The sequence below is a fragment of the Rhipicephalus sanguineus genome, chromosome 5 (genome assembly GCF_013339695.2).
Source record: "Rhipicephalus sanguineus isolate Rsan-2018 chromosome 5, BIME_Rsan_1.4, whole genome shotgun sequence".
NCBI classification, from domain to species: Eukaryota; Metazoa; Arthropoda; class Arachnida; order Ixodida; family Ixodidae; genus Rhipicephalus; species Rhipicephalus sanguineus.
Genome location: NC_051180.1, coordinates 93,753,887 through 93,898,065, shown reverse-complemented (window position 1 = coordinate 93,898,065; position 144,179 = coordinate 93,753,887). Strand labels below are relative to the sequence as shown.

Here is a 144,179-nt window from a genome sequence, read left to right as displayed (position 1 = left end):
GAACCGCTCGCCAAGAAGCGCGAAAAGACGAAAAAACAAGCATCAAAAGACGCCGGCGCGCCGCATTCTCCTCACCCACTGGAGCCAGCCACAGACGATGCGATCAAACGCCCGGCAAAGCCTGGATCTTTCTAGAAGGAAAGGGTGACTCATCCGAGAGCGATGCCGCCGCGATTCGAACCTACGAGAAAGCTCTCGCCCCTTCTGTAGCCTCGGCTGTACTGCACGCGGAAGAACTCTCCCGACGCTTCTAGAAACCGGGGAAGAAGGGATAAAAGCGTGCAAACGACGAGAGTCGAGCAGTGAGTCAGAGCAGTCGAGACAGGAGTGAGTCAGTCGGCCCGGTGATGGTGAAGTTATGCGAAGTGTGGCTCCGTTAGCCAAAGAAGACGTGTTTATGATGGTGTGCGGCCAGTCGATCGTCAATTTGGAAGAATTGGATGACGACGCCGTGTGAGCTGTGACAAGTCACGACGACGGTTGAGCTACGACGATCAACGCTGGAGCTGGCGTGAGTGTTTCCTTGAAGAGAAGCATTCGATTACCGTCCAAGTATTGCGGACTGGATACGCCATTGTACATTCAGGACTTTAACGGTCATTGAATAGTTGTAATGCATGCGATTGCATTCGTAGCGTGTGATCTGTTCGTTTAGCTCCCGTTGTGTAAACACCATCTGAGTTATATTGTGAAGTTGTAACTGGTACCAGCCGAGTGTGTATGTGTTTGTATTATTTGAATTGCCTTAACTGAGAATATATTTCGTTTTCGTTTGTGTTATCGACTCTCGGCTCTGACTCGGTCTTAGGACCACAACCGGCGTTCGCTGGCGCACCAAAGGACCAACTCTAAATTGTCCGCGCTTTCGTGGTGCGTTTTCGGAGGGCCTTGACGCCAGCCCTTAGAATCCGCCCGGCGATTGCCGTCCCCATTAACGGGATTAGTGACAGACTGCTTACTGCACTTTGCGTTCCCTGTAGAATCACTACCCTTATACTTCCTATGTTTTCTAACAGTTTGCTATCTTTATCACTACTGCTCGTTTCGGGTGCAACAGTGACTTCTTAGCACACGTTGAAATTCAACGTGTGCCAAGAAGTCACTGTTCCAGTTCCACTTATAATAAGCGGATCTGGGCTTCTTTCTTCGCCGACTCGCTTGTCGGATCATCACGTTCACCAATAGCGCGTTTGTCAATGACTTTGTGTAGTGAGTGTTGAAGTCAGACATACGTTGGAGGAATCAACAAGTAACGGTAATGCACTGGCATACGTACATTCAACCGCATGGAGACACCCAGGAGACAATGTTAAAAGCAAATATGTGTTTTTGTTCATAGTTGCGCATATTTCCGCCGCACAAAATATTCAAAGACTCTTTATGGACTCCCCTTCGCATTTAGGGACATTTATTATTATAATTAAAAATATTTTCAAGAATGGGAAGAATATATAAATTTCCGCTTCTTCTGGGCTTCTTCGCAAAAGTCGCGCCGCTTTTTTGGGCTTCTTTTGTGGTGATTATTTGCTTGTTAGATCGATAGCATCTAGCAACTCTGGTTGAAATCAAGACAAAGCTTCGTCAGCAAAAGAATCGGAGTCGTCGTAACAAATTTTCGTCGAACAAAATTCGAGGTCGGCTGCCGTTGCGTTGCGATTGAGATCACGGCTTCACTATAGCTAAGGAAGCAGTTGCGTCGGGAGCTGAAATCGCCGTAGCGGCATAAAAACGACATAACGAAACCTCATTGGAGTCGTCGTCGTGTATTGCGGCTCCGTCACCAGTTTTTGCTTTTTTTTGTCTTATACGATACGTGCAGCGATCGCAAGCAAATGTCTTGCGCGCGATGGGAATACCATCGTGCCGTGGTGTGGGAACCGTATACCGCGCGCGCTTTATTAGATTTCACCTTCGCAGCCGCAGGAGCTTCTCCCCCGATCCCGAGATAAAAAAAAAAGATGGCGCCGAGGGGCACAAGTTCGGAGAATCGCCCGCTACTAGCTTCACCGCCTAGCCAAAATGAGACATATATTCGGAGACACTCTTCGTATCCGCGCGTCTATTATTTTTACCTCCACGGTTGGCGGAGCTGCTTGGGCGTACGCCGATGGAAATTCGGAGCAGCGCCGAGCTGGGGAACTTAACGTACGCTCGTGTTTCTTCATACCATTTTTTTTATCGGGAGCGCCTTCATTTTCCCCGCGCGGTTTCGCGTAGACAGCGATTTCTCCTTATTGCTAACGCCGCTTCCTTGCCGTTCGTCTAAGTGAGCCTGGCGCACCTACGCGATGTCACAGCTGTATGCGCACCGCGGTGGAAGCAACAGTCTAAAGCTTGTTATTCAGGCGCATAGGTTACTGTCTGAGAGAAAAAAAGGAGTAATTAACAGAACAACACACTATGCGACATCTGCAGCGAAACCACACATTAATCAAATTTTCTTCAAGTTTAGAAGCTTAAGATTTTGTTGGAAACCTAGTATTTAATGTTTCCGCACCTTAATAATTATGGTTTAGAAACATGTATTAAGAAATTTGTACGCGTCAAAAATCCAAGTGATCAAGATTGATTCGTCGAGCATTTCTTCTTTGTTTGCCCACCGGCAAGCACCTTCATGTTAAAAGACTGGGCGTGGAAACACGGAGACAAGAGAGGAGTCAACACAGACGCCTTGTTTGGGTTGTCATGACTTCTCTCTTGTGTTCGTGTTTGCACGCCCAGTCATTCAACATGGATACCTACCAACTAGTTTCAGCTCTCTGTTGTTCTAAACGAGCACCCGAGGCATAAATTTGCGAACATACCTTACAGAGTGCGCGTATGCGACGTGTTTCGGCCCTCTTTCTATATATGGTCGCGTAGACCTTTTGTGCGCCTCAGGCATTGCTTTCCAGAGCTCCCACGAAAGTGAATTAATTTTCGCGTCGACACACCGCCCTTTTGTCAAGAAAGTTTTCTATGCGATGCGCCCACGCTACTCATCACTTACCGTAGCACGATTGCTTGTTCGGACTAATAAACACGTTCACATTTGATGACTTCGTAGGAGGCTCTGTTAAGCGCATAACCTCGCAGTAACACAAGGCTGTGCGAGCGCGACAGCGCGAAGAAGGTCAAACAAATGTTCACTTGAAGGAAACGTACAGAATAACAGAGTTTTAACAGCGCTGGCGATATATCTTAGTGATCAGTAGCCTATCATTGCCACTCTTCTGGGTGCAATGCGCGCTTGTGCAGGTTAATGTGTAACGTGTACACCATGTGCTTTATCGTTTCTTCTCAGGCAATCGATGCGCGAAGTGTCGAGAAGTGCAAGCGAAATTCTCGCATGCAGTTAGACTCGATACAGTATACATACCGTGCAGAAACAAAGGCGGGGTAACGTCGTAGACTGAGCTGACTGTTATTTAGTAAAGGTTCGAATCAAAGTGGGGGAAGTTATCGACAAAATTTCTTCTCCTTCACCCTATGTTGATGGTACAGCTGGATGTGACGAGGAAGCCTGAAGGTAAAAACACTGAAGACATTTCTACCTTTCTTTCTTTCTAATAAAGACGATGTCTTCTTTGGCTTCTCCCGCCAGCTTTCAGTTATGGGGCTGCATAATGTTCATGACGTTCACGATAATGTCGATGATATGACTGTCTTGAGTGGAGACCTCCCTTAGATATAAGGGAGGTCTCCACTCAAGACTGCCAGAAATAAGTATTGGTGGCTAGTCTAAATGATGGCTAGTAGTTGCTACGGTTGGCTAAGCGTTCGTTGGTATCTGCTAATGCAGGCAGCGTCTTGCTAATGTTATCCGCCGTTATAACAGCGAAATTCTCTTTATTCAATCTCTGTTCACTGATTCAGTTTAACAACTTTTTTTTTCTTCACTCTCTCTCCAAGGCACCTACATTTTAGTACATGGCTTCAACAGTAACACGATATGACTAGTATTGCCTGCTGCAATAGTAAAGCCTCCACTATTGGTAAACATCTGCCACATAATATTGCACATAAATAATAAATAATAACGCGAGCGCTTTCAGAAATACTTATCAAGAGCTTGCCCTTCCTCACCCTTATGTTTTTTGTTTTCTTTTTCTAAGCCACAGGTAAATCCCCCTTTTCCCGTGACATAAGTCGCGAGAAAAAATAAGAGAGAGCCGATTATCTCGTACACAACGGCACCAAAGTCACGACAAAACACTCTCGCACGCCAGGGCGTCTAGGCTGCCAGCTTAAACACCGGTGTCCGGACGGGCACGTAATCTCTTTTCCGCGCCAACGCCATTCATCACCGCGCCTTACAGAGCCTGCCTCGGATGGGAAAGCTGTTGTCGCGCTCTACCGGGTAAGTAAGAGCGTGCCTGTTCACGGCGGTACCACATATAGGCCTCTGTTCGCGCACACTGGCGGGATGCTCGGCACGAGCCGGAGTCCTCGTGCACAGCAACGTGAACAAAGCGCCGCATCATATATAGGCATCTCTCAGCCTGGCTTTGTCTAACGCCACTTTGCCTGTTTCGCATAGCGGCACGACGAGCACGCCTAACTCCGTGGACCCGGATAGTGGACGTGATGGCTGCAACGCGAGCCAGTACTTAGAGGCCCTCCCCGTGAACGCCATGAACTACGCGCCAAAAAAAAAAAAAAAAAAGAGGGCTCCGTTATTGTTCGCAAGCAACGCTTTCAAGATTGGAGTAACCCTGTCTCTTCAGCAACAAGTGTTACAATATTTGTGTTCATTAATTTGTTAACTTCAATTTGTGTTCATCAAATAGCAGCTAACTTATGATGAATCATGAAAGTTTGCGGGTTACTTAGAGCTTGTGCATGAATCGCATTTATTAGGAACACAAAGCAACTCACTGGACAACAACAACGAAAACGAGAATCTAGTAAAAGAAGTTGAACAGAGTACATCGCAACGTAGAGCGTACTCGTAAGAACACGGAAGAGGAAATGCAAACAAAAGAAAGATGAAACAACCTACGCACAATCTCTGTATGTTGGGAGGATGAACAAGAGTGCACAGTGTACGCGGTACTAATTTACTGACACGGATAAAGGCGTTAATCTACTTACACAGCGTTTCTTAATCAAACTGGTGCTTTGTTTTGTTTGATGAATATTATGGACTATATCATGACTTCGACACTACTGCCGTTTCATCACCAATATAATTAAACCTTCCGGCATGGACAAACGTCACGTCACTGGCAAGAGTGATGGCAAGAGAGTTATTACGCACGTACCCTTTGGACATGCAAGAGTTCCCTTACTATGTGTCCGTGCGGGTGATGCCACGGACACGGTTAATAAGCTCGGGTATCTTTTATCGATGCCGCCGATAAATAAATATTCACTAAAGCCTGTCACACACTCAATGCATTTAACGTTTTCTTGCTGCACTAGGTATATCACCCGCGTTTTTCGTGCACAGTCATTCATCACGTTTCCGAAAGAACATTCCCAGAGGAAAGGTATCAGAAACATTGAAATCGATAGACTTCTACGCAGGCTCCCCCCCCCCTGATTCTGCTCTCGGAGAAAGCTTCACTTCTAGTGGTGTGGGAACAGCGATTCTAGAGACCAAATCAAATACGAATCGGACCTTGGACGCTGCCGCTTCTAAACGTTATCTATGAAATAGATGGCATACGGAAGAAAGCAGACATGGCGCCTCTAGTAGCCGCACAGATGGTACTTCATCATTTTCATATAACGCATAATGACAAAACGAAGATATATACAGATGGATCATGCACTGAAAAAGCGTCAGCCTGTGCGGTTCTTATACCCGAAATACAGGAAAAGAGAATGTACAAATTATCCCACAAATCTTCATCGACGACAGCAGAATTGGTGGCTATCTTTGAAGCAGTTAAGCTTATCTGCGAGAATTCTGAGCCACGAAAGTGGGTGATATGCACGGATAGCAAACCTGCCCTTCAGCTAATCAGAAATGCGAGATCACTTTACAAAAATGGTGAAATAGCACAATGTATTGCAGAAACGGTGGAATATGCCTCAGCGCAGGGTCACAACATCGTATTCCAATGGATACCCAGTCACATTGGAATAAAGGGAAATGAAGAGGCTGACAGCCTCGCGAAGAAAGCATTGAACGAAGGACGGGATTGCGCAATCCTTGCGTCTGGGGGCGGATATTCGACATTTTATAACGCAAGGAGCTAACCATTGTTCGATGGAGAAGTGGTTTGATAGCCCTAAATCAAAGGAATCAGTACTTTATGAAGTTGATCCACACAGAAAATTTTTCATAGCGACAGATCTCCCACGACACTTAGAGACTTTAATCCACAGAATTCGATTGGAAGTAGCCTACACAAACAGCTTCCTGCACAAGATACATCGATCCAACTCCCCGGAATGCCATTGTGGTCAAGCAGAAGAAAATGTTCGCCATATTCTTTTGGAGTGCGTTAAATACGCGGATGAAAGAGAAAAATTAAAGAAAAAATTAGCAAGTTTGGACAGACGGCCCCTCACATTAAAGAAAATACTTGGACCATGGCCTGAGATGCATCTTCAGAAAAAGGCGAACATCTTCCTGACAGATTTTTTAGTGGAGACCGGACTGGATAAGCGCTTGTGATAGACAGCCAGGGATTGATTTATATGAAAGGTGTTAGTGCATATACTGAGAGTAGAAAAGGAAGGTGTGCGGGTGAACAGTTTATGACAGTGTGAACTGCTGCAAGCAAACTGTGTATTGGTATGATATTTGAAGTGATTTCAGTGTGCGGATTGTTCATGTTTAGGTACCGTTCAGTATTATTCTTTTTTTTTTTCACTGCATAACTTCGTGATATGGAGTAGCCGAGGCAATATGGACCTCAACCTCTCCACAGCAAAACAGTTAGAACAGAACAGAACAGAACAGAATCGGACAGCGGCGGAAGCGAACCGAATCGAATGTCGAATACAGTTTGAATCGTTTGCATTCGAAACACTGTTGCTCGTTATGATTAAAATTGTGTGGGTTTAACGTCCCAAAACCACGATATGGTTACGAGGGACGCTGTAGTGGACGGCTCCGGAAATTTCGACCACCTGGGGTTCGCCTCAAGTTTTTTCGCCTCGATCGAAAATGCGGCTACCGCGGCCCGGATCGTTATGTATTGCAAGAAGTCTGACCCCAGACTGTATCCGCCTCGTGCGTTGCTGCTTTCAGTGGTACTGGTGGCGCCACCAACGGCGGACGGTGGCGATAGGTGGATATGCGCGGCTCATAGAAGCCGTGGGTAAAGCGCCTGTTACTCTCCGTTTTTCTATTCATGTTTCATTCTGGTTTGATATTTGTACTGCCGACGCTACTCCACTAGACAACCATGCCGTCTGTTACGTCCATTGTTCTATATTATTTGTTTTAAAATGACAGGCCCGCTTTTTATGCGTGCGCGCGATGCACTGCGTACGTTTCTTACGTGCATGTGTCCAAGTTGTTTGCGTGATCTGTTAACACAGATGAAATAAAAATTGTTGCAGTACAAAACAGCATTCTTGTTTTATTGAACACCCCAAACAGTACAACAATGACTATTGCGGCTGTATGGCTGCTTAAGAAACGCACATAAGACACGCGTTTTTATCTTCGCCCAACACTCGTAGCACTCAACTAGGCCAAGAAAACCAAAATCTAACTTGCTCAACGTCTTAACAGCCGTCACACAGCTGCATAATAATGCCTGAAAGTACTTTAGCAAATGACCAACAAACATTCACACAGCGTTTTTTTTTTTTTGTTCACAGACCGCGTTAACATATGAGAAAGTTCTAACTGCATTGCAATCACATATTTCGGAATATCTCATCACTTTCACCATTGAAGCCACAATCCTCTAACACATGCGCTTTAAATTGAGCATGGCATTACTCAGACGTATATAGGAAATGCGCACGCGTGGCATTACTCAGATTTATACAGTAAATGCGCACGGGTGTAATGTATCTCGTATGCTAAATTCTCCTTTGGTACGTGCAACAAAACATAAAATGCGATTCTGGAAGTAATGTTCGAGGAGTAGCGAGCATAGAGAAGGGCAACTACTTACAGCTTCACTCACCTTTGCAAAAACGATATTCCAATTGCAATTCAATATTAATCGACGCAACAACGATAACAACACACTTGTTGCACACAGGCGTACCAGCTTGACGCGCGAGGCCAAGCGCGGTATTTTAAGTGTAGCACAATCGTGCGCGTACAGTACGCTAGGACATTCTGGCACAATGTCGTCAAGCTTGCAGTCACCTCAGCGGTTCCCACGATGTAGCACCAGTTGACGTCCTCGCGTCATCAAACTGCTACGACGCCGAGAACTACACACACAGCTGACTTGGAAAAACGCGGTCTTGCAGGAGGCCATCTTGTCCAGCAACCAACGGACAAAAGTACACGTCTGAGGCGTCTGAAAGATTGCTATCGATGAGATGGCGGCTGAACGAAATCAGGGCTCATCGTCCGACGTGTGGCCATCGTCTTAACACAATATTAACGTTCCAACGTTCAAGGAAGACGCGACGAAAGCGACGACGGGTGCGATACTGCACAGTGCAGCACAGCGCAGAGCGCGCGCTCTCACGGCCACCGAAAGAAATAAAAGAAAGTGGAGAGAGGAGTTAGCTTGGAGCATGGCCAGTCGGTGGAAGCAAGAGGACGTGTTGCGTCGTCGGTGTGGCGTATTGTCGAGAGATGGCGCTAGTTTGTTTTTGCGCAACGGAATTGCAAACTTCATTGAAAATGCATGGGATCCTATGGGGCTTTGTGAGAGGGAACAACCGCCTGAGCCGAGCGGTGGCGCCACCATACCGATGCACGAGGCGGATAACTTAAAGGGGTACTGACGCGAATATTTTCAGTTGTCGTTTTAACGCGATATCGTTAGAGAGCTCATTTCGCAGAAATGCCGCCGTCGGTGTCGCGTCGCTACGTCGCTTGTGAGCGAAAAATCGTCCGTGACTGGAAAATCGAGAAAGATGCACATAAAATAAGCAATATAAATCTTCGGTTTCATTGAGGATCGAACCCGGGCCGTTTGCGTGGCAAGCAGGTGTCCTACCACAAGGCCACATAGTTACTTGCAACTGCTTCGGAAAAAAACAGTACATACATGCCATGTAGTGGAAGGAGGCTCCTTAACGCATTTTGTTCGGAAGGTGTCACGACGAAAATGAGCCCATTCGGCCATTTGTAGGCGCATTGACGAGGCCATCAAACTACGTTTATTGCGCGACGCTATGCATCGAAAAAAATTACACCATCTCCCGCTAAAGGGGACCATGAGTAGATGCGAAGCCGGAGCACTTGCACGATGGCGTTCCGTTGGCGTTCGTTGGGCATGCTACCGAGCTCGCGTCGTGGAACGCGAAGAGCGACGCTACGCGCGTCGTATCTTCCATCTAGCCTGGCCGTTAATTCTCACAGGGCGAGCGGGGAACACGGTCGACAGGCGGGCGAGAGGGGGCAGCGTAGGAGAGGAGAGAGAAGGGGAGGGGACGCGCATGCGCTCGAGCTCATCGCGGCGTTGCGCAGGAGAGAATTTCGGCATGTCTAGCCAGCGCCCTCTAGAATATTTAGGTGGCATTGGTCTAGCCCGCGTTTCAGAGGAAGAGTGGGGAGGGGGAGGGGAGAGAGGAAGTGGAGAGGGGTATGGGAGAGGGGAGGGGAGAGGGAAAGTGGAGATGGGAAGGGGAGAGGGTAGATGACAGGGGGAATGGTGAATGGGAGTGGAGAGGAGGCGTGTGGAGAGGGTATGCGCATGCGCAGTAAGGGTGGTCACGCCGCACACCACCACCGGATTGAGCTCCGCCTTGAGATACTTCGCATCTAAAAGCCCGGATAGCGCAGCCACCGCCGCTAAAAACACACGAACTTTCAAAAATCTCCAAAAATGGACAACTATGTCCATCTAGCGGTAAACATATCAAGCCAACGTCTCCTTTTACGGCCTCCGAGATGGTGGGTGCGCGGCGTCCCCGCCATCTCGGAGGCCATGCTCCTTTCTTGAGGAGGCGTTGATCAAGGAAACAGCAAACATGAGATAATGTGCTGCCATATCTGTGAGGCATTGTGAGAAATATGTCTCGACTCTAGCACAGGGAAGCGCTTCAGATCGAAAACCTGTACCAGTGCCTGTACCATTACTATAGATACATAGCACGCGCGCGTGTGTGTCTATGCGCGTGTGTGCGTAACAACACACATTAATAAGTATGCACTTAGTGGTTTAAGTGCGCACTGGGGGCCAGAATTCGCTATCGCGTTCAACTTTAAAGGCGAAAACTTAAGGGTCCCCGAAATTTTTTTTTTTCCGTCAAATGAAAGGCCAAGCCCCAAAGAGCATAGAAAAGGCAGTGCTAAGCGCGAGTGCGTCCTGAAAAAGTAATTACAGTACGTTTTTAAACGCTCGTTTCGGTTCCTACTGTACCCTGACGTCAGAACACGGTATGAGCCTCTCGTCACGTGCTCGCACAATATATAGTGACGTTTCCACGGCCGCTCCGTACCGTGGCTCCGTTGGTGACGCACAAGCGGCCATTTTGGAAGTTCTGATGACGCACAAGCGGCCATCTTAGAAGTTTTGGCGCCTAACGCCATCACAACTAGCCAGACTGCTGCGTGAAGTCACTAGAATTTGTACTGTAGCATGACGTCAAGGTAGTGTCGATGTCAGTAGGTGCGCCTTGGAAAAATTCACTTTAATATGAACTTAAATCATCGTATTAGCATTTGCTGAGCTTCATACTTGCTCAGGGTTGTCTCTGCATACAGGAGCTTTGTATGGCAGGGTAAACGCGCCTTCGAAAAAAGGTGTCAGTGCCCCTTTATGTTAGCTAAGTGGGATGTTAGCTTTCTTCTTAGAGTGTTGCAGGGAGTGTAACATGGTGACGAACTTCTTCCTTCCAGTGTGGATGTTCTTTACTATGTTGTAAAATTAACAAAACAATAATTGCCACTGCCGTTCGCAGTAGTCAGGTTGATGTACAGGGTCGACCACATCAAATTTGAACACATAACTAGTATTCAAGCCACTAAAACTAGAACATTTGTTGTACTACGCAAGGAAAATGTCCGGTATATGACGTCTAATCATGGTGTCAGTAAACACAATACAAAATGTTCCAAATTATTCGTTAAACATCAGCTTCTATGAGGTGTTGAATAATAATCAGGAGTTTACCTTACATGCGGACGACACTGTACGTTGGATTCAGAGCCGTAATCGTAAAACAGTTTGCTGATGTGTAGTCTCTGCATAAACCTCTGCACCTACATTCGCTGAGAAGCTGGCAGCCAAGTGAAAAACTGGTAGAGCTCGGCGTGTATTTGAAGAGGAAGCTTCACTTTCACAAGCGGTTGTTATCTTTATCGATATTTTAGATTCGGACATTCGTAATTCAAGACCTTAAGAAAAAGAAATTATCTTTAGGTAGAAAAATCCACCTTCCTCTCTCCTCTTTTCGAGAGCAGGTCGATGTCGAGGAAACAACTCAAAGTTTTTTTTTACCACACGCATAGGGCACACCTCCTTTAAATGTCCGAAAGCCGCAAAAGGCCTCTTCCCCGTCGGCGAGTGCACGCTGAAAACTCATTATGGCGGTTCCGGTGGCGCGTCGCCTAGATTAATTAGGAACCTCTCTGGCTTTTCCGGGAACGCTAGGGCGGCATGCTCGCGTCCATTAAGTGCGTCTCTCACGAATGCTTTCCTGCGTTGAGTGCAGAGCGTAAAAGGGAGTTGCATTTAAAGAGAAGGGGGAGTTTCTGCGCCTTGTTCTAGTGCGCGAGTGCACTCGAACAGCTTCGGAACATTAGGATAAATAGAGGTCGTAGTCACAGTGTGCTTTACAGTGACGATGGCTCTTCACTCGGCGAAAACATCCTTTTGCTGCGCTAACCTGTTATACCGACAGTTAGGGAGATGTTCCTTAGGTAAGGACTTTTATTACGACCACTTTGTCTTGTATTGACTACCTCTATATATCTTCCGTCCTTTTCGTGAGGCGACTTTTCAGAACACTCGTGATCGTTCACAAACACACTGTAATCGATGCGCACTCGATTAATATCGTCACCGGCGTTTCACTTGCATACTATCTTGTACAGCTACAAAGTTTAATACTACAATAATTTTAGCGATATATAATGTGTGTTGTCGGAAGTCTTCCGCAGTATAAACTTTTTTTAATTGACATGGATAACTTGGGAGCCATCAACGCCAATTAATGGGTTCGGTGATATAATCTGACTCGAGAAACTTAAGGAACGTACCACGAGTGTCAAAGCTTTCTAACAGAAGGTCTTTTGGTGCAATATTGCTCACCGATTCTGCGATTTTCAAACTTATAAATCTGTTATGAATGACCTCATACAGGATAGTTTTGTGCATTTTATAAATCACTAAACAATGGTTCGCAAATAAGTGAATCCATTGTCCTAGTAACCAAAGAAGAGCAGCGAATTTAAGTTTTCAACAGTGTAAGAGACGCGCCTTAAAAGGAGCGATTGATTAACAATTGGAACAAACAGGACGAAATTAAGAAGACAGGGAGAAAAATAAAAACAACAAATAAACAAAAAATAAACTTAATACCTCAGATGAATGCATGTTTCGGTCACCTCCAAATATGCACATACAACGCAGGAACGTTAAAGAGAGAGAGAGAGATGCTCTTTATTAGAAATACAGAGATTTTTGCCGGCGTCAGTATACCGCTGGCATGCTACTCTGTGTAGGGATGGGGAATGGGATTGACAGATTAAAGAAGAGAGGGGAGGAAATAATAATAGAAAGAAAGAATATAAAAAAATGAAATGAGCAAGTGAACCTGATAGAAATATTTACAAGGAGGGTGTCAGGTAAGATAAGGCTTTGCTATGTGAAATAGCCAACCATTAAAGCTTTTTGACTAGGCCGATTTTTGATAGGTAATTAAACAGTGCCTGTAAAACCCGTCGCTGCTTTGAAGGGCTAGTCACTGGGCCTAATAAGTTGTGTAATGTTAACTGATCGTGACAGATCATGGCCATTTGTCGCTCAAGCAACTGTCTCTCATCGCGGGACGCGGAACATTCCAGCAATATGTGCTCCACAGTCTCTATGCTGCCACAGTTATCACAGCAGGGACTTTCAGAAGGATATTTTTTTACTAAAGTCGACGCCTCGAAGTTCGCAAGAAAATATGCCTGTCAAGAAAAAGACCGCCTCTGGAATCTGCCGCTCCACCAAGATAACTGTCTGCGATGCATTGACCCCAGAAGTGAGAGTGAAAATTTCCCCAACACTTCCTCGCCAACTTGAGACGCTGTACCATCGTCTTCGACTGAATGTGGCGTACACGAACTGTTATTTGTACCGCATAGAGGAACGTTAAAAAAATGTTGATGCTGCAAGAATCGGAGTGAGGATTAATTAATGACGTGTCCGACGCCCTTCAATAAGATTACCTGAAAATGTTCCTTCGCATTATTCTTCCTGAGTCGAACAGCGTAGTCCTGGTGTAACACTAAGAAATCAAGGCAGTTTCTCTTCCAATAGCAGCCTCGTTGCTTGTATCTCTGTATTACATTGTACGAACATTTTTGTTTCCATCTTCGTTGTGTTTAGGGCTCGTACGCTGCACTGTCTCTGAGGCAGCGGCGCTGATGCATTGCCTCGCAGTCCCAGGTCGACATTCCACCTATTCATTGCGACGCTTCGCCGCCGAGAAACGAAATAGAACAAGGCTGTGCGAGTGACTGGGAATGCCGAATGAAAGGTATGAAAGGAAATATCAAGAAATAGAAAACAGGACACGAAGAGGCGCCAGTAATGAGCAAATGGCGCGCCGAGAACTTGCTTAGCGCGAAGACAAATTGGACGGCAAGGCGCCGGAGAATCTCGATCTGTGCTTCGCCACTTCCGGTACGCGTGTCGCTTTCTATTAGGGATAAAACTGAACGAAACGTCCCCGTGGAATTCAAGGTGCTTCGGATAAGCCTTCACGAAGCAGTAGCAGGCGAGTCGACTGTTGGCAGTACAAGCGAATGTGCCGTCTTTCTCACGCACGCGTATCGCTTCAGATGTCGCCTATTTTCAACGTTTCCTTTTATTCACTCACCCGATTGAACTGAGCGAAAGCTTTCGTGTCTTTTAGCGCTACAGTAAAACCTCGGGGATACGATCACGGCTCGTACGAATTTCAGGGTGATACGAATTTTTCTGTGGTCCCTGCCAAGGCCCATTAGCCTGCAATGCATATTGGAGTACGGTTGTTGCGAACCGATTTGCACCCCGTGACGTTTGATACGACCGTACGCTCGCGCACAGGTACGAAGAGGTGCTGCCCGCGCTGTCGCGGAAGACCCGGCAGTCACGCGCGGGCGTGGGCATACGCGCTGCGCGACCATCAACGGTGCGTCGCTGCCTCCGAGATAGTGCGCGCGAACCTTGGAGGCCTTTAGGCGCCTTCGCGTTTAGATTACAGATGACGTTGACGCACATTTCTTTTCCGACTCGTTGACGTGTGTACCTGTGCTCGAGGCAGCAGCGTCTTTGTAGCGTGTTGCAAGTCATGTCCCCGCAATCAGGCGTTGTATGAAGCAAGACTGAAACTTGGGGTGCGGGTCCGTCATGAAGTCCCATTAAAGGCGGATGAAGACCCCAAGAGACAAAGCGGACGGTCTTGGCGAAGGAGCTTGTCCTCTATCTATCGTGTGCAAAGCGCTTCTTAAGTCACTTTCGCCGCAGTACTCTTTTGTCATGCATAAAAGTGTAGTAAGATTAGGAAGGGGCTACTAGCGGTCACTGGGCACAACACATCTAGTTCATTAATTACACACGCGCGCATGCACCGTATATTTACGAGTCCAAGTATGATCGTTGACGTCTAAGAACTTTACTGGCAACCATTCAGAGCTGTTCATGACGTCGCTGCGGCCCTGAGAAACACTAAATCAAAACTAATTTTCCATGTTTTCTGGTGATACGAATTTCGGATGATACGAATATTTTTGGTAACCTCGCGAGATTCGTGTCACGGAGGTTTTACTGTATTTACTTCAGCTTGAACCTTATCACATCTATGCTGTACGAAAACAATGTTTGGAGAAATCCAGAGAGCCAAGTACGCCGAAATAGTGTACTACATTTGAATTACTTACGCGTAACCGTTTTCACCTTCATTTGCAGTATGAATTGAGGAAGTATTTCTTTTACTTGTGTCAATTCGATGAGCTACCTAACGTATGAATACATGCACAGCCAATTTCACAGAAAAAAGTGATTCTGCAATGCATAACGGCCAGAACTTCGTTTAACTTCATTCTTCCTTTTTTCCCCCACAACAACGACCCTGCCATGGCGCCCACCATTAATTGCGACCTGGGCAGCTAAGAAAGAGTTTTTGAACTTGCCAAATGTACGACTGTATATATGTATATATATATATATTATTTTGTTTCTTTGTTGTTATCATAACAACCAAGTGGAAAGGGGTAGCCGTCACCAAGCAAAGGTGAAAACAGCTCCTTCGTTTATTTTTACTTCAATAAAAAAAAAGAATATGCGTCCAGGTACAAGACCATCATAGCATGATTTGGAGTTAAGAAAGAAAAGTTAGCTTCCTGACAAATCAAAGTACGGTAGTGCTTACCTAAGCACTACCGTACTTTGATTGCAGGGCCGTACCCAGGAATTTTTTTCGGGGGGGGTGTTTGTGTGTAGAACGGTGAACTTTGGCAACTGGTGGTCGCTGTGAAGGCGTGCAAGTATTTTAGTCACCCGAAAAGTTAAAGCATGAAAAAATTTCGGGGGGTGTCAGAACCCCCTCATACCTCCCTCAGTTACAGCCCTGCACTCTTGAATATCTGAGTTTTGGGTGCACAGTGAGACAATAAACTCGACGTGACCCAAGTAACCCGGAGTCTTCGGAGTCTTCTGCTCCGCAGTCTCTTGTGAATTCCGTGTTATTCTCGTGACGTTAACTTCTTTAAACTTATCGAACCTAATCTGTGGGTGTCTACAGGCTTGCATTCCAGATTCATCCCCAATTGAAAGACCACACGCCCCCCCCCCCCCCCCTCCCCTCCACCCGCCTACTGAAATCCGAGACATAAAATCCTCGAATGGAAACGAGCAGAGGTGCAGATCATTGAGCTGAACAAATCGGCTCTTAACGACAAGGGGAAAAAATAGCACTCGTTCGTTATGGTGCTGTTATCCAGCAGAAATACGACACAAGGGAGACCACACACTAAAGAACCTTGCCATGTTTAGTCTATGCTATTGTTTCGTTTTAGTCTTTAAACATAGCACTACGTTAGAACAACTGAACTCTATGCCCCTGTCGTAATCACACCGATTAGAGTGTTCTAACGCTTCGAAAGTTGTTAAATGTTGCAGGGGGAAGGGAACTTATGAGCCTGGATCATGTCATGCTAATTATGGGCACAAATACAGGGTGTTTCAAGAAATGTGTCCAACCTTCTCAAAAAATCAGGAAAATGCGATATTTGATTGCTGCCTTCAGAATTGGTTTTTCTGTAGTGGCAGAGATTTTCAGGTGGTTATAGAAATTTCTTGGGACTGTAATTAAAAAAGTTAAATTAATTAACTTTTTAATTAGTTGATTTAGGTGGTTGTGTCAAATGGGAGAATTGAAGTTCTTCATGGCAAAAACCCAACCCAACTTTGAGATTTCGAAAAAGTGGCATCTAGTAATAATTACGAAGTAATGAATTTCAACCAAATTCAATGGCGAAACCTAAACAGAAACATGGAAGAACGCAACTGCCATATTCTTCTGAGACGTCCAAAATGAGTGAATGATTTTTTCTGTAGCGCTAGGCATCTTAAGATGGTTAGAGACATGACTTGAGACAGTAATTAAGATAGTTAAATTAATTAACTTTTTAATTAGTGGAGTTAGGTGACTGTGTCAAATTGGGGAATTGAAGTACTTCGTGCCAGAAACCCATCCCAACATTGAGATTTCGAAAAAGCGACCTCTAGTCATAATTAGGAAGTAATGAAATTCAACCGAATTCGATGGCTTTCGATGTTGAAAGCTGTTGCATTTCGTTGAATTTCATTACGCCACAGCAATTAGTAGAGGACGCTTTTTCGAAATCTCAAAGCTCGGATGGGCTTCAATTCTTCAATTCTCAGAACTTCAATTCTCCCATTTGACATAATCACCTAACTCAACTAATTAAAAAGTTGATTAATGTAACTATCTTAATTACTGTCCTAAATGATGTCCTTAACTACCTTAAGATTCCTGCCGCTACAGGAAAAGCAATTCTGAAAGCCCCGAGCAAATATCGCATTTTCCTGATTTTTTGAGAAGGTTGGACACATTTCTTGAAACACCCTGTATATTGTGTTACCGTATGAAAAATAATCTGATAACTGAAACACAGGCTTTTTATGCATATATGAAACCTGACTTGCCGGTCTGAATACTGGCCCGTCAGCGGGCATTGTCATAAAAACACCGGAATACTGCCAGGGGTCTCGTGGTGCAACTCTAGGCGTGTTGCATAGGCTGGTGCAACTATGCGCGGTTGAAGACTAAAAGATTGATATAGTAGTCGGCTGCACAAACTCGAAATATAAAAGAAAGCACAAGTCGTTTTTCACCATATTTCGCAGGAAACGGGGTGAAGGGTAATGGAGCACCGTTCTGAGCGGTTGATTGCGGTAAGGCGATGCGCCCAAAGCAGACATGCCATACTTTAGTTGCACGCTTGTCTACAGACCCGACGTAACCAACATGGCATGCATTGCCAAGCTCGCAGTATTCACTTGGGATAGCCATTATTTGGTTTTGTGCCCCGGCTCCGAATATAGGTCTGGAACAAACTACTTTCGCATCTGATGGGAGGGCCACATACGAGGTAGGCAGCAGAAGAACCGTGACACAGCATAAACATACGGGGGCGACTACGAATGTTTATTGCAACTGACAGATTACACACATCGTAATTGCAGCCCGGTATAACGTTATAGATTCTTCTATAGTTTCCTTTTATTAGAGTCAGTGTGTCGTACGGCTTAAGTTCGCACGATCGAACGCTACCCTTGCTGACTTCAACATGATTCTTTTGCATTTAGGATATCGAGAGAGAGAGAGAGAGGTGCAATGCGGGAAAGCAGGGAGGTTAAGTGGAAAACAAATAGCCGGTTTGCTACCCTGCCCTTGAGAAGGGGTAACGGGATAGACAGACAAGCAAGAAAGATAAGAATGAGAAAGGGTAGCTAGCGAGCATATGCAAATTGCTTTTGGCAAACTGCACGATCAAAGAATAATAATATTATTTAGGGTTTTGCGTGCCAAAACCAGGATATGATTATGAGGCACGTCGTAATGGAGGGCTCCAGGAATTTCAACCATCTAGTGCTTTTTAACGTGCACTGACATCGCACAGTACACGGGCCTCCAGCATTTCACCTCCATGGTAACGCGACAGCCGCGGCCGGCATCGAACCCGCGACTTTTGGGTCAGCAGCCGAGAACCGTAGCCACTATACCACCGCGGCGGACTTACATACGCGACCGAAAGAACGAAGGAAAGTTATGCGCGCCCTCCGCCGTATTCCCCTTCCTTATGTTATGGGTCTGTTTTCGGTCTTGCGAGCATTTCCCCATGCAGGTAAAGCGAAACTCCGTGAATTTTCCCAAAGAGTGGCTTGTTCTCAGTTTAACACGGAAAACCCAGAGCCGCCTTAGCACAAGCTGAGGAGGCAACACCACAGTCCGCGTGAGCCAACATTTCTCGTCGCGGCGGGGAGGATGCGATGGTGTGCGTCCTGCATATCGCGGAGGCAGCTCCACCGCTCTCCCCGAACACGCGTGTTCACAGAGCGGACCATTTCTCAAGCTGCTTGCGGAAAGCTCCGAGCCCCGAGTTCGCGTGACAGTGCGTGGCTCTCGATAATGATGTCATTCCCCCCGGCGACGACCGCTGTGCGGCTGAGGCCTGCACAGGCCGCAGGGACGCGCCCATCACCGCCACCACAACAGCGCGATAGCGTGCATGGCCAGCGATCGCTCGCCTGGCGAGTTGCAGCGTCCGTTACCGCTGGATATTTCTCCCCGACAACGTTTGCTCCGATGCTTCCATGTTGTACTTCTTTAAATTTTATGCTCGCCAAACTTTTCGTAGACTTCGCAAGTTCTAGCGAAGACTACGGCTGTATTTGTTCGTTTTGTTGATTTTTTTTAGCCTAGAGGTATATTTATTTCTTATGTTTGTTGCTCACGTGTGCTGCCTGAGCCTTGCATGTTGCTGCAAGCGTGCGTCAGGCGCTGCAGATATTTGTAACTTATTTCATGGCTGCGCTAAAAACACGGACAACAGACGTATACACGACGGGCGCTCTTCTGTTGTCCGTGTTTTTAGCGCAGCCGTGAAACAAGTTACAAGTTTGCACCAAATGGCCCAAATTCAAGCATTACTGCGCTACAGATATGCTTTTTAACAAACTGAAGTCGTTCTCGTTTTTGTTTGCTACGAACTGGTTGCGCAAAGGCAAGATATCGAAGGAACAGATAAGACGTTTTGAAAGACAAATGTCCTTTGATGATGGTACTACACGCACTCATCGGACAAAATTACTTTCGAGGCTGCGTAACATACAGGCTGATTTGCTGTTGCTAAAGTAGTTTACCTTCTCGCTCACAGTGTGCAACTATCCAACAAATGAACAGAAAAGTGGAGTCTTTTATAATTTTTATTGACATAATGGAGACGTTCGCCTGACTTACCACTTCGTACGGTGGGTTTAAATATGATAGCCACATTCACCACATAGAGACATAAATAGCTAAGACAGTTACGTCTAACCACACGTTTAGAAGCAAGAGATATATTTACAAAATCACAATGTAGAAACATGGTGACCTCTGGTCTTCAGGAACACCAGGCATGCATTCACGGGGCTTAATCTAAGCCTTCAATTTAGAAGTGCAAACGTGTTTCTTTCTCATTTATTTTCATTCTGATAAAATTTCGTATCCTGAAGTTATGTGTTCTTTTTTTTCATATAATTTATTTCATTCTATAGAATTTCGCAAGGCCCTGGTCTTTATACTTCAGTTCAGCCGGTTGGGTAAATGTGTCTTGGGGAAGTACAAAAAAACAAAAAACAAAGAAGAAGCTAAAAAGACATTTTCTTTCAACGTCAACGAAAAACGCTGAATATAGATTCGACAAAGCAACACATATAACGGCCACTTCCTCGACGTAATCATAAGTGAAGGCCGCTTATCAGTATAGTACATAGGTCGGCAAAAAACTTGGAGCTCACTCAGGTTCACTCAAGAAATATATTTTGCCCTAGGGGCTCACTCGGACTGGAGGAGCACAACCCCGCCCCCCCAAAATGTTTCAATTTAACATTTGCATATATACACGCACACGTACAAACGCACGCACGAACATACATAAAGTATGGCACCCCCCCCCCCCAAAAAAAAAAACAAAAAAACAAGACATATGGAGCTCACTCAGACTCACTCATGAAATATATTTTGCCTTTAGTACTCACTCGGACTCAGACTCACCCAAATTTCCCTCAAGCGGACTCACTAGGACTCACACTCGTTGAAATGTTTCTCAACCGAGCCCACTCGGACTCAAACTCACGAACATATTACTCAGCCGGACTTACTCAGTCTGAGTGAGTCTAAATGAGTCGACTCACGAGTGAGTTTGCCGACCTATGGTATAGTATAAGTAGTAGTAAAAACTTTATCGGAACTGGGGTTCCACGCCTGTGCTTCAGCGTGGCTCCGCACGGGCAGTGGCTTCCTGTATGTCATTGTCAGGCGTTTTCCCATCACAACTGGTCCCATGCTGACAACGAGGAAGCTGGCAGGAACGGTATTAAGGGGGATCGGGAGGGTCGTGGGGAGGGGGGTGAGGGTGGAGAGGGGTCTGCTAGGGATAGAATGTGATTTTGAGTGGCAACAAAATAACTGTTCTTCTGTGTGGTCTTGTCCTTCCTTCCAAGCCTTCGCTCTCCCAATCCAGATTTGAGTGGCAAGCTGCACAATTTTGGAAAATCGGTTCCGCCTGTCCGCACGGGGGCAGAGGAAAGAGTCGGTTTGTATGGGACGCAAAGTACGTGTAGTAAGTACGTTTTTGATCAATCAATCAATCAATCAATCAATCAATCATCAATCAGATGGCTTACCTTTTCTTCTGGTTCCATCGAAGCATAAATTGTAGTTTGGTTTCTAGGTATTACATATCATGGTAAGAAATGAACGGTTCCAGCATTTTGAGTGCTAACCCGTATGGCGTGTCTATAATAAAAAGAAATTTTCGGTCAATAGAAACAAATGTTGATATTTTATTCTCATACATCACTTTCATACATGTAATCACTTTTCCAGGTTTTGGGAGTTTTCAATTGTGATCGCTTCAAGACGGTATCTGCTGCTGGAGACAGAAAACTAGTGTCTTGTGAAAACTAGAGCAATGAAGTGTGGAAGTATTGTTTTCATAATGCTGATGTTACATGCGCAGACACCTTTTCAACAACATTTTTCGACAAAAATCAGGCGCAAATAGACAATGTACACAAGAGGTTTGCACACAGAGAGCGAGAGAGCGAAGCCGGGAAAATATAGTTGACCGAGCGATACGTACACCACTTTCTATTTTCACTGCGAGGAATAGGTTATAACTGTAGCCGTTTCATTAGTAAATATACTCCAGCTTGCCGATTTAATTTGAAGCCCGCCGCGTACTTCGGTAGGTTATGTATAAGGTCCGCATTATGCAAGCATTCGTTTCTTTTAAAAGCTTTACTGGCCTAGTCGAGCGAGTCCCTGTATATCTGCGAGTGGCCTTGAAGCGAAGAACGGATACCCCGTGGCAAGCCGCGCGAAATTTAGTTGTGTCGTTGCAGTTGTGGTCACGAGCCTGAAGCGAACGCGTTCGTCGGCTCGTCTCTCTACCTCCCCGAATGCCCTTCCTCAGGGTGCGACATGAAAGCGCAAGAAGCGCGCGCATCTGCTAGCAGAGGAGCGCGAGAGCGCGAGCGTCTATTGGTGGTTTAGGGGCCCGGCGTTTCTCGCATCGACTGCGGCGATGGCTTCGGGACGAAACGATGGTAGTGAGTGCACGCAGTAGGGAGCGTTCGACTAGCCATATCGTTCGGTTGGCAAACTGTGCTTCGCCTACGACGGTAAGCAAGCATAACCAAGTAAACAAGCTTTCGCTTGCATAACCGGGCCTAGCCGAGCTAAGCCGCAGCCATTCTTTTTTCTTTCTGTTCATTCTTATGGTCAGTGTTGATTACTTACGTCACTTTAACGAGACAAATTTTACTTCGGCTTTAAACCGGTTAACATCCCTCCCTTTCCTCTGTCTCCTGTTTTTTTTTTCGTTTTACTTCCGCTTGAAAAGATGCCGTATTCCTATGACATGGAGCAAGATCTGTTAAACATTTCATGAACTCTAACAGGCAATAATTACCACTTCTCATAACACCGCTATTACACTCAGCGACAAGGTAAGGTGTATTTACAGCTGTGTGTGTATGTACAGACGCCACTGTAATGCCTGAATATCGCACTGGGACATCACATACTACTGTATTAGGTTAAACATTATTAGATATGTGCGTGCATTGATGGCTACCATTTCACACATGATCACAACGAGGAAACTTGTACACACCTCTTAGACCCGCGATCAAGCACCGTGAACTATAACGCCATATTGATAACGTCGACTTGTAGGAAAAAGACGCCACTCCAATTTAGCTCCTCCAAGTTTTGTTTCCACGGACAATATGTAGGCTTGAATTCGTTACAACGCTATACAGCTAATAGCTCTCCTGAAATATATGCTTGTTTTTCTAATTGTTCAAATACGTTGATCTCAGCGTAAATGTATTTAGCAACGTTGCGTTAGAAACACCGTTTATGGCACAGGTTGACTAACGCGTGCAATAATATATGCATAATACACTGAGGGATTTCCAACAAAGGTTCAAAATATTTAAACTTGGCACTCACTTACCAACGTCAACGTTTTTTTAAGGACATGGCTTTGTGACCTAATAATTGAACTGTTTACTGCCTCCTGAGATATTTATTTGAGATTGTTGAATTTGAATAATCAGCAGCTTTCATAAGCAAAAACGACAAATAGAATTATGAACCAAATCGCTTGCTCCCACACATCTAGAAAGTTTATTTCTTCAATATATTTATTAAATGCGAATGCATTTCTTAGTCGGGCTATGTAAGGCATCCGGCGTTGTCCGCGCGCCTCCCCGCTCTCACTCCCTCTCCCATAGCAACGGCTGCGGGCGCGCGCGCTTATACTCGCCCCTAGCAATCGGAGCAGGTGGTTCGGGCGGAGTAGCAGAGAGTGAGTGGAGAGGAGGAGCGCGCTCTGGCTTGTGTGGAGAGAGTGTAGGAGAGGGTAGGTGCAGTGCTTCGCCGCTCCTTCTCTCGCCGTTCGCTCTCTCTCCTCCCTGCGCCACCGCCTCAATGCAGTGCGTTTGAAACGCGTTTGTAGCGTTTGTGCTGCCTTGGCACAGCCTGAAAACAGCGCGTTCTAAACACGTTTGTGCTGCATTGAAGGCGGTGGCAACATCCCTGAGGTGACTACGAACGCACGTAGGAAGCGTTCGTTGAAAGAGGCGCCCAAAAGGGAGACACTTGAGCGCGTCGATGTGTCCAGCTTTACGCCATTAAAATTACTACGCCGTGTACTCCCGGCGCAAGAAATGCATTTGCATTTCCTCACGATTCCCTTCGGGGGGGTGGGGGCATTTCTTTTTGTATAGCTTAGCTTAAACATAAGTCCAGGCGGCCACATGACCATATATAAAATCCACGCATATCTCTTTATGGTTCTCCTTTCATGAAACTTGTTTCGACAAGTTTGTGAGCGCTCATTTATTGGTCAATACCGGAGAGGTGCGATGCAGTTCCTTTATGAAAGCTATATATGACATGTAAGTATATATGTGTCCATAAGTAACTGCAAGAAGCAGCAAGCACAGCTATTCTGAATGAAAAATTTAGTGACGTTTCGCGCGGGATTTAATGCCTCTCATTGTACAGACATACTAAACCCCCGTAAATCTTGCTAAACAAAAACTTCTTATCTATATACACTGATTTTTACAGCACTCTATTAAGGTGCACACGAACTTATAGTGCACAGGAAATTCTTATTTTACCCTTTTCACGTATTTTCCCACACAAGTCACCCAAACACGTGTTTCTTATTATTGTTCGCAGCCATTCAATCTTTAAATGAAGTTTGTTCCTTCTGAGTTTCAGCAGTAAGGCTTCAACGCACGCAACTTATCTATGGTGAAATCTCACAGTCGTACGGCAATCATTCGAAGTAAAGGGCAACGAAGCCTAAGATATTCTGACTTTACACTTATTCTTGTAAAGGGATACCTTAGAAACAATTTTATGTACAAGATTAAGCAGGGTATGCCGCGAACTTCACAAAGCCTTTTTTTTCTCGTAAGAATTGTTTGATCCAACCATTGTGGGGTATCTGCTTTTACAAAGAGTTTTTGAGTGAGAATATTCTGTGAATAAGTTCCCTGCGTCTGTTTACAAATACAGTTCACGAAAAAAAAGCCACATAGCATACCTTTAATAAAAGGACTAGTTTGTTATTTAAACAACAAGGGTATTAAAAGAATTGAGACATCACACCACTAGACCCTCACGAACGAGCATCGTATGCAGAATATATGTAATTAAGAGTAAGCTATGTCATCTGGGATTTCCACAGCATTAGTATCGCACGATATACATAGGTTTAAACAATTGTGTCGTCCATTCATAAATTTTTTCATTCATTTTCTTCATCACGCCTCGGTCAAGCACACATACGCACACGAACATGAGCGGCATAAGAGCCGCATATCATACGCTCCCTTTGTCAACAATCTGAGTTAAGGACGTGAATTAAAGGCACTGAATTATTTACATCATTGCTGAGTCGCCCCCCCCCCCCCCAAAAAAAAAAAAAAACGACGACACATATAATGTTGGTTGGTGAAGAAAAAAGATGTGGGGCGCTGATCTTTGATTATCGTGGAGGACAACCAAATTGAGTCAAAGGGCGTAACGAACGACGCGCGAACGACACCACAGAATTGCCGGTAACGATCACGCAGCTCATCGAACAATGCACATAACGAAGAACGCGATCGCTGAGGACCCGAGTAGCATGGAGAGGGACGCTTGCCGGGATGAGCTGCTTGAGTCAGCAACTGCAAATCAAGGAACAAAAAAAAAAGCCATTTACTTTATTTTTATTTTAAAATTGCCTACAGTCCTCGTACAGGCATTGCGGAAAGGAGGACAGTTACACAAGTTAGGACAAAGTAGGTTAACATAAAAAACAACGGCAAATACAGAAACGTAAGAACAAGGTATGGTAACATTGGTAGACATACAAATGAGATGTTAACAGCAAGACGAAACCTCTAGGTGATCAAGGATTAGTCTAATGAGGAGCTGTATGGGGCTTTAACCAACGTTTTCACAAAAGAATTTGTGTTTGTGCGGAAACCGACAAAGGTCCCTGACCCTGAAATTAGGGTCCTGCCTTCATTAATAACACGATAAAAACAAGGCCGAAGCTAACTTCAGGGTTTCTACGTGCCATGACCAAGGCATACGATCACGAGGCGCGCCGTGTGAAAGAGGGCTCCGGATTAATTCTGACCACTCGGTGTTTTCTGACGGGTACCTAAATATAAGTGCACGGGCGTTCTTCTTTTTTTTTTTTGCCTTTCACTTTCGAATTGCGACAGCCTTATCTAGCAATCGAAACCACACCCTGGTGCTTAGCGTTGCAACGCGGCAGGCGCTAAATCAGCACGGCGGGTCACGAGTTCCCCTGAGTAAACGTTGGTTCCAGCCTCTTTTATTCGACAGATGTTAAGCTGTGAACAGCAGTTTATGACAGTTTAACAATATAACCCATAGAACACACATGGTAGTGTTCACAGTTTCTGAGATTAGTTGCATTCACACAAGTTGTTGTATCAGTAGCAGTAGTGGTATTAGTATTATGCCTGCACACAGAATGGAGGAAGAGCTAACTGAAACTGTGATCAAGGTGGGCACAGCTCCTGCCTGCTGAGGTTATAACGCAATAAAATTAGGAGAAAAAGAAGAATCAATGACAGGACAAAGAACATTTATGAACATAAATTAAACATAAGTTACCTTTCACATCTCTTGATGCTCTCTCCAGACCGGCCGTATCTTGACTTTAACTATCGAGGCGGAATGTGACTCTCTCTTTGAGAACAGCGCGCAGGTTTCGGAATAACTGCGCCGCGGCGCTGCGCATTTACGTACCGGCGCCGTAGTGTCCAGGGACGTGGAGTCCCGACGACCGATGGCTGCTGCCGAGCACAAACTCCTTCTCCGAGTACGCGTCGCCCGGCGTAGAGGACGACGTGGAGGGCGGACCCCTGCCGCCGTTCTGAAGCGTCGCCGTGCACTTGATGCGCATCTCGTCGTGCACGAAGTGGCTCGGCCTCACTGTGAACCGGAGCCCCAGCGACGTCACCTGGCGGCCGGAGTCGAACCGCTGCATCGGGTAGTGCACCAGGTACCGGTTCGACACCTGCGCGCACAGATCGGAGATTGGGGCGTCTTTCTTACCGAGGATACGCGTGAGGTGTTGCACGACAATCCATCGCTCCTTATAATTACCGGGCCAATCTCGAACTCTTTCAATTCCTGAAGACAACAGACTTGCACAAGCGATCATAAACCTATAGCGGTGCCGTGACTGTGTGGACTGTGCCTGTGTATGTGCTCCCCTTTCTCTCTTCCTGTATACCTCTTTCAAGCTCACCAGTCCCTTTCCCAACAGTAGGGTTGCTTACCAGTCATCCTAGATTGGTTAACGTCCCTGCCTTTCCTTTCTCTCCCGTTCCTTCCTTCCTTCAGGGACGCTTTGCTGCCATAGCAATTGCGAGCTAGGAATAAATATTTCGTATATGACCTGTTCACCGTATGTGGCGGATAAGTTGAGCAGCTGTGCCGGCAGAGCTCCTTGAATGTAACTTGTGGTCATACACTCTAACAAAAGAAAGGGTCTTTTGAATTCTTTCGGGGAGTCCTGACTTGCCACGTATATGACTCTCTTTAAAGAGGCACGTTAACCCTCCTTGAAGGTCATTATACTCTCTTCGGGGAGTCTTGTGACCTACAAGAGAGTTAACGTGCCTCTTTAAAGATAGTCATGTACGCGGGAAGTCAAGAGTCCCCGAAAGGAGTGACACATACTCCATTTTTTCTTGGAGTGTAAAAGAATGACAGAGCTGCTCAGAAGGTGAATAAGGGGCAGAGAGTAGCTTCGTCGCAAGTAGGAGTTGTCACTTTGCGGCGAAAAAAACCGCGCAGCAAGGGAGAGGTGCGGAAAATATGAATGGTTACCCAGCGTTATCACTTTCAATGCAGTAATCTTCAAACGAACATTCAGGAAACGTATCGCGCAGCATCGGGCGGACTTTGTTTCTAGCTGCTGTCGCAGTAGGCGAGTCCGAAAATTATAAAAAGTTTTTGGAACCAGCGCTCTCGTCGTCGAATATTCATTGTCTGCGCCCGCTGTAGGGCTTCAAGTGAGAGCTTTACCTTACAAATGCTTCTTTCTGGTGTAAGACGGAAGTAGAACAGACCAGACCTTTATATTCAACGGAAACTGTGCCAACTCGAGCTCAAAGAAGATCGGGGACCGTTATGGCTAAATGCACGCCAGAAAGGTAAGCCACGTTGACAGTGCTTAGAATAGCGAAATACACGTGCTCGAACACTCGACGCGTGTAGTGAAGATCATGATTCGGATTTGCTGCCTATTCATGTAGGACACACCCCCGCTTACGCATTCTAACAAGTTTCTTTTGGTCGAAATTCTTGTGCATTGTGCAGTTCTTATTCACAAAAGAAATACATACCCTCCCCATTTTGCTAAAGAAATGCTCCACCGCCCTGCTTACAGCTGACGTGGTCACAATTCTAAGAGATAAATATGCGACCGAAACTACATGCCTCTTTGTCATTGAGATGCCACTGCAGGTCCACAGGACGACCGTAGCGCGAGTAACTGCAAGTGACGTTCACGAGGTCGCCCACGTGGTAGCTCGCCTGCCCACCTGTTATGGAAGGCTTGTCGTCGTCTGTGCCTGCAGGAAAATATAGTGGTGAACCTTGTGTTCTTTAAGGTTCCCTATGGGCCCCTTCAGTGCCATATTACTTACACGTGTGTGGCACTTGTCAAACGTTTTGTTATCATGTGCTTTTTCTGTCCTTGCATTCTTTTTAGCGCTTTTCTCATGTGTGCCATGAGAGAGGAGGAGACGACACGACCAAAGGTGAGAACATTTCGCATAAACTATGTCGATTAAAATGGTGTAACATGGCTAATGTAGCGAGCGAGCTGCTCCGTCGATTAGAAGACCTAAAGTTGAGGAACTTTAACGTAGCTTGAAAGTAGCTTCTTTCGAATGATGTACGGTCTTGTAGAAGTGAAGTTTGGAGCACTGAAGTCGTGAGTCAGGCATCAACAGGCTGTGCGCACTTTCGCGGTCTTAGGTCGTATACAGTCTGAATCAAATCGAATACGGGTTATTACTTCAACGAGCGGAATGTCTACATATCAATACATAAGACCCTTTAAATACCGGTAGGCGGAACTAAGCAAAATGTTCAAATTTTGAGTGAGCCCGATGTTTGCTTACTTTGACGATCTACGACATGTAAGTTTTTGAATGCGACTCAAATGTCTGTCACAGGTTACGGGCAACGCACCCGTGTTCTTGGCGTCTTCAGCTGCGACAATCTCCTCGCTAGACAGTGAATAAGCCTCGGAAACTGTCGCAGTGCACTTGAGTTTCATAATGCCGTAGCTGAAGTGGCGTGGCTCGGCCGTGAAGGTGATTCCCAGGGAAGAGTGGAACAGCTGATCCCGGTCACGGAAGATGGGGTACATCTTTTCGTACTGCGGGGGAACCTGCGTCATTGAAAGCATCCGTGAAGGCCTATGTATGAATACAAAGGATAGCAATTCTTGCAAAGCTTTTTGACGATATCGATGGGCATTGTTTAAGTTTTATTGAACCGTGTAAGTGATTGGGCTCCGTAGCTCAGTTTGTCTCAAGGATTGGTGTAGGGAATGTATTTCCTGAAGAGTTTTCGCCCCATATTTGAAACTTAGAGAATGATAACGTGCCTCATAAGTAGAAGTACTTGCTTGGGACCTTCCATTTAAATGCACGCGAACTGAGAGAGAAATGAACTTTATTTTTGACCAGGCTCTTGGTACTTGAGCCCTAAGGCGGGTGGCCTCCTCAGTCCAGGTAGCCATGGCTCGCTGCCGCCGCCCGAGCCCTGTTCACCAATCGTAGCTGGTTGTCAGGGTCTTGCGTCACCAGCAGAGCCTCCCACTGAGAGCTAATTTTTTTGCTGTAACCACTGCAATGATTGAGATGAAGTTTGTCGCACTTAAAGAAAAAGGAAATGCAACAACGTAACGATTGTAAGGAAACATTTTTTATTTATGCAGCCTATTTCACGAGGACTGATGAACATTGCACAACCGCAAGAAGCTCAATCGTTCACAGCGTTGTATCTTAGCAATGAATAATGATTGCGTAGCACACTACACAAAACATAGTGGTTATTTCGCGCTAGCAATATATTCGTGTATAGCATTTTAGTGCTACCAATCTGCGAACTTTGCGCTTCAGTTCTAGTGGCCTTTGTAAAAAAATCTGATACCGTAAATAAAAATTCTACTTCTCTTGTCTCTAGAAGCTAACGTACATCCTCTTTGACGTGTACTTAATTTAATTAAAGTTGGTTCAGGGGTTCTTTTATAAAAGCGCTTCTGCGTTTCAAATGTAGTTAAATAGAAAAAAAAAGAATTGGAGTTATCATCAAAGGATATATTACCTTTATATTCGAAAGCGTCAGAGTCGGATCCTGCCTGCATATATCACTGGTGAGAATATATAGCGCATTTATAGTCTCAGTCATCTTACTGAAAAATACCATACGCATTCGCAAAACTTCGCGATTGTATGGTATTTATTCGTTCAGAAAATACGCATAATAGGGACTTCATGCCAAAAATATTAAGCATATAAAAATGACATTATGCAAGAACCTTCACAGCAGGTTTGGACAGTGCGCATACATGATGAAGTGAGAAGGCAGATACAAAACACTAACACTAGAGGTCAATACATTTGTACAAAGATGCACTTAGAGATCCAATATGCTAGGGAACAGCTTGTATAGCGAAATGTTAAGAAGAAAGTTGCAACTTATTGTGCATAAAAATATGACGCCGGCGTAAGCGGCAGCATCACACAGCTCTGACTTCGCATCCTTCTGAGAACAATGTACCAATAATACATATGTATCAGTATTAGATTACGAGCCTGCGTTATGTTCTACATTGCGGGCAGTAGAGGAATACAAGAGGTAGTTCCAGAAAGAGTGGTGGTGGTGATGTTTCCACAGGCGGGGTTATTGCTCCGCCTAGGCGACTACTTCAATGCAGCGCGCGTCACCAAGTATCACTTAGACGAGTCTCTCGCTGAAAACACAAAAGGGTGTCAGACACCTCGGCAGGGACTGATCATACTGCGAGTGGCAGCAAGCTGACTGACCTCTTCGCCGTTAATGTACCACGTGAGCACCGCCGGCGGCTTCGTTGCTCCCGCGTGGCAGGTCACGTTGACCAACTCACCAACCCTGTAATGGGGCTTGGTGCCGCGGATCTCGGGGCCCTTTTTGGGTAGAACTGCAACGAGTGAGGACAGAAAAAAAATGCACAGGTTAGTAGCAAGGAAAACGGATGTGGAGAGCGACGTCCTTCGAATAACTATCCTTACACTCAATGTTGCAGGAAGCATTATTACTCATGCATAATAAAAAGGCATGAGATAGAGTGAGACAGACATCTGAATTGCAAAGCCAGCAAAGGAAGTAGGTATACGGCTGTGGTTTAAGCTGTGGTTTAAGGGCAGTATAGAGTTTGTAGTCTTACGTGCTATATTTCCGCACATTTATGCAACTTTACCAAAAATTAACAAGACTAATCCTTAATTAAATAAGTTTATGTTGATAATGATGACGTTGTAGTGTTTATTCGCTCAAGGTCCAAATGTGGCGGAACAGAACTGTGTATATTACATTTTACATTTGTTTGGTGATTAGAAAAGCAGCAACACATATGCTAGAAAAACGTACGTAATGACGAACTAGAAACAAAACAAACTTAGTGCTTCATAATCCTGTGGAGTCGTTTAACGGTGGAGGAACTCAGCCGTCTATTTCTCATTCCAAGGCAGCACTATTTTACATCCACGGCCTACTATTTTCCTTCCCAAGCTACACAGTCTTGCAACACGGCGGCAGGCATAATCTACATTTCTGTAACCACATATAATGCTTCCAAGCTGTTTGCAAGCTATAGCTGACAGATGGATAGGACTCTCCACTTTTCTATCACCGCAGAGCTTCTGCCATCCAAGAGGTACTTCTCTCGTCTAGCACTGGATGTACCCTTTTCTAACGCGTTCATTTTTATATTATCGGAAAAACCGTGGGAACAGTGCAGCTGTGAGAAAATCGTGTTCTCGACTAGCCCGTGAAAGGGCACGGCGTTTTTCGGCATATCGCGAGAGAAAGGCCGGCAGCGTATTCGCAGCACTGAAAAGAACCCAGCGATTCAGTTTGCGGGGTGATTCGTTTGAAGTTTTCTTCCGACCTATCTGCAGCGACTGATGTAAGCAGCAAACTTTAGAGGGTAGCGGTTCTTTCCAAAATAAGCGTTACCCGGAAGAGGCGGAATCGCGTATTCGTTTTCAAGTAATCTACGAAAGATGAGAAATGGAACTCTTCGAGCTCCCACTCTTTTCTCTTTTGTTAGACACCATAATATGAAGCAAACGGACAATGAATTCAAGGGCAGCATTGGCGGATTTACTTGTACAAGTCATTTAAAGTGCAGTAATTGTAAAATAAAGGGAAATGAAAGTGAAAAAAAAAAACACCTCATGTGTTGCTTGTTCGTGCAATGTGCGTATGCATTTGTGAGGAATCGGGCGGTTGAAACTCTCTAACTCTGTATTGGAATAGACGGCTCTAATGTAGTGTAAACTAATATACCTTCTCATGCGTCTAAAACTATTAACCAATCACCGCCGACAGCTTCCCATTAGTTTCGTCTATTACACCATGGAGCCATGGAGGTTCGAGGCCGCCAACTTTGTAATGGCAACGCTCTCCATCACGCCAGTCCGTTAATACGCCCGGTAGCCTGAAAGCTGCGCTGCTTCCCCTCGCTGCATTTCCCAATAGTTTGACGCTCCGCACTGGTCTTCCGCGGTACCTGCGCCCCGAGTTTGACGGCTGGGTGTTACATCTTTCTACCTAAAAGAAAACCTAAGCTGGTGATAGCAGTTAAGCCCATGACACGAACCTGAGTTCTATTTACGGCTAAAGTCGCTTAAAGCTCACGCAACAAGCAACGACAAAACAACAAACTTCCACTGTCAAAGAACAGCTGCCTCGCGTGTTGTGTCGTTACGACATGTGGCAGCAGCTCTTGAACACCATCCGAGGACGTCAAGCGGAAAGCTGTAAGCTTGCTGGCGCTGTCAATGCATAGGCCCTTCGGGCGATACTGATACTTTCTTTTACGCCTCGTCGGTGAGTGACAAGATTACACTCCGTCGCTTGGCGGTTTTTGCCAGCCTTCGCTGCTTTTATACACCGTGATCACGCTCTAAAGCTCTCGCTCCGATAAATCCATATAAGAAGACAAATATCCTTGCGGTCCTCAACCTTCGCGTGGAAGTGAAAGCGCCGAGGAGGGATTTTCGTCACCTCCAAACACCACGACACTCCGTCATCCGCATTAAATCCTTCAGGGGAAAACTTAGGAACACCTACACAGGAGCATTGCGCGGGTGGCGACGGACTACCTGCAGGTCCTCCTTATTTTGTTTTTGGCGTGGACAGGAAGAGCATTTGATCAATAATTTCTCGGAGGTTCGAAGCTAGACGGGTCGACGGCCGTGCAGGGAGCGTGTCATCATCGTGAGAAGCCGGTCTTTAGATGCGAGCACATCTTTTGACAGCCGTCCACTCTGTTTAAACATAGCATGAGCTCGTAGGGCTGTTACCGACTTTAGGGCGTTGGCGCAACGAGAACTTGAAAAGCCTTTCGTCGATTTTCATGTTTATTTTGGTGTTACTCGCTTCTAGACGTAAAAGTGCGACGTGGAAGCGTACTTTTTGCCTTGACACGTACTTCACGTAGCACGCCATGCGTAATTGTGCTCCGGAAGATGACCGAGGGACTTTAGTTATTGTAGGGTAAAAACGAAGAAGAAAATAAATGCAAGTACCCCGACCCGTACCTCAAGTACAACGGTTACAAGGGAGAGAGAAAATGTGAGAGCGAATAGAGCGAACAAACAAAAGCAAGAAAAGAAAGTTTGACAACGTGGTGAACTGCTCTAAGATTGCGCCAAATGCTTCCTCCCGCCCTCCCCCCTCTTTTTTACTTCCCATTTTCTAACTCTTTATCTATAAGCTGCCTACTTGCATAAATGCATATAGGAAGGGTGGAGACACGTGTGCATGATCGAGGTATACGTAAAAAAGAGCCTTTGATAAAGATGAGAACGTTCTCTTTTCGATGGAGTTCTTGCGTGAAAAAGAGCGGGAAATGCGCAGTACATCTTGCTCGCACTTGAACGCATTTCTAACGCGATGCGCAATTGACGGGCGTCAGCCATAAAGTAGAAAGCAAATGTGACCACTGCTTTCTTCGGTGTTACACGCAGGTAAACTACTATATATCAAGATCAGGCGCACAGAAATAGCAACTGAAGCGCCATTGCTTGAAGGGAAAATTCCGTTAAACTTTTTCCTGCTTTTCATTAACGCCTCGGAGCACTTGTTTTATTACTTATTCCTTAAGTTTTTGTGAATATGTAACTTCGTCACACTACGCGTATGCCCTGTAGTCTCAGTGATTTATATGTCAAGATTTCTACGAAAGTTCATGCGGTCGGGTAACATGTTGATGAAGTCACTGCAGCCATGCATTGACCAAGTCAACGTGAAGAAAAAAAAAAAAAAAAAACACTCAGAGACGTTTAGGGACGTTGTCAAGGGTATGGGTCTTGAAACGTTGCTGTTCCTCCTCCTCTTCCTCCTCCTCCTCCTCCTCTTTCTTCTTCTTCTTCTTTTTAGGAGCTTGCTCACCAAGCTTCTTATGCTCGCGCCTTGTCCTCACACGCGTGACCGGCGGCACACACCACGGTCGGCGCAGCTGCGCTCTCTCCGGTGATTTCAAGAATGCTCACTAGATGGCGCCGCCGCTCAAGGCGGCACACACCACGCTCGAGGGGACTGCTCGAGGGCCGCACCTCTCGTTTGGCTCGCTTCCTTTCTCTTCCCCGGGAGCTCACTAAGTGAACACTCTTCGTTGCCGCTCCGCAGCATGAACGGCAGCAGCGCGATGGGCTCGCAACGCAGCAGCAGCTCGGGAAGATCTCGCCTTGCCGAAAACCAGCCAACACATGATGTCACGTTACGCTCTCCGATGCGTATCGTATGGCTGCAAACGTCCCACCACCATCAGGGGCACCTGTATCGATGTTGCCTTCTCGAAATTTCCATTGCGTCCCATCATCGATGATCCCTTGGCAACATACTTTACTGATCATAAAGCAATCATCTTTAAAGGGAAAACGAGTCCCCAAGCTCATCGAGGGACGCCCTTCTTGTACTTTGTAAAAGAACATCTATTGTGTATATATAATGTTTATAGTTCATCGAAATGTATATATACTTCATCAAAATGTATATAGTGCATCCAGCCTTACATTAATAAACATTGTGGATGTAATGTATGTATAACAACGTTGTCACGTCTATATATGATGGTAGAGGAATGTGCACGGAGCATTCGCAGGTTACCCGATCATCTCCGAGCAAGCTCCTCTAACATCATTCATTCGTGGAAATGGCCGTGAATTTATTTTTGATACCTTGGCTTAGTCAGTGACTACTCCGTCATCAGTCTTAATGATGAAGTCCCTCACGACAGAATGGAAGTCCCCGCATCGCGAGTCAGCCTGACTCATCGTATTCGACGCTACTCTATAGGTTTCGTATTTAGTGGCTCTGCATTCAGCCACCAAGCATTTGTGAGCAGCACAACACAATCGAGAGAGAGAGAGAGAGATTGAGAATAAATGCCTCTATCTGAGATATAACACTCACCGTACACTTTGAGCTCTTTTTCGGAGCGCACCGTTTGGAAGGAAGGCGCATCGGCCGACACCTCGCAAGCGTAGAGGCCCTCTGATTTCAAGTCTGTCTCCTTGAGGTACAGACTCCCCACAGAACTCCGGCTCGTCTGCGTGAGAAAATTAGGACACACCAAGAAGCACAGATGTTTCTCGATGTTACATCTGCATATAATTAACAAAGCTCGCCTTAAGCGCTTGAGCGATCAAGTAATTGTTTTGTTTCTTCCCATGTTCCTGTCCCACGTTCCTTTATATAAGAGATGAAAAGCTTTTCTACATGGGGTGTCGTTGTAACATTCTGACAAGTGGTCGTGCCTTCTAGAAGGCGAGACAACTTGCGTTTTGGCAAGACCACTTGTAGAAACGTTGGCTCCAGCAACAACGCCTCTTCAAGCCTCCACGTTCCTTTGAACTTATGCCTCGCTTTTGTTTTTGTTTTTTATTTATAGAAGTGCAATAAGTGTCTTGGTGCTTACGTTGAAAACCTATTGATCTTGATTTCGCATTTAAGCCCCATTATTTGGAGAAGTGAGTGAGGCATTCTCGCTGTGCTTTCATCTCCCACTCTCATTTATAAAAATCTCTGTTCTTACCCAACAAGTTGCAGTCCTGCAAAACAAAAAGACACAAAAAAAAGAAGAAAGAAATATTTAGTTCGAGAGATCTTTCCTAGATCTTGGAACGACAGTTTTGAATTCTTTGGCGTTCTGAGCACTGCAGTGAGTATTCCAGTAGTTTTTCTAATGGCCTTTCAAAAGCGTCGTTTCCAGTTGTAAAATCGATTACCATGGTGAAATTAGGACAACCGGCGATACATTTGTCTCGCTCGCACTGGCGATGACAGGCAAATTTGAGCGAGCGTGGTTTTAGAGCACGAAATGGAGAGCAGTGACGAAATGGCCAAATAACCATCGGGTCTGCTCACACAGTGCGGACAGGCCATTAAAGCTCAACAGCTGCGTTGGACGGGCGTTGAGCCACTGTCCTTGAAATAGTGCAACGCGGTCTCATTGGAATAAGCAAGCGTTAAAAATGCGTGGTCGTTAACCCTTCCCACCCACGCTGGCGACCGACGACGCGTCGCTCGCCTTTCAGCGGGCAGATTACTTCAAAAGAAATATGATCATCTATTTGGGATTAAGCATTCGCCTCGTGACGAAAAGCGATATGAAAGATGAGTGAAAGGACGCATCAAGGGCTGCTGTCATGCCCCAATTTGCGGTAATTACGAGCTCGAAGAGTGCTTTAATTATGGCACTAGCGCCGTCTGTCATTAACTCTTTAAGAAGTTGGTATAAATCTTAAATTAATAAATAAGGGCGCAACCAGCCTGTCGCATCCATTATGCTAGAGTCTACAGTTATTTTCTCACTGCAAGGCATCGGTATGACTGTAGAGATGTTTCACGGAAACTAGTGACACGGCTGAAGGGTGCACCGAGCATCAGAAACGCATTAGTAGGTCACCGTATCTTTTCGAGTGCAAAGCCAATCTCCAAATGCTGAAGCCGCCCACTGCTTGCTTGTTTTGATTTCTTCTGTTTCTCTTTAGTGTACGTTCCTAGTTCATTAACGTCTTCATTACGCCTGCGCCGTTGCATTTTTGCTTGTCGCATGCGCTTCAGCGCTTTAACCAGTGACAGACACCGTTGTGCATTTCTTTTATCTCAGCTTATCAGTTTATTTTGCCTCCACACGCTTCGGTCACGACAACCTTTTCTCCCATTCACGCAGTTTTCAACTAAAATTAAAAGCCCTATACATGCGTAGCAGAGACAGCCACACAAGTGTCTTTCCGCGTCTTTCAGGCTGTCCCAGCGAAAAAAATAAGTGCACTTCATTGCCGAGCTTTCTCAGTACCCGTAGAATACTGGAAAATGGCAACGCCCTTGCCTTACCTCCCAACGCTAGCAGAGCTCTCGCAACTTTGCATTTCTGTGTTTTTCTGGGCAATCATCTAAGAGCAAGTTTCCTGGCGGCACAAAAATGTAAGAGTAAAGGAAATAAGGAAGGCGATAGATATACAATGCGTGGATCTATTCAAGACATCGTCGAAGAGCACGAAAATAAAGAAGAGCCAGTTAGGGTACATCACTGTTGTTGGTGTACAGCCTCTAAGACGGCAAGAATACGCAGGCCGAGAACAAAGAAAGGCAGCGCGCACTCTCGGAAATGGCTCGACAATTCACCGTGGCGAGGTGTGTAAGTGCAGTGCTTTCAGAGAGGCCCTTCGTTGAGGCCAACTATACTAGACATCGCTGAATACGAAAGGCACGCACTCGCCGAGGAAGAAAGCCGAAGGATGTTCACGCCTTTTCTTATTCCGCGTTTCACGCGACTCGAAAGCACGACGCGAATAGAGGTGGGGGATGGTGGTGGAAGCTTGCCTCCTGATCTTCTATATCGTTTCTGCAAGGGGCGTCGGCACTGAAAAGAAAGTGACTCTCTTTTCGCCACACTCCCAACCCCGCGAATGCTCGCAAAAGATTCTGACCCCGCTCAGGGCCGGGCCGGGCGCTGGCGCGCGTGGGGTTCAGAACAAAAGCGCGCGACGAGCCATCCGCTATACGCGCGAGGGTTGCGAGCCGTGACGCGAAGGCCTCGAGACCAATGGTTTGGTCCCAGTGGAACTTCGGTGTCATCGTCTTAAGTGAGGAGCGCGAGGGACGAGAAAAACGAAATAAAGTTCGCCACTTGCCAACGGCTTGCCCATCGTAGATGGCGTGTCCGGTAGTCGTGGGCTTTCTTTCTTTCTTTCTTTCTTTCTTTCTTTCTTTCTTTCTTTCTTTCTTTCTTTCTTTCTTTCTTTCTTTCTTTCTTTCTTTCTTTCTTTCTTTCTTTCTTTCTTTCTTTCTTTCTTTCTTTCTTTCTTTCTTTCTTTCTTTCCTTCATTCCTTCCTTCTTTCTTTCTTTTAAAAAGCATTGGTACTATACGCACCTCATGAGAGCAAAGCAGTAAGAACACCCGGTAATCAGAAGTGGGAGGTACATAGCGCATCGATGGTATTAGAATAATTTTTCGATAGATCCGGGAGCGATAGCACTGTTACCGCATGTTATCTTGTAAAGTCTGCGTGGTTGCTCTGGCTAACAAAAGATTTAACTCTGCACATCTAATTAGGATTAAGGAGAACCATTGCAAAAGCAAGCAGTTGTCGACTACTCTACGCTTAATCTATGTCTATTAGTCTAACATCTCTAATCGCAAGGCAAATTAGACTCCATGCGATTTCAACGCAAGCTTGTATCATTTTTGTTCGTTATTTCTAAGGAATGACGCATATACCCCTCGTATTGCACTGCAATTACGTGCACCTTCCAAAACACAAATGAAACAAACGCCGCAGTGTAACTTTGTGGGCACGTTCCTTTATAATCTGAAATATTCATTCTCTCACTAAGAAATTATGTGCTTCTAATCAATAATATAAAATGTTCTAGCGCTTTAGATGCTTGATGTGAACTAGCACGTTGCGTATCTATCTGCATACACTCAAGAAAGCTTGTGAACGACATTTCTGTTATGAGTGGAACTCGGTTAAATATATAGTAGAATAAGTGTCGGGCAATGCAATCGACTGAGAAACTCAAAGTAGTTTGACGAGTGTCTTGTGAGAGCAACGGGTTTCACCTCTGCTCCTCTTAGCGTTGCATAGAGGGACCGCCGTTCTTTCTTATCGGTGACTGATGCTGGTGACTTATTCACCATGTGTGAATCAATTGCGAATAACAGTCACCAGCTTCTAAGTGCGAACAGGCTCGCTGTGTGCATTATATTGATAAGGGTTCTGTTGGAAGAACGAACAAGCCAACTTGCAGATGCAAAAGTACCTGGGAATATTTCGTGGCTAGTCGCAACCTCCACCATCAACGCGCCAGGGTTCGCGATCTGCGCATTCAACTTTCGAGTGATTGTCGTGATTTTGATAGTATTTTTATACGCCCTGCTTTAACGTGAACGCGATTGAACCAACATGATTTAAAGCAACCCGTTATTCCACAGCTCAAGCGTTGTTCGCACATCATGCCGTATATGCATGTATTCGCTACTATGTCTTGTTCTTGATACAGTTTTCTTTCGTGTGTATATTCGTCAAATATTTTGTCTTTTTTGCGCATTTCTGCCTATACATTTCCTTTATTTATAAGTCTTTTTACAGCGTAGTTTTTATGCTTTTCATTATGCCGTCACGCGTTCGCAAAAAAAAAAAAACTATCATCATCTTGAATGGCCTCTACTTTCCTAACGCGTGCAACGCAATAACTCGGCCGGCGCTTGCTCTCTTTGTCCTCTTCATCTTCTGCCTCGCTCCCCGAACATGTGCGCCCGGCGCGCGCTCTCCCGCTGCGCCTGCTTGTCCGGCGTGGGATGTAATAACTCGGACGGGTGACAGAGCGAGTAGAGAGAGAGAGAGAGAAAGAGAGAAACAAGAAGACAGAAAGAAGGAGAGAGAGAGAGAAAGGGAAGAAAGAGAAAAAAAGAAAGACAGAGAAAGAAATACACAGAGAAAGAGAGAGAGAGAGAGAAATAAACAGACACAAAAGAGCGATAGAAAAAACAGAGAGCAGGAAGGAAAGAGAGAGAAAGAGGAAGCGAGAAATAGGGTAAGAGAGAAAAGAAAAGATAGAATGAGCGAGAAAGAGATATAAATAGATAGAGAAAGACAGAAAGAAGTAGAGACAGTAAAGATATATGAAAAATAGAGAGAAATAGAAAGAAAGAGAGGAAGCAAGAAAGAAAAAATTAAAGAGAAACAAGGAAGGCCGTCCAGCTCCGCTTTTCCTTCAGGCTTGGCGCCACTAATGGGAAGCTGCCTTTATTTTTCATCTGTGATTTTGAGCGAAACTTCCTATATTGTCGCAGTTTTATGAGTAGGACAAGCTGCACGTTGGTAAATGAAATTTAACGTCGTTTTATTTGCCCCCTTTTTTCTCTCAGAAAGAACGACGCAAGCGAAGCTCACGTGCTTTCAACGGTTCTTGTATCATTCAAGCTTTATTGTAAAGACGCTGGTTTCTTCTTCTTATTATTATTATTATTGTTAACTGCCGGCAAGAGACCAACAGAGAGAAAGGATATAAATCGGTAGATAGCTCAATCACATCACTGAGATTGAATGAAGACGGTTTTGCTGTTTTAGCGGCCGTTAACCAACACTTGCATACATTAGCCAACCGTAGCCAAAAGTTAGCTAAGTTGAGCCAACACCACTCAACATCAGCCGCCAAGTAGGCAATGCTATGGAACTTTAGCAAGTGCCAGTAGCACGCGATTAAATACGGTAGCTAGCTATGGCAAGCCTGTCTTCTCAAGGTAAGTTGAATTAAGTCAGAAATTATCATCTACACAGGGGACATCCCATCCCGTTACATAAACTGGGTGGAAAAGACCCAGAAAGGTACTTTCTCAAAAAAGGGGGAAAAAATCAGTGTAGTTACAAGGCTGTGTAAAAGGGCGTTGTAGAAGCAGCGGCGATAATGTTTTCTGGTACGGAGATTTCTATCCAGGAAAATACATGAAAACGCTGCTCTGGAAAAGCATTTCCTCGTGACACGGAGAGCGAGGTGGCCATTAAGGTTTCATTACACGGATCAAAAGGAAATGAAAGGCGGGGTGATGGACAACTGAACGCTTATATAAGGCGCTATGATACACAAGCGCAGCTTCTGAGTCAGCTGCCTGCGCACGAAAAGAAATGAAAACAAAAAAAGGTTGTTTTTTTAACGGAGTAAGCAAAAAATATGAAGGGTCGGAATACGCGGGAGTAAAACTGGTAAAGTTACACCAACATGTGCTTCCAAATAAATGTTTTTTTTACAATGCAGAAAAAGAAACTGTCTCAACGAAATTCGTCTCTCCCCGTCAGCGCTTTACAAAGGATAATATTGCGTTTTACGCAATACTCTAGAACATTGTTGCAACGCGACACCTCAGGGGCGCCGTCAAAGTTGCTGGATGCTCAGCAAGATACTTTTTGAGAAGGCAAAAAAAAAAACAACATAACGCTGCCTCGAACTGAGGAGAACAAGGTGAATATATGACAGTGTTTACTGGAAAGAACGTTTGTTTTTCTTTTTCTGAACTGTAATTCCTCCATTGAGTTTATCTGTGTGTACTCGCTCCCGTTATCCTGTAAAAATCAAAATACAAAGCACAAAGACAGAAGAAATCTATATGCAGAAGTTAAGAAAAGTGGATGAAGATACTCTGCGCTTGAAGAAAACAAGGTGTTCGCGTAAAGTGATGGATGAGATTACCAGTTTACGAAATGCGAGTAGGAAGGACAAGTAACTTGCAGAAAACGCTCAATGTTGTCCTGAATTATTCATAATGTGACAATAACTGCGTCTTCGCTGTCCATATTTATCTAACAAAAAACCATGTTTATCTAAACAAAAACAAAAAAGGCAGCCCAACCAATATAAACAATGTGTCTTTACCTCATACTTTTTTGTCAAGCGGTCCGCTCTATGTGGGGTACGGCGTGTATTTCCTCAAGAGCAGTTGCATATGCGCCGCCATATTAGTTCTTGTTGATACTTTGACGATTAAGGACAGCGCTTTGTTTACCGGGTGACAGTTTTTGGTGATTTTTCATGTTCCTCGCGTAGCCATCGGTATTTTATTTGGCTACACAGGAAGTAGACTGGCCTTCAGACCCTCCAGGCATGCCTCCGCCGTCGGCGGGCCCCTCGAGGAAACGGAACAGCGAACTCAGCGACGCCGACAGTGAGTCCACCGAACTGTATTCGGCAAGCAGTGACGATTCCGAGGATGAATTCACGCCTGTTTACAGTCGTAAACCAAAACGAAGATCTATGGGAGCTTCAACAGCTTCAACCGCACCTACTGTGAAGCCGAAGGAGGCTTCAATGAACTACACCGTCCTATTTGTGCCTGTTACGCCATCGGACAATCTGAGACACCTGAATCGGCAGACCATCTCGAGGAAACTCGAGTCTCTGGCTCCAAACGAAATAAAGGATGTTCGAGTCAACCCCCGCAAGAATGTCTTGGCTATCGACGTTATACACCAGGCATCTCTGCTTGCTCTGACCAGGGTCACAGACTTCGACGGTATCAAGGTTCGAGCTCACCTTCCACTTAACAAGGACATGGTGGTAGGTGTAATATACGATGTAGACATCTCCATTCCTTGTGGCGACCTTCCAATGCTCGTCAAGGAAGTTAGTGACCATAGCAACATCGTCCAAGTCTCACGTCTTGGCAACTCGCGTTGCGTGAAGATTGTCTTCAAAGGTGACATATTGCCATCCCACGTGAAGGTGGGACACTTTCGTCACGTGGTCCGTCCGTTTACACCAAGACCACTCCAGTGCCGTAAATGTCAAAAAATGGGTCATGTGAGCGGAGTTTGCAGGAACGTGGCGATTTGCCCCCGCTGTGCAGAGCCACACAATGCGGAATCCTGCCGAGCAACTGCCCTCAAATGTACCAACTGCCATGGAGCACACGAAGCCTCATCAAGGGACTGTCCATTAGTGAAAAAAGAATGGAGCGTCATGAAACAGATGGTACGGGACGGCTCGACGCACAAAGAGGCTGCTGATGTGGTGAGAAATAGACAACGACGCTCGCGTCGGCGACGAAGGTCTAAGACTACTGCTACCCAATCTGGACGGACAACGCGATCTCCTACACCGACAGATGGTCAGACTTCCCTTAAGCGACAGCTACCACTACTGCCGCCACCACCACCGCCCAACGCATCACAATTGGAGAGCCGGAAAGACGCAGAAGCTTTGAAAGCGGCGGCGGATGTCGCGTGGCCCTCACTGCCACCACTGCGCACTCATAAAGAGCCGATGCAGAATGCCCCGCAGTGTGCTTCATCGTCCACAGATGATTGTCACGACAAGAACCTACAAGTCCTCGCTGTGTTGAGGTCTCTCATGACCACGATGCGCACTCTCCTCAACGGAATGACAACCCCGTCGGCTCAATGCGCTCTGCAAGTACTGGATTCCTTGGAGCCAATCCTTGCAAGCCTTTTTTAGCATCTCGCAGAGGAAATGATGTCAAATATTTTCCCGTTGTGACTGTCTGTGTGTATGCGGTGAACACTGATGTGTGCACGCGTATTACTTGTTCCCTCTTTCCTCCTTGCTCTCTCTCTTCTTTTTTCTCCCCTTCCCCCTCCCCCCGTGTAGGGTAGCAAACCGGGTACAACCTGGTTAACCTCCCTGCCTTTCCTTCGCTTTTATCTCTCTCTTTTGACGATTAAGGGGATGCTCTATACTTACACCTTTCAACATACTTGCTGTGAGTTCTAAATAAAATGTGCAGTATAGGCGTAGTTTCAAAATCCGTAGATTCCAAAAAGACGAAAAACGGCGAGGGGCTAATCGCGGTTCCTGCCGACGCAGAGCCCGGCCATCAACGAAGCTGTTTACGCCACACGATATGAAGACTGGAGCAAGCCGGATGTGTTCGCGAAAGCCGCGTAAACAGAAGCTCGTAGACCGCAGGAAGAGGAAGTGGCTACAGAGCAGAGGAAAATAAAAATAAAACGTGATAACTCTGTCTCTCATACTGGTGTACACGTCAACCACGGTGCTGAGGGTAGGAAGAGGAGAACGGGGCAAAAATTAGGAAAAAGGGGAAGGTCTGAGCGGCTTGTTGAAGCTGTATCAGGTAGTACGGCGCGAGGTGTCGGAATTGACCCAGTGTTATTAGCAGAAAGCTGCAAGGATCGCGCGAAACACGCCGCACACTCAAAGAATAAGCTGGCGGCCAGGCCTCCCAGGAGCCCGTCGGAAACTGCATTAGGTTGCTTACTGCAAGTAATAAGCGTGCAAAGAAGTCGGTTAATGTCGACAGATTTGCCTAAATATTCGGTAAGCTGTGCGTTGTGATCGAAAAACTACGTTGCGAGGGTCATGCATTGCAAAAAAATGTCACAGTTTCGCCACAACGGCGAAGCAATGAATGCGATAGCAACAAATTGAAATGTAACGCGAAGAACGGAAAGCAGCTCGAAATTGCCAGCGCGTCGCTCGAACCCAAAGGACGCACGAAAAGAACGCACACAGGACGAGCGCGAACTATCATGCGTCACAGCTCGACACTTGAAGCGCACTGCTCAAATATAAAGCAGGACGCACGAAGTGAACGAACAGGTACACACAGGACGAGCGCGAACTATCACAGTTGTTACTTATTTCTGTTTGAACAGCGCGCTCCTTTCGCAAACGCGACCGCTGCAGTGAGCGAAGTGACCTTCGTACGCTCTGTGACTTCAGCGCGGACATCGCGGGGAAAGCACAAGACATACAACCCCCCGCTCCACCCCCCCTCGCCCGCCCCCTTCTTTTCTCGAGATAAGCGCACGAAAGCGACCATGCCCTGTAGGCCGCAGAGCAACGGCGTTCGCAGGAGCGAGGCGACGACCTTTAAAGCGCGCCCCGCGCGCACTTCGCGCCATCTCGGCGGTGACCAAAAAAGCATGCTGAAGTAAATGGTGTATATAAATAGCTCGCCGTTAGCAGGCTGAAAGACAGTATTCTTCGTGGCCTAGCCCTCTAACGCCGCGCGCTCGGGACGAGAGGTCGCCCGTTCGATTCCGCGCGTCGGAAAGTTTTTCTGAATTATTTCTCTATGTGGCTTTTATATATATATATATTGACATATACATATACGGGACAGGACGGCGACGCCGACGGCAAAAAGCAGCCGAGAGTGTCCATATAATTGCTATCGCGATAAAAGTACAACTGTTACCATCGTAAGGTCATGACAAATAAGAGTCGTGGGCGGTCGAGCACTGCTTCCGATGTCATGAAAGCGCCCGCGTTAGCTGGACCATAGAGATAGCAAAGTCCAGGCCACAGAAGATGGTTAGTTGTGACGAAGCTCTTTCGTTGTGTCGACACTGCACGCAATTCAGGTGGCATGACAGCTAAAGCAATAAAACTACGCCGCTGCGACATATTTATATGTGTAGGGCATGTAAGGGATTAGGATGAAAAAAAAAAACAAAAAAAAAAAACAAAGCCTCTCTAAGCCCGTATACCAAGGCTCATTCTAAAAGGAATCTGTTGGGACTTCCACTAACTTCGGTGCTGTCTCTGAATATGATTTTTTTAAAAGAAAGCATCAAAAACAGTCACATAACTGCGACGGAAGGCAAGGCTGATACACATGCAATCATACGAAGTATATATGCGTCCAGGGCTGGGACAAGATACTTTGAAATTGTATCGCGATACGATACAAGATACTCAGGCAAGAAGTGTTGAAGATACAGATAGAAGATACTGCCGCAAAAATTGTATCCGATACGATACTTGGCAATTGTATCCTAAGATACTTCGATACATTCTCAAATTTATTATTATAGATCCATATAATGTAGCAGCAAACGCCTATAAACGAAAATGTCTGCTTCAAAATTTCTTAACTGTGACCTATTTTGTTTCACTTGAATGAAATGCCTGTTAGTATCTCAAAAGTTTTGCCCTTCTTGCTCAAAGTACATTAGTTTCCTTCCAAAACAACTTATTGGGGTTTGTTTTAGCTTCTTCACAGGACAACTCTTTGTCCACTTCGCTGACAGCGATACTTGCTTTGCACAGCTTGCCGACCATCTAGCAGGTTGCCATGTAATCACAATAACTTCAATAAGAAGCCTTCTCACGACGGCGCAAATACCGGTGTGGACTTTTACCTTGTCCGTAAAAGACAGCTTGCACATTACCGCATATCTGGACAGGTGTACAGCAGCAACAACGCTGGAATCGACATTTGTTTTCTTTTTGTTTGGGGGGGGGGGGGGGCGCATGGTGTACACTAGGGGTTTGAGCCATTTCGCTAGCGGGCCGGCCCGCACACATCACCGTCTTCGTCTCATTTGTTTTTATTTTCTAAATAAGTGTGTTCGTGAGCTGCACGGACATGACTGGTCTCAAGCATTCCTTTCGTGATGAACATGTGGTCACCATGTGCTAAAACATAACCGTGGAACAAAAACTCTATATTTCGGAATCCGCGTCCAGATATCAGTCATTCTCTACATCGCTATCGATGTTTCTCGAATCCCGACTCCAAATCACCTTCAGAAATGACCTATATGTGAGATATGGGAAAAGCTTCCTTTCAAACGTCATTTTGTTCAAACTCTTTCCCACCATTTTCACTGTCCCGGCACTTGCAACTAAATTTCGCGACTGCGGCCCGCTAGCTGTAAGCTCAGATTGAGACCCCTGGTGTATACGTAGATGACATAAAACTGCGATGAATTGTCATATTCTACTTATCTGCTGGCGTAAAGGATTCTTTGTTGAGATACTCACTAACGTGCAATCTTTTTAGCAATTATTCTTCAACGAGAGAACATAGGCAACACAGAAACGTCTCAGACGTATTGTATGGTTCCACAAAGCGTCGCAGGACACCGCCGCTATTCGCGCTATTGCCACTTGTAGCTCCCATTACGTGGCGATTAGTATTGCGAAAAATATTTAAGAAAGCCTAAAACAGGAAAACAAACATAAGTAAAATAGATAGGTGGTTGTGTATCAAACATTCACATTGAATGAGTACAGAAACCCAATACAGACGGCGCCCTTAATAGCTATTAGCATGAAGTATTGTCAACTTACCTGTTGACACACTAGAAAATTCAGTGCTTAAGGAAAATTGCCTGAAACAGCTCGTTGGGACGCTCATGAGTAAAACGGAGCATTCAGTAAAACAATGTTTCTCGAATTCCCTTCCTAACATCTTTAAGATGGCGCCTAATGATTTCCATTATTGTAGTGCAAACTCAATTTAGTTATTTTCCTAAGCAGTAAGCAGAATGTTTTGTACTGTTCACTCAAGGTACGCCCACATAATTATATATTTGTTTGCAAGATCGCCTTGGCGACGTGTAAATGTGCAAACAGCAGTTGAAATAAAGTAGATAGAAGAATAAAGCAGAGATCTTATTTTGGGAGCGCGTTGCAAAAGACATACTGCAGTGACCAGACCGGAAAAACAGTGCAGAGACTTAGGTAATGTAAGGGATGTAAAATGACAGCTAAGAAAGCACTTGTGCTAATAATCAAATTATGATTTCATAAATTCTTTGAATAAATGTAGCAAGAAGTGAAAAATACGGTAGGCCAAGATAGTTTCTGTTAGGTAAACGTTTGCTCTTTTAGATCTAGCATGAGTACCAGAGGTACTAGCGTTGTTAGATTCTTATTTGCCTAGAAGTTAATTCATGGCATGCAAGCCAAACTTACATCCACGAGATCATTCAAATCGCTGATGTGTAAAATCCACGCGACGCAGAGGAACCCCATTCTTGCACGCATCACATTTCGTTACGGGGCAAGACGCAAGAGAATCTTCAGTATATATAACGACACTGTAGCAATATCAGAATTTGCGCGATAGACGCGGTGCAGGACAGTGGCTAAGAGCAAGTGTCGCGGCATTCGCGCAACTAAAAGAAAAGAAATCGAGCAAACAAAAGGTACGTGGGCTGGGCGTAAACGTCCGCGCGCTTGTCTTCCTCATCTTCTGCCCTCACTGGGGTACTCTGGCGGAAAAATAAAATTGCGCCACTGCCCTAAGACTTAATCAGATGGCTTAGTGGCACCGGTACCAGCTTGAGAAGCGGAGCTTGGCCAGCGATTATTGTTTCGCACGGTTGTGTTGCGATAGAAGTATCTTGTATCTTAAGATACACGATGCATTATCGAATGTATCGGAAATACAGATACAGATACTCGTCTTTCGAGAAGTATCGTGATACAGATACAAGATACCCATAGAGTATCTAAGATAGTATCTAAGATACATGTATCTTCGATACTGCCCAGCACTGTATGCGTGTATATGCGCTGTTTTCTATATTCTTCATTTGACGCCATCTTTATCTCGCAAAGTTGGCGGAGTTTACACTGGAAAACATAATACGACACCAAAAATAAGCATAGAGTCACTCCTTTCCCATATTTTGGGGCGTTTGCCACTGGAGATGTGCTTAGCCTGACACTTTAATGAAAAAAAAAAGTGATTTTCGTACGATTCTCACGGCGGCTTTGTGTTCTCCCCGAACTTTGCGGACATGCATATGCATATATTGACTACATTAGGCTTAGTACAAACTATACGGCATTTGTTATTTTACCGACGTTCGATGTTTTTCGTCCGGTACGAAAGCAAGTGAACTTATGCAACAACAACTCGCTTTAGGCTCTTTTGTCTGTCCAAGACAAAAGGCACAGTGTAGAGTTTCAAACCGGACGCTCGCCTTCTTAGCCTCACTACTTTTTATTTTCTTTCTATCTCCCTCACTCTGTCTCCATTCTACCGCACCGCCTCGCCACGTTGTTCGGCGGCTCTTGATATGTAAATTTCGCAGACTCGCTTCTTCACGCGTGCTTTTCATGCGACGTACACTTGTTAAAATTCAGCCGGCATTGACGCTCAACAGAGCGCCTATAGTAACGAAACCCACGTTTGCCGCATACGATGCCAGAGAAGAAACGGCACTGAAGCTAAGAGAAAAAGAAAACAAGAAAAACTGAAGAAAGTCAAAGTGGGGGCCAATGAATGAAGAATATTCACGCCTGCGCACAAAAGTCGCGGTGTTTCGAAAGTTGAAGCGCCAGAAAGTGATGCGCGCCGGCTCCTTTGATCTCTGCATTTCATTGAAACAATGTGTCATGCACACTTTTGCAAAGAGCAGGAAAATAAAGCTTTCGCACAATGGCGGTCGTTACAGTAGGAGGACAAAGAAGTGTAAGAGAACGCACCGAAAGGCGGTAAACATTCAACTCTTAGTATAATGTGAGCACGGGAGGCAGGAATAAACGACGCAGGGATGAGTGATGCGTGGCGAACTGCCGTAAAATGCGCTACGACTTTACGCTCGTTTCATATCAGCCGCCCACTCATATAGTAAAGTACGAGACACAAGCTTTTATTGCGACATAGGTTGTTTTCTTTTTTCTTGTCATATTGTTGAAAGCGTGGCGTTGCAACACGAATGCATTGGGTAGGAGGACGAAGAGGAACAATGTTGTGCACGAACCGAAATGCGCAGCGCTGGCAATAAAGGCGCCGTTCTTACGATGACGTTGGCGGTAGTAATGGTCACATCACAGGACATCGCAAGGAAGTTGGCCGAGGAAAAAACGCAAAGGATATGAAGAGGAACGGGGTGCTTTCACGTGGTTAGTGGTCGTAAAAGACATCTCGTAGCACGCGTTCTCTCTTTTTTTTTTAACTCTTTATGTACGGTGTTTTGTTGACTGTAGACAAACAAGCAAGTATAGAGTACATTAAAAGCGCGTGTTCCACGAAGCGGTTAATAAACTGACGGTCTTCCTTACGCTGATGTCTCGCACACGCATGCAGCATGGACACGAATGCACGAAGCTTACAAAAAAAAATGTCTATAAAACTGCGTTTCTCATGAAACAGTGACATTTCCACACGAACAGTCTAACTTCGTGAAATGTTTCAAATGTTGAAGATAATTTGTTATTACGTACTTATGTAAAGTATACATATGAACTTCGGACTGTTTTTACTGCACTCTTTTTACAATTTTTTTTGTTGTTCACATGATTTAAGGAGGTTTTGTGGCGCCAAAATAAGGCGCCGGCTACTCCTTATCTCTTTGAGCGTCGAACATAGTACATACAGAGATCAAAAATTACATGTATAACAGAGTTTTCCCAGTAACACCAGAACTTGACAAATACGCAGCAGATACGATATTCAACTTGAGTAACACCATGACACCCTTATATGGGGCCTCAAAGATACACATAATGTCGCCTTATTTGATTATGTTCGCGCGGCGATGACGATAAAAATGACTAAAAGCAAACAAAACAAAAGATAGCCGGTCTCGTCTCTAGTCAAAACTATAGACACTGCATTTTCTAGAAACATAATGCTGAACTGAAGAAGGAGGATTTGGATGGAGTCACACTTTTGCTTGGTAGCATACATTTCACAGTGATGCTATTATTGCACTTGAACTCACTACAAATTGTGCGTTCCAAATATCGACAAAGCATTAGGTCAAACATTGAAATTAGACGAGAATAACACTTGAATCTTTTTTTTGGAAACTTGACTGAGTGCGATGAAAAAGTAGAGTCAAGTATGAAATGTACGATATTATTAGTGTCATTGCGGCAAATTAACAGAGTTATTTTACAAGGTATTGAAAGCTGCATTCGTTGTTCATTAATGTGTAGTCTCGTAATTACTATGTATATTAACATGAAATTTAGTCTTGATATGCCTATCTTGAAAAAAAATATACATGGAAAAAGCTTCAACGCTTTAAAGTATGCCATAGGAGGTCCATAAGGACTAATCAAATTGATGTGAACTACGGTACTGGTAGTTTTTAAGGAACTACCGAATACCGTAGCGTTAGTCGTTCATGAGCTACTAGTAATTGCTGAGTTATATTCCACAGTATAAATAAAGCAAGCAAATAAAGTAATCAAACCATCAAAAGTTATTCATAAGTGCAATATACCAACCTCGAAAAATATTCTTTGGGATAGCGGTGTATTTCAGTGCCTTTATCGGAAAAAGATACAAGGTAAAGTTTTTAAAAATGTAGTTACTTTGACTTTTTAACACTTTTACTGATATTCTTCGCGTTATCTCCTAACTGGCAACGATATTTTGTTCGTAATGTATTGAGAGGGTGTTTGTAACGCTGCGTCGTTTACACAGACGTGCATAACAGTGCATGCATTACACATGTGCGGTGTTATGTCACTACGAGTGAGCGTTTTACTCATACAATACTGTACAGTGCGATATTGTCGTAGTAAAAGAACATCGGATGGCTTAGCTGGATATGACGCTGTTGCATTCATCAAGCACCTGTTATTTGTAAGACAAGATGTAGCGGACCAGGCATCCGTGCACCCACACATTCATTTTAACTCTGTCAATAGAAGTAGATCATGAGCTCACAAAACGTGTGCTTCAATTTTAGACATATTCTTTTAAACACTGCTAAGAGTGAAACGACTTATTCTCATAGCCGCAGAAGTAGGCAAACGGCTTTATCAGTTCTGCTTTAAAAATATATTTCCGAACAATAACTAACTAGCTACTCGCCGTCAATGTTTTGCTTAAGTAAAGTTTAGTACTACTGAAGAGAGCAGCGCTCCTTTGATAAGCATGTCTTGGCCTTATGCTAACTAAAAGGAGGAAGATAGCGAGACCGGATGCATGAAATGTGGGGCTCTGGAACATTCAGTTTGTGTGCCGAAAATGGAACTCCTAGATTGAGTCACGAGATTGAAGCACTCTCCTTACTCTCCGTTCAAAGAACATTCCGGAAGGCGAACGAAGACAACTGACTTCGAGTACTTGGGGCAGAAACTTGGAGAAATTAAGAACACCCACTGCACCTCCTCCGAAGCTCAGTATGCGTTCAAATCATATATACTTCGAGGAGAGCCACGGCAAAGAAAACGTATTCTCTTAGCGGTGATCTGTCGCCTTCCAAGAAACGTTGAATACAGCAGAGTTGAAAGAATAAAGTGATAGAAAGAACGAATGAACCGCCGGTCCTCCGAGAGGACCGGGAGGATGGTTTCAGACGGAAAGGCCGATCACGTAATTTGCGCTCATTGCGTCTCGCACCCCAACTCCGCCGTACCCCGCTGTGATCGATAAAACCTCCCGTCCCGTGCACTAGGATAAACGACCCGTCACGCTCCTTAATATATTTCTTTTTGTATTATTCCGTTATTAGAATCAATACCTTCTTTTAACTTTTCACTTTCAGCGCCACGGGAGGCACGGAACAAAGGGTTTCAATGCAAAGCAGGTATTGAGTTTAATCCCGTTATAGCTCTGTGAAAGTACGTGTTTACTTCATTCCTTGCTATATCGAGTCTTGATCTGTGCCTGTCTGGCCTTTCTTGCCGCACATTTGCCTACGTTTCGTTGGTCGGTACACATTAAACATCGTGACACTTTAATGAGCGTTTGCTCCAGCGCTAGAACCATTGGTCTGAAAGGAGTGATATTGGATCGCCGGCGATTGGAGGAGAGATCGATGAAGTTTTATTTTCATCGCCATGAGAATTGTTTATCTACTAAGTCCACTTTGGTATGCTGCAATCAAAGCGCTATCACGCGACTTTCTTAAAAAGGGTTATTGAAAAGGGAGTTTGAATAAAACGCCCGATAACCTTACCATTTGAAAGAAGGCCTTTCCCTTATGTCATATACGGGTCATTTCTGAAGGGGAAACGATAAATGTAACAATAAAACAATAAACATAATAAAACGGACACCTGAAGTGTCACGCGTAATTAACCAATTAACAGATAGCAATTCGGTCGTACGCCATTTTAAAGCGATAGCGTTAAAGAGCTCGTTTAGTAGAAACTTTGGTGTCGGTGTCGGCGTCGGCGTCATTGGTTGTGAGCGAAAAATCAGCGTTGTCCCTGAGCGAAAAGTCCATACAGATGCAAATAAAAAAAAAAGATCTTTGGTTCGAAAGGGAATGGAACCCAGGCCTTTTGCGTGGCAAGCAGGTGTTCTACCACAGAGCCACGCCCGTCCTCTTTTTCCTTTATTACAGAGAAGGAAACCGTTGCACTTAGACTGATATCACAAAAACAAATAATCAGGCATATTTAAACACAAAATCAAACACAGAAAACTAGTCTAGAGCGTCACTGGAACATTCACATATCCCGCGTAATTGAATCCCTTGTTCCTGGAATATAATTTTTGTTGACCGTGTAGGCTCAGCATTTCTGTCGAGAGCAGAGCCACGCTCATCCTCGAAATTGCTTCGAAAAAAAAAAAACAAAAAACATATGAATATTATGTAGCGCGAGGAGTGTCATTAACACATGTAATATTGCTTGGCAGCAGCGTAGAATCACACCAGGTGTCAAAACATGTGAAGTGCGAAACGTGCGCTTGGTTTCAAGGTCCATCAATTACAAAGCACACAGGCATAATTAGTTATCATTATCAACGAGAGCAACGACAACGTGCGCAGCTGCACAGTTGCGCGTGTTGCCTTACGGACTCGTAGTGGGTTCCTCACCAACTCACAAAAGATAAAATTATGTCGTAGTGGGTACTTCGCAACAGTACTTGCAGTAGGCATTTTTTTTATTTTTGCATATTTGAAAGGGCCGATTTACATGCGCACAGACGTTCTTTTTCTTGGGGCACGGTTTAGGTGTCCACCGAGAAGCGAAGGCCGGCTAGCGATTGAGAAGGCGATGCGAACAGAGTCCGATTACGCTGTGTTCTACTCTTGAAGGTGAAGCTCAAACGTCTTCCAAATTTTTTTTTCATGCCACATGAATTTCAATGCTTTCAGCAGCGCGCATCAACGCTCCGCGACGAAGACATCCTGATTTTTTAGAAAGACATATCGTGTTCTTAAAGACGCTTTACTTGACGTTTCATGCAAACACGTCGCGCGCGAGAAATTTCGTCAGCGAGGACATCGTCCGTGTTTTAGGCGAGACTCCTACGAGTCCACGGAAAAGTGCTCAAATCTAACGGACGTCTCGAAGAGGATGTCTCGGCCAGATTAATTATTGAAGTTAGCTAGAGCCTCTGCACGTACTTCCCTCACACACGATGGGCCTTATTCACACGTTTCGCATCCATTAGATGGCGGCTCTTCAATCTCTTAATCACATGCTCAGTATTTACTCAAGTCCCAACTGCCTAATGCGGCTGTCCCTCGTGGCAACGAAAACATGCGTGAATTAATATTGCATCTACTACCTACTAAGCCATTAATATTTTGCCAGTGCGGTGGGGTGTATAGAGTCTCATATGTAGTTGATGATTTACGATGCGCCGATATGACTTGACTATATGCGGGTCGAAATTCGCTTGCCTAAAGGGAATTTAATCTCACTAATGAGCCCATGCCCTACTAAAATAAAAACAACTATATTGAATAGGCGAGCTGTGCTCCTTTCTTTCTTTCCTTCTTTTTTTTGCAGAAATATGAATTCCACATACAGTGCTCCAAAGCCCTGAGTGAAATATGACGCACGCTACTGAATCAACGAATATATATATATATATATATATATATATATATATATATATATATATATATATATATATATATATATATATATATATATATATATATATATATATATATATATATATATGAGTATTTCTTTTCCTTTTTTCTTAGAGTGAATGGGCGCCTACTGATAAGCGTTAGATTTAATCTCGATGTGCTCCGTGTAGATTCTTGCCTTCTTCAGTATGAGCCACCGACAAAGTGCTCAACAAAGCTACGTTCCATTAGAGTACACACTATCGTATAGACTACATACACTAGGCTACAATACACTCACGTCTACGTAGACTCCCGACAGCCTGTAGGCCTGACCCGGCGGGTTCTCGCTGGGAAGGAACCGGAAGAACTCGCGGTGGTTCTTGTACCACTTGACCGAGTACAGGTCGTCAGACTCGAGGTCGAACGAGCAGTTCAGCCACAGGGGGTCGCCCCTGATCACCGCGCTGGGCATGTCCAGCCGCACCAGCCGCAGACACTCACACAGCCCTGCGGCAGCGAGAAGAGAGCACGCGGTCCGGTCACACAGAACAGGCTGCGCCACGCGACACTAAATCAAAAACCGCGAGGAGAAAAAACTGATACAAGAGTTACATAGGCACATCAATGGCAACACCGCTTCCAGAAGCCAACTGAATAAATGAGTCTTTTGCGCATAAAGACGAACTAGTAGACACGAAAAATCTACAATCGCACTTGTCGCTTTCTGTCATGTTTAATAGGTTCGGTGATAATGTTAGTAATCGCTAATATAGTCCAAAAGCCGGTGCTGCTTGATCTGCGTTCGATTCGAAAATTTACCATCGATCATATTTGGGGTCTCGCTGTTAAGCTTGACCATCACAGATTTTGACCAGATATTGTTAAGTCTTTCGTAATGATTATATCTTTATGATAGCGCATGCGCTGTTGATTCCCTCTGCCCATGTGCTTGCCGCCCTCTACTAGTAGTTATCGTTAGAGTTTCTCAATTATATCTGTCTGTTTGGACATAACGAGTGCTAGTGCTTGAATAGAAAGGCCCTTTTCACCGTGTACGCGAACGCATACTCCATAACGAAAGTTGTGAAGGAAAATGGGAAAGAAGAGGAAGTAAATACGTGTGCCTTGATAAACTATAAGCCCTCGCCCCGAGCGTATATGCCCAAGAAGCAATGGTGCTTCAGGTAACATTATTCTTGAGGGCTAAGCTGCATGCCAAATATTTTAAATGTTACGTTCAGAATTTCAGCATCCTCCAATGAAATCCGCTCGCAATGCGCCAAAGAAGCGCAAACGTACGCAATCGGGGATATTGGGACGAACCAGCCCCAGAAAATAAAGTCAAAACACCACCTTGCACCATTAGTTCACGGTGCAAAAGAAGTTTTTACCATTGAACAAGTGAAGCACGAGCGAGCTGCCAGCGCGCCGACATCTAAGTTGTTCAACAGGACGCAAGCTGGTTTTCCATTTACAACGTCCAGTTAAACCGTCACGCTAAGCAAGACTTCAAGGTTCTTGCCTGTTACTGTATTGTACGCTCATAGATAACATACGTCCAGCTTACACAAAATTCACGAAGAACCCTGAATTAATGATTTATATTATCGAGGAACGTACGGACCGCCTAATCACGCAAGTGTACACTGTACTTGCGTGACTATTTCAGCCGCTACGTACCTAATAATATTAATTGCTGGGGTATTACGTCCCAAAACCATGATATGCTTATGAGGGACGCCGTAGTTGAGGGCTCCGGAAATTTCGACCACATGGGGGGGGGGGGGGGGGGGGGGGGGGGGGGAGGGTTACTTTAACGTGCGCCTAAACCTAAGTACATGCGAGTCTCTAGCATTTTGCCTCCATCGAGATGCTGTCACCGCGGCCAGGATTCAATTCCGCGACCTTCGGGTCAGCAGTCGAACACCACCCCTAAAGCCTGTTTCACATGCAGCGATTTTGCTCCAAGAGCGGAGCGGCTGCCGTCGCGGAAGCCCAAAAACAGGTTTTAAGGGCGACCAAAGGACGCTGCGATCTTGTTCGCTCCATTTGGAAAAATTCGCTCGCGGCAGCGCGTCTAGAGCGTCTGCCCAAGGTCAACCAGTGGGGGAGCAGTGACGTGGGGGGCACGTGACTGTAGGGACGGAGACGAGAGCAGCCGCGCGCTCCGGGAGGAACTCGCTCCGACTCGGTTTCCGAGCAGACGACATTTGCTGTAACGAGCTGGCAGTGTAGAAAACGCCGTTCTTTTCCTTTTGTTGTTCTTTACTGCGCTTCTATCAAAGCAGACAAATCGTTTGCACGTGCCATTTTGTTCTTTTGTATTTTTATCTAATCGTGACACCAACATAGGTCCGGACAGGGGGAACCTACGACACTCCGCACTTGTTCGCAGCAGATGTTTCAGTTTTTTTTTTACTGCTCTGGTGCAGCACGTTCGAATAGTTTACTGTTTTCTTTTTCTTTTTTTTTTTTAGTGGTCACGTAGCCCGAAGACGACAAATGCCGCCGCCTCTTTGCTGCAGAATGTCAATAGGCAAAAAAAAAAAAAGAGACGAGCTCCTTCACAAACCCACTATGTCGTTGACTGGGCCGCTTGCATCCGGTTGCCGGCCCATACGGCGCACCAACGCCTTGCGGCATTCGAGAGCAAAAGCCACCGAAAGCCCTGTGAAAGCTTAAAACCCCAAAAACAAATTCTTTCTTTTGCTTTTCCATGGCCAAGTGTATGGGCGTGCAAGAAGACTTGCGTGGTAAAAGAAAGCTTGAACAGAAATAAACGTGACTACTGAAGTTGTTTAATTGCACTCTGATACACTGCATATTTTCATCATTCAAGGTTTAGGCGCGTGAAAATCGATCACCGAAGTAGAAGGCTCGTGAAACTTGCAACCCAAGCGCACCAAAACAAGCGAGCCCGGAGAAAGGAAACCCGCGGATAACGGGCGCTTCCCACAACCATCACTGCGCATCGCAGAGGCGCGCGCCGCGCAAAAGCGGTGCATGTGAAACGAAGCCGCGTCCGAGCGTCCTGCTGCCGCTCGATCGCTGCGGGCCCCGCCGCTCGGTCGCTCGCATGTGAAACAGGCTTAAGATGTAGATGCCGCATTATGGTAATATTACGTATTTAATGGGTAAGCATTCTTTAAATAGGTCGTCAGAGATAAAAGAACGTGTGGGTGTGTGTACGGGCGTTCAGCGTAATAACGTGACAGCGTAAGAAATGCAGAGTTGGTGTATAAAGAAAGCAGGATAGCAGAGTTAACACAAATACGTATCCGTACCATTTAAACTGACGCAGAATAAAGCCTGTTTCACATGCGAGCGACTGAGCGGCGGGGCCCGCGGCGATTGAGCGGCGACAGGACGCTCGCACGCGGCTTCGTTTCACATGCACCGCTTTTGCGCGGCGCGCGCCTCTGCGATGCGCAGTGATGGTTGTGGGAAGCGCCCGTTATCCGCGGGTTTCCTTTCTCCGGGCTCGCTTGTTTTGGTGCGCTTGGGTTGCAAGTTTCACGAGCCTTCTACTTCGGTGATCGATTTTCACGCGCCTAAACCTTGAATGATGAAAATATGCAGTGTATCAGAGTGCAATTAAACAACTTCAGTAGTCACGTTTATTTCTGTTACAGCTTTCTTTTTTTACCACGCAAGTCTTCTTGCACGCTCATACACTTGGCCATGGAAAAGCAAAAAAAAAAAAAAAAAGAATTGGTTTTTTGTGGTTTTAAGCTTTCAGAGTGCTTTCGGTGGCTTTTGCTCTCGAATGCCGCAAGGCGTTGGTGCGCCGTCTGGGCCGGCAACCATTGCAAACCCACAATGTCGTCGTCTGGGGGGCTCGCATTTGTCGTCTTCGGGGTACGTTACCATTGAAAAAAAGAAAAAGAAAACAATAAACTATTCGAACGTGCTGGGTCAGAGTAGCAAAAAAAAAAACTGAAACATGCGACCAACAAGTGCGCAGTGCCGTAGGGTCCCCCTGTACGGACCTGTGTTGGTGCCACGATTCTATAAAGATACAAAATAACAAAATGACACGTGCAAACGATTTGTCTGCTTTGATGGAAGCGCAGTAGAGAACAACAAAACGAAAAGAAAGGCGTTTCTACACTGCCAGCTCGTTACAGCGAATGTCGTCTGCTAGGAAACCGAGTTCCTCCTGGCGCACGCGCCCGCTCCTCGACACCGCCCCTGCAATCACGTGCTCCCCACGTCACTGCTCTCCCATTGGGTGACCTTGGGCAGCCGCTCTGCCGCTAGCGAATTTTTCCAACTCCGGCGATCTCGATCGCGCGTCCACTGGTCGCTCTAAAAAACCTGTTTTTGGGCTTCCGCGACGGCAGCCGCTCCGCTCTTGGAGCAAAATCGCTGCATGTGAAACAGGCTTAAGAGTAGGCCGGCATAGTTTCTCGCAGCAAATAAAAAACAAATGACTATTAAAAGCGATAAAATAAAACAAAGAATAAAGAATTATAAATAAAGTTAAAGAGTGGGCGCCAGTCTTCGCTGTGAAAGTTAAACCGTAATACGACCTGATTTGATAGGCCAATGCGACGCAGTCTTTAACACTTAAGCAATGCACTGCATGACATGACTGACGGCAGGGCGATCAAATGTTCGCTGCCATAGTGTTCGCGCTGCTGTCCGGGAGTCCTAACTATGCGCGGCCTTCCAATAGCGCTGCCACAAGGAAAATGAAATCAGTGGCTAGGGGGGTTCTTCTTTAGTATTGTGACGCCACTCCCTGCTGCGTAGTCTATGCTGCAGTCAGAGGATCGATAATTGGGCTAGTTGGTATATATTCGATCAGTGAACTTGGAGCGCGGAAACTGACAAAAGACGACGAACAACTCGTGTTGTGTAGTTTCCGCGCTCCAAGTTCATTGATTGGATGGTATACAGTCACCACTTCCCGGCAACTGCAGTTTATGCAACCATAATCTTTACCTCGAAATGCCTGCGGCGAATGCTACGAGCTTCGCATTCTTTGAACGCAACTCAACATTTATCGCGCGGTTTTAACACTTGTTTCGTGCTTATCTTAATTAAAATAGATGTAGGGGTGTGTCTTGCATGCGTAATTCCCATGGAAAACGCGTGCGACGAACGCATCTTTTGGCTTCAGTTCGCGGAATAGTTTTCTGTCGGCTGTTCTGTCGAGAGAGAAGAAATCCCGGAATCGAAGTCATACACAGTTTCGCACTAAAAGATCATATAGATAGTTGTGAGTTTCAAGGAGCTGAGTATATAGGGCTCCTAACTAATTCTATATAATGCTCACTGAGTTCCGGGCAATTTACCAAAAGTAAGATAACGCGTTAAAAACAATTGTTTTTTTTTTCGTTTTCTAAGAAATGCAAAGTTTCTGCGTCAAAGCAATAGTTATCTGTCTGTCAATACTTTCTTTTATATCAAAAGAGTCGATGGAAGATTTGCAAGCGTTTTTAGGCGACAGTCTGCGGGCCGGCCAGAGAACCAAAATTTTCCTTTGAAGCGCAATTATGATATAAAAGCATAATGATTAATATAAAATAAGGGTCACCCAGCGTAGGCGTCGGGAACGTAAACTATTCTTTCCTTAGAGTTTACTGCCACTAATGAGCAATGTTTTTTTACGTCAATTGGCACTCTACCGACTCCCCAATGAGGATCTGTGTTTCAGTTACACACCACGTCATTTTCCATTCCGCCGGCTTTCTTTTTTGTTTTTTGTCGTTCGATGTGGAAATCGACCTTTCGCGGCGGTGGCACACGCGTTTCTTTAAACTAAGGAACGGGTAACAGGAGTTCCCAGTACTTCCGTACTAACTGTCCGCATGTACTAATGTGTGTCGCTCATAGATGAGTAGTGGCATATTACAATGTGTAGTGCATAGTTATAAAACGTACACATTGTGTTAGTGTGCTTGTGGTTGATTTTCACTTAACGTACAACACGTTACACGTACAATAAAACTATCCCTGTTGTTCATCCTCGCCATAATCATCTACAGCATAATTATGTCCACTGAAGGACGACGTCCTCTCTCAATGAGTCTCTATACTATAATATCTTACGCTGATTCCATTTCGTCGGCACGAACATCTTAATTTCATCGCTCCATCATACTCGCTGCCGTCCTCGGCTTCAATAATGGCGATACCTACTAGCCACATTAGGCTATAGCGGCGATGTTGACCTCTTATGACCCCAAAAAGTGCTAAACGAAAGTCAAGGGAAAAATAAAACATTATAGAAAGGATGCAATAGTTATAGTTAATGGTTGTGTAGAAAAGACTTCTAATGAGAACGGTGAAAGCAGACAAGGACGCCCAATCAGAATTTTTAAAAGCTGCGCGAAAGCCTCGGTTGGGTAGCCAAAAAATGCTATTCGAATTAAAGAGACAATACTATGCGAGAGCGGCAGTTGTCGCTATCTGCTCTATAGCTCCTTGACGTCGCGTGTTTTTGTGTTTCAGGGCACTGTACGTACTTCACTACGGGAGAGCTGAATGCTGCTGCCCCTGCAGGATCTGAATATGAAAACACTAACAGAAACTGTAACAAAAAAAAAAACGTATGACAGCTCCGCTACTGAGAAACCTGATGAAATAGCGTAGCACGGGCACCCAGAGATTCCAGTGCATAGAGTTCCCACTGCTCCGTTTATCAAAGCTTCGATGACGCGAACATTTGAGGTAAGCATGTAGGGTTTCCCCAGTAGAATCTTGTTAGGGAGATTCCCAAACTCGCTGTCCGACATGTGCGCTACTTTTTGGTGCGCTTTATCGACTTCCTGCTTGTTACGGCAGTTGAGATACGCATCGCCTGCAGTGAGCTCCGTCAGGTTGTTTCCCTTGCGTGGCGCAGGAGTCAACCGCATGTTTCCGAAGCGGTTTCTGCGACATCAAGTTAATTATTGCGATTATTTCTTCGTTATTTCTGTTAGTTATATTATTTTAGCGCTCCATTTATTTTAACCCGGTTTTGAGGATTGCTAGCCTTGTTTTAGGCCTATGTTGTCCATTTTATCTTGAGCGGGATCACGCCACATGAGATCCATGGAAGGACAAGCCGGGCCCCTAAAGTGCTACGCACTTAAATGGGAACGCTTTAGAGTACCACACGTACTCTCCTATGTGTAAGCTGCTACGAAAAATACGCGTAATGTGTTTGGAGAAATGGTTGACGATTTATAGTACTATATATACTCTACCATGGGAGAGCAGTGAGTCGTCCCGAAAACTTCTATAAAGCATTACAGCTGCCTCGTGAGATGTGCTTAGAACAAATTGCGAACGCTTTAGAGTACTATATCCACCCTACTATAGGAGAGCGACAAATTATCCCGGTTAAGCGCAACCAAGGAGGTTAAAAAAACATTTTTTTTAAACCTCCTTGAGCGCAACAATGTGTTTAAAAGAACATGTGAGCGACTCAGAATACTATAAGTACTCTACTACGGGGGAGCAGTTAGCTGTTCCTTGTGCAGACACGAAGTTCTTAATAGCGCTAAGCGTGCACGGCGTTTTCGAACGAAAGCTGCCTGATAGGGTGAGGCACAGATCTTGGCCACGCGTATCTTTCTGTTACTGGTTATTTCACGAAACCATGATTGTGACGGCTAAATATATTCGAAACTGCGTCATCAAAACTAAGCAAAAAGTAACCATTTCGTCGGAAATACCCAGCTTTTATATTGTAATTACCAAATATTCTAGCTAACAGAGTGGTGGGCTCAAATTTAGCCGGCGAATTATCGCAGCTCTCAGGTTTGTTTTATGCCGAAGCTATCGTGTCATTCACTTACAGGCAAATCCAAAGAAGGCAGGAAATCAGGGGAAGATGGAAGATTGAGGACATTAGAAATTCGGGAACAGAAGGTGTCACTGGAGCCGACGTTTCGACAAGCGGATTTGTTCAAGGCCGGTTGCAGCCTTGAAGAAGACAAGTCTGCTTGTCGAAACGTCTTGCTCCAGCGACACTTCGTGTTCACGAATGTTTCATCACTTACAGGCAAATGAATATACAGCGTCTGGCTTATGTAACTGGCCAGAAAGGTTAAGAATTAGCGCGAAAAAAAAAATAATAAATGACTCAAAGCTTGCACTAAGCCGCGCAAGGCTCGATACACAGCGGCGTTGATCGGTCTCATGCTTTTTTATTGCTGTATCTAGGCAGAACTTGGCTGTAACGAGGTTGAACTTGGCTTGAACTTGGAGCGAAGTTGAACTTGACTTCTTTCTTGGGAGTGCGATTTAGCTTCGTGCGACCCACGGCTGCGTATGGTTAGGCGCGAACTGCATACTTCTAGTGGTGAGTAGTGGGATTTACCCGATTTCTGTGGTACGTACCCGTTTATGATGACGATAGTTTTTCGGTTCGTCGGAGAAGAAACGATTCGCTAAACAGGTTCGATGTTTAAAATGCCCATTGATTGTCTTCAATGACAGCAACAATCAGATGATGTCATTGCAGGGCGAGGCGATACTCCGAATAGTACCATACAATTATCCCGGTGCATGCGCAAACGATGGGAATTGACACATGGAAGTAAAGGAAGAAGCTACTACAGCAAAGGGAAAGAGGAAATGCTGCAGTAATGAAATACTGGGCGTTGCGCGGTTACAAGAGGTACGAGGTGAGTCGAGATCCGTGGAAAAGTGCGATGCTTCCATCCCTTACATTTGGAAACAATGTGGTGTGCTTGAAGGCCTAGGTGCAATCTACACTGGATGCGAATTCAAGGAACGCGGGACGCCTCGTATTGGGCGATGGTGGAAAATTAGAAAAATCAGACGAAAAAAATGCGAGGGCCCTGATCTGGAGTTGAACATAAACTTCAAGATCACGCCAGCAAAGCGTTCATGATAACAGCAAATCAGCCCAAAGCTCAAATCAGCAATTCAGCACAAAGCTCAACAGCAGATCAATAGAATGTCTAAATAGGTTTTCGGCTTCACATTCTTAGAAAGTGCGAAGCATCCCCCGATTTTTTTTCATTTGGTTTTTGACCACTTTAAGTCATTCATGCTTAAATAACGATACGTTGTTATGCTCCCAAAATAATTTTGCTATTCATGGAGTACTACTTCAATGAACAGCCGAGCTCGCTCAAAGCAGCATGTAGGCCAAATACAAAACAGAAAAAAATAGACCAGTGACAATGCATCAGATCGCAACTATTAGAACAGCGACGATAACTATAAAAGCAACATCAGCAACATCAACGAAAACGATATTTGGAATACTTTTTATACCCAGTGGTTTCCAGCAAGTCGTTTATCTGACAGCTACCGCGGGCTGTAATTTAGCGCCAGCTCGATGCTAGAGAAACTGCAGTTCGACAAACAACAAAATACATAAAAGGCTATTTGCCATTTGTTTTTCTTTAGCCGGTGCTTATCAAACTACTACTGGTTTACGTAGTTTATCAGGCGCTTCCTCAGTACACTTGATGATCGAGAAACCAGCGACACATGAAAAATAAAAGTTCAGTATTCGAATTTTGTGCGCCTCTGCAAGCTCAGGCTTTCTGCTTGCAAGCAGACATTGTAATCACTATACTGCCTCTTCATATATAACGCAGGGCTAACCGGTTATGCAAACTACGTGCGCGCGAGTATCTTCGAAAACTTATGCCGGAAATGCTTTCCTGGTGTAGCGTCACATACAGCAAGACAAAAACGCGCCCACTAAGGTATCTCCGGACCAAATACGTGCAGCGTGTTTCTGAAGCGATGTTTAGAGCACGCGTGCAGTAAAAGCAAAATCTGAAACAAGTTAGTCCGATAGCGTAGGCTGTTAGGAAGAGATTTTTTTAAAGATAGAACAGCAGCAGATATAGTATACATACAAGCCAGGAAGGGTCCATTAATCAACTTAGTGTTATTTCGCAAAGACGTCGGAAGCGTTCCTCTTTAATGGGTGGCGAAAAATGAATGGGGACTTTGATCGACGGCTGCGAAATAGGTGAACCACACCAAAACAACCTTCGTTCCGGTAGCCAGCGGTAGGTTTTGACGTAGTAAAACTGATAGCTGGACGAGTGGGTATGAATTCATGTTTAAAATTTTTTGCAGCGCGCACAGAAGACGGGGACTCGTAGAAAGAAGGCACAAACGAGCGCTTAGGAGGTTTTTACGAGGTTTCTTAGAACGCACGTTCTAAGAAACCTACACCTGCGGAGAGAGAGAGAATGAATGCAAGAAAGGCAGGAGTGTTAACCAGACCACGCCCAATTTGCTACCCTACACATAGGGAGAGGGATAAGGGAGTAAAAGAGAAAGAAAGAAAGAAAGAAAGAAAGAGAGAAAGAAGGAAAGAAAGAAAGAAAGAAAGAAAGAAAGAAAGAAAGAAAGAAAGAAAGAAAGAAAGAAAGAAAGAAAGAAAGAAAGAAAGAAAGAAAGAAAGAAAGAAAGAAAGAAAGAAAGAAAGAAAGTAACATCAGTGCACACATTTCACAACACACACAGTGCAGCGTATCACTAGGCGGTCGCTCAATTCTGTTGCCTTCAACAACTGCAGGAGGGCTCGTGCGGCTTTTTGAGCTGATGAGCTGTGAGGCCAGGATTCCAAATACTTCGTTATCCCATACTTTCCACGCAATACCTCCTCTGTTTTATGCTTAGGGACCACGCGTTGTATGCTCGGTTTTATGTCAATTCAAATGTTGTCATTTGATGAAATATAACCGAACAATTAAAAAAAAAACAAAAAAACAGATCATTTACTCCTTTGTGACTTAAAGCACAAAAAGCAAATCGGTACAGCTGGCAGTGTTTATGCACCTGGCTAAATTGATGATGTCACCAGAAATAACGCTGTCATAACGCTGGTCTAACCTGAGAAAAACTTATCGCAGGAAGGAAAAGGACATACACGTAGTATCATCAAAGGCGTCGGTGACTTACCGAGTCAGATAGGACAGGGAGTAGTTTTGTATAAGGAAAAAGAAATGTTTCTTCGACCTCATTTCAGGCTACCAGTTGCAGAAGCTCTCAAAAGTGCACTAAGTTATTTCAGAATGTCTTATCCATGAAGGCGATAGGTGCGTGCTGGTGGCCGATGATCGCTGATGCGTGGCTGTAGACCAGCGCGAATGTCATCTCTCACGCCTTACCGACGACCAGTTAAAGCCTGCACGGAATGCAAGTTTATGGAAGTTATATTTCTCGATGCGTCTTGTGCACCATTTTTCGCTTATATAATAAGATAGGAGGTAAAAACGGAGGTCTATGACAGAAAAAAAATCTTGGAGGAAGCTTGAGCTTCGCCTTCAAGAGTAGAACGCAATAGCGTAATCGGGCCCCGTGCGCATCGGTTCTGGGTGCATGCCTCCACCGTGCCGTAATGAAACGAAAAACTGTGCGCGTAACATTGACCGTTTCAAACTATCCTAGAATGCCTATACTACAAGTACAGTTGTTAACCACTACGCCGTAATTCTTCCTTTTGCGAATCAGTGAAGGGCCCACTACGCGTCCGTAAGGCAACACGCGAACCTACGCAGCTGCTCACTTTGTTGATGCTTTTGCAGCTCATGATGGTTAAATATTTCTGAGCGCTTTGGAATGGGTGGGCGTTTAAAACAGCTACTCGTTGCGCAATTCACACGTTTTGACGCCTGGCGCGATTGCACGCTTCTGCCACGCAATATTACATGCGGTAAGGAGACTCCTTCCACTACATGACATTCATATAGTGTTTTTTTCCGAAGCAGTTTCAAGCATTAGCATGACTCTGTGCTCCAACACCTGCTTGCCACGCAGACGGTCTGGGTTCGGTTCTCACGGCGAATTGAAGTTCTTTATTATTTTTTTGCACCTTTCTCTATTTTTTGGTCACGGACAAGATTTTGATTTTTCGCTCACAACCAATGACGCCGACACCGACGCCGACACCGGAATTTCAGCTACACGAGCTTCTTAACGCTATCGCGTTAATAACAAACGCCACTGAAAGAATACAGTGGACCTGGGCGACTCACGTGGTACGTAGGACAGATAGCCGACGGCCAGTTACAGCGACGAAAGTGACATCAAGGGATGGGAAACGCTGCCGAGGGTGGTATAGAGTTAGGTATTCTGATGAAATTAAGAAGTTCGTGTGCATAAAATTAAATCAACTTGCGCAATGCTAGCTAAATTGGAGATAATTAGGATAGGCCCTTCGCCCTGAAGTAGAAAACTTCACTAAGCAGCTGAAGCGGCTTCGGGAGGCACGCTTTCGTGCGGCCACTCTGGCTCGCCTTTTAAAAGGATTCTGCGCGGTTTGAAATCCGAGCTGAAACGTTCAACTCGTGTTGCGAATGAACCTGATAAGAAGGCACTCGTCAGTATTCCCTACCTGCATGGCGTGTCACACAATCTCAAGAAGGTTGGCGCGAAGTACGGTGTTCATGTGGTGTTTTCCGCGAGAAATAAGTTAAGCAGAATTTGTGGGGCTGTCGAAAGAAAGGTGGAGGGCACTGCACAGAAGTGGTTTGAGTGTAAAGTCAAACACAGAAACGCCCTATCAGTCTGTGGTAAGGGAGTGGTATACTCTGTTTCTCTCTCTTGTGGCAACAACTACATCGGACAGACGGTCCGCTGTTTTAATGAGAGGTTGAATGACCACAGTTTGTCGCTGAAAGGACAGCCTTCAATAAACCTGTCATTACATTGCCGTGATTGTAATTGCAAACCTGTTTTCCGAGGAACCAAAGTTCTTGCACGGCACAAAGAACACACGACACGTGAGCTTGTTGAAGCTCATTTCATTTTCCAAGCAGGAGACAGTTGTGTCGCCAAGCCCTCCGCAGCATTACGCAAAGCAGAGATTGGGTATCTTGATGCGCACATGTAGGTTTTTTTTTGTTTAATCACACACACGTGGGTTTGCCCTATATATTTTTCGTGTTTTCAATAAAATTTTCAGTTGTTAGTATGAGCTTGTGCTGTTTTGTTCTTCCTTCGTCAACGTGTTTTTTTGCGTAGTTTCCCTCATAATCAATTACCAATTCGCCCAACAGTCTATTTTTCTAAGTATACACGTAGAATAGACTGATTATTGCGATGGTGCAGCAGACGATATAACTCAGGTATGTACAGAATTCTTACAACACACCGATTGAGAGCATGTATTCTGAAATATTTAATGCAAGAAGTAAGCTCTTCGTAAAGGAAAACTAAAGATTAACACTTCACGAGCCTCTTCTGATAAACTGTTCCTTAAAAACACCATTTTTGTAAGGCGAGCTTGGCGGATGATTGTACATTGTTTGCACAATGAACGATGCCCTGTAGTAAAAATTAATCCAAAATTCTTTTCTGCGGCGTGCTTCATCATCAGATAGTGGCTTTAAAACACAAATCTCAATTTATAGAACTTGTTTAGTTTCACTGTCGTAACTTATGTATCAAAACAAAATTGCGGTATTGTTATTACTTTGATTTTCTTCCACTAACTCAGGTTCGTCAGTGCGACGTCAGAGATTTCAATATACATCTTATCCCGTATTCGGGCTGCTCTGACGTAGTAAGAGTTCTTTACGCACGTCATTCTTACTGTTTGGCTCCTTTGGGACAAGATGTGACCCATATTTACTGCTAATTATTAACTACAGGACATGGCTTCGCCAAGATCTATGACATAGTTGCGACTTCGTGCCAATAATTAAAGGCGGCGTCGTTATCCGTTGTTTGTTCTTGCGTCCTTTGTTGGTTTTCATGCTTCTTTCAAGGTAAGAGTAGCGTGCTTTTGCATTCTAGATGTCTAAAAAGTTGACCTATGTAGCTTAAGGTATTTTGGTATTTACCGTCTCCTTATATAATGTCACTCAGCAGTCGATATTATTTCCGTTCCTTATACACTCAGCTTGAATTAGCACTCTCACCAAGTCTGAATTCTTTCCAGATGCAACACGCTGAATTTGTAAAGAACATGAAAATATAGCTCTCGGCAAGAGGATTACTTCAGTGTTCGCGGGATCCGCACATGTCCACTGCTCTTGTGACACATCCCGGTCACTCTCAATGTAATTCAAGCTCCATTAATAGACTTCTCCGTAAGCGAGTCCATTAGTCGTATTAGCTCAATTCATTTTGTTGTTACATCTCTAGCCTGCGTCTTTTTCCACGGGTCTTTTACTTCTGTAATGAGGAAACAGCTGGTCCAAAGCTTAAGTTTGGTTAGCATTTGCCGAGGTTGGTCGTGGTGACGTCGACGAAGGTGACGTTGTCGAAGATGCCATCTCCACACGTGACATCCAGTAGTTTCTGCTTGCGCAGCGCCAGCAGTGATGGATTACGACAGTGGCCTATCGGACGGCAGCGACGGGCTGACAAGACGGTACTAATAAGACCTGAAAGACAGTGGCCCATCGGACGGCAGTGACGGGCTGACAAGACGGTACTGATAAGACCTGAAACCGCTAGATGACAGTCGCTGAGCCAGCTTTGCTAGTGTCATGGTATCTGGACGCCCCGACGTGCCACCTTGCCACAGCAAGTGAGACAAAAACTTAGTTACCTTCTTCAACTTTCTTATCAACAACTTCATCTCGTCTACCTCTGCTACGCCAAGATGTTGCAACTCCTCGTGCATCAAAGTTTCTATGACTGAATAGGTTTGTTCTTCGCTAACGTAACACGGTGATCAAAAAGTTTAATCAGGTGAACAGCGTGACATTCTAATATGTATTTTGTCTGTCCGTTACTGTAGACGCAGCAGTTGAGGACTCTTTCTGCCGTGCCTCTCGTTACATATATGGGACACTTCATTGTACTCCTTAAGTCTCCGTGGGAGAGCCTCTAATGACGCGATGTTTGTGGCGCTGAAATAAAAAAGGCTGAGCAGATATTTCAACGCGATATCGTTAAAGAGCTCGTTTCGCAGAAATTCCGGTGTCGGTGTTGGTGTCGGCGTCGGTGTCGGCGGTGGCGTCGTTGGCTGTGAGCGAAAAATCGGCGTTGTCGTGAGCTAAAGTTCGAGATAGAAGCAAATAAATAAAAATAAATAAAAAATATTCCGTCCGAGTGAGAATTGAACCCAGGCCTTGCGCGTGTAAAGCACGTGTTCTACCACGGAGCAGGGTTGCCAGGTTTGGCTACTTCGTGCCAATTTGTCTACTTCTTAGGCCAGTGGCGTCGTAAAAAAGGTATTGGCTACATGGCTATTTTGTTGGCTACTTTCTAGTTATCTCGATTCCAACCAAATCATCAATATCTTTTGACATCGCAGCAGCTGGCGTTCGAGTATGCGGTGTCAAAACATGGCGGCCAATGCGTGTTTCCACTGCCAAGATTATAATAATGACTGGTTATTTGGCTTTTCCATTACATAAAAGAAAGTGCTTTTGGATGCGGGGCTTGGACACAGGGGGGCAAAACTTGCATGGGGACTCATTTTGCAGACGAGGCTATTGCTGATCACCAACTTAAAGTTTAAGTGAACTGGAGAATCGAAAGTGCTCCGCGTTGAGCATGCTTTGCACTCATCGACATCAGAAAGCGGTTATCCGAAGAACGGTCTTTATTATTTTTTTAGAATCAGGTATAGACTACGACTCGGGAATATGTTTGTTTCCTCATAAATATGACACACACCTACTCTGAGGGATTCACCAGGACTTCGTCTTTTCACCGCAGCGCGCTCGGCGCATTACAATGTGAAAAATACGTAGTTTCATTCATTACAGGACTGCGTCATCTGAACGTTCAGATAATGATTTAAATAATGCAGAATTATTTTTAAAAAAGAAAACAAAAAGGAATATCTAAAAGACATGCGACTATTACTGTGGTATGCGCAAGCAGACCAGACAGCTGCATTAAGCTGACCAGACCAATTTAGAACAGATACACTAGATTTTAACAAATTTTACTCATTATTTCGCGAATGCGTTTATAGCCTTAGAGGGCAAAACGGTATACTTCTAGTAGCTCGAATAAAATCATTCACTGCATCAAATACATTTTTTTTGGCAACATCCCAGAAACGAAGCAGCGAAATTCCTGAAGTTTAACCTTGTAAAAAGCGGAATAGCCTGAAGTCTTTCTCTGAGTAACGAATATCGGTTACGTGATAAAAATAACGTTCAGCGGTTTCTACTTCTACGCAAGATTGACATATGGGCGATATCGCCAGAGTGGCCCTGTAAATATACTTTAAATCGGATTAACCACGCGGAATTCGCCACACCGCGAGAAACGATTGCTAAAGTTACTGCACTGTGATTTGGAGCATACTCATGCAGTACGCAGTTTTATTAACGCCACAGGGCTCATACTTCTAGTTCTTTTAAGAAAAGTCATGCAAGACGCACGAAGAGGGTGTCATTTCTGCATCAGCGCAAGAATCTTCGTCATCCTGCACGAAATGACTACTAAAGTCAACAATTTCTACTTTAATCAGTGAAATTATTATTTCGAAGTGTTCTTTATAAAGTTACACACATTTCCACCAAAACGCTCTTCCATTTAGTCATTTAAATAAAACGTCAGTGGTTTTCACACACGCGGCTACTTTTGGCTCCTTTTACTGCCCTTGGATCAAGATGGCTACTTTTTGGCTAGTTTTTTTCAATTTTTTGGCTACTTTCGACCTGGCAACCCTGCCACAGAGCAACGCCAGGGCTTGAAAGTACTTCGCAAAAAAAAAAAAACGCTATAAGGATGTAATGTAGTGGGAGGAGTCACCTTTATTCAAGTAATATCGCATGTCGTAGGATCGTAGGATCGCACCAAGCGTCAAAACATGTGAACTGCGCAACGAGTGGGTGGTTTAAAGCTGCCTACCCATTACAAAGTATGCAGCTGCGCAGGTGCGTGTGGCAACTTGCGGGCGCGTAGTGGGTGCTTCGCCATTTTGCAAACGGGAGAAATATCGCGTGGTGGGCACTTCGCAACTACACTTGCAGTAGGCATTCTAGGATAGTTTGAAACGGCCAATGTTACGTGCACAAACGTTTCTTTCCTCGCGACACGGCTGAAGGCGATGCGCACGGTGCCCGATTAAGCTATCACGTTTTACTCTTGGAGGAGAAGCTCAAGTGTCCTCCAAGTTTTTTAGAGAAGTGCGCTGCTGGCCAGCACGTATACTTCTTTAAAGGTACGTCAGAGAGCTACGTTATTACAATAAGATCGTAAGAACTTACTTTTTTTTAATCATGTGAGTCTTAAGCATTCTCTAATTAGTCTGACGAGGTGCTTGTTGGGTAAGTAAATTAATTCTATGCCAGATGTGCATTTCCAGATCGTGATTAGCTGTGTAATTTATTTTATCACAGCGCACTCAAGCGCTAGCACGCATGTCCCAGACAAAAAAAAATAAAAACAGAAAAAGAAAACGAAATCTAACATTCGGAGGCCACATTTTCATGTAAGAAGCATTTTAAACTGAAAACGTTTTGGTCGGGTTGTGTATGGAGATAACGTGTCATTTTATAACTGCTTGGTTGTAACTGTTAGAAAACTGTACTTTCATTCTGCGCAATACAACAGCCACTTAAGCGTTAGTTTTCATATCTCGGATACCTTAGTGCTGTTGCTGTACGTGTAAAGCCATAAAACCGAGCAAACATTGCGCCGGTGGCTTGTGCAAACAAATGCCGAAGGCAAGGACGCCCTTGCGGCTTTTAATGTGCGCCGAGCCACACAGGCCTCGTAAACACGTTGTAACGCCGCGGCTAGGTTTTACGATGACGACGCCTTCCGGAGCCGTTAACCGTTTTACGCCACCAACAGGCTAACGGACTAGCGTGTAGTACATGTATTACTGTAAAATGCTGCTGCGACTGTTGCGAATTTTATTATATATGCGCAGCGCCCAGTTGTACTTGCAGCATCGACAAATACGGCTCCGAAGAGAAGAGCTTATCGGGAAATTTTCGTTACGTAAAGTAAGCTAACTGACCCGGGTATATTTTGTCATCACGTAACATTCGCGTTATTGAATAAACGACCCTTTTTTTGGGCCAATATTTGGTAAACAATGCCGCCTTTCACCTCTCGTGTTGCTAATAAAATATGGCGTATTAATCATGAACTCTGTGTGATATAGTGTAAATTATTGCCGTGTTCTGCAAAGGGGTTCGTTTATACCACATTAAAGTTGTTGAATTTCTGGGCATCTTCGGCTGTCATGGTGAGGCGTAGTGTGGCCACCACTCACCTATGGTTTCGGCTTGGTAAAAGTAAAAAGTAATTTTTTCTTCGCGTCAAATGAGACCCGTTCTCGTTGTCACAACTATATATATATATATATATATATATATATATATATATATATATATATATATATACAGACGTGGCGGTGAAAGAAGCACACTGGCTCCGTAGTAAAACGGAAGCGAGAAGTACGACCCTACTTGGAAACACTTTAATAATCACAAACGTTTCGGCTGGTGGGCCAGCCTTCGTCAGTGTCGAGCTCCTCACTGACGAAGGCTGGCCCACCAGCCGAAACGTTTGTGATTATTAAGTGTTTCCACACGTATGTCGTACTTCTCGCTTCCGTATATATATATATATATATATATATATATATATATATATATATATATATATATATATATATATATATATATATATATGGTGTTGAATGTCGGCCGCCATTTGCCTATTCAGTCAACTTCAGCGCTTTGAGTCGCACCGGGACAATGTTGTATAAGCCAACGTTTTCTTGAGGGCATAGCAAACAGGGAGCGCTTGTTGTATTTACGTATAAATAATGATAGGAAATAACTTGGTGAATGTTTGAGCTTTGCTTTCGGTAGTAGAACGCGTTAGCGTAATCGGACCGTGTTCGTATCGCCTTCCCAATCGATAGCTTCGCTTCGCTTCTCGGTAGAGACCTAAACCGTGCCGCAAGGAATGCCAAAGTGCAGACGCCCTCCGCCTCGAATACCCGTGCATTCGGTGCGGCGAAACACGGCCACACGGCGGGGAGATGCCGTTTAAAAGCGCGCCCTGGGCCCATCGCGCCATCTCGGGGGTGATAGTCAAGCTACTGAAGAACCTCCGAGATGTGCGTACCACCAACGCTAAATGATGCATATAAATAGCTCGCCGTTAGTGTGCTAGGCGATGTATGCGTGGTGGCCAAGCGGCTAAACGCTTCGCGCCACGGAGCGAGGGGTCGCATGTTCGAATCCTCGGTCCCACTCCAATCGAAGATTTATATTTTTATTTGCATCTACCTCGGATTTTCGCTCTCAGGCAACGCTGCTTTTTCGTTGACAACCGAAGACGCCGACACCGACACCGGAATATCTGCGAAACGAGCTGTTTAACGCTATTGCATGACTACGGCCTACAGTGTGCCTCAGCAATTCGTTCTAACAAATTGAGCAGCGTTGATTAGCTTTCTTATGCCAGCATGTTCATTGTTATTTATAAAATTTAACACTGTCACGTGTGGAAACAGCAGTTTTTTCCTTTTTGTGACGTCACTAAAGCAGTGACAGATGACGTGACTAATACACTGGAAACAATGCGAGTTCAGCCAGTGGTATAGGTTCGGCGGAGAATTCTGAATTTTGAGATAATATCAACGTACACACCAGTAGCGACACCTTCATACGCAACGTTACGCCATCAGCAGAAGGTACATCAAGTAGCCTTTTTCTCCGACTTTTGTTCTTTTGTCCCGATAAAACGTAAGAGTGTGTGCGCGCTGAAAACTTTTCACAATGAATTCGTCCTTATTATTGGACATTTATATTTTAAAACGGAAACAACCTTCATAAACTAATTTCGATCTTTTCATGCTTCGAGAAAAACACCCCTCTCATGTGCGGCGTAGAGAACGCGCTGTGCCTCGTCTAGCCAATCTCACGGGCAATTTTCTCAACGAGCGCTTCGTCGTAATAGCCGCGTTGCGAATTTATACTTGCGCGTTGAATTCAACCGAAACCGCTACGACGTATTGAAATCGATATCTTTCACCGCTCGCCGATTGCTTCCGGCCCCGGGCAGATGAGTTCCGCGAAGCCCAGATACCTTTTGACGGCTATCGTAATAGAATGTAACGAGATATATGTCTTTGCAAAGCAGATGAGTTGCGGTTCCCTCGACACTTTCTTTCATCGCGATACGCGAACGAAAGCCCATGTGCGGGAAGATAGATTCTTGGAACCGTGATATATTACCATCCATGGCGGTGCGGAGCACTCACCGAATACAGGCATAAATTGCGCCTGGAGATTATCAGAGGAGACGACTTCTGTTATACCTTGGTGGTAAACGTTATCTCGGGTCATATCGGTGTTGCGAATGCCGACACTATAAAAAGTATCATAGCATTTATTATCTGCGGTTGCGATATTAAAGAGCCAGCACCACAAGCGGGCGAGTATAAAGCCTAGTCACATGACATATTAGTAAGATGAAGATACGTTCATAGTGATGAACGAATAATTTTTGCGAAATAAATACACGTTACAAATTCTGATATGAGATATAATTTCAAGCCGAGGAAAAATGAGTTGAACTGTGGCAAACGTAGGTATTGAAGAAATACTTTTTCTTCGTACGCCGGCACAGCTGACGTCCGTAAACGTGGCGCCCAGATTTCGATTTACATTTGTTAAACTTTGCGATACTCTTTATCATGAAGGTTGTTCATGACAGCTACTTTCTAAGCGTTACCATGCTTATCTGACACGAGCTTTTCGATAGTTTCGCATCAGTTAGTGAAGCGTTTAAATATTATGATTTCCTCTAAGCGCAGTGAGATGTTTGGGTGAATCTTCATTGCAAATTATTTTATGAAATCTGACAAGAAAATAAGTGTTAATGCAAACTACATCACTTTTTTTTAGTTTTAGAAAAAAGGAATTGCTTAACCCACCACTTACCTATATATGAGTTTCCTACTTTTAAGTGATTTTCTAGACACGTATTTTTCACCTGGTTCCGATAATCGTAATCTTTGATGTGCCACTCTCTTCCTGTCTAATAAATGTTGCACTTTAACGTCCCCAAACCACGATATGATTATGAGAGACGCCGTAGTGGAGGGCTCCGGAAATTTCGACCACCTGTGGTTCTTTAACGCGCACCTAAATCTAAATACACGGGCCTCAAACATTTTCGCCTCCATCGAAGTTGCAGCTGCGGCGGCCGCGCTCTCTTCCTGTCAGTGATCACCATAATATTTTCCTGCGCTATAATTAACTCTTTACAACTTCCTGTATTCAGCAACCACATTACTAATCATGATTTTAATATATTTCTCTTTCATCACGTTACTGCGGCGTTGAAATAGCTCCTTTTTTTTTTTATCCGCAATAAAACATTATAAAGTTGTGGAGCGTTTTATTTCCTCATGTAAGGTCTCTATCGTGTGCCTTTTACATAACCCACCTGTTCGTTTATCTCACGTATTCTTTTTTATAGCGTTATTTCTCACACTTTATCAGACATTAGATATTGTACACCCCACTACTGCGATAGTATTTTCGGGATGCATTACGTTGAAATAAATGATATCTCAACTTCAGGCCCTCCACGGAGGTTGAAGAGCTATGGAAAGGAGAAGCACAAAGCGCCTACTGTGATTCGATTGGGCGTATATCATGAATGAATTCGACTGCATTAGGCAGTATTTGTTCATCGGCATTATAGGCGTTACATTTCTTCCTGGGCACAACTCTGCCCTATAGAGTTCAACTTCTTCCCCGTGCTTCTGTCATTGTTTGTGCCTGTTCGTTATTACTCCTCAGCGTCATCATAAAATAATAAACTACCACGTCGCTTTGGCATTCCAGAATCTGTTTTTGCCACATCTTTTATGAATGTCACACTGTTTGACGGCCTCAACACATAGGAAGCCTTCTTCGGAAACATCCAAAGAAGGCCATAACAAAGATAAAGCTCTGGTGTTGTGTAGAAACATTATGTTGTAGAAACATTAGTAGTAATGTGATATAAATTATTCTAATATTAAAGAGCAAAAAAAACCATGGCTTACGCTTTTGTTCGGTCGGCTTTCACTCGAATGAACTTTCAGCTTGTTTTACATTCCCTATTGTTTTTTTTTTTTTTTGCATCGACCAGTTAACGAGCTTGACCTAGATTCTAGGAAAAACAGGCCAACCCGAAATAAGATCTCCTTGTTTGCCGAATTGAGTTCAGCGGTATCAAGTACCACTGAACAAGTGGCAACAGCTGCTTCGACGCCGCTGAGTTCTCACGCTAGAGGCTGAAATAGAATCTCAAAAATCCTTCGCATTGATTTCGTGGCAGTTTTGTTTCTCTCACGATTTTTTTTCCGCGAAACACGCTACTTTGAGCCAAGCAATATCTGCGTGCGCTGCGAGCGCCAATTGGATTACAGAGAGAATACGTAGAAAGATGTCTCGGGAAGACTGATTAGAACACTAGACAAATACTTTCTTTTTTTTACTCTTTTTTCCTTCCTTACCTTTCTATCCCCCTTACCTTTTCCCCAGTGCAGGGTAGCAAACCGAAAAGCTTTTTCTGGTTAACCTCCCTGCCTTTCACTTAACCTTTTTTTTTCTCTCTCTCTCTCCACGTAAAAAGCTGTTGCGTTTGTCCATGAAGCCCGCACGAAATGTAATTTTTTCGCAGTTTTGGCTGTGCCTAACTGCCTATTACAATAAAGACAGCAATATATAATTGTTGAGGTTTAACGTCCCAAAACACACGATATGATTACGAGAGACGTCGTAGTGCAGGGTTCCTAAAATTTCGACCATCTGGGGTTCTTTAACGTGCACCTAATTCTGAGCACTCGGGTCTCTAAGCATTTTGCCTCCATTGAAATGCAGCCACCGCGGCCGGTATTCGAGCCCGCGACCTTCAGATCAGCAGAAAAGCAACATAAACACTAGACCACCGCGCCGGGTGAAAAGACAGTAATAAAGACATGATACGACGCTGCGCACTGTGCACATCATTTTGTTGTTGCTACACCAAAACACACTCCTCGTCTCTGGAAACCATCTAAACACACCGCGCTTGCTTACCGCGCATGCGCCATCGATAAGGAACGCACAATAATGCCGACCAATGATGCCGACGCCAACGGCGATGGCTCGAACGTGCCTCCACTGTTCGCGCAATTGTTCGTGCAATAAAAGAAAAGCAAAACAAACGCCTTTCTTTTTCTGGACGGCCGATGTCCGCCGAAGTCAGCACGCGAAGCCATATCCCGTCTGGCCGCGGTTTGCGTGCCTCCTCGGAGAGCAACGTGCTCGCGAGAGATCGGGCCGGAACTGTGGGGGGAAAATGGTCAGCCGCGAAAACGATACGGGCGCCCATGAATTATTGAACGCCGATCGATACCCTTCTCGTCTACACTTGTGGAATAGCACATTCCCGGTGGGCGACGAAGGTGTTCGGTGTAGAAGGGAGAAACAAAAAAAGAAAGAAAGGAGAAACCCAGCGTTCACATTACCATCCAGTCCTTTCCTGAGGTCAACGACAGCGGCGGAGCAGCCGACTTAAGCTGCGGCAAAGATGGCACACCTCCCTTACGGCGCTTTGCCTACGAGCACAAGTTGTGATCGGTGATTTGTTTTGCCCAGATGAAGTTTCTATGCATGTCGTTCTTCTGATGGTTGGCTACAATACAACAGAAAATTTGGACAATGCCTACTTGACAGAGAACGCCAGATTTCCCCAACTAAAAATTGTTGTTAGTCCCTCAAATCGCTGCGTACTTTCGTCTTGTTTTATTTAAATGATATAAGGAGGCTTTGGCGCTCAAATAAGGCGTCGGCTACTCCTTACCTCTTCGAGGGGTCCAACATTCAGCATATATGGTGCAAATATTACGTATAAGACAGCACTCTCTCAGTAGCACAATACCATAACAAATAGCGGCATGACATGATATGACGTCTCAAGAATAGAAGTGCTGTTCTTTTATATGAAGTTCTGCAGTCAGCAGGTAGCACATACATCATCTAGATGAATTGTTACGTACAGACATAACAATGACGCAAGAACAGCGGCGAACAGAAGCCCTTCTTGTTTTCCAAAGTTGCCCAATTCAGACTGGCGAAATATTGAAAAACCTTATAGGATCCTAAACTTTTGTCACGTATTCTTCCTTATTTAAACCGTCATCTTCGCTGCTTACATCCCTGGATATTTTGATTTATTGTTCTGTCATACCCCACATCGCATGTTGTTCTGTCATATACCATAGCCGCTACCCCACGAAGAGCCCACAGGCAGTGCTAGAATGTTTTTTGATGCGGCGCAGAAGCAGTTGACAGGAGCTTCATTTCTTGACAGTTAAGGTCTAAGGCTATACGTCCACAAAGATGCCGTCTTTATAATAAGGTTAGAACAGTGCACAGCTTTGTATGTCATTCTTTATATGCCTTATCAGCACTCTTCCCCACAGTCTCCACAATAGAAAGCTCAAGCGTCCTCCAAGTTCAATTAGTGCACAGATCACGCCACTCGCACAAATTGAAGGGACGTAATGGAGGTGTCACAGATAAGTCTTATTGAGTGTTCCACACTCGCTGTGATGGCTACGAGTGACGCTGTCTAGCATTCCTAGGATGACACCTAATAAAGTGGACGGGAAAACGACCGCCGCCGTAGCTCAACTGGTATCTATAGAGCATCGGACGCGTTGTTTGAAGGTTGCAAGTTCGGTCCCTACCGGCGGCAGGTCGTTTACTTCGTGCACGTTAACTCCTTTTTATTTAAGTCATAATTACCACAGTATAGTTGACTACAAATGATGTCCTCAGTGCCTTCCTTGGCCTCATTGCCTGTTGCTTTACTTGGGTTGTATGTAATAAAAAAAAAAAAACGAGCCCTTGACCCATTCCCTCTTTCGTTCTTACTTGCCCAGGAAAACAAGGGCAGAAAAAGGAACACAAGGCGAGACTGGCGCTCGTTTTCTCGCGCTTCTTGTTCAAGCATGAACTCTTACAAACTCGCCCAAATTTCAGTTCTTACAAGTAAGTCCGTAATGCGCAGTATCTACGGTTTCCAAAGCAGCAGTATAAAGACATTGGCACATAGGCGGGCGTTGCAACATGTCACGATGCTCGCACGAGAGAAACAACAACACATATTTAATAATAAGAAGAACAACATAACAAAAGCATAAACAAATTTAGAAACATGGTATACTCGACACAGTTCAGCGAAATTTCGTATCATGAGGGGGGGGGGGGTGCTTGAGGGCTTCCCGTTTGTTTACATGACTCGGGGACCGTCGCCTCTCTAAGGGCGTATAAATCGTAGAAAGTCAACTCTCGCTACGATTGGCACTGACGTCCCTGCGGGCTCTCTGGGGATGCCCCGCGATTCAGTTCTTCCTAAGCCTTAGTTGTAACCTGGGCGTCCGAGACAGGTCGTACATTTTGTGGAATACTTCTCTGCACGTCTCTGTCTCTCTATCTTTCTTCTCTACTGATTTCTACCAGTACTGATACATGAGGTAGAAAGTCGGAAGTTAGCGCGGAAGTTTGAGAGGCTGGTAAGTATCGTGCCATGAGAAATGGAACGAAAAATTCTCGCCCGGGCCTAAGCAAACGGAGGTAGCCGATGGTGTGATGGATAACAAGCAAAAACGAATGGAACTGCGCAGTCTATGATAGGGAAGATAAATGGTGGTCTCTTAGCGTAACAAAATAGGTGCCAAGTGAAGGGGGAAGCATTAGAAGACGGATGGTAATTAGGTGGTGAGAATGAATTACCACATCTGATAGCATTAGGTGAAATCAGGCAGCGTAGGAGAGCTCGATTTGGAGATCTCTGGGAGCGGCCCTTCTTTAGCAGTGGGCATAAACAACAGCTTGACATGTCCCAATTGATAGTTTACCGAAAGTGCTAAGAAACGAAGAGTGAGAGAGAGAGAGAGAAAAATAGACAACAAGGGCATAAGGCTGGCTACTCCGAAGTGGACGTCTACCGACTAACATATTACCCTACTTATCGCTTTTGACATGTCACCGTACTTATCGCTTTTAGGCTCTTCTGTTTGCACCCAGTCTTTATATTTTTATCTCTTGTGCCCCCGTCCTCTTGTAAGGCCCTTGTCCTCATAGTTGTCATCCACACCTCCTTCGCGTGGCCGAAGCTGTTTTCATTACGCTTTTACAAGAAAACACGAATCCATCTAATCAAAAATTGCATGCGATACATGACGTGTCTCTCTAGCCCACTATATACTGGTTGACCTGGCATTCGAAATGCAGTGAAGAGCGCTTCTGCTTTCAAAGTCAATGTACTGACCTAACGCTTGCATCAGAACACGTGCATCCGTGCACGGTTGTTGCACAATAACTCAGTGGTATGCGCGCTTGAGAGTGAAATGCATTGTGCGTCACCGCCATGGGTTCACATCAAAATGGAAGCCGTTGCGAAAAAAAGTTTTGCTTCCTCGCATTATGCTAGTGATGAACATGGGGACGAAGAGATGCTAAGAGGACAAATTTAATTCGGAATTTCGTGTCGTCATTCATTGTCGTCAGCGTGATGGAAAGGAAGGCAGACACGACTCCCAGCATTTACCTGTTTTCGTAGTAATAAAATGAGAAGCTCACAACCTCGTGTAAGTGCACTTTGTTTTGTAACGTATTACATGGTCAGCAGTCAAAACTGGGCTCCCGAAAAAGATGGAACTCGTATCGTCCGCTTTTGTTCAAAATGTAACGCTCGAACTGCTAAACGTCGACATGGTCTTCGTACGTACTTTCAATTAGTTGCTTCCACTGTTGAGGTGTTTGATGCACACTCACGATGTTCCACGTTGGCGACTGCTAGAAGGATTTTCGTATGTATATGAAGAGCTTTTAGAACGCTGTGTGCACAGACTACCATAACGTCGACTAAAATAATTTTCTTGGGAATCGCGGTCAGCCATAGCGTGGGACCTGGCGGGTCCAGATAGGAGAGTACGGCCAGGTAGAGGTATTCAACGGAGGTCTGGACTAACTGCCCCGTTCGCATCAACACTTTCACTTGAAGTGCTTGTTTGTGCTCCAAGTGAAGGCGGTTTATACCTATTTTGTGGTGGCCAGCCGAGTCGGATAGAATTGGGTGATTGGGTAATTGGGTAACACTAATAGTTTTAAGTGGAAACAAAGTGTTTTATGAAATTACAAGTTTAGAAAAGACCAATATAACGATTCTTCTTCTTCTTCTTCTTACATCGAGGCATTCCGTTGTGTCAGGAAAGCATCCTGCAGCGAACAATATGTTGCGATGCAAGTAACCAGTACGCACCGCTGTGCAGAATAGACGCGACGTGTAGCTTTTATACGCCACAAGGACTAATCAGGCAAGATGAAACGTGCGTTCGCCGGCTCAGACTCGACGTTGCCTACACGAAATACTTCAAGCACAAGATCAGGAAGTCGGACACGCCTACGTGCACCACATGTAATACTCGGGAAGACTTAAAGCACGTACTCTGCGACTGTTCCCGTTGCGACGCCGAACGACAGATTCTGAAGGCAGCACTTCATATGCAACGCGGCTCGAGCTTGGAGCTGTGGCACCTTCTCGGCCCGTGGCAAGACAGCGGTTGTGCGATGTGCAACGCAAAAGCGCTGTTGGTGCTCTTGAGGAACTCTCGACTTAACGAAAGTTTGTGAATGGCTGTTTGTGACTGTATGTACGTACTATTTGTGTGTATATGTGATAATTGCATATATCATAGTCATCACCCGACACCTGGAGTAGCAAGCCAGGCGATAAACCAGACTAACCTCTCCTGGAATTTTTAAAGATTATTATCACTCTCTCTCTCTCTCTCTTTCAATGCGCTGAAAGGATGATGATGATGATAGCCTTTTCCTGGTGGCACTCAACCGCAAAGGGGGATGGGCCAAGAACCGGGCGGTGGCATGTCTAAGGTAAAGACTTACAAAGCTAAATGTAACTGGAAATTTAGATTAAAGATGAAACGTCAAAGAGATGAAAATGATAAACGAGCAAGCGGTGAAACTATCAGATGAAATTTATGAAGCGTCGCGGCCAGACTCGAGACCTGCTCAAGCAGCTTGCGCGCGTACTGCGATATTCGGCCACGTTTTCTCAGCATGTGGTGGACCACGAGCTCTCGGAAAGCCTAGCACCAAGACGTTCGCGAATGTAAGGGCGTTACAGCAGTACATGAGAGCCCACTGAGCTCCATTATAATCGAGGAGACAGCTTGTGCATAATCGGCGCCAGGCATTTTTGCCACATTTTACCATGCTGGGCGGCTCCCAGGATCGTGCAAGCAATTCGATTCACTGTCACTGCGGCGAAAGAAGAGCTCGAGGACGAAGGAGGTCTTCGCAAGGACTTCTAGGACGCGCCTCTCTGAAAGTGCCCTTTCTGAGCAACTCTTCCAAGTGTGGTTCCAGGCCTTTTCTTCCGCTGAACAACTACGCCTCGCGTATGGACGAGAAGGGCAAGGACAAAGGCAAGACCTGCCTCACGAGTCTACTGGCGGCCGAGGCGAAGATGCTCGATTATCAGGCACGCGTGATCGTGGAGAACGGTGACGTAATACGACTTGATGACCATCCAAAGATGGAGCTCACGGCCATTCCTCGGGCTCGGATCCGGACCTACTCAGAGGGGGAGGAGCGCCGTACCAAGCCCCAGGACCGTTGTTGCCGGGGACATTGGCATGGATGATCGCGGTGGGTACGAGCACCTGCCGGACATGAGGGTACGGACACGTGTGCTCACGAATCCCCTGATCAGAAGGAGGGACGACAGGAATGATCAGCCGAGTGTCCAGTGACGCATCTTATATTCGAGAGCATTGCAATTAGAATACAGCGATGGGACGGGGATGAGTCCCGAATTCGAACGTGTCAGTGATAGTTTCTCTGGTAGCAAGCGAGTCGGCACCCGCGGCCGTTGCTCGTGCTCGGGGAGCCTTCGTTTCTTTAAAGGGCCCCTCACCAGGTTTGACAATTTTGAGCTGACGAGCGCAATGCGTGCACTCGGCGTTCACGATTACGTCTGCCAAAATTTGCAACGCTACGCGCCGCGTAAATGGGTCAAATTTCAAGCTGAACGCTGCTTTCCCTTCTTCTTGCGTCCGCGCGCCCAGAGAATGAGGGGATGACGTACATGAGAGAATGGCCCTACGTAGATGGTAGTGCTGTGACGTCGCTCCTCTACGTAGACGACTGTGCTCTGACGTCGCCAACAGTAGCACGTGACACTGCGATAATTATTTGACACGACGTCTAGTTTGTGTAATTTGTTGCTTGAATTGATGAATAAAACTTGAGAGCAATGATAAAACACACAAACGAAATGTGTGCGTTTTCTTTTTTTAATTTTTACTGCGAATCGCAGCGAGATTCGAGACTAATCTACCTCCGTTTCGCACGCGTTCGTGTTCTCGCGCTTTGCGCATCGTGCAGACGCCACCCTTTGCAAAGAAACTAATTTTCTACCGCGTCCCAGCACTCATTAGGCTCATTTACCCTCCCGCGTCTAACTAGATGCTCATGCGGCACACCGCTAGTCTCGCGTCCGTACAAATGTTGCAGCTTTCGTGCTCAGTAATAGGTTAAAAGCCAACTGATCGGCGAGGGCGCATTTGCATAACTTGCAGAGATGAAGCGCAAAGAACGCCGCCACAACACCGCTCGCGTCTCGGGGGCTCGGGCTGGTTCGGGCACGTCATGCGCTCGTGACATTTTGTGCGCATGACGTGTTCATGCGTATGCGTTATGTGATCCTTCTGCTCGCGTGCCGAAGAGGGCAGGGAAGGGATTTGGCTTGCGAAGGCTACACGGGGCGAGCGGCAAGGGTTTGCAGCTCGCCTCCTCGCATCATGGTTTCGCGCCGCTACAAATTATTGTTTTTCTCAGCTTCTAACCGACCGATTAGAAAAATTCTTGTGGCAAAATGCTCTTTATTGGGCTCGCAACAACTTGCAATGTCTAACTAAAATTCGTTAGGTCACCTGGTGAGGGGCCCTTTAAGGCGTTAGATGCATCATCAAACGCGGAAAATCATCACGTGATAAAGTCATCATGACGTCACATAACGTGACGTCATGTGGTGACGTTGTCACGTGACATCATTGCTTGGTCAAAGATGGGCTCATCTCGGAAGCAGTGCAAAGCATGGTGAGGTGCAGAAAGCTTACAATGCCTCCGATCCCGGAGGCATTGCAAAACCACGTTGCGGAAAGCTTTCGGACGGGGGCGCGGGAGGTTCGCTACATCGACTTGGAAGAAAAAGAAGACGAGAACGGCTTTCGCCTTCGAGTCGACTGAGGTGGATGCGTAAGGGGCCCTGTGAGTTTTTTTTTACAGCGAAAGCTGTTATGAGATCATTTCACCGGCCGTTTTTGGCGCCGTAGTTGTCCGCCGCCGCCGCCACCGGTGTCCGTAACCCGTATCGCTCGAAATAAGAAAAAAAAAACGAAATAAGAAAAAAATTCCAGGATGTAATGAGGTTCGAACCTGGGCCCTCTGCGTGGGAGCCCAGTATTCAACCTCTGAGCCATGCCGGTGCTTGAAACAGCTTTGCAAAAAGGTCCTATACAGGCTTCATGTCTGGAAGCAACCACATTAGCATATGCAATATAGCGTGGTAGAAGAGTAAAATAAGCACCAAGCGTCGCACAACGCGAATTCTGTAACCAGGCGTCACACAACGCGAATTGCGCAACGAGTAGGTTGTTGATTGCTTACAACCCATTACAAAGGGCTCTGTCATAATTCTTCATCGTCATCAGGCACAGCACCAACAAAGTGCGCATAATGCCTTACATGCGTTTAGCAGGTACCACGGCTCTCCGTAGAATGACGAAAAATGGCACAGTGCCTGCTGCCCTACTTCTCAAAAATTACAATAATTTATAGCGTAGTGGGTTTCTCGCAAGTGCACTTGTATTGGTTTCCAAGGAAGCCCATAAGCGCATGATCCATTTCCTCGGGGTCTCAGTAAAATTACAATGATTTATAGCGTAGTGGGTTCCTCGCAAGTGCACTTGTATTGGTTGCCAAGGAAGCCCATAAGCGTGTAGCGGCATCGTCATCCCTCACGATCGTCATCATCCTTTTTACCACTTACGCGCCGCGCCTCTCGCGCAGGTATGCTCAGAACTCGAGGCGCGAGCAGTAGAGAACGTGCTCACGCTCCTGGAGGCTGGACGCCGGCAGCCGTTGCCGCTCTGCTTGTACTAAGGCCTTCTAATAAAGTAGCGAGAACGGCACGGCCACGTCGGCCGCCGAACGTCTCTCTCACTAGCTACAAGCGCATGACGTATTTCCTGGGGGTCTCAGTAAAATTACAATGTCTTAGAGCGTAGTGGTTTCCTCGCAAGTGCACTTGTATTGGTTGCCAAGGAAGTCCATATGCGCATGATCCATTTCCTCGGGGTCACAGGAAAGTTCTTCGCCCCCCCCCCCCCCTCCCCGTCTCCCTCCCACGTCAACGTGTGTTATACAGCATGACGGGAGAGGGAAATAGCGACCGGGCGTCACCCAATGCAAATTACATAACTGGTGGGCCGTTTAAAGCTTCCAACCCATTACAAAAGGCTGAGCCATAATTCTTCATTGTCATCAGTCGTCGCTTCAACAAAGTGCACATAATGTCTTACAGACGTGTAGCTGGTGCCTCGCTTCTCCGCAGAATGACGAATAATGGCTTAGTAGGTGCTTCCCAACTTCATAAAAATTGTGATTTATGGCGTAGTGGGTACCTTTCTAGTGTACTTGTATTGTAGCCCCAAGAGAGCTTACAGCGGGCTCTAGAAACGCCGCTCTTTCTGCTTTCGCTGTGACTGTGCTGCGGTTTCAGCGCAGGCCTGGCGTTTTTTTTTTTTTTTCCAAGAGGCTCGTGTTTGTCAGGTCAAGTTACGGGGAAGTCTGCGGGAAAACTCTAAAAGCAACGCTGCGTTTGCGCTAACGTTACTAACTTCTTTTATTTGCACGAGTTTAGCCTTTCGCTGAAGCCTTCGCTGTACTTTTCTTTACCCAGTGCTTTACCTTGCAGCTAATGGGCACGAAGTGCCAAGAAAATGGACTCCGATAGCGGTACGGGTGTGTGGAGGTGTTGACCGCCTAAATGAGACCGCCAGTGCACCCGGTACATTCACCGACCACAGTTACATCATAGGAGCACGCAGGAAGACAGCCTAGTAGCGATGCGCATTTTTGAAACATACCGCCTAGCAAAAGCTTTCTTTAGTTAGTTCAAGAGTTTTGTTCGTGACGGTTACATGAGTCCGGGATGAAAAGGTTGTATCAGTATTAATATCTGAGTAAACCTTGTGTTGCAAGACGTTATTCTGGTGAACACAAAGGCTCAAGCTTCGACGCGGCGCATCGGACATATTGGATGCTTCTAATTGAATAGCGAATCCAATATGGTCCTATTCGAATCGACTCGAACAGGACCGTAGTCTTCAGAGTGAATAATGGTTATCTGAAAATACAAATATTTTTGCAACACTGGCTAATGAATATTAAAAAATTTCAAGAGCACTAAAACACAGAGATAGCAGAAAATTGGCAGACAACGTTGCCTTTATAGCCCCTCATAGCTAAAATGAGCCGACACAAACAAACTATACCCAATACTAAGCAACATTTGCTATCGTTTAGCAGACACTAGTCACCTCTAGACATTGTTTAGCAAACAACAGGCGTCCCTAATTAATATTAACCACCATACACCAATGGTTAGCCAACATCACCCAGCGCTAAGCGGTGCTGGTAGTGTTCGAGTAAATACAATAGTTGAATGCAATCAAATATTGATCGCGCCCTGTTACAGTATGTCGGGAGAAGAAGCCCCTAAAATTGTTGCTTGCAGAACATAACAGGTACAAAACTCACTCAGAATCCAGGCTTTCTCGACACCATAGGGGTGTTGCCGTAACACCTTATTACATCCGCCATGAACGTTTTCCTCTAAGCTATGACATAACGGTAACGCTTAAACGAAGCCCAAAAGCGACTTATGATCCGTAAGGACGACATCTTAGCGAACTTTTATGTTATGTGTGGACATTTAATTTGTGTGAATACTTGTGTTTTGTAAACTTTTCTGCTGACTGGACACTTTCTTGTACCTGAAACTGACTGCCTGAGTGTTCTACTATGTGCCTCTGTATAGTTTTGTGCTTGTTCTCTACTTTGCGACGGCAACTACTACACAAGAGAAGAGGACTAGCCCGAGCCACGCATTGTAACCAACCGCTCATTATATACATTAAATTTAAAGAAAAAAGCCCAAATAAATTCGATGACATTTGTGCGTTCATAATGTTTTATTTGTCTTTAGGAACTTGCTTATTTCCGGCGGAACAATCTATACCGTGTTTATTGATACATAAGTAACGTAGCCATAGACTTTCGGTACAACTAGGCAAATCAATATTGTTCAGCCAATACGTACGAAGTACACTGCAGTGTGGGGTAAGTTTTCCCGCAGCCAGACGCTCAGCTCAGCCTTCCACGGCGCTGCACGCATTTAACTCGAGTAGGGTGTGCGTTCCAACCGCGCGGCTTTGTTCTTTTGTTTTTACCGGAGGCACGGGGATCGCGAGACGGGTCGGGGTCGAGGGGAAAGGGCAAGCAACAACCGGGAGGCACCGCGCTCGGAACGAACGGCAGCTGTTGCTGCGGGCGTGGTGCACCACCTTCTTGGCGCAGCCAGATGATTCATGGCAGCTGCCCAAGTGCGCGAAAGAAGCCCCCGCCGCTATTGCCCAGGTCGACTCGCCCAATCGACTGCGGCCACGGATAGCTCGCGGGATTCATCGCCTCATCCCTCTCCAGCCTTTTTCCACCTAACTTCCCTTCCCACCCCTCGCTTTCATCTGCTGACTTCACCGAGTTTTTTGCTGCTCTTTAAGTGCTATTGTTTTATCGGTAACGTCCTTCGGCCTCTCCGTTCGGCTCTTCGACATCCGTCGACACACACACACACACACACACACACACACACACACACACACACACACACACACACACACACACACACACACACACACACACACACACACACACACACACACACACACTTTCTCTCTCCCTATTTTCTCATCTCACTCGCGCTTACAGACAGACACACACACACAAAGACGTTTTTTTTTTCTCTCTCTTTCACACACACACACTTCCACGCGGTATTTCTCTCTGGTGCACATGCATACATAAAGACAGTCATAGACACACCCCCTTTTCCTCTGTCACGTGCACATGCACATCTCCCTCTTTCCTTCACGTACAGGCACGCACGCACAGACTCACACTCTCATACAGAGACACAGACAGGCACACACAGACGCACGCAAACCCACGTGCGTTCACGGACCCTCGCACTCGAAGATGAAACACGCGTCACGTACCTCGCAGCCACGCACTAGTGCGCTCGTCTATTGTCTTCTCGCTCCCGTCATTGATTAGTAGGACCAGACCGGGGGTTTTCATATACGCTCTCTTTCTTTACTGATAGAGTGTTCGGAAGCAGCAGTTGGTAGCTGCGCACGTTTTCCGATAGAGATCGTTGTGCGCCGTAAGGAGCGGTCGGTGTTTGCTTTTACACCGAGCGTAAGTACGCCCGCTGGAAAAAAAAAAGAGAATGAAATATTGAAGTGATCTCACAGAATACCGCTGTGTTTAGTTAATATTATACGTGAGTCGTGTTGCGAAGGAGAAACAGAGTTTGTCAGTGCGAAAACGGCAGCTCTGTTATTGTTGTATTGGTCTGGAATGATTGAGACCCACGTTGAGGCGCGTGTTAGTCACAAAAGTGTAAAGTAAAAAAGAAAAGGTACTGCCTGAGTAAGTAAATATAGATGACTGCAGTGACACAAAAAGTAATATAAATACCGCAACGAAGAGTTCACTTTCCGTCTGCCAGGCTGCTAACCAATTACCAGTTACTTTTATAGTACTCATCCATTTTTTTGTGGTAATGAAAAACGCTGTATTCCAGTTCATTTAGTTCACAAGTAGACGGAACTACGTTGAAAAATTCCTGTATCAAAATTAGGTTGTAAACACTGTCTTGTCTCACGCAACACGTTGACGGGCTAGCTGCTGCTTGCCCATAGTAACTTTTAGCGCAACAAAACGATGCAAGACGACAGGACAAAGCGCTACTGGTGACTCAGTAGCGTTTTTTCTGTCTTATGTCATTTTGTTGCTCTAAAGATTACTATGGACTGTCAAAATAAACTGTTACTGTGAACTGTTCGACGCTTGTCGAAGCGTCTGCTCCGCGGCATGCACTCCTTGTCCACGAATGTTTCATCTCTATGGACTGTCAAGTCTCTCCTGATAAAGTTGACTTCTCATCTGAACTTAGAATAACTGGTTGCATAACATACAACATATAACATATTACATCAGGACCGGGTTGATTGGCGGAACATGAGAGAGGTCTTTGCCCTGCAGTGGGTGTAGACGGGCTGATGATGATGATGATGATGATATTACACATTATTATTACTTAACATATTACATATTACTTAGAATAACAGGTTGCATAACATATACCACACGCCAATGGGATCAAACTGGGGCTTCCTGCTTCGTCACTATAGTGACGGATAAAACGCACAGTAACGAGGCACCCCCACGGAATACGCTCACACGCACGCTCCATAAACCGCACGCACGAAAATGAGGCGTTCGTGTAGTTTCCGAACGCGTGCACAGGCAAATTAATACAACCGCGCCCTCGCAAAGCAGCTATACAAGCTCAAGCCACTTTGCTAGATATAGCACCGCCATGCATCGTTACGCCCGCCGCGAATACCAAGAAGGAATTGGGAGGAGTGTACCAACAGCGTGTAGGGTTCTGCGAATTGGGAATTAGCATGCGCTCCGCGCTTGACGTGTTGCAAGCCATATTGCGAACCAGTTTACGGACTCCCGACGGTTGCGAAAGTACTTACTGGGCTTCGTTTGGGACGCTTCGACCTTCTAAAGGACGTCCAGGATTATGTAACTATACGCGGAAAGGAAGCGCTTAGGAAACAAACACAAAGCTGAAATGGAAAGGGCGTGGGCGTAAGCGTTTCGGTATATAGAATGAACCTCAACCTATAAAGCATCCAACTGCCATTCCCAGCACGTCTTTGTTACGCGCACGTCTCAGAAGCCAGCCTACAGGGATAAAAAAAGAATATCTAGAAGCTCGATCACTGTAGCACGGGCAGTTCGTGCCTATATTTGAGAAGGCCCGTTCCGTACAACTTTTAAGCCCCCCCCCCCCCCTCTTTTTTTTGTTCTATACTTTCTAAGGGGACAATGGGTCCCGATAGACGGGGACTCATTCACGCAGTGACGCGAATATTCTGCGTCCATGCCTCTGCGAATTGAGATGCGCGACGCGCAGCCGTTGATTGCATGAAGCACGTGAATTGCGAAAGTTAGGCAAGCGGCGGGGTGGCCTATAACGGAATTGGGCGTGGTGAGGAAATAGGGGATCGTATTCCAGGAGACGAACGAGCTCCGGTGCAATATCCGTTACGCGCACGGGTCTTGCGTTACACGGGAGAATCAGAAGGAAAACGGAGCTCAATAAGACGCATGCATCATTACGGCAAAGCCGACGAGGTCTGCGACGTTAACACTTGCTCGGTTCCATGTGTTTTTATAGGCATTGCGTCAGCGGTAACACCTTGTCTTACTAACAAGATTATATTGTAGGAATGATTGAGTTAGACCTATAGATTAAATTGGACAGTCGCAAAAAAAGCGAGGTTATGCAGCAAGGCTATTTCGAAATTGTAGTTGCGTGCAGTGTGATAGAGAAAAAGAAAATAAAACGAAATAAAACGAAAAACAAATATCGGTCATTAAACATGAACTTGCGCGACACCATTCCTGATGCAAATTGAAAGTAACATCCTGCAAGTGACGCGTAAAAGCGCGTGCGCAGCGATTGTACAGTATTGGATGTATAATATGACGTTATGTTATACTCGTAGTTCAGAAAAAAAAAGGAAAAGAAAGAAATATAGGAAATGCGTGTCTGAATGCTAATTACTGTAATCGTAGTCATGTGCTATAAGTTCTATGCAGAACATTCGCGTATCAGCAACTCGCTCGTGAAATGCACCCCTATTGCCCAACAGTAACCTGATGGGACGCGGTTGCTGCAAGCATTTAGATCATGAATCCAAAAGGAAGCGGGCTGCTTTCAGTACGATGGTAGAGCAATCAAATTTTGTGAGACAGAGCCTCACGGAAACGTACAGTGCCTTTTGGAAACGCAACTCGCAGCCAATCAGAGAAAAAAACTCGGAGGACGCTTGAGCTTCGCCTTCAAGAGTAGAACGCGATATAGCGTAATCGGGCCCCGTGCGCATCGCCTTCAACCGTGCCGCAACGAAAGGAAAGTTTGTGCGCGTAACACTGGCCCTTTCAAACTATCCTAGAATTCCCACTGCAAGTACAGTTGCGAAGTGCCCGCTACGCCATAATTCTTCCTTTTGCGAATTGGCAAAGGACCCACTACGCGTCCGTAAGGTGCCACGCGCAGCTGCGCAGCTGCACGCTTTGTAACGGGTGGGCAGCTTCAAAGCACCGATTCGTTACGTAATTCACAAGTTTTGACGCCTGGTGTAATTCTACTATTCTGTCACGCAATATTACATGCGTTAGGGAGACTCCTACCACTACGTGACATTCTTATAGCTTTTGATTATCACTCGGACCAAATATTTATGTATGTATTTATTAATATTTGCATCTATCTCGAATTTTCGCTCACGGAAAACGCCGAATTTTCGCTCTCAACCAATGACGCCAACACCGACAGCAAAATTTCTGCGAAACGACCTCTTTAACGTCATCGCGTTAATACTGAGCATCTAACCCAGTATTCGCATGAAGCATTCACGTTAGAGCTATATATAAGAGCTCATTCAAACTACCTACGACGCTGCGCATAATCTTAAATAAAGCATTAAGCCAATTGTACAGAAGGCGTAAGAAGGAAAATCTACGTGGACTTGAGCCCTGTTCTTTGTAATGTAGCTTAAGCTACGCAGTAACTGAAGTACTTCCAGTTCTTGGGTGGTACGGTTTTCTGCCACCACGTGTTTTCGGGGGAAGCGTCACACGGTTGGTTTGTCGGCAGACATATATGCCGGCAAAAGTTTCGATCCCATGAAGAGCACGGTCGCCAGCTGCGGCCGTTACACTTCGTCGCGTATGCACCACGCGGCTGGTGGCGAAGGCGCGCATGCAAGCAGCGACCTTCGCATCCAGAGAGAGAGTGCGACGATGGAGGGGAGTTCTTTGCGTTCTCAGAACGCCGGAGTCAGCGGGGAGCGTAATGACCGCAGGATTGGTAGAGAACTGCGCTCATTCCCAACGCCCTCCACAAAGACTAGAGCACCGCTGATGCAGCAAGATCATCGTGGTAGGCTTTTAGTACGCAAAGAAAAAAGAATGCATTGCATGCAACACAACACGCATGGTACGCTTGACGAGCGGAAATTAGCGTGTCTTAATCAGACCCGACGTCCTTTGCCCAGTCCCTCTGCTGCCTGTATAATGGAGGTTGCAAGACGGCTTCCAACCGCGCGTTTCAGCTGTTTGCGTTTTCTTTATTAAGGCGAAAGCCTTAGATGCGTCATCGAACGCGAAAATTCACCGTCGGCGTCCAGCGGCGTCGGTGTCAACACGCGTAATACAAAATGTCATCATAACGTCACAGATGGCCACAATGTGTGACATCACCATGAAGTCATCATGACGTCACTAAGATGCGATATGACGTCATCAGGTGATATCATCGCTTGATCAGAGGTGGGCTCATCACGGAGGCAGTGCAAAACCAGGCGAGGGGCAGAAACCTTCGAACGCCTCCGATCCTGGAGGCAGTGCAAAACCACGTTAGGAGCAGAAAGCTTTCGGAGATGGGCGTGGGAGGATCAATACATCGACTGAGAAGAAAAAGAAGAAGCTGGCGTTCGCCTTTGAGTCGTCCTAGGCGAATGCATAAGGAACCCTGCGAGTTTTGCTCGCCTGGGATCAGTTAGGCGCACCAGTTTCAGAATCCGTTGGCTCATTTCAGAACGGTGACCATTAAAAATAGTTCAACGATATCGAGAAATTTTATTTATTTCTATTTTGCTCTTTAATTCAATGCCGATGAGCCGCAACACGCCTGATGAAGCGTTGGCTCAGCCGCTTTGCCGTTACATCGCTATGCGACAGCTTTCGTCTTATAGGGTTGCAACCTGCAACACTTTTTCAGCATGGTAAGAAAACGCTGCCGATCGGTAGTCGGAGCTCCTGAGAACATTGAGCCAAACATTATAGCGCAGCACGCGGCGTGGAATCTTGAATTAATTCTGAAAGTCTGCTAGAAATTGTTTCGTCTTCTCTCTAGAAGTGATGCCATAAACCCGAATGACCGCGCCATAAACACAAAGTCCACGGCCATTGGCTGAATTGAGCATCGTGAGCTGCATAGTTACCGCTGCCGCCGCGGGATGGCGCCACGTGCCCGCGCGCGCGATCACACTGAAAGTAAGCCGCGCGTTCGAAGGAAAAGAATAAAAGAAAGTGCTCAAAAGTCATGCCGCGCGCTGACGAGTGTTGTAGCTTCTTGCCCCCTTTTCATCCCTAGTCTGTCTGCGTAGCTTTCAGTGCACTAGCTGGTTCGATATGAGAGAGAAAGCTCTTGAAGCGTACGACAAATTCCCGTGACTCCGCTCGTACTTGGCGGATTCTAAACATTTTTGTGCCAATCAATTTGGGAGGCAATGGGCTCTTTTAATGAAACCATTCGACGGTTACTCGGAAAAGTGTTGCAGGGCCCCTTTAAATTCCTGGCCGCATTGCGGAGCATTAATTAGTGCAGCCATGTAAGCTTTTCCTGTGCGCTTACACTGCACTGTATACGTGGATACACCACAGACAAAAACCCAGCGAATTACTATCCACAATGCGGGAATGATGGCGTCACAGTTATGAAAAGGGTCTGTTAAACATTGCTACATAATTGCAATAGACGAACTAGAGATTAATATTAACGCTTTGTTTATTCGGTGCTCTTTGATTACTGCGTTCATTATGCATTTGTTCCCATTCAACAGCGTTCTTTATTACATATGACTTGATCCCCTCCCCCCCCCCCACACACACACATACAAAAAGAAGGCATCTCAGTGGCTTTGCCGTACCGCACAGAGGAATCTACGGAAGTTGTTTTTTATTGACTTAGCGACACAAACTTTAACGTTCATTGAACAGAGACTATACTAAAACAATCGCCGTCTGAAAAATAGTACAGAATATAAAAGGCAAGACAAAAAAATACTAGCAGAGCAGAAGGAGATAGAAAAAATTGCCTTACAAGTGGTAAGTACATAACGAGAGTCCATAACATAACAAATAAAAGTCTCTCAATGAATTATTTACACAGCTCGTTAACGAGTCGTAAACTGAGTATTTAGAGCCACGAACTAATTTCGATAACCACTAGACCACTGCGGCGTGTTGTCATAGAGTAAATACCGCTGTACTTCTAAAGCAATCGAAGTCTGCGTTGAGATTATGCATTTCCTACTCAGGCTACCCATTAGGCCATTGGCCATGTGCCACTGGGTATGTATTGTATCCATCCCCTGGAGTGCGCCTGGTACACCGGAGCGGCACGCATCAGCCCCAGACTTATTTCTCAGGACCTAAATAAAGTTGTTCGTACCGTATACCAACATAATGAGTACATAAGGCTCACATACTGTATCCTCATGTATTACATTCTACCTGTATCTGCATGTGCATAAAAGCAACTCTCTTGCATTGACGACCCCCTTACGTTGTGGCTGGCTTCGTTATACGAAGAGTTAACATCTGCAGGCGAGGAGGCTGTGTTCGTGTACTCTCCTAGATTGCTAACTCAAAGAAGTTTCGCTGCAACTGTATTTCTTTCTTTCTTGTGTTGCGCGTTCAGCACTGCCAAATGAAATGCAAGAAAGAATGACAATCCTAAACAGTGTAGCAATATAAATGAAGTTTTCGTTCTTTCTTTCTTTCTTTCTGAAAGAGAGAAAGAAAGTAAGAAAGAAAGAAAGGAAGAAAGAAAGAAAGAAAGAAAGTGTTGCTTTCAAGAAGGGCACAATCTTGGGTTGGTCTGGACTTGCGTCCGGAGTCAGTCGATTGCATTCTCTGCCTTCCTCCCCCACCCCCAACCATTTTTTTTTCTTTCTTACTACAGCGCTCGCAAATTTGTGCCACTACAGAGCTGTGCGAGCAATGCGAGAAAAGAAATGTGCGGAGGCATCGCGTGTCGAATGAAGGAGGTTCACTACAAGGAAGAAAATCCAGGAAATGCAGCGGATTGTTTAGACAGCGGCACAACAAAGGGATGATAATAATCATAATAGTAAGAAAACAGAAAGAACAAAGAAAGCCTAGATAGATGAAAACAGATGCGCGTTGGGAAGCAACTAGAACACCTTCGTGATTGGGTTTGGCGCAAGAAGACTGAACAAAGCGGCAGCCATATTTGCGCAAAAGAATAGCGGCAGCTGACGCGTTTCGTCCATGACAAAGGAAATGCTTAAGAAAGTGCTTGTATCTCTTTTTGTCCTCGAGCACTTGTTTACGAACACGCGCAACTCATAAAAAGAACAGCGCCTATGTAAGGTAGCGCAGTAGTTTTAATTAGCACGCTTGGGCAAAACGAACGATCACCGTCGCTTATATATGTTATATATATTTTGTTCGTGTTGGAATGTACATGCCAAGTGGGTAAGACAGGCTGGACAGACACTAAATGAGCTTTCCCTATGCGCGAACCAGAGGCATGCGGCCGCGTTGAGCAAACAAGATTTGCTGCGCCAGCCTTGGACGCGTTTTAATTAACAGCCAGCGGCAGGAAAGGAAGAACAGGGATTGGTCGGTGGTCACAGCTGCCTGTCTGTGACAAGTGAAGAAATAAGAAAAGAGAATATAAATAGATATACGGCTTTGTTTGAAGAAAAGTGAGGGTGTTGACAACGCTTGCGAGGCTCGCTTGTTTCAGTATCAGAACCATATCCGCGAAGCGTAGGCTTCGTTACTTAGTTATGTTGGGCTTAGTGGTGCAAACGCAACCAAGGCTATGCTGCGCCAGCCACGTGGTGATAAAGTTGCTTAGCGCATTTCTAGGTGTGCGTGGGGGGGGGGGGGGGCGCTCACAACCCCTGTAAAGTTGTTTTCACCTCACTGTGCCCGCATGTGCTTCGGCGTAGTTTGCGTACTCGCCGTCATACGAGGGTTGGCGCTGTTCCCGCGAAGGCGCCACCCTGGCGGCTAGAGGTTGTGTGGGCGCAAGAAGGGACTCGCTCTCTTTTCGGGCTTGGCGCGCTAGTCAACAGTCGTCTCTTGCCGGAGGCCCGTGGGGACGATTCCGCGGCTCGGTCTCGCGGACTCCCGCGGTGAACCGAACGTCGGTGATGCCGCAATCGCGTTACATTGTATGTGTTATGTTCTTTGTGCGAGTTATATTGGCATTCTATTGGGTTATTTGTCATGTTACTAATTATTGGTGAGATTCAATTGGCGGGCTCGCCAATAAATGCACATGTGTTCGTCACACTACGGCGTGCACTGCGTCCATGAGCGGCGGCTCTCTCTTAGACCCCACAAGTTAAAGAAACGCTCGAACACACTAAATCAGTTACGACTGATAAGTAATTCGTTCAAAACTTCATAGCCGTTAATTCTGCGATCATGCGGTCATCATTACAGAAGAAAAAGCGTCGGTGTGACGTCATCGATTTCAGCCCCTTCTTTTAACACGAAAGTGTTTAGGCCGAGGTCCACGAAGACTTTGATGACGTATTTCCGTCACGGAAATACGTCAGCAAAAGGCAAAGAAAAAAACTAGAAAGAAGAAGTCCGTCGATGGGAGTCGAGCCCACGACCTCTCGGTCCGCGACGATAGCTGGTGGGTGCTTAACCCACTGCGCTAACATTGAACACATGAAGGAAGCTCCGCGAACATGCCTTTTATGTGTCATACTTTCCTCTCACAGTGCTCTTGGTTCGCGTGGTGGTGTCGGCGTCTGGAACCGGTAGAGTGAAGTAATGCGTGGCCTCTGAAATTAGCTCCCGAAACGAGCTGTTGCTACGACCGTCCCATTCGGCGCGTTTCCAAAAGGAGAAATGTAATTTTATCAACGCCTTAACACACCGCGAGGTGGCGGCTTTATCCCAAGCCTCGCTAATAGCATCCATCATTATTAAAAAAATAGCTATCCGATGCTGGCCTCGCTGTCCCATCACGTTCCCCGCTCGCCCTGTGAGAAATCACGGTCAGGGAAGAAGGAGGCAGGAGGCACGGCGTGCGTCGCGTCACGTCAAGCGCTGCTATACCTGCCAAACACCAATAGACACTGTGCAAGCTCTCGTATATCAGCATACAAGAAAAATTCAACTACTTCTGTGAGTACACGCTTCACTTTTGTGTCATACACAAAAGTGTTGTGCTATACAATTTCTTTGACGGAGAGATCAACCATGTTTTTATTATGTCGGTCACATTGGCTCAATAATGCTTCCCCGAAACTTCCCATGTGAAGCTCCTGTTCTCTTCTCGTGAAAAGTGCAAAACGTCTCTGGCTCACTTAGAAGAGAGTCTAATTTACTTTTACGAAAGAAGACCCAAGCAGGCTTCAGCAGACGCCGTCAAAATCTGCGATGTCATGGCGAGTAAATGCAAGAACTACAAGGCGTACGTGTTATTTATTTTGTTTTGCGAGTTTTCTCGCTTAAACGTTGCTTTTGAAATCATGGAAAGGTAGTTTACCAATGCAAGTGACAATAATTTCTGGTGTTTTACGTACCAAAAGCATATGATATGATAATGAGGCACGCCGTCGAGGAGGGCTCCATAAATATCGGCCATCTGGTGTTATTTAGCGTGCATTCACAGATGTTCAGGTTTTAGCCGTTGTAGTAAAGCTTAGCTTTATTTATTGCCTTTATAACTGTACAGTTTGCACACTTAACATGGCAGAAATGAACATCGTAATAATAACGATAATAATAATTGTTGTGGTTTAACGTGCCAAAACCACGATATGATTATGAGAGACGCCGTAGTGGAGGGCTCCGGAAATTTTGACCCCCTGGGGTTCTTTAACGTGCGGCTAAATCTAAGTACACGGGCCTCTAGCATTTCCGCCTCCATCGAAAATGTGACCGCCGCGGCCGGGATTCGATCCCTCGACCTGCGCGTCAGCAGTCCAGCACCTCAGCCACTAGACCACCGTGGCGAATAAATCAACATCGTACTCTGCAAATGAATTGGATACGACGAACCAGATGTTTGAACCACATTACTTCAGTTACTTATACTGAACTTTGTTTGACCTGATAGAATAAACTACAAAATACGCAAACAGTAATAGTAAAGGTTCCTGCTCGTTACAGGATGCTTGTAAATATTTAAGAGTCCTCAGACGCAAACGCTGAAACATTGAAACGTATAACCCAAACGAATAAGGTTGCTAAGCACCTTCAGTCTGCTTGCATGCGTTGCAATACACCAGGGATACCAGGGGACACGTGTATTATGCATAACACAACAGGCAGCCAAACATCAAAAACATAGGCAGAGAAGTCGTATAATTCGTATATGCTGCAATATATCAAAAGAGCGTGAAGCGTATCATCCGTATTGAATATGTAAGCAGGCAACAAGTTCCAGCGGGATATTCTGTGTGGGAAAAAGGAGTAAATATGTCAAGGAATTAGCATGCGCAGTGGCGGAAGCTAACCTGCGAAAATTGTGCTTTGTACGCGTAATAAACTGCTGTAGTAGCAGTAGTAGTACAGGTAAACTTTGACGAAAGTGATTAAGGTTAATCTTGTTCTGGCGGAAGGTGTCCTTATTACAGGTCTCCTAGGGCCTTGACTGCTGTGTGAGCCCGTTTCGGCAATGGTCATGGGTCGTCCAGGCTAGAGCAGAGCACCCTCATTGGTACAGTGTGAGGTTGAAGACGGCGGGGAGGGGGAGGGGGGGGGGGACCACCTTATTGTATTGACACATCCAGGTAGAACGTTATAAGATAGCACGTTCGCAACGAAAACAGCACGCGTTCGTATGCTGTGTCAGGTATTACGTGTGTAGGAGCCATATATGTTCTCAACGAGGTCACCATATTTTTTATTGGCGTTTTTTACAAGACACTGAAAAGCGTCATGTTACAGTGCTCGTTGAGTTTCTTCTATTTTTCCTTTTCTATTTTGAAAGAGTGTTCAGGTTCATTGCAGGTTTGTGGACTCATCTAACTTAAGCTCTACTACGGAATAGAACTATAGGTAGAGAAAAATGCCACAGCAGAATCGTTTTTGATTGGCGCTGTGCCGAATATATTCACAAGATGCGCTCTTATATAGAGAATCATCATTGTTTTCAGAACATATAAGGACTCGTAAAACACATACAAATTGCGCAAGAAATGGGTTTTCAAATGCCAAAAGAAAATTGAGTCCTGCCGCAAGAAAGCACACGAAAAAAAAAAGCTGATTTTAGAGAAGACATGCGTGAACTTAAGCCTCTAAGCAGCTGCGTTAGAGCCTCTCCTAAACCACCTTATAAATGGTGTGTCGACGAGCTTTCACGTCGGGAGCCTTCATACACATACACGCTCAAGCGCGCGGGCATGCGTATGAAGGCTCTTTACCACGATGTATGCAAGCTGCTGTAGAATCTAGGCAGGCCAGCACGAGGTATTATCAGTTGTCGCGCACATGCTGCAACTTTGTCGGCCTCGTTAGTGACTCATCGTATATCGCTGAAGGGATGACGTTCCCCGAAAATCGGGCCTTAGGCGGGATGACTAATGTCCGTGTCGTTTACCGCCGCAATACCGCGAAGGCTGCGACGCAAAGCCATTAGGGCAGAAATTAAATTTGAACTATGCAGGCTCGTTACGCCGACATCGGTGACTGAGACGCTGATTTTATTAACTTTGCCGCAGCGTCACCGGTATAGTTACAGTACCCACCTTTTGAGGGCTTTTGGGGGCATAAGAACACGTGCGTTTTCAAGCTGCACCGAACGAGCAGAATAAATAACGCACTCTCGCTTTCATAGCATATACGAGCAATCCTGCTAACTTGCGCTCGTATTACAGAGGTAAGCCGGTTTACGACTTCGTCAGGAATCCTCTTAACTGCGATATGTTTATAAATATTGAATTGCAGCCGAGGACGCAACATTTCTGAATGTCTTTGAGAGCACGGACACGAATGTTTGTTTGTTCGTGGAATAGCGTTGTATCTCTGCCGTACTTTCATTGGGAGAACAAGAAGAGGGTCGTTCGAGGCAAGACAGCGCCACCGTGCAAGGCCCGTGGTCGACGGAAAGTAAGCGAGTGGAACGTAACAAGCAACCTTACAATAGGACAAGCTCCGGCTTCAAATATTAATAATATTGCTGAGAAGGCCTCCACAGAGTCGCAGAGCGTTCGACTGCGAAAATGGCGATGCCAGGTATATCTAGACACGTGGTCCCGCTCTACTCAATCGGCACGATCGAGTTTCTTCCGACATTATTGGCGCTGTCTGAACCATAGCGTTCTGGCTTCCGCTGTTAGCATCAGCGTAGTGCCCAGAGCAACGTGGCCCACACAGAGCGTTTCTAAGCAGTCATGTACATACATGTCATACCATGGGGATTACATTGTTCCGAGTGGAATAGACCCCTGTAAACGTCAAGCTGAGTCGATTTAATTTTTCTATGGGGCGTTGATAAAACTCGGAAAGGAAATAAACACGCGATGAGTAATTCTGAGCTGCTTTTCGCCAAGCAAACAACACTTACGTACGATGATTATGACCATGCATGCCTCAGTATTTCGCTGTTATTGAACGATCAACAGTAGTTAACACAAATGTCACTTTAAATGTCATTCTATCCCCACTCTTGAATTGGATGTGATGTGCGCTTCTGCTATGTTCGGCAATGACAGCCCGCTCAAGTAAGCTGTGCTTCTCTCACGTAGCTGCTCTCCTCACGTGTTCGATCGCTTGTTTTATCGTCCAGCCTTTTTTCAGGCTAAAATGCTCAACCAGCTAGTGCGTGCCCAGATGTTCAATGCCGATAAGCGCCCTCATATAAGCAATTTTAAGCGAGCTTGCAAAAGCAAGATCGTTATTAGAGCACCCTATCCACAGTTTTCGAACAAAATATGAAGTGTCATTTCCTGCGTGTCGCACCGCGCTCGACAGCCTTCACTTCTGACGACCCAAGGTAAACGGAGCCGAGGGTTCTAAGGTAGAGAGTGGGTGGTCAACCCCTCCCCCCACAGAAGGTAATCAATTCTGCTTGCGCATATGCCACTAACATACACAAATAACGGTGGAAGTACAGGTCCCTTGTGGCAACGGTCACCAACGTGCTCAACTTTCCTTCTCTCTTTCGTTCTGTTCCTCCTTCACGTCTTTCATACCATTTTGCCTTTGGAGGCTGGCCAAATGAGCTTGACCGGGTTAATCCACCCCCTGTCTCTTTAGCTTTCTTTAGCTCTCTCTTGTTGAATCGACATTAGAAGCCTGGACCGTAACTGACCTGTTTCAGCGATCGTTGTTTCCCATCCAGCCCTCGTGATATTTGGTCTTGCAATTCTTCGTTTCATAGTATAGAAAGAAGCATGGCGTGAGACAAATATATAATACATAATTGTTAAGGTTTTACGTCTCAAAACCATGATATGATTACGTGAAACTCCGTAGAGGAGGGCTTCGAAAACTTCTGGGGTTCTTTAACGTGCATCTATATCTAAGCACACGGGCCTCCAGCATTTCGCCTCCATCGGAATGCGGTCGACGCGACCAGGATTGGATCCAGCGACCTTCGGGTCATAAGTCGAGCCCTATAACCACAAGACCACCGTGGTAGGTCATGGCGTGAGACTGTATGTAGATCCCGCTTATCACAAGAATTCTAATCACGCGATTTCTATTTCTGTGCTTCGCTAATGATGTAAGCCGTGCTTCGCCTACCACTTGGACCCTTTGGATCCGGGCGGTGTACATGTTATGAACGCGGCAGAGCCGAGAAAAATGAAGAGTGAAAAAAAAATTATGGCAGCGTTGCATTATCGGTGCCATGCCTGAATTAACTAGCCAACTAGCCAACCAACTAGCCATCTGAATTAAGTACATCTGAACAAGTACATCTGAATTAAGAGCGCTGATAGGTGGGCTTCCTTGTTTCTCTATCTTTTTTCTTTTTTTTTTCTTCTCTTCCTTTCTCTTTATCTCTGCTTTTTGTTCTCCTTTTTTGTATCTGTTTCTTTCTACCGATTACTTTCTGTGCCTTTCTTTCTCTCTCTATCTATTTCTTTCTGTTCCTCAATATTTCTATCTTTATTTCACCTCCTTCCCTTTCTTACTCTCTCTCTCTCTCTCTGCTTCTCTCTCTTCCTTTGTTTCTCTTTATTTCTCTCTTTCTTTCTCTTTATGTCTTGCTCTATGTTTTTTATCTCTTTTTCGAGTCTGTTTCTTTCTATGTCTTCCTCTCTCTTTCTCTGTCGTCTATCTTTTATCTATCTTTTTATGGCTTTATTCCCTTTATTTCTCTCTATCTTTCTCTTTCTTTGTATTGCTTTCTTTCTGTCTCTCTTTCTTTCTATCTCTTCCTTTCTCTCTCTCTCTCTCTCTTTCACGTGTTTCACGTGCTCTACTTCACCGAGCAGAGTTTTCGTTTAACGCTCGCACCTGCTCTACACGGTTGTGGGTCTTGCCCAATTCTTGTGGCGCATGCCCATCTGCGGTGTTTTGCACGACGGAGCACAAGTTAGGGATACCTTAAACAGCTTCGCTGTTAAAATAGGTTTATTAACAACAACAACAAAAAAAATAGAAACGCAGCCATTTGGTTCTTCGCTGAGGCTCGCGCTTTACCGTAGCTTTAACGACAACGTCGGTCTATTGCGAAATATAAATAGATTGTATGCAACCTTGTTGTATGTGCCCATAGTTCCTAAAGGACATAAATAACAACGCGTCCGCTGTTGACAGTTGAGCTGTCATTGCTGCTGAAAAGGTTTCGCTGTCCTTAAAGAATATCGGCCACAGATGCAGAGATTAACGTATCGCCTTTTCATTCTGGATTACACGCTCCCTATATCCGATTCCACGTACGACACGCGTACAGCGTTTGAGTGCGCGCCCGCTTCGTAAAAATCGCGATCACTTCTTTTAGGTGAACCGTGAACTCCAAGGTACTTTTCAAATGCTGCTGCCTCAGGGTGAAAACAACCGGAAACTTGGTTTCCTTTTCTTTTTGCTTATTCGCTTCTGCACGAGTGCGCGACGGGATTGAATACGGCTGTTGCCGGATGATAGTCTCTTTTCCATAAAGTACCCTCGAGGAGAAGTGTTTTCTTCCACGTAAAAGCTTGGGTAGCGGCATTTGCCGCATCCGAATCGAGCCTTGTCAGCGCTTGTCCACTAATCAGGGTCTCTGCTCGGTTGGTTTATGTTTTGGCTCCGGCTTGGCCGTTTTCTCTTTTATAATGCGACAAAATTTATAGGAAGTAGACCAGGGCTTGAAAATCATTTTCTCGGTCAGCTTGTGTGTCAGCACCTGTGGAACGATTTTCCCAGTACACCCTTGGAAAGTACCTGTAGTGTTGTAACTGCGACACACGAACGAGACTTCAATTAAGACGAAATATAAGATACATTTTTACTATTTCCTATTATCACTGTATAGTTTGTGTGAAGCCTACCGCATATACTCGCGTACTACCAGCACTGTGTAATGCTGGCTGGTGTAAGTTAGCAGTGACTGTTAGACAACACTAGTTAGCATTAGTGTTGTCTAACATGGATATATGCTGGCTAACGTTGGCTGCGATCCAGTAAAGTTGGCTAGCCGTTCGTGTAACAGTATAATAGAGTAATACATCTGCATTGCTATGACTTCGTCTCGCGCCACTAAATGTTTGACACACTAAGACAGTTCCTTTTGTAAAAAACTTGCCAAACGTTTTTTTATTTCTCTTAGCTTCCGTGGCATCTCACTTTGGTCGCCTCTGGCGCTGTCACAGGCACGCAGCGAGCGAGCTCTCGAAGTCTGCCTTCAAGCAAGAATTTCTTTTGCGACGGGAGATCGGAAGTCTTAATTTCGTATCTCCACCAAGGACCACATTAGAGAAGAGTTCTTTGATTTCGCTTCCTTTCCGAGGCATCGTGACGGGCGCTGAGCGCATTCCCCTTTTTCTTTTCCTTAAGATCACAGTTTTGACCGCTTCGTCTTTTTTATTCGCAGTGTAATTCGGTGCGATTTCTTTAGCACCTCTCGGCAGCAGACTCCTCATTGTCCGCAATTTCTTTAGCGCCACCGTCGTACGCTTAGATAACGCCGTTTTCTTGCCATTAGCAAAGGAAGGTTCGCAATTCGAGCGGCGCTTCAATGATACCGCTGTGACGGCGCTCTCTTTTCAGAAATTTCAATTTAGTTTCAAACCCACGAGTCGGTCGGTAGTTTCGATACGAATGAATAGAGAGCGAGGAAAACGAAATTAGCGAAGGCATGAATTTTGGGCATTGCATTAAGGCGCCGTGCGACGACAAATGGTTTAGCGCTTGAAAGCAGGCAAATACTGAACCTCTTTAGAGATTTTGGAATCAGCTGGATGGATGAAAGCATTGTCTGAAAGAGCTCGGAGATATTAATATCATTACCAATGTTGGCATCACCACTATGATGATGACTGAGGAAGCTTTTCGGCGCAAATTGAACGAGGGCACATAACAGAGTGGAACACAATACTGTGTTGTTATGTGTTCACTTTATGCCAAAAAGCTTCCTCAGTTGTGAACCAGTACCAACTATCTCAAACCAGGATTTCACTATAATGAAATCGCGCGCGTTACACGGGGTGAAAACATACGTAGTATACAGCGGCTTATGGGGATGATGCTTTACCAGAGCCGGCAACCAGCGGGAATAATTTGCTGTGACAGCTAAGTGTTCTGTTACTTTATAGCTAGGTGGACTAGTTGGTATTTCATGGTTAAGTAAAACTTTGAGCGCAAATAGACGACGCAACACCAAGAAAGAGAAACACACACTGCAAGCGCTTGTGGTGCGTGTTTCTCTTTCTTGGTGTTGCGTCGTCTATTTGCGCTCAAAGGTTTACTTAAGCTAAGTGTTATGGTATTATTTTTTTTCCTGACGTCATTGAGGCGTGAAATAGGAGGCCGAATTGTGCAGTAAATACAAGTAATAATAAATACATATGCGCTTATTCAGTGTATATTTTGTGATTCATTATGATGAATATAGCCGAGCTTTAGTTATCGTTATTGAGATTCAAAGGTGTCTTGTTTCGTTGTAATGTTTTTTTTATGTATTTGTATAAGTGTGTGTCTAAGTTACGGATGCGAGATGTTGCTGAAGTGGGTGTCTGCCTAGTGGACATAAAACGTCGTCCTTTCCCCGATCATAATGACCCTTAAGAGAGGATTAACAGAATTTATTTTTAAAAATAAATAAAGTAATTATATATTCCACTGGGCCAAGAGAGGCGATGATTGAGAAATGGAGGGGCCGTATATATACACGTGCACTACTCTGTAGCATCTCTAAAGCCGTGAATTCAGTTTTGAGCATTGCAAGAACGTTTGAACTTTTCTTAAGATCACTGTTGCGCAGTTCGGGCCAGTCTGCAAAGCTCAAGCGTACGATTGTGGAATGGTGGACCGCGTGCCACCAAAACGAGTACTTTCTGCCTTTATCGTGTGTAAGCAGCGCAAAAACAATGGAGAAGTGTACAGGCCTTTTCATATAAAGAAAGCCAGAAGATCAACAATAACAGGGGCGACTGTCGTTTATTCACGTCTAATTAATTATTTATTAATTATTAATACACCCATCAATCATTACGTCATTTAGCCAACCACGTTTCTCCTAGCTTCCATAATGGGCGGTTTGTTTCTCTCAATCAATCAACCAATTAGCCAAGTCGCTCCTAACTTCCGCACTAGCGATGCTCGTTCCTGTCACTCAACTGTTCAATACATCGATCGATCGAACAATCGACCATTTGGTAATTAAATAATTATATTTTATTGTTAATTATTTATTGTCTCATCCAGCCAAGACTAACCAACCTTAACGACTGATGAACGGGTCCCGCGAGACCGGCGGGAGTGTTTAAATCCTTGTTCACACTGCCAATAGGCTTTTCTTGCGCGTCTCTATACCGGCACAATCTCAAAAACAGATATACCTATATAAACGAATGTAGACTAACTCGACTGACTGCTTTCTTGAAAACAATGTCTCGCTTTGCACGATGACGACACATAGAAACAAGGGTGAAAAAAATCCGTAGCAACGTGCAAGAACTCCAAAGCACCGTGTTTATAGTACTCTATACGCTCCAGCGGTGATGCAAAAATTTAATTACGCGTGAACCTCCGCATCCCTATAGACCTCCAATCTAGTTTTCACGAACCGAGTTTATTGCGTAGTGCCATAACGGCCTTTCATTCTTTTTGCCGTCGCGACACTGCGGACAGTGCCGACGCGAATCCGTGCAATAGCGGAAAAAAAAAAAGAAAAACTCAGTTTTCTGCTCTCTCACCGAAGAAGGCGAAAGAGCCCGCGTGCTTACGCGCGCGTTTCTAATGAATTCCGTTGACGCATCACCCACTCGCGGCACGTCGCAGAAGTCCTACGCGCTTAAAACAATAAAGCTTCATGCAAACAGAGCGTGACGGCCCTGTTAATGTTCATTCTCGGCGTTTGCTTCCTTTCTCTTGTCAGCCTTTGTTGTATGAACTTTCCCTGGGTCCGTTAGGGTTGGAACGCCGCGAGGTGATGGCGGGGAGGCACGAGAGCAAAACGGAGCACAAAGAGTGAAACGAGAAAGACTGCGCGTATCGCAGCCACTACACCGCTCCCCCATCGCGTTTGCCACCTTTTCCATGGCGATAATTTTCTTCTGTTACGTTCGCATTCCTTTCATGCCTTGGGGATCCGTACCTTATTTTTTTTTTTACTCTGACTAAGTTTCCGGCCGTGCGTCCTCCTCTTCATAACAACGTAAAGAAGTGCTTCTAGACTAAAAAAATAAAGATATACATACCGGCACGGCGACATCGACGGCAAAAACCCGCCGAGACTCTCCATATAGCAAAAGGGAGAAAGCCAGCCTCGGTTCACGTTGGTAAAGCACGCACACAAACACAAGAACCGAGGCGGGAGAGAACAGCGCTGTAAAAGCGAGTAATTACTGACCACGCTTCTTCACGCTTCGCGACGCGAAAGTGGAGCCGCTCTGCGGTGACGCGGGCACGGCGTGTTTATGCCGCGGCGCCTCCGAAACAACGGAATGGCGCGAAACAAACTTTTTCTCCCTGCTCTTTTTCTATCGCGCGAGCCTTGTGCCGCAGAGGAGCACAGCTAATTACTTGACGCTGTATAGGAATCGGTACTGTACGTCAAGTTGGGTGCAGTGCAGCAGGGGTCGAGGACGACGCCAGCCTCGATCTGTGTAAGGCCACTATAAGTTTAGATTTAAATATAGTGCCGTTATTTGCATTCATTTCGCAATTAGACGCCCTATTTGCTTTAATCATTGTTAAACGTCGCGGTAGCAGGGGCGGCGCCAGGACATCTTAATTGGGGGGCCACCCCAGAAAAGTCAGTTCCTTCGGAGCGAGCAGGGAGGTGAAAAACCTATGCGTTGCGTTTTGGCTATGTGTGCACTTGGAGAAAAGGGGGGGGGGGGCGGTCAAAGGGGAGCAAATGAAAATGTACTGCACTGAACTTGTCATAGGGTATTTTTCTAGCTACTCGCCCTATTGCGACGCAATAAGATCGTGTCTATAGCAGCCGCGGTGGTTATGAATACACGCCTTGAAAGGCGTAACCATTGCGTGCAGCATGCACACGGCACCCGATCTCTGTAATCTTCATCCATCCTTATCTTATTTCTCAGAACAGCTGGAACTTCGGCCGAATATTGCTTTACAATGTAAGCTTCATTAGGAAAAAATTGAAGACGACACCTGTCTGGAACTCTTCATCTTTGATAAATCAAGGATAAAGTTGCGTGGCTCACAGAAAAGACACGTACAATCACACGCAGCAAAGAAACAAGATACACCCAGCGCTTCACGCGTTCGGCAGTTCTAAAACGACACAACGTCGTCTAAGATTATTCAATATATAGGCCCACAAGGACAAAGAGTGCTATTGAACCGTCCGTGCGATCATGCCTGCTGAGGTATATTTCTGCAGAGGAGCCGACAAAAAATGCCACTACCCAATCGGAATTCCCTCATTCAAAAATATATACAAAATATCATACTACAGTTAAAAGAAAATAGCGGGATAAATAGCTGTGTAAACATTACATCACGTCATGTATTGTCACAGTGAACGTCTCGATCATATAGGCGTGCATACCAGGGGTGCAGAGGGGGCGGTCGCCCCCCCCCCCCTATCAACTTAAGTGGGGCACGAAGTTTGCTCCATACCTTACGCAGTCAGTCGTACCTGTGCTGTCATTCTTTAAAGTGCAAGGTTATGAACATGCACGTTTCGACAATGGCGGCCGAAAACCACTCATTTACTGGCCATTTTTACTTCCGTAAATTTGGGAACCAAAGGCAGGCCAATGTGGGAAGCACGCCATATCGCTTCATTTTTATTTTTTCATCCACTGCGATGGATGAATAGATGGGTGGAAGAACTTTATTTAGGTCCAATAGGCCGCTCTCCGCGTTGCGGGCCGCTCCCACGTTGAGACCGACAGACCTAGCAGCTTTTTTTTTCTTTTTTCTTTTTGAAATCGACCAACGGGCGGGGGATTAGGGGGGGTGCGCTGCAGTGAGACTTTAATGGGGAACCCTGCGCTCGCCTATGGTTTCAATGATGTCACAAGTTTTGGCGACCTATGACGTCATGACGATGCCACATGGTGACGTCATCACATAATGATTTTTTTTTTCATCACTTGTGATGACGGCGACGGTCACTTTTCGCGTTTGATGAGGCACCTAAGGTTCTCGCATTAATGACAAAGACGGGTTCATCTGAGTGTCAAACATCACGCGTGTGACGCAGTCGCAGCTTCTTCAGCGATGCAACAAAGATATCTGAGATTTTAGTGCGTATGTGTCAAATTAAATGCAGATGAGTTAGTTCATGAATGATGAACGTTTGTTAAAGTACTTTCAAAGTATATTCATTACTTTTTAGGGCAATAGTAATGTAATGTGATTTCTTTCGGCCAGCTGTAATTTTTGATGTAACTCAATTATATTTTTTAATTAAGAAATCTAACTAGTAGTCTAATTTATTTAAGTTTTAGAAGTAATTTGCCATCGCTGCTCTGAGTGCACCTGGGTGTTCATTCTTGATCAATGCCTATCGCGGCGATCGCATCAAACCAGGTTTAAGATGATGATGATGAAATAAACTTTTAATTTGCCGAAACAGTGTTGTAATAAGAATATGTTAACAGCGGGTGGGACAGTGTAATGGAGACTGGCATGCACACACGCCTGCGCCTTACGTAGCCCTCTCCATGCATCCGCGGTCGAAGCGTCAGAATAAAGTAATTGATTAGACTGACGTCATATAGCAAATTATACAGGACGAGAGTTACTAAGCCGATGGCATCAGAGATACAACTTAAGTGCGTGATATTGTTAGGCTACCATTTAATGCAGGAAATTCGAAACATTTCATGGTTTATTTGACAAGACAAAATGCCTCGCTGATTCTTAGTTGGCATCAGTACCGCATTTCTCAAGTTTACCATAAGGACACCTCAATCACGGCTAAAGAAGGTCGAGTAAGCGCTTATGAGTGAGCCTGTCGTCATGCTGCTAATGTGGAATTAATTGCGGCATAAGCTTTGAACTCTGAGTTGGGCTATGAGATAATCACGCTGCCTAAATTGAGGGATGTGTAATCGCGAAAATTAGATCTACTAAAGAATTGATCGAGACGAGGGGCTGGTGATGCTCTGAAATCACCGCTTCACTTGCTTTCCCGAAGCAGAGGCGGCGATCAAATTTGAATGGCGAGGGCAGACGCTGCGCTCGGCCAGAGCAATCGCTGATCTGATTAAAAAAAAAAGAAAAAGAAGACGAGATTCTGAGACCGACGCTATAATCACGCTGAAGCTAAAAAAGTTATCTAATTAAGTGAACAGCCGTGCCTGCCATCAACGGACGTTCACTACCGCTCATTTGCTATGTCAGGCGATGTCCTGCTTATCCGGCATTCAGTGCAGCGCATAACGTTGCGCTCGTTCGTTCTAGGCGTGCATGTGAACAGCCGCGCGTTCTTTCTTTCTTTTTTTTTTTTCTCGTTTCGCCAGCTGGTGTTGGCGTCATAATTGTAGGCGTTATTCGTGTGGCCATGCTGATTGATCTCGGGTTGACGGAGGGTCAGCATGCCCATGCGCATGTCTACCTCCGGAAACAAAAGTCATCAGGATGCGGGCTCCAGGGAAAAAAATGTGAATTTCTTCGTTGTTATTGAATAACCAATTTAACTTGACGAATATCTATTTAAGTCCCAAAAACCACTACAGGCTGAAACGTTTGGTTATTAGAAATTATATGTCAGGCTAAGCGTAAATTCAACCTTTGCTGAAATCTCACGCCCTGGACACTTCTGTTCCCGTATACACGATGCAGGGGTGCCATCCTGGACACTGTCAAATTCTGCCACGTTACCACATTCGGCCATTGATCAACACTAATTGGCCCAGAGGGCTGGTACGGCATCTCTGATTAGCTTAAAATGCCGACATTGCGAAATTTGACAATACGGCGTAATTTGACAGTGTCCAGAATAGCACCCCAGGTTCTCATGTTCATGACGACGACGATGATGATGACGAGGGTGCAAATGTGCTCCGGTCACGTGTGTATTTGTATGCACCGTTTTCCAACAACTGATGCTCTCTCGATCGTGGGGCTTGTAGCGATCAGCCGTTTCTGATGTGGAAATCTGATCTTTTATCGAAGTCACTTGTCATTTCACGTCGCCACATTTCATTGTTACCTTCTATTGTTGCATCTTATCGTTTCATGCATGACCGTCGTTGTTGACAGTAGCAACAGAAGTGTTGCTCTGCTAAGCACATGGGTGAAGCTCCAATGCCCAGCATGGAGGAAGGAAAAAGTTAAGGGGGAGGATTGCGCAATTCAAAAGAAAGAAAGAAAGAAAGAAAGAAAGAAAGAAAGAAAGAAAGAAAGAAAGAAAGAAAGAAAGAAAGAAAGAAAGAAAGAAAGAAAGAAAGAAAGAAAGAAAGAAAGAAAGAAAGAAAAACTGGCCGCGTATCTGCGTGCTACGCTGCAAATGTCGTCGAAAGACGATAGTCTTCTGCCATCCGTTTTTTTTTTCTGCCGGCTGTTTCTGCGCCGTTTCAGCGCAGCGTAAGAAACACTAGGGCCTTTAGAATTACGTATCTGTGCATTTTCTAGTAAAGGAACACACCACCGAACACTTACGTATCGATGTTGCGCCTCAGATATGCGTAATATTTGCTTTTTCATCGACAATGTTCACAAGTACGAACGCAGCTACCAGTTCAAGATGACTGGGCGTTCAGCAAGTGCTCAAACTTTGGCCGGGTGGCTGAATCGTGTGACAGATAGACAGACAGACAGACAGACAGACAGACAGACAGACAGACAGACCAAAATTTCTGCGTTTAAGTATCCCAAGAAAGACTAGCGTCTTTAAAAGTGATAGGTCAGGTACGCAAACGCCAGGCTTTGCTTGCCCCCATTTTCTGCATAGGAGAAAGGCTCCAATTGTTTCTTCTAACGCGATAGCGTTAAAGAGCTTCTTTCGCAGTAATGCCGGCGTCGGCGTGGTAGGTTGTGATCGAAAAGTCAACGTTGTCCGTGACCGAAAAATCGAGAAATATTTGAGGCTGGTGTTCAAGGGGTGATTGGTTTCTTACTTTTTTATTGTTTCATACTGAAAAATCCACGAACTGGAAGCTTAAAGTAGGACAAATTCAAAAGGTCACTGCCTATATCTATATCTGCTAAACACTGATTCACAAGAACACTCGGGTTAAAAGTATTTCAAACAAGACAAAATTGAGATATCACCTCACTTATCTATTCACACACGTGTCACGTTCGCTACGAAACATTTACAGAATCGTCACATGCGCAGATAATACTTCGCAGTTTTGGATCCTGCGTAGTGGCGCCAAATATCGCGCGCTGAATTACGTACAACACCTGCTACAGTTACAAAGCAATCTTTGTGTCACTGGGGCAGTTCACTCAACAACGAACGTTTCATCGTTTATAAATGCGTATTCACAGACGCTGTGCACCGAAACTCCGATTGAATTGAGACATGCAGTAATGGAGGTACTCCGGCTTAATCTCCACTATACTGAGTTCTTTAGCGCGCACGTGCTCAAAGTGGAGTCTATACAAGAAAATTCTCTTTCCTTCCTGTATTTTCTCTGCATAGCGTAATCATGGAAAAACACAGGATAGATCAAACCTACAACCTCGAGCTTATAATGAACAAAATGTCTTAAGAGGTTGTAGTGGCAAACTCACAATGATTTCCCTATCGTACGGCAAATTTAACTTGACGTCGTCTTCTAGGTGCTAAAAAGGTGTAGCAATGTTTTCTTATTTGGTAAGCTACTTTGTGAGCTAGCTTTTACACATCAAGAGCACTTGAATATGGAAATGATAGTGCGTTAGATATACTGCGGCTCATTTCAAATAATCCAACGTTGACGGCATCATTAACACTTCAAGTATGCTATTTTTGTGGCAGTCACGACCAGTGCGTAAGGAAACATCTTCCTTAACGTAGACATCTTTGACCACATTGCCCTCGTATGTAGAGAGTATATTAGAAACAAAATATTGCGTTTCGTAGCCAGTTCAGCCTACTGAACAACTTTTTGTTTAATTTTAATAAAGTTCCCCGCGCCTCGCATAATTTTTGTGTAACTAACGGAAACACATTCGTTAGTGAAATTGCGATCAGAGGCCCTGTAAAAGGGCTGAAAACTTTCGGATTCTGTTTCTGACAGGTTAGATCAGCTTGCCATTGTCTTTATTGCCTGTGGGTCATTTCACTGGGAGAAACCTCATGCGTTTCATGAGCCGTTCTTTTCATTTTTTTTAACCCCTTGAGGCGCATTGTCCACATATGTGGACGCAACTTGTTCTTTTTTTTTCACTTATTTAGACTATAGTGCCCAAGAAAGATCAAAATAACATTGCGCATGCGATGGGTTGAACCTTTATTTTTTTATTGGAATGATGAAATATGAGAGGTTAGTGATATTATGGTGGCACCGGCTCCTTCTCGCTTAGCAGACAAAATATGTAGTAAGAAAAATAATAAGGGCACAGAATGTAATGCAGTAGAACACACGATGTGAAAATGCGCACAGCCGAACATCACATGGCAGTTCAGATGCGTCTAATAGGTCCATATTTCCACAAGTGTTGTATCACAAGTTCAAATAGGAAACGTCAGCTCACATGTAGACAAACTCAGGTATTCTCTATTGCTTGACATACTCAGGAAAACACACTGGCACAAATGATTACGTATAAAATCACAACATTACACATTTATTTCAGTATGAAGGGAAAATCGACATCGTGTACAGTAGGTCAATATTTCCTTAAAATATTCGATTCTTCAAGAAACTTCTCCAAGGCGACAAGCGCTCTTTTCTGAAGACTTGTCGTTGGCCATGGACCTATAGTATTTTCTTCACTTGAAAGGCCTTCTATCTAAAAGTAGTAGACTTGCTCGTAATACTTTTTGTTGTCATTCATATTTTTTGCACTCGATAAGTAGATGATGTACATCTTCGTCAGGGTGGCTGCAGGAACATTCTGTACTAGACGCACGTTTTATTCTGAGTAGGAAGTGTCGCGTAAATGCTGTGCCAACCTCTGCATGGTCAGAGTGCCTTGACTCAATGTGGTGCATGTACATGACCGCAGCCGATCACTTTGGTGAAGGCAATGCAATGTTCGACGGGTCATTCGACATACCACGTTCGAGAAGGAACGTAAAAAGTGTTTTTCTTTTTCTTTGCAGTAAATGTCTACAATCAATCAAAGTGCACATGCGAGTTGCGCCTAAGATATAAATATTTTTATGCAAAAATGGAACATACTAGACAGTAATGAAACATTTAATTACGCGTTAATTATGATTGGTTGCTGCAACTCGTTCAGACGGCCCGTGTATTTCAATTTAGGTGTGCGTTAAAGAACCCCAGGTGGTCGAAATTTCCGGAGCCCTCCATTACGGCGTACGTCCCTCATGAGCATATCGTGGTTCTGGGGCGTTAAACGCCAACAATTATTATACGTAGACAGCAGCAGTGAAAACTACTCACCGACGAAGCCGATCACGTGGCAGAGCGCGAGCGCCGTCCAGCTGGAGTAAGAGCGCGAAGCGACGGATACCGACACGAGGCGATGGCGCATCATCCTCAGTGTAGCTGTGTACGCCGCGCGTCGTACTCTTGTGAGCCGGTGTTTGTATCCTCGGTTGTCCGATGACGGGCGCGCGAAAAGACGCTTGGAGAGTTCGGGCCGCGGAGACGCGCTCACCCACCGCGCACAGTGCCGATGAGCCTCTCTTCGACCAAGTGGCGCTCCAAGCCGCGCGCGAAACGAACCACGAGCGCTCGCGCGGGTGGCCGCGCGCACCACCGTGCTGCCCCCGGCGGCAGCGACGAGAACTCCGAGCTTTCGACTGTCTCGGGCCCCTCCGTGTGGATCTCGGCGAGTGTTCCAATGAACTTGAATTGGGGGTAACGCAGTCCGCTCGGTCTTTATTTCCCTATAGAATATAAAAAGCGCTGAATTTTCATAATACAATGCACTTAGAAGGCTGCTGCTGAAACCAGTAATGCATCTATGTTATCCAAATTTAAGTTTGACCCTAACACACCTGTGTTTAATGTACGCAACTATGTCTCCGATTTTCTCTTAGTATCTGGCATATCGCCGCATCACGTACAACAATCACTAAACTTTATCTTAAAATCGGTGATCATAAGAATACCAGGCCGGCGCGTAACAAACAGCACATGAGCTGGATGAGCTCATCGTAAGTTCTTTTTTTCTTTACAAACGGCTACTGCAACTTCATTCACTGCATTCTCATCGCAAAGTATCATAACAGAAATCTATAACCTAGTCTGTGTTACTAGCATTTTCTTGCTCTGCGCTAAGATACCAGAGTTGCGTTACAGTTAGAGTTGTGTTTTGAGAAGAAGGGCATCTTAGCTGAAAGGTGAGCTAACTCAATAATTTCCGGTGTTTTACTAACCAAAACGACGACGTGCTTATGAAGCACGCCCTATAGCGCAGGGCGCTTGGCAACTTCATCCACATGGGATTTTTAAAGGTGCGCTGACATCGCACAGTACCCATACCCCGCTGACCCACGACTTTCGGTTCAGCCGGGGTAAGCTGACTCGGCGGCTATATCACGGTACAATTATTTATTAAGAGGACCGTGAGCATTTCAGATGAAAGCGCGAGCATAAAAGTATAGCTAGTGTTGCAGGTTTTCTGAGGTTTGTGAAGCTCACAGAGGATGCTTCGACTTGTCTAGCATAGTGGGCTTAGCATATTTGCTTAGCATATGGGCATAGCATATTCGACGACTTGCCGTTAAAAAATCACAGCGAACGAAGACGGAGACTGCGCTCAGCGAATGGTGGAACTTTTACTTGAACACTAAATCTGTCTGATCATCCGTAGCCTGCACCGGGTAATTTCGTCCACCTGGGGTCCGTTAACACAGGAAATCATGCCTTCTGAGTCAACGCAACTTTTTTTCTATAGCAATAGGCTTACATAAACCCATGCAGCCTCGAGTGGCTTTGATTGTGACCCTGTGCTGACGACCCGTGCCCTGTGTGTATTTACTCCCGTGCAGTGCGTAAGAAAGTTCGCTTTCGTGATGTCTCGAACTAGTCTTATAGCGATAACATATTAGCATTTTAGAGTCACATGTATAATACGAATAAAACTTCCTCCGCTGTAACAAGAGCTTCTTACCGAATGGCGCTGTCATTTTTTGTAGAAAACTACCGAATTAAAAACTCGAATTTCTGACGTTTCTAGTAATCGTGGTAAATAGCGAAGCATGCTTGTTAAAATATAAGGAGCCGAAGTAAAACACCTGCTGAGGACATACATCGCAAATCAATTTATTCTTCAAAGTGAAACGAATTGCGTTTAATAATTTCCTGCAGCGCCTAACGAATTAAAGGGAACTAACGAAACCTTGCTACTGAAACTGTAATCTCATTAGCGCTTACGGAAGGACATTAAAAAATGGATTTGACAACCTTGTGAACTGAAGTACCCGTACTTCTTACGACCGCGCCACATCAAAGAGAAGTTCTTGCCGAAATAGCGGCAGCTTGGGCAATTTTTCAGGCAGAGTTGCGAAGAGGACTTCCCGAATAAACGAATATCAATCACATTACCACAACCCGGCAACGATCCTTAATCTTTTTTTATTTGTTGCGTTGTACCTCCACGAACTAAATACCTGTCCACGTTAACTCGCACATATTTCTTTCATATGAAACTCGGTTGTGACGGTGCACGCAGTTTTACGAATCGTGTTCCTCGCACTTACGGGGATGTCGTCTTATGTCCGAGCGAATACCCGTGTAACGTTGAACGGATCAATAAATTCTAAGCGCACAAACAGACGAGGACAAAAAACACGTATGGCATACAGGCGCTAACTTTCAACACTTTAATGAAGCCAGGAGAACAGAATATATAAGGACACACGTCACCTTACATGACGCCTGCGCAGGAGGCATGTAACGGATCGTTATTCAGCCACCGTTCGTACTACTCCGTCACCAAAAGCGGCGCGCAGAATGGCATCACATCGACGTCTAATTCACGTACCTGCGCCGTAACGACTCCGCGAGGGAGTTCATTAGTGTCAAAGTGTTTAATAAATGCACCTTGCCTACGCATTTTGCCTGCCAAACGACCCGTTGCCAAAGTATTCTCCGAAGAATCGTCTTTGTAGGCGAGGTTACCTGAAGTGATGGAGGCCATTGACCATGGCCAATGCGCTCCAAAGCGTCGTGAATGCATGAAAGGAGGAAGGTTCTCCACGAGGAGGGGAGAGGTGAGGCGAACAGGGAGTGGGAATATTGGAAAAGCATCAGTGCGCCGCCGCCTACAGGTATAAAAAAAAGATCACCGTTGGCGTTTTTGTTTTGCGTTCCTTTGCTTTATACGCTAAGCAACATGGAATGGCCGCCGCCACTCGATGGTGGCCACCTCGCGTATTTCATAACGCAAGAACATCTAGTTCATTGCATGCCATGAAAGTTTCCTTAACTCCAAATATTAGTTTTTACCTGGTTACGTTCTGTTACCTGCATGCAAATACGATTACTTCTACTTTGTTTATCTTGTTTGCTATACATGATAGTTGCGTGCATACGGAAGCCTCACAGCTTAGGTGGCGCGCAGAGTTGCCCATGCGAAAAGAATCCCTCTACGCCAGCCGTGAAATTAGTTCATAAAAGTGCGTGTACGACACACGTGTTCTTCCGCCCCCCCCCCCCCCCCCCCCGACTCTTCTAGAACAAAGATTACAGCTAGCAGAGCATCCATCCTTGTGTGATTGCACACAGATACAACATACACATGTCTTACAACTACGACATGCAAGATGTTTTTTAGACAATATAGATGTCATAAAAATCGTGACAGCAAGGCTCCTATCGTTTTCGCACACGAACTCCACGTCCAGGCGGAAATACAGTGCCGCAGTTAAAATGACACTGATTGCTACTGATTAACAAGAACTCGTTAATTAACTTTTAAATCATTGACTTGAGGGCAGGTTAGAAAGTTGTAGTGCGTGCCAATTTTTGGCATACCCATTTTTTAGAAATCACTAAAGTTGCACGTAATTAGAGACACTCGTCATCGAATTTTAGGCCCGATACCGAAACTGACCGCGCCTGGCACGCAAAAAACGCGACCACTCTGATACATCAGACCAGAACTACACGTGACAAGGCAGTGACGAAGTTTGAATGAAGGCGCGTCCAGGCCGTATCTTTTAGTGAAAGACGGCAAGTCGTCTCAGTTGCGCCAGCGGATCGCCTTACCTTTGCGTGTGGGGTTCGGAGCTTTTCTGTTTATTTCGAGCTGTGCGCGAGAAAAAATGGAAAAGAAAAGAAAACGCGATATCAACCTTTTCTTTTCCTATGAAACATAAAATTCAGGAGCAGCCGCTGCGGCGCTTCTTCTTGCAGATAGACGAAATAGTTTTTCGCTTCTGTTTATAGTTTAAGAAAGAAACAGATAAGCACCACACATCGCATCGAAAGAATAAACTGTCTTCTCGTGTATATCAGAATATAATAATAATAATATCTGGGGTTTAACGTCCCAAAACCACGATAGGATTATGAGAGACGCCGTAGTGGAGGGCCCCGGAAATTTCTACCACCTGGGGTTCTTTAACGTGCACCTAAATCTAAGTACACGGGCCTCAAACATCTCCGCCTCCATCGAAAATGCAGCCGCCGCGGCCGGGATTCGATCCCGCGACCTTCGGGTCAGCAGTCGAGCGCCATAACCACTAGACCACCGTGGCGGGGCGTTTATATCAGAAGGCTTCCCAATTTCGCTGAAGACTTTCCGCTTCGAGGCGCCGCAATTTAAATTTTGTAACTTCGTTGTCGCGCGTAGTTCAGGTCTGATGAAACAGAGCGGTTGCTTTCCTGCGTGCCTGGCGCGGTCAGTATCGGTATCGGCTTCAATATTCGATGATGAATATCTCTAATTACGTGCAACTTTCGTGATTTCTAAATTGGCCCCCACTACAACTTTCTAATGTAAACGGCTGCCCTCATATCAATAGTTAAAAACTTAATTAACGAGTATTTTATTAATTAGTCACGTCACTGTCATTTTAGCTGCGGAAAAGTATTACCGCCTGGACGTATAGTTCATGTGCGAAAACGAAAACTGCCTGACTGTCATAGAATTTTTAGCCCTGGTGACCATGCATCAAGACCATCGTGAATAGAGGACCAGCACAATGTCTTGTGTTCTTTCGCTTGTTTCTGTCAAAAGCTGTGCTGCTGTACATCGCGTGCGTTCTAATTCTGAACGGAAACATGAAGAAAACAGCACCACCAACGGGAGGATGACTGCAGTTAGAAGAGAGGGCACAGGCATGGTTTATTATGCATGGACCTGTTACACAGCGGTAGCTCGTAACGGTCCAGATGCGATCGCGGTGTATGTCACTGGAGAACGCATACAGTTGTTGCGGCTTCATGCTGACGATGATAATAATCAGCGGTTCTACCATCTGGCTCGAGGATGAAAAGTTACTGGTTGACATCCTGCCCACAGTGTAAGTTTCTTTCTTTATTTTTAGTTGGTCATTTCCGCGGCATTTTTTCATAATTCTGAAAACCTGCCACATTACATGGCCGACCCGCTTCAATCTATGTAATGGATATCGCCATTAAGGGACAGGTGGTTTACCGGGCTTAGTGTATTACAGTAGAGCGACCCGCTGCTCGCTACGCTCCGAGTCCCATGCCTCTCACGGCTTCCGCTGTCGCTAAGGCAGCAAGGAAGAAAAAGATAAAGAAATAATAAAAAGTAGGAAGCTTGCAGTACGCCTAAACCTGAAGGGGACGGTGGGAGGCAATCTATCTCCTCTCCCAGTGAGGCGATGCGGAACGCAAGGCGGAGAGCATTGCGCGTTGTCAAGCCGCACTTCCCATTAGTAACATAGTTGTGAAAGCTTATTGAAAAAGCGCGAAATTGACGCAGCACTGTATCGACGCTCCGCGGAGCACTACGGCAAGGTTGATCGTTACCAACGTCGAGTACTTTGACTGACCGCACAGAGGCAACATTCAGCACGATGTCGTAATACTATCCCTGTATCGTTGCAATATTTCGCCTCGGTAGGGCATTAGAGCGGCCGTTATTTTGGACGCGCTTAGAATTTTGTACAGCTGTACGCATTCCTGCTATGTTAAAATGGTGACGTCATCGTCGATGTCGGAGGCACTGCAAAACCACGTGAGGTGCAAAAGCTTCCAATGCTCGCGAACAGTGCAAAACCATGTTACGCGCAGAGAGCTTTCGAGGAGGGGGGGGGGGGGGTAGGAGTCTTTTTCCGAACCAGCTTGAAGCCCTGGTGTAGCTTTATGGTACATACTTTGCTGTCATGGAAGTCACGTAGAATGTCTGGGTTCCTTCCAGCTCTGACTGATCTTTATTAAGGCAGAAGCCTTAAATGCCTCATCAAACGCGAAAGGTGACCGTCGGCGTAGGCGTCAACACGAGTGAGGCAAAAAGGCCTCACGTGGTGACGTCACAATACGCCATCATCATGACCCCACAGGTCGCCAAAGTACGTGACTTCACCGTGACGTCATCATGACGTCCCTTGGTCGGCATATTATGTGAAGAGACATGATGACGCCATCCCATGATATCGTCGCGTGGTGAAAGATGGGCCTATCCCGGAGGTACTGCAAGACCACGTTGGTTGCAGCAAGCTTTCGAGGAAGAGGGGGGGGGGGGTCAATACAGCAGACTGATAAGAAAGAGAAGATGGCTTTCACTTTCGAGTCGTCATAGGCAAATGCACAAGAGACCATGTGATTTTTTAAACACTGTTGCAATAATTTGATAAAGCTATGACGTGCCTTGGAGGAGGAGGAAGGAAAGACGGGAAATTCAACCAGACGCACCGTCTGATTTGCTATTCTACGCTGGGGGAACAATATTAAGGAATAAAAAGGTAGAAAGAAGCGGTAAGCATGCCCAAATTCCGCGTGAGGTTAGATAACACTGCTGCGTTCAATGCACAAAAAAGAAAAGATTGGCTCGTATCTTGACAGTTTGATGGTATCGTATCACGTTCCACAGCAGAAACTGGCACATTTCTGACCTCCTTAATAAATTACACTATTAGGCGGTCATGGTGCCTGCTGAAGGCTTGCAAGTACTGGACATAGAACATCCAGTGCCTGTTGTGCAAACTGATCGTACGGTACTCTAAGCTTGCTGATGAATACACGAAGTGTGTCTAACAATGATTGAAGCACTGTGATCATTTGTTTGTCTTCTCCAGACGGCTTGTCATTCGGTAGTTCAGTGGCCAATTATGTGCCTAACATACGCAAAATAACTTTGGTGTGATAGTAGGAGATGTCGCACTGTCTTCAACCTTGCTCGCTAAAGGTTGGGCCGAACACGCTCAGCGAGATGTATACATTCGTGGAAGTAACCTTATAAACAATCGCCATTACCGTATGTTGGGGAAAGTTTGTTCGAGCATGCCCGTAATTCTAATTCCAGGAGAACATTGCTTCGTTTCAAGTGCGTGATTGAAACACAACACCTAATCAATTTACGCGACTGCGCCACTAAACACATATTGCCTGTTTCGTGTCCCACCTGTTCACGCCCGTGTCCACGTCATTAGTTTGCTGATTTACGTAGCGCTTAGTACGCCGCCATATTATTATTTTTTTGCGCGTAGGGCGCGTTCGCTTCTTCGTGTGTTCGAGAGATGCTGACGAATGATAATTATGTTGTACACCGCACGAAAAGCGTGAAGTAGTTGGTATAGACACATGATATAGAAACCCGCACAAAGCAACGTATAAAAAGAACACGCTAAATCCATATATATGACGCTATAACCAGGGGAAAGTAACGGAAAGGGACCCAAAATAGCCCGGTACATAGGAAATGAAGGAAATGAATGCGGACGCGCGTACTTGGCGCGAGGATGGTCGTAAACTGGGGGGAACGGCTAGTCAGAGTGGGTCCATATACTTGTGCCGGCAATGACGCCTTCGGAGCGTCGCGTCTGTGCGGGGAATGAGGGAGCCATCCACCTTTTGCGTTTCTGCTGCCGCTATACGTTTCGTTCACAGCCGACGAGCTGGAGCCCCGACCACCGCTCCAATGACAGGAAGAAAAGGGGACGACTCAACCGGAAACCCCGTTCCCCTACTTCCGCTTCCTGCGCCCATCACGTTCCGGAAAAGGCCTGGACGGGCGCACACCACCCGAACGAGCCGTGTCCAGCGGCCGCGCACATTATTTTTGAGAAGGCTCTTTAGGGGCTTTAGATTCTCCGGTGGACTCGATGTTGTGTCGGTGCACTCCTGGTGTGGAGTGGAGGCGCTGGTCGCGTGTAGACATTCGAAGCTTGGGAATGGGACCTACGTTAACACTTACGATATTTTCGTTCATGTTTTCATCATGTGGCATACACGCGTGAAATACCAAACAAGGCCCGAAAAGAATAGATAAGGAACATAAAATGAGATATTTGTTGACAGTTTCATTTTGTTTGTGCGAGAATCGAAGATCTCACGTCTCAATCCGAGTGTATAAGGCAACGCATTTGAACAAAACGGCGCAATAAACGAGACACCTGGAGTGGCAAAATGACAGACAGAGCGATTTGTGTGTCTTCACAGCTCGACCGTCAATGCCAGCTGTGACCACTTCACCAATACTGAAAAAAAAAAGAACGAACAGGTGAAGATACAAAGGTAAAGGGGCAACGAAGTTTCACGCAGCGTTTATTTCCCAAATTGCACTACAATAATAAAGAACGTTAAACTGCATTGTAATTGAATATTCCACCAAGAAAATAAAGCAATGGCTTTTCTCGATTAAATTAAAGAATGGAATTTTAAGGGCTCGTTTCTTTGTTTGATACAATCTTAATGCAACCAAAAGATAATTAAGCCAAGGAAGGTATATAGGGGCTGTTAGTTGCATTGTTTGAAGTTTATTGTGGTAATTATGATACAGATGTGATGAAAGTAAAGTGGACGAAAAGACAACTTGCCGCAGGCAGGGACCGAACCTGCCACTTTTGGATAACGCGCCCGATGCTATACCAATTGAGCCGTGGCGGCGGTGGTCCTCTCGTGAACTTTATCGGATATTTATATGCATGCAAACCTGGAAGCGTTAGTCAGCGCCGCGCGTTGCCATGCCGGCGAGTGTGCAACACTTTTTTTAGCCAACTGGCGTCACGTAGCACGTGATCTTTTTAACGAGCTGGCAGCTGACCAATAAGCCCTCGCATACTACCTGAAAGCCTCCTATCTGCTGGAACGAGACCCTCGTTATGAATGAATGAAAGAAGGGAATTTTGAGGCCTCGTTTCTTGGCTTGATACAAGCTTGATGAATACCAACAGATAATCAAGCCACGGAAGGTAGAGCATCACAACTGATAGGACATCGGGCACGCTATCCGAAGGCTGCAGATTCGGTCCCTGCCGGCGGCAATTTGTCTTTTCTTCCACTTTCATCACATCTATATAGCAATTACTACAATACACTCAAAACAGTACAATTAACGTCTCATACCTTACGTCCCAAAACCATGATATGATTATGAGGGACGCTGTAATGAAGGGCTCCGGAAATTTCGAACATCTGGGGCTATTTAACCTGCACATGAGTCTAAGCGCACGGGCCTGTAACTAGTTAAACCCATCTGTTGTGATGGAAAGATTATTCCTGGTCTTTCTCTTCGCGGCACCAGGTCTACTTCCACGTTCTTGATATGTGAGTCTAGCCGCAGACGCCTGCCAAAATTTTATTTGTGTCCATTCGTTGCACGAGTGAACAATGCTAAGCTACACATGTGGGGATAGAAAAAAAAAATTATATGAACGAAACAGATTTTCTCTAAATTCCACAAACGTAACAGAGCCTGAATAGTAATATTCCGCCTCTTTAACTGGCTGGTTGTCATAAATTATTGCACGATAAAAGGAAATCAATCGAATAAAGGTAACGCTTTACAGCAATATGCGAGGCAGTTTCAGCGTGAAGGATTAATTCCTGACAAATGGGAATACGATTACGGCCAAAAGTAGCGGCTAGGAATGTTAACGAAATAAAACAACAACAAAAAAAACAAATTCAACGAATACACATGTAACGATTAACCTCGTTCCACATCTGTTGTTCCCTTGCATTATCGAAACACTCCGGGCAGGTCGTGCGCTGGCGTGCCTGCCTGCCTGCCGTCCACCAAGTGTAATCCGAGCAAATATTGTTCCTCTTATGCACGCATTCTCTTTGCTCCAGAAACCACCATGTTGTTCGTCCATTAGGCCCAAGAAGCTCGCAAGATCAGTTGGTTTATTGACCATAGAGTGATGTTGCTACTGTACGCTATCGCGTGACGTGACATTCGTGCACCTACAGTGGCCGGCAAAGCTCGTACTTATATGCGCCGTAGATCGAGGCAAATACTATTAGGTTGTGGCGTGTGGCCGACTTACATCTCACGGACATACACACCGCAGAAACACTCCTAAACAGCAAGACTTGAATTTTGAAATATCTACGGTTGACATGAACGCATCCTCAGAAGCTCAAAGAAGGCGGTATGTTTACGTAAGCCACATCATAAAAAATTAAAAAAGAAAAACAAAGGGGCGGGGGGGATTTCGATTTTATGCAAGTAAGTATCCGCGCAAACATTCGCCAAGCGGAACGATATGCAAGTTTTAGGCACGATGCCATTGGTTTTTTTTTGTTTTTTATCAATAAAAACCTGCCATACGGCACAATATGTGGCGTTTCCAACAGGGAGCCACTGCTAGACCGTGCAACCTTAATCGAGTGATGTATGTTTGCATCTTCATCCTACGGAAACGTTAAACCGTGTCATATGCTCAGTATACGCTACAAATAGCCGTCACGTGCATGATGCGCTGTGTGACTTCATATTAGGTCAATCGCGGAAAACAACATCTTGGCACCTGAGATTTAGACACAAGGAATTTTGGTTCATTTCAATCTGATTTCGTGAAGGTTATAAGGTTCTGCAAGATTTCTGCGCGCGGAAAAAAATCATGCGTGCCAAGCGTAATTGTTTCGGGCGGAATAAAAAAAAAAAGCACGGCTGCTGTCTCCGTCTCAGGTGCTATTGTTTACAAGTATTCCTTGCGTTATGTTATAACTTAACGTCTTCACAGAGAAAAAATAGCAACGAAAACCAAATTTTGTTTACACAGCGCTTCACCAATGCATTTCGTAGAGTAACCCACTTCTGGGCGGGTGCTCTCATGCGTAGAGCCGAAAACGTGCGCCCGGGCACCTTTCGAGCACGAACGGCCTGTTATAAAACATCGCTCAGAGGGGTGCACGCAGCGGCTCCGGTTTACTCGGCGTGCAGAACCCAGATGGATTTGGTCTGCTCTGAGCAAAGATGAGCATACATCTTTGCTCAGGGGGAGGGAACATAAGAGCAACCGCGAGCTCGAGTCTTCGGAAGAAAGCTTTTCGGGGTCAGCCGCAGGGCGGTCCGTGCCTCCTTCGCCATATACTACGGCGCAGCGAAGCGTTACCCGCGTCCAGTCCATGACCGAGGTAGTAAACGACAGGCGAGAAATCATGTGCCGGTGTGGTGCACGATAATTTTTAAAAACCTTATATTTTTATCAAATTTAGGGCCATCGCTCACGTAGGAGTGAAGTGGAGTTCCAGCTGGAAGCAGGCGCTTCCAATGTCTCCATGTAGATTATAAACAAACATCGCAGTCAAAAAGAGTAGAAAGGAAAGCTTGGACCGTGGACACCACAAGAGCGTTGGTGTCGTGTCCTAGTCTTCCTTCGTCCTCGTTTTTACCGCGCTGTTTCCTTATATTCGCCACGAGTAAATACCAACTTGCCGAATTCTGAATCATCTTCCATGTAATCCTGCAGCTGGGCCTACTGAACCATCTCTTCTCTCTTTTTCTTTCTTTCTTTTTTTTTTCCTTTTTGCAGCGAATGCTATTTGATGAATTGCAACAGCCCTCCACTCCTGAGGTGACACTGACAGTACTGCGTGCCAGCGATGTTATAGAGAAGACAATCGTTTTCAATTAAAAGCGCCCGCTATGCTGTTAAGCAGTTTGATGTTCGAAGGAAAAGTGGTGCAGTACGTCGCGCTTAGAAAATAAGTTGGGTTAGCGTAGCTAAGTATAATATAGATTTAATAAATATACATTATGTGGGGTTTTACGTGCCGAAACCACGATATGATAATGAGGGACGCCGTAGTGGAGGGTTCCGGAGATTTTGGCCATCTGGCGTTCTTTAACGTGCACTGACATCGCACAGTACACGGGCCTTTATAGCATTTCGCCTCCATCGAAATGCGACCGCCGCGGCCGGCATCGAACCCGCGACTTTCAGGTCCCCAGCCAAGCACAGTAACCGCTACACCACAGCGGCAGACGAACGCATATGAGCTCGAGCTTTTGAATTTTCCTTAAAATGGACGATTGTCTGGACAATTGTTTTTTCTGTGAAAAAAATCAATCCTCCAAGAGCGCGATCTATGTACATCGAGGACAAAAATGAACTGATCATGCGCAATAAACAGCGTTCGTCTTACTTCAGCTCTTTCCCGCAAATACCTTCATGTTTATCGCCGTATGTCTCCTTCGCTAGCACCCTATACTGGTAATTTCCTTTTACAAGCTTCGACATAAACTAGTAACTCGCTCTGAATTCCCGCTCCACTAATCTATGAGGAATCTATACCTGAATGAACATATAAACAACTCAATGTTAAACATATTATTATCCTTACTTCATAAGCTTCTTGAAGGCGTGGCGCAACGTTACGAACGAGAAGAAGAAATGAAAAGAAGGATGGAAAGAACCTTGTTCTTTCTTCTAGTTCGTAACCTTGCGTTATATCTTTCAAATTGCTATGACCAATTAGCCCAACATAGTGTGTTAATTTGAAAGGTTCATATAAAATTGGAACACCTACGATCCTTCGGATGTCGCAGTTTCCTATAAGGTCCGTAATATTTTGTAATGCTGCACACAAACTCGGATGCTTATTGGGCGGAAAATGCACTCAATAGAGCGTACGCGCGACGACCGACGACTGCACGTGTTCCCGCCACCGCTGCCTCGTTCGGGGCATGTACGGTCGTGCACGATAAGTGCTGCGGTCTAGTTAATAGCTCGGGCGCTCGTTTCTCAACGATAGCGAGGACCCCCATCGGGAGCGGCCCTAATGGCTTCCATGCAAATACGCAGACCCGGATCCACCAATGCCCTTTTGTGCTGCGATCCCTTTCGCTGTCATATACTATAAAACATAGCAACGGTGGGTAGGTACAACGACGTAGAGACGACGTGAAGACTTGCGTATGCGGGACGGTAAAGGTGAAGTTGTCGGTCAAAGGATGAGATAGAATATAGAGCACCAAGTCAACGGCTTCTCCAAAGAGAAGTATGAACCTGGGGCCAGAAATGTAAAGATTAAAATAAAGGCAGAAAGCAAGAACATAGGAATAAAACATGTCAATCAAGCAAAGGCGGCCTATGTGGGACTATAAACGTAGTTAGAGCGTGATATGCCGGTAACACGCGTACTTCCAGTCTCAAAGTGAATTAGCAAAACATCTGTACCGCCATGACACACACACACAAAAAAAGAAGAAATAAATATTCATGTACACATGTAAGCCAGTGAAGCACTCTTGACGCAACGATGAAGTCGTGAAGTAAAAAGTCTATTTGTCTTGACTTCAATAAAAAAAATAACGGAATAAAAAATTCATCCGAATATTTCCCTCAAATGTACCCGCTTGCTGTCCGCCGACCAAATCGCCAGTCGTGCAGTTTTGTAGCAATAATAGTAGACAGTTTTAGAACAGGGTACGCAAAGATAGCGTTCGTTGCGTACGTACGCTATTTCCGTCACTTAGCGCGGGTAGAGGATAGCATATGACGCATGCGCAGTGGCGAGGAGCGCTAACGAAAAGCTTTGCGTATCCTATTCTAAGACTCTATACTAAGTTCAAGTAAATTTTGGAATGCCTATTTATAAACGTGGTACTAAGCTACTTCGTTAACCTCGCTCAAAATATATGCCGCTGCTCCGAATGTTTCGTCAAACATTAAACGAGCAATGATTATATCCCGATTACTTCATTATGACTTGATGTGCAATTGTAAATAATCTCTTATTTATGTCGCATCTTTACAAAACTTTTGTCTCCAAAGCGGCTCGGGGTTCTCGCACTTGAATAAAGCAAAATCCTACGTCGATAATATGGCGTGCAGGGTGCCCTGACATTGCTTTGTTTTGGACAGTACAACACTGTTGTTGCAATTCGGAGAGAGAGAGAAATGCTTTAATGAAATGCTGGAGATGTTAGCCTGGCTATTCGCCTTACATGCTACTGCAGGTAAGGCTGGGAGATGATTGTATTATAGACACCGATAACCACATAACACATACACACACACACACACACACACACACACACACACACACACACACACACACACACACACACACACACACACACACACACAGAGAGAGAGAGATTACACTATACTTATATATTTCGTTAAGGCCCGTGGCCCGCAAGAACGTCAACAGCGCTTTCGTGGCACGTAACGCACGTAACGCGCAGGGCCGAGAATATGCCACAGTTCTAAGCTCGACTCCCTTTGATGATCTAATGCCGCCTTCAGAGACTCTCTCTCTCTGATCACATCACCTACAGTCACACAGAACATGTACAGATCTTCTGGGGCGTTACATTTGGAGAGGTGTCGCAAAGAAGTCTTGACAAAAGATTCAATGATCCACCGCTCCTGTTATATGTAAAAAGGGAAGAAAAAACAACATTACAGGTGTGCGATGTATTGCCCGTCGGCGTGTGTTAATGGTCACGGCTCTAATATGATCGGCGCCTGGAAACTTTGTACCTTCCACTTAGAAGACGAACAAGAACTATGCACGTCGTTGTTTGCGTCGACTACAGCGTCTTTAAGTGTTTCTTACACCGCTGCTCTTAATGGGGCACGTCTTTTCTAACGGTATCCCAGCCAGGAGGGCTACTATTTGCTTTTGCGTATATCTATATAGAGTGGATATATGATTTTTGGGTACCTCGTAATTTAAACAAAAGAATTGAGCCAGTTCAACGCCGTGAGAACCATCAGACAGCGAAGCTGTCTTCTCATTCCACAAGCATTACATTTTCGTCTTAAATTTCGGAAAAGCTTTCATAAATTATTTCCTATATCCCTCAGCTGGCTCGTGATAAGCGTCTCTCATCGTAAGCTCGTGTTGTCATCGACGAAACGACCGGCAGCGTCGTCTCCTCTCTAACGCTCGGCGTCACTGGCACACCACGGCCGCTCAAGGAACATGACAACGTCGAGGCGAGAATAACCACCGTAGACGCGTGAGTGATTCGCTGCGAGAGGGGAGGGGAGAGTGGCCCACGTGGCCACTCGCCTCTCGCATTCATACGCTTCCGATAAATTCATGTTGTGCAGGCATGCGTGCATAGGCCAATGGGTATGAGACCTAGCCTTCGGACCGTGAGGGCCCCGCATCAAAACCCGCCTCCCCAAGGAAATTTATGTTCTTTTATCTATATTCTTATTCGCTGCCCCCTGCAGTCGCACCTCCTGCCCGCAGTCAACCACCTGAGTTTTAGCGAACTTATGCAACGCCAGGCAGAGCCTTTTTTCCCTTTCATTCAAATTGTACGGCGGTGGTACGAAATATTGCGTGGAAGAAGCGTATAAGCGAACCTGGCGTCACACCATGTGGATTGCGTAACGAGTAAGTGGTTTAAAACTGCGTCCCTTTACAACGGCCTCACCAACAATTCATCATCTTCTACATCATCAACCCAGCGTACAGCTATACGTAGGTGCACACACTGCGTTACAGATGCGTAGCGAGTACTCCGCAAAATGATGATTAATAATGGCTTAAATACCGGATGGCTTTCGCATTCGAGTCGTCTTAGGCGAACGAATAAGGGGGCCTGTGAGTTTTCAACATATGCTGCCTCAACTGTTAGTAGGTTCCTTGGTCTAGGTATGTCATCATCGACAAAGTTATTTGGAGATAACGATAATAGGATGGTGTGGCATCATCTTCGTGCTCATCATCATCATCATATGCCACCACCGCGCCCCGCCTCTCGCGGTTCTCGTGCCGCTAGCTCGAGGTGCGAGCCAGACAGAACGCTGAAGAACACGGCCGGGCCGGACAACGCAGCCGCCGCCGCCGCTCCGCTTCGGCCTCTCGCCCCTGGCGACAACGACACGGACACTTCGGCTTCGTCACATCTCTCCCGGTATACCATGGGCTGGAAGCGATTCGCGTGTCGGCCATAGTGACCAGACGAACGAGAGCAACGATTCAACTGAGCACGGAACAGGCCAGAGCGATTCTAAATTTTCCGTAACGACGAAGTTTGTTCTCGTGTGAAGGTTAGGAGGTCGCGGAGATGGCAAACCAGCTCGTTGGCGTCAACCCTGGAGTGCAGCTGGGTCCTCCCAACGGGCTGAACGAGCTGCTCCCGCCCAATCCGCCTTTGAACGCTGACCCCTTCGGCGGTCTCTTCGGTGACGTGCCCGTACACTGGAAGAACTGGTTCCTGTCGATGGGCGACCGCTACAGTGTGCAGCGTTACTTCGGGCCCCTGAGAAGCCCTTCGAGCGTCGTAAACATCCGCCGGCCTGGACCTCCGAACTGGGGCGGGACGCATCTGCAGCCCTTCGAGAGGAATTTTTACCGCGAGCACTTCAGAACGGCGTGGCGGTATCCCGAGGCAGTGAAGGAATACCGAGAGAAAAATGGGATAACAATTCTGAATGGACGCGGTGTTCCAAAGCCACTGCTGCACATTTACGAAGCCAACTTCCCCGCATGCCTGGTCGAAGCGCTCGAGGCTAACAGCTCCACCTCCTCTCCCACACCCGCTCAAGCCCAGTGCTGGCCTGTAGCACTCAAGGGCAAAGATCTGCTCGCCGTTCTCGGAACCGGAGACGAAGGCAAGACCCTGGCTTATATCCTCCCAGCCATCGTTCACGTCCTAGCGCAGCCGCGCCAAGAGCACCACCAGGGTTTCCTGGCACTGGTGCTTGCTCCAACACCCGAGGAAGCCCGCGAAATTCAGCGAGTTGTGGGCAAACTCGAAACCTACACTGGCGTCCGTACTACGTGCGTCTGCTCCGGCGACCCGAAGGACCGACAGCTGAGGGATTTGAGACGCGGCTTTGACATCTGTGTCGCGACGCCCGGCCGTCTCCACACGTTCCTCAAGGAGGATGAGTTGGACATCGGCCGGTGCACGTACCTCGTGCTGGACGGAGCGGACCGTATGGTCGACATGGGCTTTGAGCAGCAGCTCATCTCTATCGCCAGGTACGTCAGGCCCGATCGACAGACAATGATGTGGGCGTCGAGAAGACCGAGGCACCTGTATCGGCTTGTGGACGCACTGCTGAAGGACTGCGTTGAAATTCACATCGGTATGTGTCAGGCGTCGCCAGACCAGAGTGTTCAACACGTAGTCCGCGTCTGTGCCGACTCTGAGAAAGAGGCCGGACTTGCGGCACTCCTAGAGGACATTCTGGGTGGGCAAGAGGAAGCAGCAGCCAGAAAGGTGATTGTGTTTGCCGAAACAAAGAAGCGCGTTGACGACCTGGTGTCCAACCTGCGGCTCCGTGACCGGCCCGTCGTCGGCGTCCACGGCAGGACTTCGGATAGCGTGCGCGATTGGGCGCTGTCAGCATTCCGCCGAGGCAAGACGCCCATCCTGGTGGCGACCGATGCGGCCACGAGGCGACTGCCTTCAGACGGCGTGCGCTTTGTGGTGAACTATGATTACCCGAGCAGCGCCGAGGCGTACTCAAGACGACTCACTCATGCGTCGCACTCAACAGGCCGTGATTCTGGTGTGGTGTACACATTTATTGAGCCGGACGACAGCCTAAGTGCCCGGCAAATGATCGGCATTCTTCGTGCTGCAAAGTCAAAAGTCCACCCTGAACTGTACGCCATCGCAAAGGCAACAAGGTGGACGAAGCGTGGAGTCAGCGACGTGTAATGGCCTGTGAGCCCATCACGTGTTGTGAAAAAGACACGCAAAATTGTGTGCAACCACGCTGGCTGTGTAGTTGTGCCACTGCCATTTAGTCGAGTCGATGACGTTAACTGTGCTGAGCGATGCTGATAATAACTTAAATTTAGTTATGAGAACCGAACGCTAAAACCTCATTAAAATTTTGAAGCAGCTCTTCTACGATGACTATCCGAATACGGGAATGTGATTCACTTGAGGCTATTAACATGTCTCTTTTTTACTTGCTCGACACGGGAAAAATATCAAATTCAAATTTTATATGCCAGACAAAAACTGGAATGTCGCCAAGGCTAAAAGCCGTTCTCACAGCTTTTAGCCTTGGAGAGTCTTGTTGGTGTAAGCTTCGCTTCGGTATGTGTTACGTCACTTTAAGCAATTTTCCGTGTTGTCATGTGTTTTATTGCGATAGCAATTACATGGACACTCTCGGCGGATATCTGCCGTCGCCGTCATGTCCATAGTATATGTATGTATATATAAATAAAAGCCACAAATAAGAAGAAAAAAATTCTCAAGCGCTCGATTGGGGTTTCAAACCTGCAACGCAGCTCGCTGCCTTAGACAATTGCACAATGTCTCATTCGTTCTCTAGGATACTAACGGCAGAATACAAATGCGCGCGGCGTTGGGTGAAATGCAGGGGACGCCACATGCGGCTAAATTAAAATTATGCGACACGCGGGCCATGCTACATCGTTGCCCGCTCTGCCTTTTCGTCGTATCGCTGGCGACCCAAGCTAGTTTTTCATTTCGGGTTCGTACTGAAATATTGGCAGCGCAAGCTAGCGGGACACGGAAGGGGAACCCAATTATATAAAAACCCAATTTAGCTTTATCCGGACTCGCAATGTATTTGCGCTGGAATTTGCACTCCATGGCATTTCGAATGCTTCGGGAGACCATGAATCGCGCTGAAAAAGCAGTTTAGTGCTGATTTTTCTCCGGTAACGCTTTTCCTGCGAAATGGGCACAAAGTGGACATGGCTTGAGCATCGGAAACTATATACAGCAGTAAAGAGCACCGAAGGTCGGAATCAACGATAAGTTGCGTCGCTCCAAAATAGCCAATTTTTCATTGCACGTATTTGCCGCTCTTACCCTGACATGTTTTTGTTCCTTATTAATGTCTTACATGCCTCATGAGAAGGGTTACGTGACGAAAAGTTGACTTGATGAGCAAAAAAGCGCATCTGTCACAATAAACCAACCGCGCGCCTCGCGGTTTCAGGAGCGCGAGTTGCACGCTCACTTCGCCTTTGCAGTGTACGCCTGACAGAAAAATATAAAAATTGTTCATGTTATGAGTTTTATAGGATACACATAAGATCGGAGCGTACGCTTAGCAAAGATAACTGTCAGGATCTCAGTGAAAATTGATTGAACGACTTTTTTCAAAGAGCAGATTGCTTTCTTGTAGGTATGGGCCATCTTCATGGTACATTCCCACTACAGAATAATAAAAACAATTGGACGGGTTTCAAGTGCCGGAACCACGATATGATTATGAGGCACGCCGTAGCGAGGGACTCCAGATTTATAGCGACCACCTGGTCTTCATTACCGTGCACCTCTATCTAAGCACACATCGAAATGCGGCCGCCGTGACCGCGAATCGAACCCGCGCCCTCGAGCTTAGTAACGCGACACCCTACGCTCTAAGCTACCACGGCGAGTCTACAGAACAGTCTTCCTTCACGCATCAGTTGACCCATTGAAGAGGACGACGGTGAACAAGCCGGTCCTTGTGGATTGTGTGTGCACACTAAATCTATATGCTCACCGACGACGCGATGAATTCATAAATTAATGTTGTGCAAGTCTAGTTGTATAGCCCAGCGGTTATGACACTTCGGATCGTGTGGGTCCGGGTTCAAATCCCGCCTCGCCAAAGTAACTTCTTATTTATTTATTTATTTATTTCTTAATTCACTCCCTCCTTCAGTCACACCTCCTCGCCCTGGTCGATCACGTGAGTTTTAGCGAACGCCACAGGGTCCGCAACAACAGCTTTACAGTAAAATAATCAGCACTTATACTAAAAGCCCCCACTACTTTTCGTTGTTCACGCGAAGTTATATGCGGTACACCATATCTATGGCACAACATGTACAGTCACATACGACGACAGGGAATCAGAGTTTACGCTTGTAAGATAATTTTCCCAGAAAAATATTAAGAAGACTAGAGCTATGGAGCTCTCTTCAAATGTCAGTGTATAACCAGTAAATTTCCCCGATTGGCTAACTTTCTGATTGGAGAGTCTCAAGGGGTGTCTTCTCTAATTGCTCTCGTTATTCGACAAGAATTTCGAGGATTTCAGGATGTCAGAAAATACCGAACTTAAGAGCAGTTTGTCATCCTTGAGCCAGTAATACTGCACAATTATGTGCTGTTCTCATATGTGAAAGTGCAACCTCGTTGTCCAAATATCATCACGGTGTCCAAAGGCTGTGGAACGCAAACTTAGTCACGTCCAGCAGTACGTGAGTCATCGACACTGACTAAGCGCTCAGATGCTTCTTAAACCACAATAATTCTATGACAGGAACTCTCAGAACACGTCTTGGAATAATTTCCAGCCCAACAGAGTTATAGTTGGAGAACCGTGATGCGCTGTAAATTATTCCACGATGAACATCCACCGACTAACCCAAATTGCGATTCTGAAAGAAACACACTTCTATGCACCTACGGCTCAGTTCTCTTTTGCAGATAAGAGGAGCTCATGTTTATCAAGCTCCACCTATTGCAGTGTGTCACAAATGTCGCGTATGCTTAACATTTCTTGTGCATAATGTCCTAAGGTATGCCATGAAAAGGGATTTTTCCACCGGCGCCAAGGGCGAACGTGCTATAATTCTTCTCTAGGAATGGTGTGCCGTAAGTGCACGTGCACCACTTAGTGTGTGTTAGCGTTAGCCGTATGAAATATATCTCTATGACCTAACATGGCTGGACCGTATAAGAACAGTAGTGGCTCTTGACTTGTGTAATTTCAAAACTGTTCGCTCGGGAAGGTGATCGCCTTTTTGTTTCTGTTTGTATTTTTCCACTGGCCTCAAGGGCGAACGTGCTTGCAATTCTTTTCCAAGAATGCTGTGCCGTAAGCGTACGTGCACCAGATAATGTTAGCGGAAGGAAATATGGTACGTCTATGTCCTAACAAGTCTAGACCATATACGAACTATAGTGGCTCGTGTTTTATGTAATTTCAAAACTGTTGGCTCGAAAGGGTGACCGCCTGTAGAATATGAACCACAAAACGTAGTATCCGAGCTACGTGCCTAGCTGATCCCGGAGTTTTGTTTTGTGTATTATTGAACTGCGCGCCATGAAGGTCACCTCCAGTAGAGTGTGAACCTTAAGGTCCTAACAAGGCTAGACTGTATACGAAATATAGTGGCTCGTGTCTTGTGTAATTTTAAAGCTGTTGGCTCGAAAAGATGACCGCCTGCGGAACGTGAACCACCGAACGTAGCAACCGAGCTACGTGCCTGATCATAGGTTTTTGTTTTGTGTATTATTGAACTACTCGCCGCGAAGGTCACCGCCAGTAGAGTCTGAACCTGAAGACGTGCATCTGAGCTACGTGTGAGCTCACGTGCTTGTGTTTTGTAGATTACTGAACTGCTCGCGGTGAAGGCGACCGACAGCAAAGTCTGAACCACAGGACGTTGTATCCGAGCTACGTGTTAGACCGCGTGTGCCTACGTGACTGGTGTTTTGTGTGTGAGTCAATTGTTCACCCGTGAAGGCCACCGAAAGTGAAGTGTGAACCACGGCATCAACCAGTGCGGACGTGACCGTTTCAAGGATGCATCGATACTACAGTGGAAGTTGAGATCGGCGGCTAGAGAAGCGTATAAAAAAGGGTCGATCCTATACTTCGACAGTCTGCTCTGCGCCGGAGAAGAGATCCACGCTGGGCAACTCCCGGGACACAACGCAGCGACCCAACACCCCCGGTCATCGTGGAACCGCCACCGGCCCGTCTCGCCAGCTTCGAGGGTCGCTCATGAACGGCGCCGGTGTTGAAGGACTCTGCTGCGCCCGGTTACGTATGTCAATCGCTTGAACTTAGTGGACTGCGAACTCTAATTATTGGTTCAGCTCTTGCTGTCTGGTCATTCATCCGATGTTGCTCATTGTCTCTACATATTTGAACTTTCATGCACACACTACACTCATTCGCAATAATTGTGGTGTAGAATGTATAACTATTTCACCTTTGTTTTCAAGATAACTGTTCGGTTATTGTAGAAATATCTTTATTTTTGTTTAAACACATTATTAAAGCTTGTTGTTATTTGATTGGAGAAGGCCCTTGACTCCTTCATACCGGCGATTGGCGCAAGCCATACACCAGAGGCCCAACCCCCATGCCACATCTTGGGAGAAGCTTGTGCTTCGGCCCCGAGTCGTGACACAGTGGCTACCTCAGCTACGTCCCTCAAAATTTTTGATAAGGAGCGAATCACCCTAGTCTCTCTCATAGTTATGAACTTATGACTGAAAATGCTGCTCAAGGGCGTGCGGCGTATCGTACTCATTTAAAAAGAGTATTGAGACACTCGTCTTTACATACTGTAAATTGCGTAGAACAACGCTGCGACCAGTGCTGGGCAGTATCGAAGATACATGTATCTTAGATACTATCTTAGATACTCTTTGGGTATCTTGTATCTGTGTCGCGATACGTCTCGCAAGACGTGTATCAGTATCTGTATTTCCGATACCTTGAAGAATGTATCGTGTATCTTACGATACAAGATACTGCGATCGCACCACCCCCGTGCGAAACAATAAACGTTGGCTGAGCTCCGCTCCTCTAGCTGCCACTGCTGCCACTAAGCCACCAGAATAAAACTAAAGGTAGTGACATTATTTTATCTTTCCGCCAGAGTTTTCCAGCGAGGATAGGCGATGAGTTCTGAGCATCCCTATCGGTTGAGCAGATTTACGTGGTGGCGCTCGCGTCGCCTCGACAGACAAGCGCGCAAACGTCTACGCCCAGCCAACCTGTTTGTTTTATCGTTTTTTTTTGTTATTTTTAGTTGTGTCAGTGCTATGACACTTGGCACATAGCGACTTCCTGTGCCGCGTACTCCTGTGCGTGTGGCGCTTTGCGCACAGATTCTGATGCCACTGTAGTGTCATTATCGAAGGTTCTCTTGCTTGGTGCTTCCTTACGAAGTCTGAAGAATCCAATAATTGTGGGTTGCTTTGCGTCTCATGGCTTTCACAAATCGGTGATTTGAAGGATCTCGTGGATGTAATACCCCTGTCACACGGCACGTGTAATGTCATTCGCGGCGAATGTCATTCATAATGAATGTCATTGCTGTCTTGCCTTTCGGGTCTACACGGCCATATGAAATGACATTCGCAGTTGATGTCGATGTTAATCGGCAGGCTACTATGATACCGCGAAAGTTACAAATCACGCACTTAGTTAACATATTTTCTCTTTATTGTTATTTATACAACCGTAAACATTATCCGGCTTATTCGAAATATACTGCGACGCGATACGACAGCATCAGTAGAAGAAAAATCCGTGTACACATACAAAGCAAGACTAGCTAAAGCCGCTCACGAGTCGCAACTTGTAGTCGGCAATACTTCGGACCGTGACAGCGTTCGTGAATTTGTGACCGTGATGGATGATGATCAGTTCAAACGAACGTTAATTGATTTCCATGGCTGGCAGATTTGTGTTCAACACGTGCGCGACGCTTCACCAAAACAGCAGCGAGCGTTTGTAAACATGGCTGACAGGTGGCGCTAGCGTCAAGTCAAAGTCTGGAAACGAGAATATAGCTGCACAAATTGCTTCCACTATCGCGTTGTACGTTAAAAAGTTACCGAAAAGTTAACAACAACCTTTAATAAACATCTGAACATCGTTTACACTTGCTTTAAGATATCGATTTTGTAATCTCTTCTCAAGCGCCTGTCGACGAGATTACACATGTCGCGCTTCCATGAGTTCGGTGAACACATTCAACGGCCGAATGTCATTACGTGTGAATGTCATTCACTATGCCCGTGTAGCAGCAACAAAAATGCCATTAACACCTAATGTCATTCGCCGCGAATGACATTACACGTGCCGTGTGACAGGGGTATAAGTTTGACGTGCATGCAATGAGATCGACTTACATGCACATAATATTTTAACAGCTATAGCACCGCCGGTACCGATGCTGGATCTAGCAGAACAAGCATTCATCTAATAGACGTTATCTTGGCGTACGTCTCTTTTTTTTTATTCAAAGAATTTTTGAAATCGTAATTTAATTGTTAGCACAAGTTCCTTCTTAGCTGTCCTTCGTTTCCACCCATACATTACTTATGTCTCTCTATATTTTTTCTGGTCTACTTACTGCAATATGCCTCTAACGTGCTGCCAAGGTAAGCGCTCTGCTTTATTCTTACTTTCAACTGTCTGCGTCATTTCTGCTGCTGTTTACATACTTATATTCCACTTGAATTCACTGTTATGTAAAGGTGACCTTGAGCACAAATATATAATATAATCCGACCGCGCCTGCAGTATACAGTAGCGAAAATTCTGTTTTCTACTAAGTAACGTAGTGAAATTGAGTCTGCATCATAATAACGCAAATTATTAGGAGCCATCTTAAATATGTTAGCAAAAGTATTCGAGAAACATTGTTATACCAAATGATCCATTTTTCATATGAGGAAAACGGAGCATTATTTCTCATGGCGAAACGTTTTTCTGACGAGGAACCGCTTTTCTATTTTGCTTATATATATTTGTTTTCCTTGTTTAGGCTTCCTTAATTTCTTTCACTGTTACTAATCACCTGGTAATCGGACCTATAAGTGGCAATAGTGTGAATAGCGGCGCTGCCCTGCGGTGCTTTGTACAACTGTACAATAGGTCTGAAACCTTTCTGGGCTGTACGTGTTCTTGGTGACGTGCACCTGTCCGGTGATACATTATTGCGAAAACCGTTTACGGGCAAGGTAGAACTCCACAACGGTATTTGCGCCATCGTGCAGAGGCTTCTTATTGAAGTTCGTATGATTAAATGGTAACCAGCTCGCTGGTAGGCAATCAGAGCAGCGATTCCCATCAATTACAAAAGCGACAAGCAAAAACCACTCTCAGCGAAGTGTATAAAGATCTGCAATGTTAAGCAGTTCATCGCCAATAAGTTGTATTAGAATAAAACTATTATACATTGAGCAAGAAGTAAAAAACTTTTGAGATACTAACAAATTTTTTATTGAAATGAAACAAAATTTGTCGCAGTTTATAAATTTTCAACGAACATTTTTGTGCATAGGCATTTATTGCTACATTATATAGAAATATAACAACAACCTTGAGAATGTATCGAAATATCTTAAGATACAATTGGAATGTATCGTATCGGATACAATCACTGCACTGTTGTAGTATCTTGTATCTGTATCTCAAATACTTCTCGGCTGAGTATCTTGTATCGTATCGCGATACCATTTAGAAGTATCTTTGCCCAGCCCTGGCTGCAACGATAACGGTTTCTATCGAATAATTTCCGGCGTTAGCCATGTACTGCTATAAACTTGCTTTTTGAAAGAGGCTCGTAGATTTTTCTTTTTTCTCGATGATGACTACATGTGTTCGGGCATATCTGAAAATTCGCGTTATTCTGGGTTTTCGTATTCGGATGCAGTAGCTCCCCCTAGAGGGAAGGGTATGAAGATGTTTCTCCTTAGAAGTAAAGTAGAGAGGTGGGCGAGTTGGAACTGATGCATTTTGAAAACTTTTCAACGCGAACGGGATGGAGCACAAAGAAGAGGGGACACAAGACGAGCGCTTAGAAGCTTTGTTCTCGTGGTTGTAGGTCCTAGAAAAAAAGTTAATTCAATTTCGCACATATTAATCCGCGTCGCGCGAAATCTGGGGCTTCTTTCCGAGCATATGGATTCAAAAATGAGACAAAACGTAGAACGGCATCAATAATTGACGCCATGCGAAAAGCTATTACTTCGACGCTGACCATATTCTTGAAATCTTCGCGAAGAACAGCTGAAGAATTTTGTCCGTAAGCCTAATGAACCGAGATGATAAAAAACAAACGCCTCTGCCCTGCTCTCAACTAGAGAATGGCTGCAGCGACAAGAAAAGAAAGCGAGAAAGTCTTTGCAGATTCTGAGCGAAAGATTCCCAAAGGACATCCCGTATAATTGCTCTTCGCTTTTGGCCCAGGGCTGCAGAGCCACTTTCTGTTCCTGCTATAGTTACCCTGACACTTTACGTGGAAACCACAAGGCTACGCCGGCATCTTATTACCCACGTCACTGCCGGAGTCAACGTTCCTAACTAATTCACAGAAACTTTAATCTTATGTTTCCTAGGGCATACTTCGCTCTGTGCACTTAACTGAGTCCCAAGAAGCGACGCGAGCAGTCCTTAATTATTACTGCGCGGACACTTCGCAACCCTGATTGACTTTTCGACAGTTCCCGCATTAACGCAACAAGTAAAGAACGTGCCCTGTCAAAATATGCAGTGCAAGTACGAGCGCTGTCAAAAGACTGAATCAGTGACAGTGTAAATGACAGCAATCATTACAAAAATTAAAAATCATAATGATAATTTCTTCAAAGGTTCCTGCATTCGGCCACGTAAAAAGAAACACATCATCGGCGCAATGAATTCGAAAACAGCTCGGAATGCCTGACCGTCGGCTGATGTATTTTTTTTCCTTTACGTGTCTTTCCTTACTTCTTGTAGCATCTCTTTTCTATTCTCTTTTATTCCACGTTTCCCCAGCGCTTGTTAGCTGACCTGTCTGAGAACTGGCTAGCGTTCTTGTCTTTCTGCCTGTTTCTTCCTACCTTCCTTCCTTCCTTTTTCAGAAGACCATACATTACATCGTTCTTCGCTTGCGTTAAACCGTTTTAAACTTGCGATAACCACCAACCCCGTTAAAATTTCAAGCACAAGTGACGAAGGAATGAACAGTGGTCGAGCACCTTCGCACAGGACTTGTCTCGGTAACTTCATTCCAGCGTCTGGAAGGTTACGTTGTCGAAGCTGCAGTCCTCAGCTGCGATTTCGTTTTGTCTCACCTTCAGTTTCATTCATCTTTGTCTTACAAAGTCCCTTAACGGGCACCTGTTACGCTGATATTCTCAGCACCAGTAGTGCGGCAGCTTTAGCAATGACATCTAGTAAGACACGAGCAGGGCAATCACGACTTCTTAAAATACCAGTGGATGCCTTCCCCACATTGGAAGCAAAAAGCAGCAGTCCCAACACCATCAAGACCCTCCACGATACGAAATTGCTTTTTTAGAAAACACTAAATTGCCCTGTTCTTGAATATTCATCCTTGGTTCAGTTACCCTACAAACACTGTCAATAAGCTCGATCGATAACATTAAACGAAAATCGATCCATTCCATTTTCTATAACTACAGCCGCAGCTTCTCACTGACACTGGCCCTATACAATCATTGAATATTAAGTCATTACACTCCCGATACCGAGTAGAAGCGTTAAATTTTTTATATGCAACTTAATTCCTCCTCCAGACATTCTGGCAGGAACCACATCACATTTACTAACCAAAGTTGTACCCGTAGCTCCCACACCTTCAACGTAACACCTTTTACTTGCCAGTACTAGCACATTTATATGCAGTTTCCTTTTATCTACAGTAGAGCTTCGGAGTTCTCTCCCCGGTCACACTCTCTGCTTACCACTAAATTATTTTTAGTTGCAGTTCAAGAGCACCTTACCGACATCTAAACTACTTGATTTTTATCATTGTTCTTTTGTGTGTTGTATTCGTTTCGCCATTAGTAGTGTTCTGTGGCACTTTTCTTTGTTGTCATACTACCATTATATAATGTTCCCACTCCTCCTATAGCCCTAAACCGAGCTGCAGTAGATATAAACAATTTTTTAATACAGCTGAGGGTGCCTCACCGCATTAGACCTCTCGCTGTCCTCGACCGCCAAGGAAAGGGTCTGCTTAGTAAGCACGCCCTGCTTACTGCCATGATTATGACGATCATGTCAATTTCGATCATCGTGAGGTGGTGCGCCTTGTATTCGTACACATTTCACCTGTTGCCAGGTGCAAAACATTGTCCAAAATAACTAACAGTCCACGCATATACGACAAAAGCCTACATGAGCAACAATTCCCCTTTAGCTTTCTTATCATTATTAACGTACGATTCGATTCATAACAATTACGTGGCATCCCTAGTTACTACATTACGAGTACGTGCCGGCCTGTCACGAAGGAAATAAATTGCCAATATTTCTATCACGCCCGCAACACTTACTAAGTACTGGAAACGCAAAATTGGCGTTTTGTTGACGGTATCGCAAGAAAGGTGGGCCACAGCCACAACGTCGCGCCTGCCGGCTTTTGAGGCAAGGCCTCTACTTAATCTGCATTGTGGTGGGGTGCTTACCATATTGTCGGCAAAAAAAAAAAACCGCAGATCTCACGCAAAGTGGGAATCGATGTAATGCGAAGCATCCAGCAAAGAGCTGCATACATCGTCTAGTTTGTCATTGAGGCAAACGAAGTCATTCATGTCGTGACATCAAGTCCACTATATGTCGCAAGTTTGTCATGAATGTATGCATGTACATTCTGGTATATGCCATGCTAATGAAACGTATATTCTGGTATATATATACGATGCGTGATCTGCTATTTATGTTCGTCACGCAGTTCTGTCATGCCGCACCAATTTTGGTATATATCCAGTTAACAAAACGGCCGCGAGCGCACCATGAACGTGGCGTCTAAATCATGCCCTACATGACATGCATATCATGATTTGCATGTTACCACCTGTTATTTATGTTCCTCACACAGTCACGTCAGGCCATACCAATTTTGGTGTATTTCAAGCTAGTTAAACGGCCGCCAGAGCCCCATGAGCATGGCACGTAAGTCATGTTATACATGACATGCGTGTCATGATTTTCACATTAACTCCTGTTATTTATGTTCGTCACACAGTCTTGTCGCGCAGTACCAATTTTGGTGTATATCAAGCTAGCGAAACGACCGCCAGCGCCCCATGAGCGTGTCACATAAGTCATGCTGTACATGACATGCGTGTCATGATTTTCATGTTAACTCCTGTTATTTATGTTCCTCACACAGTAACGTCGCGCTAGTGAAACGACCGCCAGCGCCCCATGAGTATGGCACATAAGTCATGCAGTACATGACATGCGTATCATGATTTTCATGTCAACTCCTGTGATTTATGTTCGTCACACAGCCACGTCAGGCAATATCAATTGTGTTGTATTTCAAGCTAGCGAAACGGCCGCCAGCGGCCCATGAGCGTGGCATGTAAGTCGTGCGGTACATGACAGGCGTGTCATGATTTTAATATTAACTCCTGTTATTTATATTCATCATACACTCTTGTCAAGCCATACGAATTTTGGTATATATCATGTTAACGTAACGGCCGCAAGAGCACCAAGACTGTGGCATGTAAATCATGTCGTTCATGACATGCGTTTCATTATTGTCATGTTATGACCGGCAATTTATGTTCATCATACGGTCATGTTGCGCCATACCAGTTTTGGTGTAGATCGTATCAACGAAACGGCCAGGAGGGCACAAAGTCGTAGGCGGCTAGATAGATAGATAGATAGATACTCTCAAACTCGCAGAAGTTCGCTAAGAAATGCTTCGCATTTAAAAAAATATGGGTACGTGAATGCAGTTGAGAAAAAGTACTTGTCGTACCATCGTACGGCGCACAATAGTCATCGATAGGAGGCCCACCCAAGCAGGGAAACGTGCTTGTTTGATCAAACACAAGCCTGAAATTGGTTCAGAA

General features: G+C 45.4%; 2 protein-coding genes across 2 annotated transcripts; one reads left to right on the top strand and one right to left on the bottom strand.

Moving 5' to 3' along the window:
• Positions 1-23,989: 23,989 nt before the first annotated feature.
• Positions 23,990-114,977, bottom strand: LOC119393994 (uncharacterized). The gene is made up of 8 exons (XM_037661207.2): positions 114,716-114,977; positions 54,713-54,921; positions 35,323-35,458; positions 30,687-30,820; positions 28,822-29,023; positions 28,063-28,196; positions 26,362-26,632; positions 23,990-25,262 (listed from the first exon to the last, which is right to left on the bottom strand). Exons 1-8 carry the CDS (start codon positions 114,807-114,809, stop codon positions 25,168-25,170), a joined length of 1,275 nt encoding a protein of 424 aa, XP_037517135.1. The 5' UTR covers positions 114,810-114,977; the 3' UTR covers positions 23,990-25,167.
• A 15,705-nt stretch (positions 114,978-130,682) lies between these two features.
• Positions 130,683-132,287, top strand: LOC119394844 (probable ATP-dependent RNA helicase DDX5). Its single transcript, XM_037662148.1, has one exon. The coding sequence runs from the start codon at positions 130,683-130,685 to the stop codon at positions 132,285-132,287; it is 1,605 nt and encodes a 534-aa protein (XP_037518076.1).
• The last annotated feature ends 11,892 nt before the right edge of the window (positions 132,288-144,179 follow it).

Excerpts from the sequence above, each read along its gene's own strand:
- LOC119393994 (XM_037661207.2), bottom strand. The coding sequence starts at position 114,809 with ATGATGCGCCATCGCCTCGTGTCGGTATCCGTCGCTTCGCGCTCTTAC. Across the intron at positions 29,024-30,686 it reads GGTACATTAACGGCGAAGAG|GTTCCCCCGCAGTACGAAAA; the intron begins GTCAGTCAGCTT and ends TCAATGACGCAG. Across the intron at positions 28,197-28,821 it reads TGAAGACGCCAAGAACACGG|GCACAGACGACGACAAGCCT; the intron begins GTGCGTTGCCCG and ends ATTTTCCTGCAG.
- LOC119394844 (XM_037662148.1), top strand. The coding sequence starts at position 130,683 with ATGGCAAACCAGCTCGTTGGCGTCAACCCTGGAGTGCAGCTGGGTCCT.